The 144,179-nt window shown below is 40.5% G+C and overlaps 1 protein-coding gene and 1 long non-coding RNA gene across 10 annotated transcripts; both read right to left on the bottom strand.

Moving 5' to 3' along the window:
* Positions 1 to 41,306: 41,306 nt before the first annotated feature.
* GPCPD1 (glycerophosphocholine phosphodiesterase 1) lies at positions 41,307 to 94,776 on the bottom strand. Of its 8 annotated transcripts, none has more exons than XM_070485601.1 (21): positions 94,581 to 94,693; positions 94,186 to 94,314; positions 89,225 to 89,301; positions 84,231 to 84,327; positions 79,871 to 79,955; positions 73,372 to 73,447; positions 71,461 to 71,502; positions 69,413 to 69,536; positions 66,111 to 66,342; positions 64,355 to 64,517; positions 63,929 to 64,061; positions 62,967 to 63,021; positions 60,442 to 60,534; positions 58,103 to 58,180; positions 57,349 to 57,388; positions 55,971 to 56,032; positions 53,593 to 53,658; positions 52,372 to 52,508; positions 51,763 to 51,898; positions 50,926 to 51,086; positions 41,307 to 44,729 (listed from the first exon to the last, which is right to left on the bottom strand). In XM_070485601.1, the coding sequence occupies exons 3-21, from the start codon at positions 89,271 to 89,273 to the stop codon at positions 44,537 to 44,539; spliced, it is 2,022 nt and encodes a 673-aa protein (XP_070341702.1). In that variant the 5' UTR covers positions 89,274 to 89,301; positions 94,186 to 94,314; positions 94,581 to 94,693; the 3' UTR covers positions 41,307 to 44,536. The 8 variants fall into 8 exon arrangements, 7 of the variants coding, with proteins under 7 accessions (XP_070341702.1, XP_044604666.1, XP_070341703.1 ...); XR_011494584.1 differs by lacking the exon at positions 94,186 to 94,314 and adding an exon at positions 45,155 to 45,285 and having other exon boundaries at positions 43,306 to 44,729; positions 94,581 to 94,766; XM_044748732.2 differs by lacking the exon at positions 94,186 to 94,314 and adding an exon at positions 48,990 to 49,089 and having other exon boundaries at positions 43,306 to 44,729; positions 94,581 to 94,766.
* A 23,045-nt stretch (positions 94,777 to 117,821) lies between these two features.
* On the bottom strand, positions 117,822 to 134,628 carry LOC139040309 (uncharacterized). 2 transcript variants are annotated; one of them, XR_011494583.1, is made up of 3 exons: positions 134,347 to 134,628; positions 127,466 to 132,972; positions 117,822 to 118,922 (listed from the first exon to the last, which is right to left on the bottom strand). It is a non-coding gene; the product is annotated as an uncharacterized lncRNA (long non-coding RNA). The 2 variants fall into 2 exon arrangements; XR_011494582.1 differs by having other exon boundaries at positions 127,466 to 132,968.
* Positions 134,629 to 144,179: the final 9,551 nt, after the last annotated feature.

The following is a 144,179-nucleotide window of genomic DNA, read 5'->3' as shown; positions in this document are numbered from 1 at the left end:
TATGAGTATATACCTGGGAGTGGCATTTCTGGGTCCAAGTGTAACTCTATATTTAATCTTTTGAGCTGCTTCCAAACTGTTTTCCAAAGTACCTGCCCCACTTCTCATTCTCAACAGCAATATATGAGGATTCCATTTTTTTCCCCATCCTAACATTTGTCTGACTTTTTGATTATAGCCATCCTAGTGAGTGTGAAGTGGTGTCTCGTTGTGCTTTTGATTTGCATTTCCTAAATGACTAACGCTGTTGAACATCCTTTCATGTGCTCATTGGCCATTTGTATATCATCTTCCAGAAATGTCCATTCAAATCCTTTGCTCATATTTTAGTTGGGGTTTTTATCTGTCAAGTTGTAAGAGTCCTTAATGCATTCTAGATAAAAGTCTCTCATCAGATATATAATTTGCAAATATTTGCTTCCATTCTGTGAGTTGTCTTTTCACTTTCTTGGTGGTGTTCTTTGAAGCACAAAAATTTTAATTTTTATGAGGTCTATTTTATTTTTCCTTTAGTCACTTGTGCCTTTGGCATCAAATTATTGCCTAATCCAAGGTCACAAAGATGAACTCCTATGTTTTCTTCTAAGAGTTTTATAGTTTAGCTCTTACATTTAAATCTTTGACCCATTTTGGATTAATTCTTGGATGTGGTATGAGACAGGGATCCAACTTTATTATTTTGCCTGTGGCTATCCAGTTGTCCTGGCACCATTTGTTGAAAAGACTATCCTTTTCCCATTGAATTGTTTTGGCATTGTTCCCAAAAAGCAATTTACCACAAATATGAGGGTTTATTTCTGGACTCTCAATTGTATTCCGTTGATCTGTGTCTATCCTTAATGCCAGTACCACACTGTTTTGATTATTGTAGCTTTGTAAAAAGTTTTGGAACAGGAAGTGTGGCTTCTCCAACTTTGGTCTTCTTTCCCAAGATTGTTTTGGCTATTCTGGGTCCCTTGGATTTCTGCATGAATTTTAGGATCAGCTTATCAACTTCTGTAAAGAAGACAGCTGTAGTTTTGACAGGTATTGTGTTGAAACTGAAGATCAACATGGGGAGTTGAATTAGTCAGAGTTCACCAGAGAAACAGAACAGAATGTGTACACATATATATAACGAGAGATTTATTACAAGGAATTGGCTCACATGACTATGGAGGCTGGTGAGTCCAAAATCTGTAGTCTGGGTCAGCAGGCTCAAGACCAGGAGAACCAATCTTCTAGTTCTAGTCTGAAGGCCAGCAGGCAGAGCCCCAGGAAAACCAATGATGCAAATGGAGTCTGAAGGCTGTCTGCTGAAGAATTCCCTCTTGCTCAAGGAGGCCAGTCTTTTTTGCTATTCACGCCTTCAACTAACTGAATGAGGCCCACTCACATTATGGAGAGAAATCTGCTTTACTCAAAGTTCACCAATTTAGGGGGCCGGCCCGGTGGCGTAGTAGTTAAGTTCTCTCGCTCCACTTGGGCAGCCTGGTGTTCACAGGTTTAGATTCCGGGTGCAGACCTAGCACCACTCATCAAGCCACACTGTGGCAGCCTCCCACATAAAATAGAGGAAGATTGGCACAGATGTTAGCTCAGCAATAATCTTCCTCAAGCTAAATGCGGAAGATTGGCAACAGATGTTAGCTCAGGGCCACTCTTCCTCACACACACACAAAAAAACCCAAAACAGTTCACCAATTTAAATGTTACTCTCATCCAAAAACAAGCTGACACATAATATTAACCATCAGGAGAATATTAGTATCTTAATACTTAAGTCTTCTGACCCATGGATATGGGATGTCTTTCCACTTATTTAGAGTTTCTTTAATTTATTTCAACAATATTTTTTAATATTCACAGTATAAAAGTTTCATGCTTCTTTTTAAAAATTTATTCCTAGGTATTTAATTCTTTTAAAATAGAATTATTTTCCCAACATAATTTGCTGTTATATAGTAATACAATTACTATTTGAATATTGATGTTGTATCTTGCAGTCTTACTGAGCTCGTTTGTTAATTCTTCCAGCATAATGGATTCCTTAGTATTTTCTATGTGTAAGATCGTGTGATCTTTGCATAGAGATAGTTTTATTTCTTCCTTTCCAATCTGGATTCCTTTTGTTTCTTTCTCTTGCCTAATTCCCTGGCTAGAACTTCCAGTACAACGTTGAGCAGAAGTAGTGAGAGCAGACAGCCTTTTCTTGTTCCTATTCTTCAGGGGAAGGCAGCCAGTCTTTCACTATTAAATATGTTAGTTGTGGGCTTTTTATAGATGCCCTTTATCAGGTCGAGAAAGTTCTCTTCTAGTCCTAGTGTCTTGAGTATTTTCATTATGAAGCAGTGTTGGATTTTATCAAATGCTTTTTCTGTGTCTACTGAGATGATTGTGTGTTTTTTCTTTATCCTATTGATATGGTGTATTACGTTAATTAATTTTCACATGTTAAACCCATCTTGCATTCCTGGGATAAATTTCACATGGTCTTGGTGTATGATCTTCTTCATATGTTGCTAGATTCAGTTTGCTCTCATTTTGTTGGAGATTTTTGCATCTATATTCATAAAAGATATTGGTTTGTAGTTTTCTTGTTGTGTCTTTGTCTTTTGGTATCAGTCTCAGCTACTTCCTGGGACTTAGGGACGCATCCAGCTCTCCTGTGCAAGACCCTGCAGTACTCAAGTAGGAGCTGCTTCTGGAAGCTTTCTTGACATGAGATCTATAGATGAGCTTTAAAACAGAGACCACAGAGTCTCTCAAAATTTATTCAACATTGTGTGTGTAGATGGTAATGTACATTTTTCTGAGTTGAGAAGGTATAGCAATTATCTAGCTCTCAAAGATGGCCTTCTTAGACCTAAAAGATGTTGGGAGGCACCTCTCTATGGAGACCTTCAGGAAGGTCAGGAAGATGCGAGAAGAAAACTCATCAAATCCCATTTCACTCCTGCTCCCAGAAACCCAAGGTGGCATGGAGGAACCTTAGGGGGTGCCAAGGCCTGAGCTGGAGGCAAGAGTGTCAGGGAGAGGGGATGGGGCCCTGGGCATTCCTCTGAATTCCAGCTGGGGTTCTTCACCCTTTACTCAGCAGTCCCTCCAGAGCAGCCCCTGCGCCTGAGGGGCACTGCCATGTAGGGGCAAGTCTTACTTCACTGTGGGTCTGAGACACCCAGGGGAGAGGAGAATTCCCACCTCAGTTCAGGTCTGAGGCCCCTTATCCTGAACTGGGATACTTGGCATTGCTTTTGGGGCAGGCAGGAGCTGTGCACCTGTGTGCTCGCAGGGAGGGGGATCACAGATGTAGGCATGCCCATAAGTGTCTCTGGACATCCACATGCATGACACATGCTGATGCCTCCATGTGTTCCCGTCCCTGGTATCCCCTATTTATCGCTGAGAACCTGCAGTGTCTGCACAACGAGGTGGAGCCATAGACCCCCCACCATCCTTCTTATAGAAAGCTCCATAGGGCTCCTTCTGGCACGCTGCCTGTGACCATTAATGTGCTGGGAGGGGCAGGTACCAGGCACTCTGTTAACAAGCAGGTCCTTTGAAATCACCCCCACACATCCAAAGATTCTCACGAGGCCACTGGGTGGGGACCCCACATGAGAATCCCTGGCTGGTCTCTGGTACCAATGAGACGGTCATTTCCTTTGGTCTCTGATTTGGAATTTAAGGTTAGAGCCCTGCTGTACCCTGTGGTTGTCACCCTGGCTATGCACAAGGCCCACCTGGGAGCATGTCCGAAGTTACTGCCACTGAGACCTTGCTTCTCCAGCCCCTGAGACAATTACTTTGTGGTGCTGAGTGAACACCAGGAGTTTTAAAGTCTCCCCAGATTATTGCAGTGAGCAGCCGTGGTTGAGACCCTCTGCTCCAACCCTTCATCCTTCTAGCAACAACTTCATCACCACTTGGCACCTCCCTCATCAAATACTTGTTGCCCCTGTGGTGACCAACTGTCCCAGTTTGCCCTGGGCTGAGAGCGGTTTCTCGGCCGTGGGTCTTCCAACGCTAACACCAGCTCAGTCCCAGGCAAACCGGGGTGGCTGGTCACCCTAGTTGCCACACACAAATCCGAAGCCCCAGCCTCCCCTCCCCTCCACCAAGGCCCAGCTCTTCCTCCCCCAGTCCAGCAACTTGTCCTCGGTGACTCCTCATTCTTATCCCAACCCTCAAACCTCATTCTTTTTTAACTCACTTGTGGTGATTCCATTAGCAGTTGAATAGACACACTCCTCCTCACTTACTGAGGACTCTTTTCGCCTGTGATTGCCACACGCTTCCTGTACATGAGATTTCAGAGGGCCTCCAGGTTATTCCATGGAGCAGCCACAGTTGAGGGCCATGGTGCCAGCCCCATTTCCAGTGACCTCATCCCCACCTGACACCTCTCCACCAGAGAGTCTGGTGTCCCTCAAGAATCTCAACCTCAGCCGCTCAAACTCACATAGTTCCTTGCACCAAAGCCTAAGAATTCTCCCACCAATCCTCCCATGCATCCTTGTCAATCCCCTACTTCCTTATCAACAGCATCCTCATCCTAAATCTCAAACCCCAGTTCTTCCCTAAGCCTCTTGCAGCTATACCACCTCCAATCCCAGACCCCCCACTCCAATCTAAAGGATGTTTTCAGTGCATTCACCACGTATTTCCTGTAGCGACTCCTGTGAGCCTCCCCGAAGTTGCGCTCGCTGCTCTTGCACAGGCGCGCAGGGCTCCCCACACTCAAGGCTGGCCCGCCCTCTCCAACCTCTCAGCTCCTTGGTTTATCCACCCACCCCACGTTCACATACATACTCAGTGCCGACTATGCCAGGCGCTGTGCTCAGCCCTGAGATACAGCCACAAACAGGGCCCACTGCACCCTTCCTGTGGCACAGACATTAAAAAGGTCAAAAAACAAATCAGGTATTTGGGAGGCTGAATTTGAGATGCTCATTAACATTTGAGTTTGAGATGCTCGATAAACATTAAGAGGAGATGGTCAGAAGCAGTTCACTGTTCAGGTCTGGAACTCAGAAGAAAGATGTAGACTAGAGGAAATCATTCAGGAGTGGTTGGTGTGGAGAGGGCAACTGAGGAAATGAGAGAGTCAGTGCGGAGAGGGCAACTGAAGCTGTGAGTGGGGACGTGCTTGTTATGAGAGAGGAGAAAACCTCGGCCTGATCCTGGAGATATGGCCATGTAAGTTCACGTAACAGAGAGTTCGTGTGCCCAGTCAGATCTCCTCAGATCCTGTTTAGCAGTTTTGGTCAGTGTGTCACCCCCAAGGGCTAAAGGGCCTTGGCCTGGTGGCTCAGACCTACCACCTCCTCCAGAGGGTCACCCTTGAATCCCCTTGCTGCTGAGTGGGGGAGTTGCGCCAGCCATGTCCTCCTAGGCCTGTGGCAAAGGCCTGTCTGGAGTGAGGGGGACAAAAGCTGGGGTCCCTTGTCTGGAGCCAGGACAGACTCCATAGTGCAATCACACTCCACAGTACCCCAGGGTCAGGCAGAGGCCTGATTTCATAGCACCCACAAGCCGGCAAAACTCCCTGCTCCCTCCTTACAGTTTCTCCAGGGAGCAGCCCCCAGCGCGTCGTACGCTCCTAAGTCCTGCACCCAGGATCTGCTTGTCGGATCCTAAAGACATTCGAGGGGAAATATCCAATGGGGGAAAACTAATGTGGTAAGCTGGAGCTGTGGGAATGTGGTGCCACCGAGGCCCAGGGCAAAGAGGGGTCAAGAAGAACAGAGTGATCACCCTGGGCACCTGGTCCAGAGGTGAAAGGTCAAATGAGGATGGAGACCTGGTAACCGTGGGAAGAAGGGGTGGGATGGAGTGGTGGGTTCAGAGCTCAGATAGGGTTGGGCTAACACTGTTCAGAATTTGTTGCTGTCTCAAGAAATTTGCCAGTGAATGGAAAAGGAATGTAAAGTGGGCAGAGAGGGATGAAAAAATCAGGACTGAAATCTCTCAGTCCACAGCCAGGAGAGAGTTCCTGGACAGATAACTTAACCCATGCGTGCGAGGGAGACAGAGCACTCTCCAGGCAGGTCTGCAGATTCCTTTTTGATGCTGGGCCTCTTTACAAGTATTCATGTAATTTTAAGTCCGTGTAAATTAGTGTTTTTACCTTAATGATTCTGCTTTATTTCGTGTTTTTATTCATTTAATCATTTAACAAGTGTTTCTTGAATACCTACTACCTGTCGTCTCACACTGTTCCAGACCCCAAGGAACAGCTTTGAAAAGGCAAATTAAATCCCTGCCTCCTGGGAATTATGTTTTAAGAGGGAGGAGAAAACAGCAGTAAATACAGATAGTGACGTCAGGTGGTGAAAATTGCTACTGCTAAGAACAATTTGATAGAGGAGGAAGGAGAGACTGATTCTTGTGAATAGCCTTACATTGCCTGTCACTGTCAGGTGGGTGAGAAGTAAAGGGTTAAATATTAGTGCAAAAAGAAATGTATTTGCAAGGAAGTAAAATGAACTCGTTTACACTGGGATTGGTGCAACCACTTTGGACAGGAGTTTGGCTTTATCCAGTGAAGTTGAGGATACAACTTTGGCCCTGCAATTCCCATAAACTTTTGTACATGTGTTTTGGAGGATAGGTAAATCTGTTTTGTTTTGTTTTTTTTTTTGCTGGGAAAGATTCACCCTGAGCTAACGTCTGTGGCCAATGTTCCTCTTTTTTTTTTTCCCTCCCCAAAGCCTCAGTACATAGTTGTATATTCTAGTTGTAGGTCATTCTAGTTCTTCAATGTGACCTGCTGCCACAGCATGGCTACTGACAGACGGACGAGTGGTATAGCTCCGCGCCTGGGAACTGGCCTGGGCCACTGAAGTGGAGGGCGCTGGCTTTAACCATTAGGCTATCAGGGCTGGCTCAGGTAAATCTTGTTCCAAGAAGCAAAACTAAAAACAATCCAAACATCCACTAACAAAAGAATGGAGAAATAAACTGTTGTAGAGCCAGTGTGGTGGAATACTTCACAGACATGGAAATGTGCAAATTACCTTTCTAGGAAGACCCCAATATGCAGAAAAGTCACAAACGAACTGTGGAGCAAGAAAGGGAGGCCAGAAAAACAATATTGTACAAAAATGCGTGGAAAACTCTTCAGTGCGTCCTTTGCAAATACAAAGAATTGTAATCAGACTACACAGAAAGGCAATTGTGTGAGAACCATAAAATTCCTCATCACAGTTTCCGCAGCTGTGACTGGTGGTGGGTGCAGAGGGGCCTGCAGAAGTCGCCCCAGGGGTCTGTTTATTTCTGGAGCGAGTGACAATACACGAGGAGAGATGCTGTGATTAGTTCTCTTTCTGCCTCACATATGCAGTTTATATGTTCTTTCTTGTTGGCTGCTGCATTTCACTTTTTAAGATGGAGAAAAACACCCTCTCACAGAAACCTTGGCTTCCAACCACCGTTTATGAGAACCTGGGCCACGGCATCTGGTCCTCCTCTGGATGAGCTTCCTGCTAAAAACTGATTTGGCAAAAACTTTCCTCATTCAGAAATAAGTGAGAGCTGGAGAGGAGTACAAAAAACTACAAAAAGAATGGGAAAGAAAAGAAAAGGAAAAGCAAGGCTGACTAAGAACACACCAGAAAAACATGACCTTAGAGCAAAGACAACCGTGACCCAAATTGTGGCAACAAGTCACCATGCAGCAATGGTGAGATCTAACAGAAGGGGAGACAGCAGGGCCCCTGGAACTGGAGCTGGCAGAGCTGGGGGCATGGGGACAGGGAGGGGATGTGAGAGAAGATCTTTGTGGCTCAGCTCAAAGAGGAGAAAATGGCTTTCTGAGGAGGAGGCAATGGGGACAGGCCAAGGGAGGAGGGTGCTGTTTCCTGAAATAAAACCTCTTAGAGGATATTTGACTGTTCGTAGTTCAAGTATATGTTAACTAATACATATGTTAATGTATATGTTTGATTAAAAATAATAATAAATAACAGAAAGGCATCTCTTTCCTGGCCGTCACCCAGTGCTGGCCCACAGACAGTATCCCCTGCAGGAGTCTTTGTCTCTGCTGGCACAGCGATAGGCCAGGAGATCCGCCTCCCCACCGGCCTGCTCCCTTCCAGGACGACCCCACCGGCACCAAGGTCTTCACAGACAGAGCCCCTCCAACCTGCCCCAGGGTGTCTTCCTCAGGCTCGTCTTAGCACTGGCCACTCAGGACCCAGGGGCATCTGGGCTCCCTCAGCCGAACCTCCACTGACATTCCTCAATTGAAGTTGCTGAGACTTGGTTTCCTGTGTCCCAGTCACTGCCACCCGACCCCAGATCCAGAGCCCCAGGCTTTGGCACCTCTCTTTTCCTTGTCTGAGTCCCCAGGGGCTGCCCACGCACCTGGGAGATCTGTTTCTCTGCGTTCCTGCTCATTGCATCTGTGCATGTGGGCTGTCAACCTGTGGCAACGTTACTCTTTTGAACCTCAGTCATTTTTTTCTTGTGTAAACTTGGGACATATAATTACCTTCACACTGGACAGACGGGGTGGATGAGGTGAGAGTGAAGCAGGAGCTGGGAGGAGGGAGTTGGGCTGGGACAGGTTGAGAGACAATTCCAGAATCAAGTAACCAGGGGAGGGGCAGTGATGTCATGAGGGCCCCATTGTGACACCCACCACACACCAGGAGGGGAGCCAGGATTGGCCAGGAAGCCTCAGAGGGAATAAAAGCCTGGTTGCCCAGCAATGAAATTTGAAATCCGCAACAGAAAGACAGCAAGAAAATCTTCAAAGCACTTGGAAACTGAAAAACACATTCTAAACAACCCATGGATCAAAGAGAAAGGCTCAAGGAAAATTTTAAAATAGAGTGAAATGAATAAAAATGAAAATACAACATATCAAAATGTGTGGGGCACAGTCAAAACAGTGCTAAGAGGGAAATTTATAGCACTAAATACATACATTAGACAAGAGAAAATGGATTGAATCAACAACCTAAACTCTCCCTCAAGAACTTAGAAAAACAGGAGTAAAATAAGCCCAAAGCTAGCAGAAGAAAGGAAATAATAAAAAGCAGAAATTGATGAAATTGAAAACAGAAAAACAATAGAGAAAATCAATGGAGTGAAGAATTTGTTCTTTGACAAAATCAGTAAAACTAGCAAGACTGACAAAGGAAAAAAAGACTATTAATATCTCTTAGATTATAAATCTTAGATATTATAATATACAAATTACTAATATTAGGAGTAAAACTGAATATCACTACAGACCCTGCAGGCATCAAAAGGAAAATAATGGAAGACTAGGAACAACTCTACACACGTAAATTTGACAACTTAGATGAAATGGACAAATTTCTTGAAAAGCACAAACTGCCCCAACTTATCCACGTGAAATAGATAATTTGAATAGTCACATAACTATGAAGGGAATTGAATTTGTAATTAACCTCCTGAGAAAGAAATCTTCAACCCAGATTGTTCCGCTGGAGAATTCTACCAAACATTTAAAAAAGAATTAAGACCCCCTCTATAAAATCTTTTCTAGACTAGAAGAAGAGGAGGGAACCCTTCCCAACTCATTCTAGGAAGCCAGTATTACCCTGACACCAAAAAACATAAAGACAGGACCAAAAAAAAAAGAAAGAAAAGAAGACTATGGACCAAAATTCCTCATGAATATGGATGTGAAAATTCTTAACAAAATGTTGAAAAGTAGAATTCAATATATAAAGAGAATAATACGCCATGAACTAGCAGTGCTCGTTACAAGAATGCAAGACTGGTTCAATATTTGAAAACCAATCCATCAGTGTAATCCACCGTATTAACAGACCAAAGAAGAAAAATCCCACGGCCATATCAAAAAATTTGTCAGCAAAATAGAAATAGAGGGGAGGTTCCTCAACTTGGTAAAGCATGTCACTGAAAAGCCTACAGCTAGCGTCATGCTTAGTGGTGAAAGACCGAATGTTTTCCCCTTAAGACTGAGAACAGGGCAAGGATGCCCACCATCCAGTGTTATTCAACATAGTACTGACAGCTCTAGCCAGTTCAACAAGACAAGAAAAGGAAATAAAAGGCATACAAACGGGAAAGGAAGAAATAAAACTGTCCTTCTTTGCAGATGACATAATATTCTATCTAGAAAATCACAAGGAATTTACCAAAAAAAGAACCTTCTAGAACTAATAGGCGAGTTTAGCATACAAGACCAACATACACTAGCAATGAATATGTGGACACTAAAATCTAAAATACAATACCATTGACAACTGCTCAAAAAAAAAAGGAAGAAAGAAATATATGCAAATTTAACATAATGTGTACAGGACAGGTATGCTGAAAACTATAAAACATGGGTGAAAGACATCTAAGAAGCTCTGAATAAATGGAGGGACGTGTGTTCACGGATTGAAGACCCAATATAGTAAAGAGGTCAATTCTCCCCAAATTGGTATACAAGTTTAACACCATTCCTATCAAAATCCCACCAAGATTTTTTTGTATATTTAGGCAAGATTATTATAAAATTTATATGGAAAGGCAAAGGAACTATAACAGTATAATAGTTAAAATAATTTGAAAAAGAACAGCAAAGTGAGAGAAATCAGCCTGATTTTAAGATTTCTTATACAGCTACTATGAAGACTGTGGTACTGGCAGAGGGATAGCGAAGGAAATCAAAAGGATGGGATAGAAAACCCAGAAATAGCCCCACACAAGTAAAGTGAATGGATTTCTAACAAAATCCGTTTTTTGACAAAGCAGTTCAATCGAGGAAGGATGGCCTTTTCAACAAATGGTGTTGGAACAACTGAACATCTGTAGGCAAAGAATGACCTGGATGTAAGTCTCACACTTTATATAACAATTAACTCAAAATGGATCATGAACTTTAACATGAAATGCAAAACCATAAAACTTTTAGAAAAACATACAAGAGAAGGTTAATGATCCAGGGCTACGAAAGAGTTGTTAAATTTTATATTCAAATCCTGATAAATAAAAGAAGAAAATGATAAATTGGATTTCATCAGGACTAAACTTTTTCTGTGCAAGAGAGAGTTTTAAGAAGATGAGTGTCTCCAGACTGGGAGAAAACATTTGCAAACTACATATCTTACAAATGACTTCTATCTAGAATACATAAAGAACACTAAAACTCAATAGTTAAAAAATAAACAAAACCCATTGGAAAATGGGCAGAAGAGACATTCACTGAAAAGGATATACAGATGGCAAAGGGACACATGAGAAGATGTTCAACATTGTGAGCCATCAGGGAAAGGCAAATTAAGACTACAAGGAGATATCACTATGTATCCATCAGAATCGCTCAAATGAAAAATAGTGACAATAGGGGCCAGCCCAGTGGCACAGCGGTTAAGTGCGCATGTTCTGCTTCGGCGGCCCGGGGTTCACTGGTTCGGATCCCGGGTGCGGACATGCCACCACTTGGCAAGCCATGCTGTGGCAGGCGTCCCACATATAAAGTAGAGGAAGATGGGCACAGATGTTAGCTCAGGGCCAGTCTTCCTCAGCAAAAAGAGGAGGATTGGCAGCAGATGTTAGCCCAGGGCTAATCTTCCTCAAATAAAAATAAAAATAATTAAAAAATAGTGACAATAGCAAGTGCTGACAAGGACCCAGAGGAACTGGATTTCTCACACATTGCTTGTGGGAATGTAAAATGGTACAGCCACTCTGGAAAACAGTTTGATGGTTTCTTTAAAAAACTAAACATGTGACTTCTGTATGACCCAGTAATTACAGTCCTGGGAATTTATCTAAGAGAAATGAGAATTTATGTTCACACAAAAACTTACTTGCAAATGTTTATAGCAGCTTTATTCATAATCGCCCTAACCAGGACACAACCCAGATGCCCTTCAGTGGGTGAGTGTCCAGAGCAGTCCAAGGGCAGATGCTGCAGAAGTTCAGACATGGACTGTCTATGGCTTTCCAGAGAACGGGCACATGACAGGGGCAGAGTTAGGGTGTGTTGAGGGGCTGGGAGACAACAGTGACGACACACTAGCAGAACTGAGTTGTTCAGTATAGAGTTGGTAAATACTGAACTGCGTCTCTAAGGCCTTAGGGTGCCCAGATCAGCTTCAGTCCAAAGCACTTAGGAAACGTGGTCTCAATAGGGCAGCTGCCTTAGGCCCGTGGAGGGGCATGTAGTTTTCTTTCTTTGGCTGCAATGTGTCTTGTCATCTGTTCTCCTACATTCAGAACAACCTGTGAATAACTTCATGAACGAAGTGACCCACTGTGTGGAGCACAATTTTTTTTGCATGGAGTTATGAGTGTCTACGTAATATGTATATGTATGTAATATGACGTCACATGTAATCCTGCTCAGAAAGGCTAGCTCTCAGCGAGTTGGCTAACAGCTCCAGAATACATCAGAGACATGTTCCCCAAAGTACCACAAGATGGCAGCACATGCACACAGCATTTAAAGCTCCTTCGCCCAGGGAGAACGGTGCAGTTGAACTGTCCTTCGGCAATGGCCCTGCCATCCTGGAAATCCCTTTACTGAAAGGTTTATGATGAAGCGTGTTTTTATGATAATGTGTTGCAAACACATGAATAATTTCTTGAGGTAGATACATAGATTCAAAGGATGACAAGAGAGCATGTAGTTAAATTCTTCACCTTTTGGTAAAGAGTATCTTGCACCTGAAGCCAGAAATCAATGAGACTTGATAAAAGGATTTGTTGGGCACAGGTTTCCTGCTTGGGTTCATGGCTTGAGGTTGGCTGTGCAGGACACTGTCCTTACATCTCATAATTGCTGCGGTTCATTTATTGAGAATTTAGCTCGATGCTGGGCATATTGGCAATGCCTTACATGCATTACGCATTAAACTTTACGGCGACTGCTGGAGTGGCGATTATAATTCTCATTGTACAGATGCGAAAAGTAAGAAATGGAGCCGTTAAGAACCTTGGTCAAGACTCAGAGCTGGAAAGTCTGAGGTGCGCTCTTAACCCCGGCCTGACTCCCAACGCGCCCCCAGTACACGAGGGCTCCTGTAGGTGGCGCTCATGTCTAAGCTTTCACTGCTTCGTGATTGCTGAAGTCTAGGACCAACATTCCACCACAAGGGCTCTTCTCTCCCATCAAGAATAATTTTAACTAATATGATCATTGGTATGTTCAACCTAACACCAATTGAGAATAGCCCTTAGCTTGGAGTAGTGAGAATAGTAACCAGCAACTTATTATCGAGACAGCTGTTCATAAGATTCTTTACATGGGCACTTGACGGGGTTTTTTCCCACTTCAATAATTGTAGGACTAAAATTACATTGATACCCAAAATGCCACAGGTTGGCAAACAACTTGTGGAAGTGGCACATCGCAGGTAAGCATATATGGTGATTTTACATGGCACACTTCCAGCCACATGGCTAGTTTGATGATGGGCAGGGGGCCCATGAGATGGCTGGACGTGGATAGTTACAATATTTTTTAAACTTTGGAAATTTGGCTTTTCCCAGTTCCTGTTAATGACTACCGGGGGTGGAAGGAGGAATCAAGATCCTCAATATTCCTTAGTACTTAAGTAATAGAATGGTAAATGGATGAAAGGACAGGTAGGCAGGCAGCAGGAGACAGGTAAAGTCTATCTGAGGCACAAATACCTCATCCACATGGAGGATGCCCATGGGGAATCCTGCCTCCCCACCGCCACCGCAGGCTTTGCAGTTCATCCTCACCCACTTGACTCAGGCATGGAGTTGGGGGGGAGGGGAAACAAGATTCAGTTTAGGATAAGGTAAACAGAAAATCAGCAGCCCCTGTCCTTTTCGTTGTTGCTGTGAATGCTGAGTCAATCTAGTGCACAGCGTTGTGATTGTAGTTAACAATACTGTATTAATACTCGAAAGTTGCTGAGAGAGTAGATCTTCAATCTTCTCACCAGAAAAAAGAAATGGTAGTTATGTGACGTGATGGACGTGTTAGTTGATGCTGTGCTGGTAATCATGTTGCAATATATGTGAGTCAAATCAACGCGTGGTCCGCAGTAAAGTTACACAATGTTATATGTCCAATTATGTCTCAATTTAAAAAGAAAAGAAGAAAAGGAAATGCCGAATTCTATCAGAGCATGTTTGGCATGCAGATTTTCACTAAAAAATAAATCTATAATTTTCGACATGCACACTTTTACATCTGGTTTACATAAGTTACGTAGTTATATAAAGCCTTCATATTAACCTTGTAGGTTGAGCATTTTCTCTTTCACAAATGAGGAAAATGAGGTCATGTGTAACTTTTCTAAGTGATATAGCTAGGAAAAAATGAATTTAGCTGATTGGAAGTCTTTTGTGCCTTTATAAGGAAAGTAAAATGTCATTTAGGAGAATGGGAGGTTGAGTGGATAGTGAACTGTCATAGATTTCAGGCCAGCCCTGCGGATCAACTGAGGTTGGTTAGTGGCCATGGATGTAGTGAGGCTGGTTAGAAGTGCTGCTTGTTCTCCTTCAGCCATGTTCGGTTATGAGGATGTGGACGCAGACTTGGAGGTGGGGTGGTTGTAATCAGTGGGGTGTGATGAAGCAAGACAGGGCAAGGGCCTCGAGGGCAAGCAAAAGGAAGTGATTCCAAGAACAGACCATCTAATTAAAGCTGGGTGAGGCAGGAAGTGACGGTGTGAGAGGAGGTAGGCTATAGTTCAAGGAGATGGTCTTGTTGAGGGGAGGGTACCAGAGAGAGCGAGCAGTGACAGGAGGGTGGGATGCATGAAACTTCTGTGATGAGGAGACATCAGTACTGGACAGGACAGGTTTGGGGTGTGACCACGGGAATGGATGACTGAGGAGACAAGATCATTGGTGGAGAACTGAGAGGCTAGTATGTTGGAAATACTGTTTACAAAGATATTGATATTACCAAGGATCACGACAGGAGAGGGTTAGAGAAAGTGACAGCGAGCCAGGAAGTGAAATCTTCAAGGAATAAGGTGATCTATCTAGACTTTGGTTGATGATTGTAACCACAAGGATGGTGGGAGAAGTAGTTTGTCATGGGAAGGAGGGGAAACGTTCCAGGAAAGCAGCAATGAGTGTCAAGGAAGACACTTGCCCCATCTTCAGGCCCACGGATCCACGAAAAGTCTAGAAAACACCCACACCTTGAGAGAGCCTCAGGGAAAATGAGGTTTCACTCAGACCTGCACAGTCCAATATGGCAGCCGTCAGCCACATGTGGCTACTGAGCACCTGAAATGTGGCTGGAGTGACTGAGGAAGTGAATTTTTAATTGAATTTAATTCAAATTAAGTTGAAAACTAAAGCAGTATAAAATATTTTTCCACTAAACACAGCTTTATTGTTTTGGTAGGACTGCATTTCACTTTGTTGAAACTCCAAATTGAGATATGCTCTAAGTGTAAAACCCACACCAGATTTCAAAGACAGCATGGAAAAAAAGATGTAAAATATCTTGCTAATAGTTTTACACTTTTTGCCTGGTGAAACATATTGGGCTACATAAAATATGTTTTTGCATGTTGGATCTTTTGTGCTAGATAAAATATATTGGTAAAGTTAATTTTATCTGCTTCTTTCTATTTATCTTAATGTGACTACTAGAAAATTTAGACTTACATATGGCCTAGAGAACGATGATGGAGGAATCGCCTTGAGAAAAGGTGGAGGAAATAGGGCATTTAGCTGGCAATGGATCAAGCCTTCCAAAAGGCACAGTGGAAAGGCTTCAGGGTTTGGCAGGAGCTGCCAGAATGGATCAGAGACGCAGACGCACAGCCATATGAGGGCAAAGGTCTGGGGGCTGAGGGATCTCCAGGGAGTCCTGGGATTCTTGTAGTGCCTGGAGAAACCAGAGTCAAAAGAACTAATTTTCTCAAGGCGGATAGTGGTGGCGAGGCTGTGACTGTGTGGAGGTGAGGAGAAGATCTGGTTCCAGTCAGGAACCTCAATTCACTCTGCCAAAGGAGGCAGGGAGAACAGAAATTGTACCGTATTTAAAGCTATGGGATGTGCATTCTGAGATCGAAGAATTCTAGCTCAATCTGGTCGTTTCCCTATAGCTTGCTGAATCACCACAGCGTAAACAACTTCCAATTCATTTTTCAGGGTGCACATTTTCGCAGATGTATCTTCCTATTGACATCTGGCCCAATCTAACATTACCCTGAGCACCTACCGGCTGATAAAGAGCACAAAGGTCCAGGAGCCAGACTGATGTTCTTACTTTTGATGACAGAGAGAATGTATAGCTACCCATCAAGAAATTTCTACCCTCTACTTGCTCTGCTCACAAGATGCTCCTGCCTCATTGCAAATATTTCCCTACATTCCTGGAATTTTGTTACAAAAACTAAAATGTTGGGCAAGAATCTTTTCAGTTGAACCAGCCACCTCACCCAGGCTGAAGAAAGCTGGTCCCTCTGCATCAGGCCAATTGGTGAACAAGCCATTCTCCTGTCTAACCCCTTGGCATAGAGCCTTCTGCACAGAAATTAACCAACAGGATGCACTGCAAAAAAAAAAAAAAGAAGAAGAAGGAAATTACCTCAGATGAATCTCTTCCCTTTTGTAGCTCCTCGGTGAGCCAGAACAAAACACAAATAAACTCGATTATCACCAGTTAACCCTGGGCAGATTACGCATTCTGCTTCCCTCAGGAACACCCACGCAACCCACACAACCTGTCCTACGGACGCCTCCCCCCATGGACATAACTGGGAAGGATTTAAAAATGACTCCCAAGTTGAAGAGATGATACAGAATCACAGAAATCAGGAGCTGGAAGGTCATCATTTCCATGAACTGATGTTAGTGATAAGAAACCTGGAGCCCAGGAAGGGGAACTGATTTGCTCAAGTTCAGAGCTGATTAGTGACAGAATCAGAACCAGAGCCCAGACCCCTTTTCTACCTTCTCTTTTAGCTTTTTGTCATAGAAAATTTCAGATGTATACAGAAGTAGACAGACTAGCATAATGAACTCATACATGCTCATCACTCAGCTACAACAATGATGAGCGTTTTGCCGTTTTATCTATCCTTCTTCTGTTTGTACTGGATTGTTTTAAAGCAAATGCAAGGTACTATGTCATTTCTCTTGTAATTGCTTCAGCTGCTTCTCTAGCTGATAAGTATATTAAAGAAAACCCATGTCATTAAACATTAAATGAAGTTAACAATAATTCCTTTAATAGCATCTACTAGCTGTCTGTATTCATTTCCCTGATTATCTCAAAGGTGTCTTTAGAGTTGGGTAGTTTGAATCAGGATTTAGAAGGTCCATACATTGCATTTGGTTGTATGTCTCAAGTCCCTTTTAGTCTACGGCAATCTTATCTCTTTTTGTTTTAATGCCAGTGATTTCTTAGACAGGGTGGATCAATTGTCTTCTAGAATGTTCTGTGTTCTGTGTTTGGCTTTTTCTTCCTATGGTGTCATCCACGTCCCATGGTGCACTTCTGTTCCCTGTGTTTCCTCTACACCGGAAGTCGAGTCTAGAGGCTTGCTCAGATTCAGACTCAGCTTTTTAGGCAAGAAGAATTGATAGGAGGTATTGTGCATTTGCTGTGGCCACCATTGGGGGGCATATCTCGGCTCCTGGCTACTTTCGGTGACGCTAAGACTGCTCAGCAGGGTCAGGTGGTGTTGGCTTGATCCCTCCATTAGAAAGCTCCCCATCAACTTTCACACTGCGGTTCCAGCATCCATGATGACCGTTGCGTACGCGCATTGTTTCATTAATGCTTGCGAGAGGAAGATTTTTCCAATTCTGTCATTCCTTTTGCTTCTATTATCTGGAAGTCTTCTACAAAGGGAAACTTTTCCTTATTAACTTCTTGGTCTTCCTGAAATACAGCTGATCCAATAAAGGCAGGATAAATGCTTGATTCTGTCCTTTTATTTATCAGTTGTCAGAGCACTGGCTAGTGCCCTGGAAACTTCTAGTGGTGACAAATGCAGGTTTTTCTGTTGTTTCATTTTGTCCTTGTATCATTATGATATGTTTCAATCCATTGTAAACATTATCCATTTTGGTGCTGAAACTGGTGTATCTTAGGTGAGTGAAAGTCCCTTCAGACCGTGTTCTTTTGACTTCTTTCCATCAATCTTTGACACCTTCCTTGCTTTTGGCATGGTAAGATGCTCCAGGCACATCTCCTTCATGCCCCGCCCTAGACCTGTGAAAATCTATTTTCTGCTGGTCCAGAGGGAGTTGTGTGGCATTCCACTGCCCCTCCTGATACTGCCTATTCCTTAGGGCTTCTCTGGGCCTTTCCTCTGGCTAACAGTTGTGGTCATTAGAAGCTGGTCTTAGTCACCTCTTCACTTGGCAAGACACCTTGAAAGTTGTACTCTGAGATTATATACACCCTTTCTTGTAAGGCCTCTGAAGCCCCTTGCCTGCCCACATCTCATGCTTTGCTTTTTGTTTTGCTTTTCCTCTTAACATGGCTGCTTCATAACCACATAGGCAGAAACAGAGGGGAAGGGGGAGAAAGCAGAACATTCTAGAGGTTCAGGTCAGCCCTTGGAAGAATCCAGTTTTGATTCAAGCACCCCCTTCCCCACTCCTCTGCAAACCCTGGTTCCTCTGGTCCCGCGTGGATGGCTCAGCTGAGGCAGGTTCTGGAAAGGCTTTTTGACATTCAACATCCAAAGAACAAGTTCCCACCTGCCTTACCTACTTCTGACTCTTTCTCCATCTCTGCAGGTCAGAGATAAGGTGAGACTTAGAGACAGGAAGCAGTGGTAGGAGCAGGAATGGGTGAAGCTCAGAGCTGGAGGTGAGGCTCAGGGCAGGAGTGGGATTCACCATTGGGTGAGGCTCAGGGAGGATGGGGAAGAGAAGGGGAGGCAGAGTGGGGCAGGGTGAAGCTCAGAGGTAGAGTGAAATTACCTACTGTCCACGTACTAGCTGAAAGTTCAACACCTTGTTTATTTAGTATGATGAAGTGGTTGTGAAACCATTTTGTTCTGAGATTGCTCAGGACTTGGATTACATCCTTTGCCATTTGCACATCAAAATATCCACATCTCCAAAAGGCTTAAGACCGTCATGGCCCCAGTTCAGTGTAACCCAGGGAGCCACGACACACTCACTGATGGAAGGATGGCAGGCTTGGCTTGGAAGAATGGAGAGAACTTGGAATTAGATGGAAGCTATGGGGCTGTGGCCCATGACAGCCCAGCAGCCAGGACTGGGATGTCCCAGTGGTGACTTGCCACAGCGATGGGTCATACAGGAGAGGCCTGAAACGGGGACATGGGTGGTGCCACCAGACCATTCAGGAAGCAACTGGCCCCAGACTGATGTGTTCCTTTCTCATGACCTCTTGCCACCTTTCAATCACCTTCATCCAACTCTAGAGGGAAGCCCAGAACTTGTTGTGACACCATGGATGAAGTTGGCTGGATTATGGAGTCAGAACAAACCCATGAATGTTTACAGCAAACACTCATTAAATTTCAATATTGACTTTGAAAGTCATCTCATTCAAGAATGTGGTCGTTGACAGCATCCCATCTCATGATACGGGAGTGGGCCCTCACTACCCCTAAGGCAGCTCAACCTTCAATTGTTCAGACGGTTAAAATGTCTTAAAATATGGATGAAATATGTTTACCACCCTGTGGTACCTGGTACATAGTAGGAACTCAGGTAAGGTTTGTGGAATAGATGAAAGAGTGGATGAAAAACCTCTTTTCTTGGTAGAAGCAGAAGCTAGAGACTCCTCCTGATATAAGTGTCAGGAAAGTGTCCCTGGACCTTTAAGTTTATTCCAAGCATCCCATCTCCCCATCACCCCATGGGGCCCCTAACTGCCTGCAACCTAGACACAGGCTCTGAGGGGCTTCAGACAAAGTACAAAGAGAAGCACAGGCTGTCACTCCCTGGCCACAGGTCGCCTTCCCCAGGGCCAGTGCTGGGAGGGGGATGAAGAGGTAGATGTGGCCTTCATGCCCTGGGGTGACACCACGGTTCTGAAAGGAGATCTTTCACAGCTGCAGAGAGCCATCCTTCCTGCTTCCAAGAGGGGAAGTCATTCAGTCCAGGGTACAGAGGTACGGAGTGACCTGGAGGGTCCCAGGTTGTCTCTGCAGCTCCCTCGGAGCAGAAGACAGGTGGTCAGCGTCACCCACATCCCCTCGTCCTGCTGTTTACTCGTGCCGCTGCCTCCTTTCTCCAGTGGGGACTCCCAAGGGCAGCGGAGCCCCTTATGCCCAATCTGAAGTCAGGTCCTCTGTGGGCCTGTGTGAGAAGCTCTTTCCCTCCAGTAACAATGACCAAGTACTAACTGGCCTTTTAAAATGATGCTGAAAAGGCTACTAAAGAGATTAAATTATTCCCCAAATTTACTTTTCAGTGGGAATAGGCAGATTACAAGCAATATATACCCTGTGAGCATATACACACTCATGTTTTGAGAAGGGTCTGAAATAGCCTAACCAAGGCAGTGTTATCTCTCAGGGATTATGTGTGGCCTTTATTTTTTAGATTTTTGCTTATTTATATTCTAAATTTCCTTAAAGTAATAAAATCAAAAGATACTTTTTGGAGGAGAAAGAGAATGAGATTTTTCTTCATAAAGTACCATCCAACCCAGGGTACCTGCTGGGAGGTGTGCTTCTGAGAAGCCTGGCGGAGAGCCCTGCTCCCATCTCGCTGCCTCACCAGGCTCTCTGGGGCCCACACCAGGCCTTCGGGAGCATGGGGGAGCTGCACCTGCCATCGGAGTACAGCCCCGAAGTGCTATACTCAAGTCATTTTTTATTTATTCTGAGTATCTACTGGGGCCTAGTGAGTGTCAAGCTCTGAACTAAGCGTTGGGGTTAAGCTCTGTTCTGGTAAGGAGAAGGGTGCTAGGGACTGAAATGTGTCCCCCAAATTCATGTGTTGAAACCCTAACCCCAATGTGATGAATTTGGAGATGGGGCCTTTGGGAGGTAATTAGCTGTAGATGAGGTCATGAGGATGGGACCCTCACCATGGGATTAGTGCCCTTATAAGAAGAGGAAGAGAAAAAGATTACTCTCTACATGCTTGCATAGAGGAGAGGCCATGTGAGGACACAGCAAGAAAGAGGCTGTCTACAAGCCAGGGAGAGAGCCCTCACCAGGAGCCGACCATGCTGGGACCCTGATCTCAGACTTCCAGCCTCCAGAACTGTGAGAAATCAAGTTCTCTTATTTCAGCCCCCAGTCTGTGGTGTTTTGTTACAGCAGCTGGAGCAGAGTAAGACAAAGGGCATATTGGTCAAAAGGACAAAGTAATGTGCCAAGGGCTATAGGTGGGGTGATGATGCCAGAAAGTTCTAGATAAACCCCTACTCTTCTGCAGGCTGCTCTGTTCCCTGGGGCAGGGACCTAACTGGCCTCGAAGGGTGGCCACATGGTGCAGGGAAGGCTGACCAGAAACTGGGTGGAGATGCAGTGGGAAGGGGAGGGGATTTTTGCATGTTGGGCTTTGATCATTCTTGGCACCAGCAACTCTTCCATCAGCACAGGTGCAATCTGGAAGGACAAATATGTTGGGGTGGCTTAAGGGATAGTCTGGGTAATATAAGGGTGAGGATAACTCAAGGCTGTTATTCTTAGAGAGGGAGGAAGGGAGCCCCCTCCTTTTTCCCAGGGCCTGCTGGCCCCAGCTGTGGCCTGGTACCAGCAGAGACGGTGGCTGGAGTCTGAGCAGCATCGTGGCCTCGTGCTCACCCACCCCTGGGGTTCTCCATAGCAGCACATCACAGGGGTCCTTGGAAGCTTCCCAGGTCTCAGCCCTAAACACTTCCCACCAGAAGATAATACAAGAATGATCTCCAATGACATGTATATCTAACCCACACCATACTCTGCCAGCTTGGGACTATGACTCCGTTTTCCAGACAGGGAGGCTGAGATTCGGACAGATAAATTCACACAGGTGGAGACAGGATTCCGATGCATTAGATGGTACAGATATTGAGCCTCCCATGGGGTTAACCATGTGCTCACTGCAGAGGCTCCAGTGCCTGGCACAGCGCCAGCAATGACTTCATAAAATTCTAGGTATCTGTGGGTGTATCCATGTTGTGTAAAATCAAGAGCAGTCCCTGCACCCCAAAGTTTTTGCATTTTAAAAATAGGCCTATGACTCTCATAAACTGGTAACTATTGGAATTTCTGACTGTGTAACAAATCATAAAGGAACTTTCCCGGCTTGCGTGTGTGTGTGTGTGTGTGTGCGTGTAGCTGGGAAACAATGGCAGGCAGATCTACAATGCTGATGACTCCAAATTCTCTACCCAGACCTCCTGCTCAGTTCCAGACCAATATATCCAGCTGCCAGTGGGACTTTCCCCTTGGGTGTCTCCAGATACTTCAAACCAGACAGGCCCAAAGGGGAAATTGCTAAATTCCCTTATGTCAGCACATGGCAGTATCATCCACCCTGTCCCTGTCTTGTGTGGTGGCTGGCATGTATGTTTGGCAACTTTTTATTGCATGCTAATGTTGGGCTTACCTAAATTCGAAGGACTTCTCTGGCTCCTGGCCAAGACTGACTTCTTCCAAGTGGAATTTGCGTTTGTTTCTGCAGGCTGCCCCAGGGCACGACCAACCAGGAAGCGTTTGAAAACCATTTCTTGTCTGGGTTTCTTCTGATCATGTGCTCAAGTAAATCCAAACCTGGAAGTTGTGTGAGGATAGACCTACGGTTCAAAATTTTAGGGGAGACTTTTCTTCAGCTTTGGTTTTATCTTTTGTGGATTTTTCTTGATTTCTCCAGAGTTTGTCTGTTATTTTAAATAAGTGTTTTGTGGTGGGAAGCTGTTTCGGTATATCTAACCTGCCCTATGGCTGGAAGTGGAAGTTTCCCTCTGAGAATTAAATAAATAAGTAAATAAAAAAACCAAAACAAACCTTGATCTTGGACTTCCTGCCTCCAGAACTTCGAGAGAATAAATTTGTGTTTTTTAAGCCCCCGGGTCTGTGGGCTTTTGTTTCGGCAGCTCTAGCCAATGAATACAGTATGCATCTGCCAACTTCAACAATTATTAATATTCTGCCATTCTTCTTTCATATATGACCACCGTAGAGGAGGAGAAATATTCCCCCGCCCTCTAGGTTCTTTTGGCTGGTCTAAGAATTAAAGCAACATGAGACAGAATAACAGGAGAAAATAAAACAAATCTAACAACATGTACACATGGGAGAAACCCAGGAAAACTGAGTAACTCACTAACACGGTCAGAGCCACTGCCTTAAATACCATCTTCAACTAAAGACAAAGGAGGATGTTGGGGGTAGTGGTGTGGGACTTCAAAGGGCAGGAAGGAAATTCACATGGAGATGGAAAAGCAAATGTTTAGTAAACAATGTTTGCCTTGCCTTGCAAAGACAATGAGACGTGGGGAGGACTTTGATCAAATGGGTCTTGCTAGGTTCCTCCCTGTCCGCCACACCTAGTTTATTATTCTATAGTTATCTATGGTATTAGCTTCTTCCTGGAACAGACCTTCTATTTAAAGTCTTTTAGGCAGTTAAGGGGGAAGGTCAAAGTTTTTTTTCTGAGTCTTTTGTTCTTAAAAATAATCAAGTCAAAGAGATTTTTCCACCACATTTTGGGGTGGAAAATTCTGATTTCCCCACACCACTTCCCCAACAGTCACTTCTTTTTTTTTTTTTTTTTAATTTTTTTTAAAGATTTTATTTTTTCTTTTTCTCCCCAAAGCCCCCCAGTACATAGTTGTGTATTCTTCGTTGTGGGTTCTTCTAGTTGTGGCATGTGGGACGCTGCCTCAGCATGGTCTGATGAGCAGTGCCATGTCCGCGCCCAGGATTCGAACTGACGAAACACTGGGCCGCCTGCAGTGGAGCACGCGAACTTAACCACTCGGCCACGGGGCCAGCCTCCCCAACAGTCACTTCTTAATGTTTTGCTGGGTTATTATTTTAAAGCAAATCCATAACATAATATCGTTTTACCTATAATTACATCATTATCGATTTCTAACAGGAAAGAACTTTTTAAACATAGCTACAGTATCCGCGTGGCTTTTGACTGAGAATTCCATTTCTAGGAATTTATCTTTAGGGGAGGGAATGGCCTCCAAGTTGTGGCTTGTTGACAATGTCCCTGCCATCACTGGTCACCTTCTAACCAGCCAGGCTTCTGCTGCTCCCAGGACCTCATATCCCCTCACCAGCTAGCAGCTATCTGTTGAAGCCCCTGCTTTCACCAAGGGCCCTGGACTGGAGAGGTGCCACCTGCCACCGGCCCATCTCTGTGCGGCAATGGAGCTGCTAGTTTTGCGTTCTTCCACCCTCGTCTGGAGGCTTGTTCAGCCACATTCCCACGAGGACCCTGGAGTCTCACCTGCTCACTCTCTTTCTCTTTTTTCCTCACTTGGCTGGCTTGGAGTGCTTTCTCTCGCTTGCCCCTCTTGTCAGGAAGGGAGTTCCCCTGCTTCTCCCTCCCAGTGGCCTCGACTCTCACCCGCTCACCTAAGGCCACAACAGCAGAGTGGCTGCTGGGAAAGACGATTTGTGAGGCAAAGACGAATACCTACTTTTACGGTTCTGAACTGTGGTCCTATCACAAACTTTTGTACGTTTGAATTTTCTGTTGCGTGTGAATATTGCTTTAAAAAAATCACACAAAAAAACAAAAATTCCAGTAAAACATAAGCTTTAGAATTCATTGCAATGGCACTCTTCTATAGAAAAAGTCTGTATTGTAAGCCTACTTATTTGATGCTAGCAAATTACTACATGCTCACTTCTTTTTGATCCAGAGTAATTTATTGTTTTTATTATTATTTTGTGTGTGTGAGCCTGGTTTGTCTAAATCAATCAAACAAACAAAAACAATTTTTTTCAGGGCTGGGGAAGGGAGATTTGCAGCATCGGGCGTCTCCTTCATTCCACAGCAGTGCACTGGGCTCCTAGTGGTCCACACATGGCTGTTTAAGGAGCCTGGACCACACGAGACCCAAAGTGTGTTGTGAGCAGGGGCTGGCTCATGTCCACTGTTAGTCCCTAGTGTGGCACAGGATCTGCTGTGGCATGGTGCTGGACAAATGTTTATGGATCTCTTGTTAAGTGCAACTAGCTGTTTCCTTCCCTACCACAGACAGTGGTACCTGCTAAGCTAGACAGAACCCCCCTTCCCTGGAGCCCACTTCCGAGTAGGCAGCCAGGGGCCTCTGACTGGTTTGATGGGAGCCAGTGGGGACAGACACAGCCCTTCTGGGCAGAGTGGAGTGGCCACTCTCTCCAGCAGTAAAGGCAGCAGAGAGACCATCTCGGCTCAGAGATCTGGGGCCCCGTGAGAGAAGCAGGTCTGACTCTGCCAGCTGGCCAGCTGCCATGACGTTTCACATTAATTCAACGAATAACAAAGAGGTAAAGTACTAAGAGACAGGAGAGGAACAAGGAGAGACATTTTCCTCCATACTTTAGAATTACTGGTGTTTTGGTAACTGACATCAGCAAAAATTGAAAAAATTCATTCCAGAGTAGCAGGAGGCAGGCCCAAATTTTCGTCCTTTCCAACTCATTCAACATTTTTTGGGAAAGGGATCCCATGAACAGCGTGGCGTCAACTCAGAGAAGCAGCAAGAGAGGGGAGATGAAGTGACTTGAGTCTGCTGTGAGTTTTTTCAACCAACACCTGCCCATGGAGCTGGCCACAGGCCCCCACTGTGGCTCCCCCAAAGCTTGCAGCGAGGCCACCTGCCCTCCCTTCCAGGCCCTCTCAGCACGAGCTTGATGGGTGGTGCTATGTCCAGGTCCAGGAACCCAGCCGGAGAAACCCTGGGCTGCCAAAGCAGAGCACGCGACTTAACCACTCGGCCAGGGGACCGGCCCTGATGTCTTTCCAAATTTTAAAGAAGCAAACAAAGTGATTGAGGAAGATTGGCAATAGATGTTAACTTGGGCTTTGGTATATTTTTAACTTTTTATTTTGAAATAATTATAGTTTCACAGAATGTTGCAAAGAAAATACAGAGAATTCCCTCTTACCCTTCACCCAGTTTCGCCCAGTGACTACATCTTACATAATTATCCTACAAATATCAAAACCAGGAAATTGACATTGGTACAAGTGTGTGTATAGCTCAATGTATCACATATCTAGATGCATGTAACCACCACCACATTCAAGATCAGAACTACTCCATCACCACAAAGATCTCCCTGTATAGTCACACCCAGCCTCTCCCACCAACCCTAACACCTGGTAACCACTAATCTGTTTTCCATCTTTCTAATTTTGTCATCTCAAGACTGTTGTGCAGGGCCGGCCCCGCAGCCAAGTGGCTGCGCTTTGGTGGCCCAGGGTTTCACCGGTCGGATCCTGGGCGTGGACCTCACATCGTTCATAAAGCCATGCTGAGGTGGCGTCCCATATAGCAGAACTAGAAGGACCTGCGACTAGAATATACAACTATGTACTGGGGGGCTTTGGGTTGAAGAAGAAGAAAAAGATAGGCAACAGATGTTAGCCCAGGGCCAATCTTTAAAAAAAAAAAAAGAATGTTGTACAAATGGAGTATATGACATTGTGATGTTCGCTTTTTTGACTCAGTGTAATGCCCTTATTATCCATCCAATTTGTTGCCTGTATCAATAGTTCCTTCCTTTTTACTCTTCAATAGTTAGTTTTTCATGGTCTGGATGTGTCACAGTTTGTTTAACCATTCACCCATTGAGGGACATTTTGGTTATTTTCAGTTTCTGGCTGTTACAAATGAAGCCACTATAAACAATTGTGTATGGGTTTTGGTGTAGACATAAATGTTTAGTTCTCTAGGATAAATGTCCAGGAGTATAATTGCTCGGTCATATGTTAAGTGTATGTTTAGTTTTTAAGAAACTGTCAGGGGCTGGTCTGGTGGTACAGCAGTTAAATGTGCACATTCTGCTTCAGCGGTCCAGGGTCTGCGGGTTCGAATCCTGGGTGCGGACATGGCACCACTCATCAAGCCATGCTGTGGTAGGCGTCCCACATATAAAATAGAGGAAGATGGGCACAGATGTTAGCTCAGGGCCAGTCTTCCTCAGCAAAAAGAGGAGGGTAGGCAGCAGATGTTAGCCCAGGGCTGATCTTCCTCAAAAAAAATAAATAAATAAAAAAGAAACTGTCAACTGTCAAACTATTTTCTAGAGTGGAGGTACCATTTTATATTTCCACTAGTATGAGAAATCCGCTTTCTCCACATCCTCCCCAGCACTTGGTATTGCCAGTATTTTGTATTGTGGCTGTTCTAATAGGTATGTAGTCATATCTCATCGTGGTCTTACTTTGCATTTCCTTACTGGCTAGCGATGTTGAGCATGTTCGTGTTTATTTGCTACTTGTATATCCTTTTCAGTGTAATGTCTCTTCTCGTCTTTTGTCTGTTTTCCAATTAAATTTTATTGAATATTGAGTTTTGAGAGTTCTTTGTCTGATATGTGGTTTGCAATGTCCACATGTACATTGCTAGTATATATACAGTAGATTTGTGTATGTTGATTTTTTAAAAAAAATTTTCTTGATTTTTGTATGTGGATCCCGTGACCTGCTGAACTCACTTATTAGTTTTCGTAGGCTTGGGTTTTTTTGTAGATTCCTTGAGATTTTTCTATGTAGACCATCATGTCATCTGCAGATAGGGAGTTTTATTTCTTCCTTTCCAATCTGTATGACTTTTATTTACTTTTAAAAATCTATTCCACTGGTTAGAATTTCCAGCATCTGTTGAATAGCATTGGCTGGTGGGCATCATTGCTCTGTTCCCATCCTTGGGGGAAAACATTCCATCTTTCACTATTAACTATGATTTTTTAGGTTTAGGTTTTTTGTAGACATTCTTTATCAGTTTGAGGAAGTTCCCTCCTGTTCCTTTTCTTTTGAGAGTTTTAATCATAAACAGATGTTAAATTCTTTTTTCTGCATCCATTGATATGCTCATGTGATTTTTCTTTTTTTTTTTCTCCAAAGCCCCAGTACATAGTTGTATATTCAGTCCTTCTAGTTCTTCTGTGTGGGACACCACCACAGCGTGACTTGACGAGCAGTGTGTAGGTCTGCACCCAGGATCTGAACTGCCGAAACCCCAGCCACCAAAGCGAAGTGCATAAATTTAACCACTACGCCACTGGGCTGGCCCCTGACTTTTCTGTTAGCCTGTTAATATGGTGAATTGCACTGTTTGATTTTTGAATATTATTTGAATATTATTGCTTGGCATTTGAATATTTGTTTTGCATCCTAAAACAAATTCTACTTGTTCATGGTATATAATTCTTTTCATATATTGCTGAATTCTATTTGCTAACATTTTAAAAGAATTTTTGCAGCTATACCCATGAGGAATGTTGATCTGTAGTTCTCTTTTTTTGGTACTCTCTTCATCTGGTATTTGGTGTCAGGGCAATAACTGGCTTCCTGGACTGAGTTGGGAAGGGTTCCCTCCTCTTCTATTTTCCAGACTAAATTTTGTAGAGTTGGTCCTAATTCTTTTTTTTTTTTTTTAAAGATTGGCACCTGAGCTAACAACTGTTGCCAATCTTCTTTTTTTTTTCCTGATTTTTCTCCCCAAATGCCTCCAGTACATAGTTGCATATTTTAGTTGTGGGTCCTTCTAGTTGTGGCATGTGGGATGCCACCTCAGCACAGCCTGATGAGCAGTGCCATGTCCGTGCCCAGGATCCAAACCAGTGAAACCCTGGGCCACCAAAGCAGAGCAAGAGAACTTAACCACTCGACCATGGGGCTGGCCCCTGGTCCTAATTCTTATTTAAACATTTGGTTGAATTCTTCATTGGAAACATCTGAGCCTGGAGATTTCTTTTTCGGGAGGTTTTTAAATTTAATTTCCTTAATAGTTATAGGACTATTCAAATTACCTGTTTCATTTTGGATGAGTTGTGGTAGTTTGTGTCTTTCAAGGAATTGGCCCATTTCACCAAAGTTGCCAAATTCATGTGTAGAGTTTTTCGTAATATTGCCTTTTGATTCTTTTGATGTCCTGTTTCATTCCTGATATTAATAACTGTGTCTTCTCTTTTTTGTCAGCCTTGCTAGGCTGTTCAATTTTATTCTTTAAAAATGACTAGCTTTTTGTTTCATTGGTTTTTTTCTATTCTTTTTCTGCTTTCCAATTCAGTGATTTATACTCTTTATTATTTCCTTCATTTTGCTTGCTTTGGGTTTATCTTGATCTTCTCTTTCTGGTTTCTTGAGATGAGAGCTCAGGTTATTGATTTAAGACTTCGCCTCTTTTCCAACATATGCACGTAGGTGCTATGGATTTCCTCTCAGCCCTGCTGTAGTTGTATCCCACAAATTTTGAAACGTCGGTTAGATTCTGTTGGTTGGTGGTATTGTTGAGTTCTTCACATGCTTGCTGTTTTGTTTCATTGTTCCATCGATTGTTCAGAGAAGAGTGTTGTAGTCTCCAATTGTAATTGTGTATCTATTTCTTCTTTCAGTTCTACCAATTTTTGCTTCACATATTTTGCAGCTCTATTGTTTAGAATATACACCTTTAGGATTGCTGTTTTCTTGGTAATTGACCCTTCTATTGTTATATAATGTCCCTCTCTGTCTGGTAATTTTTGCACTGACGTCTACCTTATTTAATGTTAATATAGCCCTTCCCACCTTTCTTTTAACTAATGTCTGCAGGGCATATCTTTTTCCATTCTCTTACTTTCAACTAACTATATCATTATATTTGAAGTGAGATTTTGCAGATAGCATATAGCTATGTTTTTTTATTCACCTACCAATCTTTTATTGGTGTGTTTAGACTATTTACATTTAATGTAATTATTGATGTAAGACTTGTCTGCTATTTTATTTTTTGTTTTCTACTTGTTCTGTTTTTTGTTTCTTTGTTCTCTTTTTCTTACCTTCCTGTGGGTCAAACATTGTTTACCATTGTATTTTGTCTATAGTGTTTTGAGTGTATCTCTAAAAGCTTTTCTGGTGGTTATTCAACTTATTCCCTTTTATATATGTAACTTATCGAAGTCTACTGGTGCCATCATTTTACCCGTTTGAGTGTAGAAACATCTCCCTTTACATCCTTTCTCCTCTCTCATTTATAATTGTCCTAAATATTTCTCCTACATACACTGAGAGCCACATTAGACAGTGTTATAATTTCTGCTTCCATCTTCAGATATAATTTATAAAACTCAAAAGGAGAAGGGAATTCTATGGTATTCACCTATATTTTTGCAATTACCAAGTTCTTTTTCTGTCCTGGTTTTCCAACAGGTCTTCTTTTACTGTTTCCTTTCTGTTTAGAGATCTCCTTTTAGCCATTATTTCAGGGTAGGTTTGCTGGCAACAAATTCTCTTACTTTTCCTTTATCTGATAATATCTTGATTTCTCCTTCATTTCTGAAGGATATTGTTTCTGTTGGATATAGAATTCTGGGTTGGCAGTACTTTTCTTTCAGTACTTGAAAAATGTGTCACTTCCTTCTGGTCCCCATGGTTTCTGAAGAGAAATGTACCGGCATTTGAATTGTTTTTCCCCTGTAGCTAACGGACCATTTCTTTCTGGCTGCTTTCAAGACTTTCAGTGTTTAATTTTCAGAAGTTGAAGTATAATGTCTTAATGAGGATTTCTTTGGGTTTATTTGTGGTTTGTTCAGCTTCTTAAATCTCTAGATTTATTTTTTCCTCCAAATTTACGAAATTTACAGCCATTTTCTCGTTGAACACTTTTTCAGCCCCATCTTCTTTTTCTTCTTCGGGGACTCTAATGACACAAATGTTAGATTTTATGTTTTAGTCTCATGTGTTCCTGGAGTTGTGCTCATATTTTTCAGTCTATTTTCTCTTTGCTCAGATTGGGTAATTTTTATTCTGTCTTCAAGTTCTCTGATTCTTTCCTCTGTCCTCTCCATTTTGCTGTTGAGCCCATTCATTGAGTTTTAAATTTAAGTTGTTTATTTTCACTCTGAAAACTTTTCTGTGGTTCTTCTTTATATCTTCTATTTCTTTGATGAGACTATTTTTTCGTTTGTTTCAAGCATGTTTGTAATTTCTTGTCAAAGCGTTTTAACAATGGCTGGTTTAAAATCCTTGTCAGATAATTCTAACATCTGTGTCATCTCGGTGTTGGTGTCTGTTGTCTTTTCTCATGTGGTTTGAGATCTTCCTGGTCCGTGTGACAAGTGGCTTTCGATTGAAACCTGGAGATTTTAGGTATTATGAGACTCGCGATCTTATTTAAATCTTGTGTTTTAACAGGCCTCCTCTGCCACAGCACTGCCTCATTACTGCTAGGTAGGAGAAGAAGGTTCCTGTTGACACCTGGGGACAGGAAGGGTTGGGAGCTCAGACTCCACACTAGACCTCTTCTGAAACCACCCAGTGGAGAAGGGGAGAGGCACCTTGTTACCACAGGATGGGATGAAGTCCAGGCTCCCTGGGCAGTCTCCACTGGACTGCGGTGGAGACAGCCTTACCACCATGCAGTGGTGAAAACTCTGATTCTCCATTGCCTCCTCTGCCTCCATCCAAGAAAGGAGGGGGAGAGGCGCCTCATTACTGCTGGTCGGGGTGGAGTCTAGGCTCTCCACTTGGCCTTCACTGGTGGGGGTGAGGATGGGCTGCAGTCTTCCCTGTGGTATTTGATTGGAACAGAGCAGTCATTGTCTAAAAGATTTCTGTCTTGCTAGATGTCCTTTTCCCTGTTCTTTGGCTGGAGAGAACAGGCTTTTGCTGTTTTGTTTTTTGTCTATACCTGTTGGTGTTTCCTGGCTGCCAGCTTTTCCAGTATTGCCTGGGAGAGATGAGGCAAAAAGAAAACCCAGGGATCTCACCACCATGTTGTTCCCTGAGTCCTGAGGTCCCTAGCAGTCTGTCTCCTCTCCACCTTTGAATCTTATATTTGTTTCACCTATAACGTTGAGAATTTTTAGTTGTACTAGCAGGAGGAATATGGGAGGTATGTCTAGTCCATCTTTCAGGGAGAAGTTCAATTTTTCATCATATATTAAGTCAAAAAATGAAAAAAAAAAACCCAGTAATTTTATTAAGAATAAAACATACTATTTGCATGGGGGAAAAACGTCTAGAAATATATATAGTATACCAAACTACAGTAATGGCAATATTTTAGTAGTGGACCTCTGCATATTTCTTTTGGTTTACCTCTATTTCACATTTTAAAAATAACAAACATGTGTCACTTTGGAAATAATAAAAATTGTTTTCCCACAAGTTGATTTCCACTAGTGTCTTCCCTTCATACGAACTCCCCCAGGTTATGTTCACTTTTGCTATGTGAGTATGGGTTCCAAACTACTGAAGCCAAATGGGATTCAGATCCTTGTTTTAGTGTGTTTTTTAAAACTCCCAATAAGCTGATGCTTTACAGACTCATGTCTTGACCCTTAACCTCCAGGAACGGATCCTCTGGGCTCTTTCTGCCCAAAGGAATCAGTGGAGCCAGAGGGTAGAGAGAAGGTCGTATCTTGGGCAAAGGTGTAGGCCCTCTGTGATTGCTACCACCAGTGAATGACACTTGTAAGCGGGCTAGCCAGCCCAGACAAACGAGCAACTCCCACCCCCCCCTACAGGAACCTGAAGGATTCCTTAAGAGTCAAAGTATATACTTTGCCACCCTACAGCAACATGTTCTGCTCTGGGGATCAGTTCTAATGACCTTTCTTGTGAGATCTGGCTTATCTTCCAAACACCACATCTGGTTTGTTTTATTTAGATGGAATGGGGGTACATAGAATAAGCTTTTTTTAAAAAAAAAAATAAGCATTTTCAATTAAGATACTGAATATATCCATCACTCTCCAAAATTTCCTCATGCTCTTGCATCCATTCCTCCCTACTCCACCCGCATTCCTCTGCAATCACTGATCTGCTTTCTGTTACTGTAGGTTAATTTTCATTTTCCAGAATTTTACATAGATGGACTCATGGCATGAATTCATTTTTTGTCCTCCTTCTTATTCTCAGCAAAAATATTTTTGAGAGTCATCTACATTGTTGTACTGATAGTTTGTTCCTTTTCATTGATGAAAAATATTCTATTACATGGATATACTACAATTTTTCTATCCACTCACTTGTTAATGGACAGACAGGTTGTTTCTAGTTTAGGGCTCTAACAGATATACTGCTACGAACATTTATGTAAGAGTCTTTATGTGAACTTAGGCTGTCATTTCTTGTGGGTAAACAATTAGGAGTGGAATGGCCGGTTTTATGGTAGGTGTATATTTAACTTTTAAAGAAACTGAAAACGGCTCACACAGGTCAGAAGAAAATCGAGTCATTGTTCATTCTCTTGTTTTATGGGTCATATGAGATTTTAATCCATTTCAGCCCAGAGTAGTCCACTAATTAAAAAAAAAAACAAAACTCTGCTACCTATTCATGTTTGATAACTTACAACAGGAAACCTTTCCTTACTGCCAACATAAACCCTTCCCCAAATCCTTGCATCTTTTCTTCTTGGTTAGTCTTAGCAGAAAGCAGCCATTTACCATTCTCATCTTCAGAATATTAGTAACTCTTCTCTTCCCAGAGACTTAATGTGTCCAGCTCAGTTCACTTCCTATGGATATTAATAATTATGAAACTATTTCACTTGTTATATTAAATATCAACATATCGCTGGGCACCTGGCCATTTGAGAAGTCCATTTTCAAGAGACTATTACCACCTCTGATTGAGGTAGGCTGATTTTGGCTTTTGTTAGTTCTCAGAAATTAAAGTATCTGCATCTTCTTGCTACCAAAACAAGAAATTTATTTGATGAAAAAAGTACTGTAAACAAGGTATTCCTAGGGGCCACCCATAGGGCCAGATGTGTGACCAGAATTCCAGGTTCCAGCCGTTGAGGACATGCAGGACCTTGGTCTCTCCAATATGCAACCCCCAACAAAGTTTTTGACAGCTCCTTAAGAACTAGCTAGAAAAACTTGGCCATTCGTTGTCACCTGTTGGCTAACTCAAGGCTAACAATGCTGTCCCCTCTGCACTCATCAGCTACTGGAGGGGCAACAAAGATTCCTAGGGACAAGGGGAGGTGTGAAGAGAAAATTTGGCATAGAGAAAGTGAGGGGTCTCATGCATGAAAAAGGGGTGAGAGATGCTGGGAAGACAGTTACATCCTAGAAGTTTCAGTGCCGGGAGCCGCCCACCAGTCAGCTAAGCCTCTACCCAAGGACAACGGTCCGGGAGAGAGATGAGGGAATGCATGGCGGACCCTCAGAAGATGGCGGTCGGCCGCTCCTGATCCTACTCATGCTACTAATCTTAGCAATATTGCTCCTGCTGTTCTTTTTCTGTACACGGGGATATCTTGGGGAAAATCTCTCCAAGCAGGGGGAAAAAAGTTGATGCAACCTGGCTTTCTAGGGAGGGTTCAGGGAACAACAGCCTGAAGGGAAAAAACGTTCTGACCCCCTCCTGGAAAGGCGGGAAAGGAGCTTGGACAGCCCTCAAGGAGGAAGCCTTCTAATAATCAGACTCTAAGGAGAACATTCCCTCCTGAGGTCCTCCTGGGAGGCAGATATTCTCCTAGGCCTGTTAGGACAGGAGGTAAATGGTGGCATCGACCCAGGAGCAAAGATATGCAAAAGGTACACTCTCCTAAAACAACCCATAACCCTGATAAAGTTGCAGAAAAATATAATATATTGACACAGAGGAACTGGGAGTATGATGAGGATTGGGAACGCTATAAAATAGTTAATGGTAAAAGAGAAACCCCAAGCACTGTGCCTGTGTGGCTTTCAATCAGACGGAGCTGGGGGCCTGTGTGTACTTGGTCCCCTTATACTTTGCAATACTTCTGCTTTCGTTATTATAGGAATAAAGATAGAGGCTTAGAGCCATTCGACCCATGGGGAACTGAGTCTAGACGTTACACCCCGTTTTGCAATCAGTCTTAGACATCTAGACGCCTAGTAGACATATAGAAAAGGTCAATGTCTACAATTAACAAAGGTTGCTTGCTTCTCATAGACATACTGTGCTAATATTACAACAAGATATGCTTATGTACCCATTTTGTTTGCCAAAATTATGTACTGGGATAATTCCATGAAATCATAAATGTGTGACCTGGACCCTATATAAGTGCTTGAATGCTTTGAATAAATCAGACTTGGAAACCTCACTTCCAGTCTCACTGCCTCTCCTTCTCCGACGCCGTCCATCCCTCAGGAAACCTGGACTCTGCTGGAGCTGGACTCCGGCATTTCAGGCTATAATGCCATGACGGCCACTCAAAAGACAGAAGGCAAGTGTATGTGTATCAAGTACCAAGACAATCCTCTCTGACATGCCATCAGTGTCTCACTGTCCTTTATATCTTGAACTCAGACAAGGCAAGCAACTGTCAAGTGAACACCAGTCAGCTTCTCTGGGAATTCAGCGGGGAAAGGAAGGGCACTGCTATGTGTCTAGCGTATTCACAAAAGGTTTCAGGCCATTGAACTGGTCTTGCAGGAAGAAGTGAAATAATACAAAAATGGTGACAACAAAGACACCAAGAAGAGAGAGTATAAGTGCCTTCTGAGACAGTGAGTAGAAGAGTATGACAGGAGAGGAGGGCTCTGGTTGAGGATGGTGGGAGACAAGGCTGGGAGGCAACAGGGGAGGAGAATGTTCATGAGGATGGACAGAGCCACTCTAGCCACACTGTTCACAAGACAGCAAAAGCACAGGCTGGGCTCCTGACTCACTGATTCACTTGTTTGGTTAACTGGGATATAGTCCACTAGTTATTCATTTATCCCCATACCAAGTCGGATTAGCACCTACGTGAATTACTTCATAGATGCTTCTTGTTTGATGCTACGTTCAGGAAGTATCTGATGTGTGTGAAGAAAAGGCAAGCTGTTGAACTGTAAGCATAGTATATAAAAATTATATTCGAACATTTAGATGCTTATAGAGGCACACACATCTGTAAGGGCACACATTCCATCAGTCAAGTTTTCCTGGTGTAAGCAACAGAATCTGCCTCTAATATAAAAAGAAAGGAATTTACTAGACGGCTATCGGGGATCTCACAGAATTGAAGGCAAGGCCCAAGAGTCAGGTCAGAAAGAACAAGAATCAGGAAGATTCTATGGGCCTCACTGCAGAAACCACTTCAGTTGCCCTGGAATGGAAAGAGTCTCAACACTTGTTCTGTCCTCTGGTTGCTCTGATTAATATGCGATGAGCCGGGAGAGAGTCCAGAGAGTCCAGCTGGCCTAGCTTTCTTAATGTGCCTAGTCCTTGGCTGAGAGAAAGGAAGATACTTTATTTTACAGCTCCCCAAAGACTGTACCCAACAGGGGAGAGACGGTTCCCAAAAAGGAAATGCTGCTCTCAGAAGTAGGAGGTGGGCACTGGGCAGGTGAAGGACGACAAACCCACAGCAATACTGGTCCCCGCTGGGGATGAGGAATCTACATCACTGTCCTCTGGGATGGTGGGGATTTTTACCACTGTATGATGACTCGCTGAATTTATGCCAAACTCACAAATCTTTGCTCTAAACACACAAGAAAAATGGGCAAACTAAAACAACAGAAAGCAAAAAAGAGTAAAATAGAATATAAAAATCTCCTTGGACCAGAAATCAAAATGACATCATCTGGTGACTCTGGGGTGGGGTGAAATGTCCCCAGTGTCCTTCTGGGCATTAATTACCAGGTGCGATCATATAACTGGATTTAGATTGAGGTCCTGGAGCTCCTAATAGAGGCAACCACAGACCATCAGAGAGGGTGGAAGAGGGAAGAAAAGAAACAAAAACACAAATTTGCGTACCAAAACTCCAAAACACGAGAAAACTCTATGCTAAGACAGACCAAAAAATCAACAAAATCAGAACAGGAATTCATTCTAGAACAGACTGAAAGGGGTAAAATAAAATAATAAAATAGGTTGGAATGTTTAAAGTGATAAGTGGGAGTTATACTTCCATTAAAAAAGAGCTGTAGGGGCCGGCCCGGTGGCACAGTGGTTAAGTTCTCATGTTCCACTTCTTGGAGGCCTGGGGTTAGCCAGTTTGGATCCTGGGTGCGGACATGGCACCACTTGGCAAGCCATGCTGTGGTAGGCATCCCACATATAAAGTAGAGGAAGATGGGCACGGATGTTAGCTCAGGGCCAGTCTTCCTCAGCAAAAAGAGAAGGACTGGCAGTAGTTAGCTCAGGGCTAGTCTTCCTCAAAAAAATAAAAAAAAAAATAGCTGTAAATCATTTAATAGAAATAAGAATGAAATAAAATCAGATGGACATAAACAATAAACTAGAAATCTTAGAAATGAAAAATACAGTTTTAAAATGCAATATATAAAAATTTTAAAATATACTTTAAAATGCAATAAACAGAGTAAGCTGGATATAGTGAAAGGGTAAATGAGTTGGAAGGCAACACTGAGGAAATCACCTAAAATTCAACACACACACACCCCTCCACTTACATGTTTAATAGCATCTCAAGTATTTGTGTGTGTGTGTGTGTGTGTGTGTGTGTGTGTGTGTGTGAAGATTGGCCATGAGCTAACATCTGTTGCCATTTTCCTCTTTTTGCTTAAGGAACATTGTTGTTGAGCTAACATCTGTGCCAACCTTCCTCTATTTTGTATGTGGGACACTGCCACAGCATGGCTTGATGAGTGGTGTGTAGGTCTGTGCCCAGGATGCGAACCCGTGGACCCCAGGCTGCTGAAGCAGAGTGCACGAACTGAACTTAACCACTACGCCACTAGGCTGGCCCCCATCTCAAGTAATTTTAAGCAAAGGAACTCCATCCATCCTCAAATCACATCTCTACTAGGAGAAATCACACAGGTCAGAGCAGAGCCACACGGCTGAAGTGGAGGTGCAGGGCCTAATCTGTCATTAAACGAGCATTAGGGTATAGCTTGGTGACTTTCCTTCTATTGCTTTCTTGGACAACTGCTACAATCTTGCATTTTTTAAAACACATATTACCTCAACTAAATAATGAGCATGTTGAAGACAGAAGGGGCTTTATTCTCCTACCCAAGCCCTCAACAAATACTTGATTTAGTTATGCTTTAATAATTACAGTAATGTGTCACTTGACGGGGATACATTCCGAGAAATGTGTCGTCAGGCGATTTTGTCATTGTGCGATCAGACTGTACTTACACAAACCTCGATGGTACAGCTTACTCCACCTAGGCTCCATGGTGCTAATCTTACGGGGCCACAGTCATATATGCCGTATGTCACTGACTAAAATGTCATTATGCAGTGCATGACTATATAAGGAAATTCAGTTCAATCACACTAGGCAGAACCTAAGAAATAAGGTTTCTACTTTATATTGTGCATAGTTCCATTATTATAGAAACATCGGTTCGAAGGAGTATAAACTTTGTTTTTTAAAGTTCTTGTTCTACTATCATTAAAACAGTATTTCTCTAAGGTCAACTCCATCATTCTTTTGTTATGGAACCAGAACTGTATTTAATGCTGAGGTAGAGTCAACTCAAGAAGAAAAGGTATGAAAAAAATCCAAATTAGGTAGAATTTTAAAAACTACGTTTAAGAGCAGTAATAACTGAAATGGTAAAAACATTGCTCAATACTACTAGAGCCTAGTTAAAGAAAAAAGTTCTTTGGCCATCTAATCAAGAATAATGCACCCTTCACCCCAAAGAAAGCATTAAGAGAAAGTGGTCACTTAGCAAGATGCACACACACGCTAAATAAGACACATAGCTTTACATACAAGAAATTTTTCTAAATCTAGGAAAACTGAATGATTTCCCAAGGAAATATAAATTTAATTTAAAAACTAGGGAACACGAACAGGCTATAACTAAAGAAGAAACTGTAAAGGCAGTAAAAAACACTTGAAGATATGCACATGCACAGAGTTTTATAGGAGTTTATCAAACCTTCAATGAACAGATGATTCTCACATTATATAAACTGTTCCACAAGGGAGGAAAACCTGAAAAGCAACTCATTTTACAAAGCTATCCTAAGGGTCTCTAAAACTAGACATAAATAGCATAAGAAAACTAAGTCAATCTCATTTATGGGTAGGTAATAAATCATAAACAAATCAGCAAATCAGTATTGAAAGAACATTCATAAATAGGTTTTATACCAGTTATTGAAGGGTAATTTAACATTAGAAAATATATTAACATCATTCACGCCATTAAAATTAACAGATAATAAAAACTATTATTATTTTCTAAATCCTCAAAAACTCATTGGATAAATTCAAAATCTATTCCTAGGGGTGGCAGGGAGGAAGAGATTTTTTAGAAAACTAAGAAAAAAGGAAATTTCCTTAATTTGATAAAGGTCATCTATAGAAAGGTCAGCAGCCATCATACTTATTTACCATGACAGTCAGGAAAGAAACAAGGATGCCTACAACTGTTCTTAGCTAATGAAATAAGATAAAGAAAGAGCTGTTATTAAAAATTAGAAAAATGCACTTGCAGGTAATATGATCAATCATCTAAAAAATCCCAGACTTAAGTAACAATTTTTTGACTAATTGAACTCTGCAAAGTAGCTAAACAAAAGTTAAGTGCTTATTATTGATGAAGAACAAAGTATTTAAAGAAATGTAATAGGAATTTTAGAAAAACAATTCATAAGTAGTTTCTAAAAATATAGAAATAGACTTTAAAAAGTATACAATACCTAAACGAAAAAACCCATTTTACTAAAAGATGTAAAAATTCTGAATAAATGGAGACAGTGTTCTGGACAGAAAGATTTCCTATTTTTAAATCCTTCCCACACATTAGTCTAGAAAATCAATCCAACATTGATCAAAATCCCAAGGGGACTTTTCTGGTACTTTGATAAGGTGATTCTCATGTTATTAAGCAAAAAAATATCCGTAAGAATTTTTTAAAAATTGAAAAAGAACAAATGGGCAACTGACCTGTCATATATCATAATAAGAAATTATACTAATCACAAGTTTTCAGTGAGAGAAAAATCATGGAAGACTCCCAGGTGCCACTTAATGAGACAGAACACTGGAGGAGGTGGGATGGAAGCAGGTGTGGTGGAAGAGGGTGACTTTGTTAAGGTACACTGATTGTGAGATGCCCATTAGACCTCCACATGGAGATGTGGACAGACAGCTGGATGTGTGAGCTTAGTGGAGAGGTCTGGGCTGCAGAGAGTGACATTTAAAACCGTGGGATGCATGGAGCTTTTACTAGATGTTTGGTTTCCTTCATGGGAAATTATATAGTTTGAGTTTGCCAGTAAATTTCAGAAGTTCACCCATCCCATCTGCATTTGTGTTTTCTGAGGAAACAGGCAGAGGTATATTTAGATCAATTTAGTAGAGGATTAGAAAAATTAATCTCTGTACTTCTTTTATTATTCCTGTACTAATTTCTTCATTATTTTAAAGTACTTTTCATTTTAATGGCATTTCTCTTTAAAATCACTAATAAACTTTATCTCCTACAAGGAGGCAAAGCCTCTGACATTCGAAATCCCCTCTCCATTGTCAGATGGCTCCTTCATTCCCCCTCAACACACCACAAATCCCGCCTTGGTCCTGAGTTTACAAAGGCTGTGCCCCGAACTGGCTTCCCAACTACCCTGACCGCTACTCCATTCTCTAACGACTTGAGAGCTCCATGAAGTCTGTTCCAGCCCATGATCTCTCCTCCCTACCTCCAAAACATACTCACGTGGTCTTAATCATACACTCTCTTGCGCTTTAAACATTTCTAATCTATTCCTCAAACTATAGGAACCCACTAAGAAATGTAAATGAATTTCCACCTACGAACACCAAAATAATGCACTATTTCTAATTACATACTTTGCTTTTTACCTAAAAAGTACATGATCCAACTTAAAATCCACAAATCAGTTGCAACCAAATCTAAATTAAGAGAACTCCATTGTCGACCTAGAGACCAAACCAGTAACACTGGGAGACAAGATGCGGTCAAGCTGTGAAGAGAGCCAAGGCACACAGGACAATGATGGTCCATCAGGACTAATGAGACAGTCCCCCCGACAGGTCACACAAGTCCTATCCAAGGCAGCACCTTCTTCACTATGAGGCCTGGCTGCAGGATTTAGGGATACGGCCCCAGAAAGGGGCGGCCAATGCTGGGGGGGAAACTGTACCTTATCTTCACTTACTCCTATAATTGTCCCCATTGAGTAAGGAGTAGAAAATTGGTTTATGGTAACTCATCATATATGTGACCCCAAGCAACAAGGGGAGAGTGAGAACTCCATGTGTAAACATGCAAAAACACACATGCACACGTGAGCATACACACTCCAGACAATATGGCCAAGCATGCTATACAAAATTGTATGTATAATGTGAAACAATCTGAGTTAGGAAACTGGGATTGTTGCCACCACCATTTATTTATCTAGTTCATAACTAAATATAGAATACTATAGGAGTGGTAGAATGCAAAGAAGTCCCTGCCCTTAAGGGGCTTACAATCTTATTAGGGAAATAGGACAGGCACATAGTAAGCTGGACTCTAAGAAAGCATATGCTAAGAAATGCCCTAAGAATTCAGAAGGCAGAGTAGTTTAAGAACATAGGATTAGGAGTCACAAAACTCAGTTCCACTCCCGGCCTGGTAAGTCAGGGGACTTCTCTGGGTTTATCACCCCAGCTGCAAAATGGAGTAGTGAGATTTAGAGGCCGTCTGCATCGTGACTGATCAAAAGCGGAGGCAGTTTTATGGAGGAGGTGGCACTTGAGCTGGACACTGAAGGAAGACAGAGAAGGCATTTCAGACAAGGAAAGCGGTACTGAGGTAGCCGTGAGCGTGGGGTCTGGAGGGGAGAAGACAGGGAAGGGTCACAAGGAGCAATGGGAGTGAGGTAAACGGGCGGCTGTGGAGGCCTCAGGCACTACCACAGAGGAATGAGTATGTTCCTCACATTTACATCAGTCAGTTACAGTACATAATTCCAGAGAGTAGAAAATACCAGAGAACAATGGCAGCATTTTATCAAACATTTCACTCAATTTCCAGAAAATATAAAACAATTAACATTATACCTCTACATTTAAAATTGACATCAAGAAACTGTCCCAATTGTCAAAATGTAAACCAATTCAAAGTTTACATTCTTAGTAAACATATCTAAATCTCTTAATTCAAAAGGGCATTTGATACAAATTATACTATCCCAATAATTCCAACATTTATTTTCTACTATGTTCCACGCACTGTGGAAATAAAAATGAGTAAGACAAGGTTCCCGCCCTTGAAGAGCCCGAAGCCTGGCAGATGAGACAAACATCAACCGTGCCCACCCAGAATGTGCTAAGATGCACGGCGTGATCAAGATATGAACATATGGCTATGGAGTAAAAACGATCGAGCCATCCCTTCCGAAGGAGTTTCAGCAAGGGCTCAGGGGAGAGAGGTCAAGGGCTCAAGGAGAAATGAGTTTGGCAGGGAGAAAGCATCTGTGGGGAGGTCAAAGCTTCTAGGCCGAGGGCACACGGCTACACACAGGGAGAGTGTAGGCGCATGGTGTGGCCAGGGCCTAGCACAGGCGCAGAGTGTACACGGCAACAGCTAGTGACATGGAAGCCCAGGCTTAGTCCTATAAAAATGGGGAGCCACTGTCTGTTATGTTTTAATCAACACTAACCCTGGCTTGTAAGGTCAGGAAGAGACAGGAAAGAAAGTGAGCAGTGAGGTTCTGTCTGTGTCATGAGCAGTCTAAGTCCTTCTCAGCAAATTACACTGTTCAGGAAAACTCCACACCCCCCATCACCTCCTTTCCTCATCCTCTCTTCTTTCCCTTTATCATCTGGTGACTCTTCAAAATGGAGCTGGAACTGGAAAAGCATAAAACAAACAAAGAGGCCTAGAAATGTGCATATATGGCTAATTAAGTGACCAGAGGTAATGGTACTTGTATTGTACAGAGGTCTACAGATGAAGAAAACTAATTTTTTCAGAAGATTTCTAAAAGTGCCTAATTCACACCAAAGAGTTGGAAAATCTCATTCAACGTGGGAAAAGTATATAGAACCCTTGTAGAAGACTCCATTTCCTAAACTATTTTCCATCAAACATCAGTGTTACAAACATGGTACCACAGGATTTCAAAGCCCATCCTCACACAATTAAGATCTGACCCAAACTGGATTGTTTGACTTAAAAAATAAAAAGATACAATGCGTAATTCCAAGTCTTAGGTTCTCAGCTACTACCAAAATATGTCAGTACATGAATAAACTGCCTAGTGAAGAACATGCAGTAAAATGGAGACGCAAACAAGCCATCCCTTTAGGGTAGGTACTAAATTCCAACTTCTCATAAGAATATTATAGAACCAATTCCACAAAAGTAACACCTTTTTAAAATTACATTTTATAATGAAGAAAATAAATCTGTGTATTTTATTTAACATTCATTCTTAAATTACAGTTATGCCAAAACAAACTGCTTCTGATGAAGGAAACCTTAGTATAATCCTAAAAACATGCATATACACTTAGTAGGATCTTCTACATTCCTAAATAAATTACATGCATGATATACATTAACCAATAAAGAATACCAATATGAGAATTCAGGACATTTATTTTTCTGCATGGAGATTTAACTACTGTACAAGACACACACACAAAACAAACCCACAAAGCAACTGTGTGTAATAGGTAGTGAGAGACACTTAAAATAAGCGTATTCAAAATGCCTACAAACAGAGTTTTTTTTTTAGGCAACAAAATATCTTCAGTCCTTGACATCTTCTCACACTCACCTAGCACCACAGATGCAAGGACTTACAGTAAACGTGAACAATCTCATGCTTGAAACCTAAAGCATGCTTTGAATAGAATTTATACATTATGATCTACTCTACTAAGTATGCAATACATACTTCTAATATTTTATACATTAGATTATCCTGCAGCATTGTGAAATTTTAACATTTATGCAAAACAACTTTTGAAAGACGTATGAAACAAGTTTTTAAGGATCACCCCCAGGCTGTTTACACAGGCATTGGTTTGGTTAAGTGGGAAGATGGCAGCAGCCTCAAGGTTCATACTGAATGAAAATGGTATATGTGCATGTCAACACATGTAAAAAACACATATATACACAGATGGCACAAAGATTTGTGCAGTTGGAATCACCAGTGCAAATGCATGCATTTGAGGTACTTATTTCTTCCATGGTCAGGTATAATTATGCACAGCCACGTTCCTCAAGTACTAAATATTTCAGGCCTGATCAAATGAAAAGCTGTAAGAAGTGTAAATATGAGATATTTATATAGTTAATTTCAAAGTGCTATGCTTTTAATGAACATTTGTTTAACATTATACGTTTACATATTTAGTTTAAAATATTTACCAACCAATAAATTTTCTCATTGTAAAGAGAATGACTGGTAGTTATACCTGGCCAAGTGATTTAAATAGCATACTTTTGAAATTCTAGCAAGAACAGTAGTGAAATAGTAAAATACTTCATTATTGCTTCATTGGACCAAGAAACCTAAAAGACATAGAAAAACAATGCTTCACTGATGAAAACTGAATATCCAGAACAGCGGTGCATGCCCCACAATGGCCTCTGCCCAATCAAAACTAAGCACTCCCCACGTTATCGATGCCATTGGCATCCACATGGATGTCAGGCTCCCCACCACACAAAGATGAGGGAACAAAGCGGCTAACAGTGGGACACAAACAGCTCTTAAGCTCTGGCAATTCTTGCTTCAGGCGTTCCAACTGCTCCACTTGGAATATATTTGGCTGTTCAGGCATCCAATCATATATCCTATGATGAAACAAACACAAAACACATAAAATAGTGTAATTTTATGGTTTACTTAAGACTCGTCTGAGTTAACCTTTTCAGGAGACTTTGTTTACAGAATGCCGGGAACATCCATATTATGGGTTTTTTCCCTAAGATACAAGCAGCAGTTCCATTTAAAAATATTTCTCTTCTCCCCAGCCTTTCCAATAATCCAGAAGAGCAGCATCTCCTTTTGTACCCCTGATGCAAAAGAGCTGATTAAAAAGCAATTGAATCAGAAAACAAATTCAGTACCTTACTAGTGATTCTTCAAGTAGCTTCTCTCGAAGTCAATCAACGGGCAATGCCTTATTTTACAGATGGAAAGCTATTAAGAGGCAGGGCTGGGATTCACACAGTTCTGATTCAAAGCACTAAAGATCAAGATGAGAAGGACTGCTCACCAGTGTGAGAATTATCCTAAAGCTGTGCAGTACAGGCAGAGGAATCCAGAGTTGAGAGCCCAGAAAAAGCGCCATGTGACGATGGCAGCACTGGCACTGCCCATCAGCAGAGAAAGGAGGGCCTTTCGTGCCTAAATGTGAAAGCCAGGCAACTTACGTGAGGCACTACAAGAGAATCTTTACGACATCACAGTAGGAAAGAATTTCTTAAACAAGATAAAAAAATGTATTGACTCCATTAAATATTTGACTATATTAAAACAGACTTTCTGTTAAAGACACATGTAAGAGAATGAAAAGTGACCTGTGGGTCAAAGTATCAGACTGAACAGAAGCCTCTAACTTTAGTCTCTCCCTATATTCCGTTAAAAAGAAAATAAAGCAGTTCAGAAAAAAATCCACGAGCATGAGGAAAAACCAAAGAGACATGGCAACAAAATTTTGGAAGCTGGAAAACAGATGGATAAGTAATAAAAAGTGTTTCAGTTAGCAGAACGGAAAAGGCCAACTCACAAGGCAACAGTGGAAAAAACAAAAAGGCTGAGTTAAAAGCAGCACCAAATCCCTCTAGAACTGGGGTGAAAGAGAGGGGCTGCAACAGGGAGGACAGGCGCAGGCTCTGAGCACAGCAAGCACGCCCCTTCCTGCTCCTCCCCGCCGAGGAGACTGCTCCTCCCCGACGCCAAGCGAGGCGTACTTCGAGAATTACAATCTCTTGGAACGGAGGACATGACCACGTGAGGATTTAGGCATTTTACAAAACCACCAGCAGCACCAGGGGAACTAGAGACAATACACACATCTAACAAGTGCTAAATACAGAGAGAGGCCCCCTTCTCCAGCTCTCTTCTGTCACCTGACTCCAAGAACCTGGCAGCTAGACCTGGATTCTCTAGGTAGAATATATAGATTCTTCTATGAGGAATCTGATCAGACAAAACATAAAGTTCTAAATCCACTGACACCAGAGGTATGACCAAACAGGCTCCCTGATCACCCCATCCTGAAATTCTAGTCAACAAGCCCCATGCACACACTCAGAGCTTCCAACAAGCTTTGTAGATCCCGATTCCTTATCGCGAGAAGCAGCCAATGATTTCCAAACATCTGAGGAAAGCTTCTAACTTGTAAGATAGTGAGCAAAAGACAAGAAAATTCCAAAAAGACAAAAAAAAAAGTTTTTTTATGCCTTCAGAGAAATAGTACTTGCATTGAATGAGAACAGGCTGTTATAAATATAGAAAAAAGAGCATTTCAAAGAAAAAGGTTCTTGGAAATTAAAAACACAGTAAGACATGAAAAACTCAGTAGAATGGATGGAAGATAAGGCTGAGGAAATCTTACGAAGTGGAGCAAAAAAACAAAGATAGACAATAGAAGAAAAGATAACAATTAGAAGTTTGGTCCAATAGTGTATAATATGCAAACAAAAGGAGTTCTATAAAGAAAAAAAAAACCTCACAAAAATGGAAGGGATAAAAGTTGAAGAATGCACAAAATTTTCCGCATCATTGAGGACATATATCAATAGACTAAGAGGGCTACCACGTGCCCAGCACTACGTGTGAAACCAGATCCACAAAAAGACCCATCTCTCTGAAATTTTACAACACTGGTGACAAAAAGAAGACTCTCCAAGCTCCCAGAGAGGAAACAAAGAAATCATATGTGAGGGAACAGGAATCAACATGGTTTCACACTCCTCAACAGCAACACTGGATTTGTAAAGATGACAGAGAAATGCTTTCAAACTCTAAAGGAAAATGATTTCTAACATGGAATTTTATGCCTGGCCACAATACTTCCAGACATGCAAGAGCTCAAAAACATTTACTTTCCGTGTCCTCCTTTCTCAAAAAGATAATGAAGGATGTGCTCCATAAAAACAAAGAGAGAAAACAAGACAGTAAAACAAGAGAAAAAAGGATTTGGACTATAGGAAACAGGAGCTCTGACACAGGAACTGTAAGGGAGCAGTCATCACTCAGGATGGCAGTTGTGCCCAAAGAAGTCAACCAATCTGTACTGGAGCAGTCTGAGTGAAAAAGAAGGTGTGCGAAGGGCTATCACTCCAAGTGGGCCACTGCTACTCTACCAGCTTTGTAACCTAAGGACAGAGTGTTCTAGTGAGACTGAACCAGAATCTTGCTGAATATGGTTTGCCTTAACTATGTGCCGATGAGTTTCCACTCTGACAGGTTTATTGTGCGCTGGGCTACTCCTGAGAACTGATGGTGGGGTATGATGAGCATAGAACCAGGAAAACACAGAACAGCCTGTTCCACGTGACCATATTCCTGCTGTGCTTCCAATGCCTGACCACAGACAAGATGCCTTATCATGCTGAGCTAGAGACCTAGTGGGTGGCAATCAGTTCAGAAAGTAGCATTTAAAAAGGTGAGGGCCAGTGGTGCAAGGAACGAGCACACACATGAATAAGAAATATCCAAGGAGCATTATTGTTAAAATTTTGTTTCAGGTACACACTTGTAGATATACATATCTCTGTGTACAGTGGATTGCAATGTAAATGCATTTCTAACCGGGTTGGGGTCAAAAGGTTTGAAAGTCATTGCCCTAGAGAAACTTCATACACATATTTTAGGAGACACTATTATGTAATATCAAATACTTGACAACCACCTAAGTGTTCTCAAATAGGAGAATAAATTGTGGCAGAGACATGCAGCCAAGCATATTATCCAGCCATGAGGATGAATAAATTATAGCTATATGCAACAAATGGACTCATTTTAGGAACATCAAAACACATGGGAAAAAAGTAAAAATAAAGTTAAAAGCCATGCAAAACTAAATGGTACATGGTTTAGTGATACAAATTAGGAATTTAAAAAACTTTTAAAAAGAATACTAATTTGATAAGCAGTTATACCTGAGGGAGGAGATAAGGGAATAGAATTAGGGAGAGGCACACAAGGGACTTCAAATCTAAGGATAATGAAAGTTCTTTACTTTAAAAGTGGTGTCTGTTACAGTATTTCTTTTAAATCATTTGAGCAGACAGTCATTTTTATAAAAAGAGGGAACAGTGCCAACTTACGAGGCAAGTACTTGGTACCCATACCAAAACTAGATAACCATTTGAGAAACGAAAATTAAAGGCCATCTTACTCATTATTATAAATGCAGAAATCCCCAGATATCAGCAAATCAAACATAGTGGTTTATATGAGATAATATATCACAAAACTATAATTAACTGTAAAATCTACTGTGTTAACACCTTTGTAAAAGAAGAGAACACAATGGTTTTTGACATACTAAAACACCCATCCTCATCACACTTCTCCCCAGTGTAAAATGAATCAAAGGCTCACAATCACTAATCATTCACAACCTTCTATATAATGTCCAAATTTGACAATGACAAAAATAATAGCATAAGCACATTAAGTACCAGAAGAAACAGCTAAAAAAAATTAGGACACAGAACTCAGCTGGAGACAATGAAAGGGATAGTGGACGGCTGGTTTTTATTGTAAGCCTTGTAGACTATTTGATTTTTAAAATTATATACGTATAGTTATGCATATATATGTAGTTCTTTGATTAGAATTAAATAAAAAGAATTTGAAGGGTAAAAAGCAGCTCTAACACAACCCACCGCACCTCTCATCAAACCCTAGCAGGAGCCGCTGCTGGGCTGTGTCCTCAATGTCCTCTGCGCCCTCAACCGTCCTGCCCCATTTGTGCTCTCACCTCTGCCTAAAACGCAAACCCTGTGAAAGCGAATTTAATCACACCGCCCCCAAATTCATCTCAATGCTTCTTTTTAAAAATTATTCTTATTGACCGTGGGCCTGAAAGAACTCACTTTCTTCAGGGCCTTTTATATCACATAGCATCTTCCTGTTCTCCACCACGTGTTCATATTTGACTCCAAGCAAGTGAGGTTGTTGAGATGAAGGATCTGCCTAAAATTTGTATATCCCACAAAACTGTACATGGTATAATCTCACAATACGCTTTTCTTGCCTGAAAATATCTGCAATCATTCCTTCCTCCTCCTTAAAGAAATATTCTTCAAAACTTTGCTAAAGCCGGAATTTCCTTCAAATTGTTCCTTTAAAATTTTAATTTTCTGTCAGTTAGGTAGAAATGTCTATTAAAAAGAGCTATGAATCATTTGCTGCTTAATACAAAATTAACCAAATAGTTAAAAAAAGGAAGGCAGGCATTATCTGGGCTGTAATTTTAAAACCATACTAATTCAGACAAAATAGTGAAAAAAAGTTTTATTAAGGAAGAGATATAACTGTATAGAACAGAAATATGAACTAAATTCCAGGAAAATATTTTTCAAAGCAGGCCTGGTAAGAATTTTATCACTTTCTCTTTGTATAATGCTGCTCAAGTATTAACAAGCCTGCTCATCCCTCTAACTCATGCCCTCTAACGACAGCCCTTCTAACTCAAAGTTCCTTTATGCTAAGCAACCTTTCCGTCTCTCAGATTAGTGGCTCTCAAACCTGCATCATAAACTCCCGGGGAGCTTATAAAAAAGGAAAAGAAAAAGATCTGTTCAACAAATATGGGAGCTCCTACTGTGTATCCCACATTGTTGTGACCTCTGGAGATAGGGCAGTGTATGAAACAGGCAAAGAGCTGGTCCCCATGGAGCTTGTTGGGGGGAGGGGGGAGGCGGGGGCTGGGAAAGGAGGTCAGGGAGAATGTAAATTAAGTAGGATATAATATGTACATGGGTATATCAGATGGTGGCGAACACCATGGAAAAAAGTCAGGAAGCACATTGTGAGCAGAGTTGTTATCTGAATTAGGATATTCAGGGAAGGGCTTACTGAGATGGTGACATTTCAGTCTTTCCTGGAGAGAAACAGCGGGAGGCCAATGTGGGGGTGGCTTGAGGGAAAGCTGTAGGAGAAGAGGTCAGAGACAGAAAGAGGGCAGATGTAGTGGTGGGGGATTGGATGGGAGTCAGCCCACACAGGGCCACATAAGGAACTGGGATTTCACTAGAGGTGACACAGAAACTGTGGGAGAGTTTTACCCAGTAACCTGACTTCGGCTTTAACAGGCTCCCTCAGGCTGCTGTGCTGAGAAGAGGGAGCAGGGACGCATGGGTGGGGCCAGTCACCAGCGAGCAGGCTACTTGACTAATTCACCTGGAAAATGAGGTGGCTTAGGAGAGAGTGACAACAGTAAAAGTGGTGAGTGGATGGAGTCAGGATATGTTCTGACAATATAATCAACAAGATTGTGTCTGGCTGGATTTGGGGTATGAGATAAATAGAGTTATGAAAGACTCTGAGGATTTGGCCTGAGAAACTGGAAAGACGGAGCTGGCATTTATACTGAAATCAGCAAGTCTTAGGAAAAACAGGTGTTGGCAGCTGGATACAAAAGTTTAAAGGTCTAAGGAAAGGTCTGAGCTGGAGATATAAAAGTTTGGGAATATACAAAGGTATGAAAAGCCACAAAATTGGAGGACATCACCAAAAAAGTTGGTGTAGATAGAGAAGAGGTCTGGGGCAGACAGCCACTCCCACCCACAAGATGACTTAGTGCGTCTGGGTTCGGGCCCAGTCATGCGAATTTTTAACAAGCTTCCCAAATGACTGTGGTACTCCAAAGTTTGAAAAATTCCAATGACAAAAAAATGTTCAGATAAATCTCAGGCCAAACTACAGATTTTTTTAACTTAACTAAGTTTAATATTATTTTTCATTTTCTAAGATGTGAACTACTGTTTTCCTAACATTCCATAGAAATTTTTCATGAAAAACAAATACCTATCATAAATTAGACCATTAACTCCAAATTCCTTCAATTTCTTTCTGTTTTCAGGGTCGTTGGTATCATCACCCCAGCAGAATATGACTAGTCCCTTAGCTTTTGCCTCTTGAATGTAGGACGGGTTTCTGAGCAGGTCTTCAGTATGTGCATTTATCCCCTAAAAGAAGAAAAATAAGTTTCTCATGAAAAAGTAACTTATTAACTGCAGATGCTAAATGGTCATACTCTAGATCAGTGCTTTCCCAAGTAGTGGGCAGAAAAAGAAAACGTGAGAATTTTTTCTTACAATTTATTTTATTGAACAAGTTTACAGTCTAACCATTTTAGGTGACTCATAAAATCCACTCAGAAAACTAAACTATAAACTTTACTTAGCCTAAGCCTGCAAGAAAATATTTTTTCCCCCCTAAGGAAAATTAGCCCTGAGCTAACTACTGCCAATCCTCTTCTTTTGCTGAGGAAGACTGGCCCTGAGCTAACATCCATGCCCATCTTCCTCTACTTTATATGTGGGATGCCTGCCACAGCATGGCTTGCCAAGCAGTGCCATGTCCGCACCAGGGATCTGAACTGGTGAACCTTGGGCCACCGAGAAGCGCAATGTGCGAACTTAACCGCTGCGCCAACAGGCCGGCCCCAGAAAATATTTTCTTTTGTTCATTTAACTGCTTTTCATTCTGAGATCTAATATCCTCATTTTTAAGTAGAGCTCCTGCTTGTTATACATAGGTCAAAACTAAAAAATTAGATGTGTAAAGTAACATGAAACCTTATTTACTACTGCTCTAAAACATTTTAAAAAATTAAAATTAAAAAATTCAAACATAGCTTACCAGTAGATTTTCAAACTGTGCAAAGCTCATTGCAATGGGGGTTGTCCGAGACCTGAGGTCCATGAGTTCAGGATAAATATCAGACTTTCCTTGAGTCAAAAATAATATGGGATATTTGTTCTGCTTTTGCCGAACCCTAAGAAAGGCAATTTAAAAGATACTTTTCATTGGGGAAGTAATTATACTGTTTAGAAATTTTAGAAAATTCTAAACATACAAAGAAAACAAACCCAAAAACCCCATAATTTCATTACTGAGACATAACCACCATCAACATGTATTGCCTTTCAGTCAAAATAAAATTTTTTTCTTAATTATTCTACACAAGAGCTAAAATATTCTCAGAAATGGGGAACAAGAAAGTCCTTGTGGGCTTACAATTGGGTAAGGAGGATGTAAAGTGAAACACAGGGCAGAGGTAGACCCAGGGGGCATGGAGGGCACCCCAGCAGGTAGTCCTGAAGGGATGTGAGAATATGTATAACCTGACTGAGAGGAAAATTCAAACGTGAAGCCTGGGCAACTTTCCCACTTCCAACCATGACCTTTCTATCCTAAGTCCTAGCTACAGTCTAAGAGTATAGGAGAAAAAAACTGAATATTACTCACATTGTGCAAATATCTGCATCAAATGAAGAAAACACTATTCTCCTCTTCCCAGAATTTTCTAAGACAGTTTTTAAAATTATATCCAAAAACAGATTCATGTCAAAATATGTTGATAAGTTACCATCCCACATTCCATCCTATGTGGAAGAAATTAACAGGAAAACTAAAGTCATTAAATACCCTAAAATTACAGTGCTGGAAAAAAATCTTGATAACATCTAGTCCAACTCTTATTTTACACATGAAGCCTGAAAACATTCACCTGCCCAAGACCACACAGCAACTTAGTGATGGTGCAGCTATCATAATTCAAGTATGGAGAACTTATATACAAAGTGACTATATTATCAACAGACTTTTGCTTTAACGAATTAAGGTTAACAAAGTAAAAGCTAAAACTCTGGTAATTTGCAATCAACTATGACTTTAAAATATAATCTTCATAAACTAAAGGACCAAAGGACTCCCCTTCACCTGCTTATTTTGTAACTCATTACAAAAAAACCCTGGTTATTATGAATTAACAGTTAAAAATCTCATTCTTTGGGTCTTAGGCATATCAACTACTCTCAACAAATAATAAAACTAAGTCTCCAAATATAGCTAAGATACCAAGAAGCCTATTGATATTCAAACATTAAATGTTTTAAGTATTAGTCATTAAAATAATCTAAAAGCTCAGAAAACTAAAAATCACTTATTAGGAAAACCTTGGTTCAACACTCACTATGTTAACCAGAACCAGCTTATCATAAATAGCTACTTAGAAGGCATGATATCTGCGGAGATTTCTTTTCCTAGTTAATTATTACTAGCTAATGCCACTTAACAGAAAATTAGGAAATTATTTAAAATACATGTTTAGATGGGGGATAAGAAAACAAAAACTAACCACAGAGTTATGAAGTTCTGACTGTCCAGAAAGTTCTCACTGTTCACTTTGTAAGTATGCCCAGAAACCATCCATATTAATGTGCATGAGAAACATGTAAACTGAAATTTCTACTATCATACATTCATCACTACTTCAAGTACTCTGCGTTAGTAAAAGTGTAAGACAGACTTTATTAATAAAAGGACCAACAAGCACTGTGTTTGCTAGAAGAAGCCACAATAACATTTCAGTCTCACTTATTCCATTAAAATGAAGAGACAAGGATGAATGCATTTAAAGAAATGGAGAGGGAGGAAGAAGAGGGTGTTACACAGAGAATTACTTACCCTCTGTTGGCAGATCCATTTTATTTCTATGTTAAACCCTACGTCTTCTGGCAAAGACTCTAAAACCTAGAGTTTTGTTTGTTGGTGGTAAATTTTGTTTTGTTTTTGGTGAGAGGAATGGTAGGATAAGAAGAAAAAAAGGAAAACAATTACTACAAAAAGAAATCTATAAGAAAACATATCACTAGTAAGGATAAAAAATGTTATGTGCTTTCAGCATAACCCACTATCTTTTCTCATACTCAAAAACTGGCAGCCTGGTTAATGATCAAGTTAAATAAGAAAGTCAAAAAAACTAAATAGCAAAAGCAGCAGTCTCAGGCAACACCTGTGGTAACTGATGACTACTACCACAAAGATGAACCTTCAACCTAAAATCCTTTCACCATCACTACTGAACATGCCAAATCAGCTGTAGTAAGACAGGCGACCTCATGAATTTAAGAAGACGTTTGTCATGCTTTCTGAATTGCATTCAGGCTTGCCTGAGGCTGCCAATCTACCATACTAAGAAGTGGCTATATGAAAAGCCACGATTTCTAGCTTATTTCCAAGGCGGTGATGCTTAACAAACACTATACTGAGAACCCCCTGAAAAGATGTCATCTCCAAATGAAAGAGTATGCCGAGGCTCATTAACAAATAAGGCACTATCCATATAAGCAAACAATAAGTTGTCAACTTATCCAGACTAAATTACCTGGACATTTTGCAAAAGATCATTTTGGCTGCATAACTAGAAAGTCAAATTGAAAATATGAAGCTCGAATATTAACGTACAAAGAGCTGACTTGTTGAGTCTTCAAACATGAAGACCAGGCAAACACATAAACATACTCAGGGCAAAATGAATTTCAAACAGATTGTTTTTTAGCTCAATTTATTTCAGAAGTTTAGAAATCATTTAACATGTATAGGATATACAGTATTTAATTGTATAAGAGCCAATAAAAGCATACTAACAGATAACACAGTGGTGAGAACACAGTTGGGAGTCTGCTGACCTGGGATCTAGCCCTGGGTCTGCACTAACCAGCTGCATGGAAAGTACAGCACCCAGACCAGTTTGTCTCAGTTTCATGTGGGGCTTCTTTACTTTCTTCTCTGATATCTTTAGCCTTATTTATTTTTAATGTACCTGTCACATTTTTACTGCACTAATGCAAAATTAGAAAAATAAGGACAATAGTGTATATTAGTGTTGACTACTAAACATCAAATTTGCAGATTCTCCTTCATACTAAGATTGGATTTGGCCTTTCTTTAGTTTTAAAATTTCTCTGTGATTAAATCATAGTGATGGTAAAGTGGGTGAATAAATGAGTGTGTGTGTTTAACTTCTTTGGCTAAGTAAATGTTGTCAAACCTCTGAGACACAATTTTTTCTTAAGTGTTTTTCTGTTCTATGAAATCATGAGATTTCTAAGAAGCAAATGATTTCAGAATTTTGGACTAGAACAAATGACTTTACTTAGCTGGGCTTCATAAATATATGAAAAATTATTCAAATCATGTTTTAAATACACTAGGACAACGTCCATTGCAAGGACAAGGGGCTCTCTGGTAGCATCCTTTTTGTAGGGTGAATAATCGCGATAAATTGAAATTACCCAATTTTGCCTAAGAAATCTATTGTACCTGACATCACCAAAAAAGACAATGGAGAAGAGTAGAAGTTAGGAAATGGAGCCAGTAGGAACCAAAGCAGACCCAGCATGGTCAAGGAAAGTGTCTGGTATCCATGTAGGCTTGCCTGATGCCGTCAAAGGGATTCCTGTATGAATTGTGCCTAATTTTTAAATCTTCATGCTAATTTTCGTTATGCTTTTTCACAACAAATTCTTGAAACTCGTGGCTTATTTTAAGTAACCAGGGCACTTATTTTCTCTGCTTGGAGAATTTCATTTCTCTCTAAAAGCTAAGGAACAGTTTTAAATATTGTAAAAATGCCTCTCCCATCATTACACCTCCCTTCCACCCCTTTTTATGAGCCCTCTCCTTCCTGTTTATATACAGAAATATGTGAATTTCCTGTTCTTACCAAATTAACCCATTGAGGTGGGAATTTTTATTCATTTAAGAAGATACGTTACTCTTAAAAAAAAAAAGTAGCACCACAACTAGAAGGACCCACAAATAAAATACACAACTGTGTACTGGGGGGATTTGGGGAGATAAAACAGAAAAACAAAAAAAAAGTAGCATAGGTACACCACCCAAGAATGTATTTTCTCTAAAAAGCATCAATGATGACAAGTTTACATTAAAGCTGTCTTTTACACAGCCTTTTTAGTGCCCATTTAAAAGACCAAAATAAATTATTCAGATATAACAGAATTAATGAGATAGTCTTGCTCTAGTTTTCCTAAGGAACTTACCATCTTAAGAGAAGGAAATGGCTGATTTTCAGAAAAAGAATTTTCTTCCTCAACCACAGATTCTGAAATTTTAAATTTAAAAACTCAGTAGATAAAATACCATTTTATCACCAAGATCTTTTCCTAAATTCTTAGGGCAAAAAAAGAGAAGCTGAAGTAATTATGAGATCCTTTCGTATGTAGTATTTTTTGGAGGCTCTTGTATTTATTATTTTTAACCATTAAGACTCCCATTTTTGAAATAAGCATCCTTTATGAAGACCAGTTTGCAATACTTAATAGAAACATCACAGTTGATGGCCCCAACCGTGATTATTTTATTATAAAAATGTAATACTTTTTAAAAAGTAGTCACAAGTAGTGATCTGTTATTTCTCAGTGGAATTAAGAGCTGTGTCATCTTGCTAAGCCTTCTATTTGAAATATCAAAATCAACTCAGAAGTTAGAAATTAAGAGAATCTATAGCTACCATTGTTCTTTTTTACCATTACCATTTATCTCAAGAAACACAAGAATTTTTTCCGAAAGAAAAAAATATCAAGCTTTTCTTAAAACAAATCACATAAAATTTTCCTGTTGAATAAATTAAAGGTAAATTCATTTTATTACTAATAGTCATGAAATATCTACGAACCAAGAAGTCATATTTATGTTCTGGGGTTAATCTTTGGAGTCTTTAGCACTTCACAATTTCTTCATAAAGGCATTCCAACTATCCTGTTATCACAACTGCAGATAAACATCTACGGACTAACTACCATGGGCAGAGCCCTGTAAATGTCTTGGGGAATATGAAAACAATTCCCCACCCTGGAGAGGTTTACATTCTAGATGAAGAGACAGGACATGTACAGAAATAAAGGGTTACAAAAGGGCACAAGAAGCCTCAAATGAATGGCAGAGACTATTAAGTTCTATGAAGTAAAAAGAAAAGTGGAATTGCAAAGAGATTTTGTAGGCAGGACAAGCTTTGAGGAAACTGAGCCACAGAGCATTTAAGTAAAGTAGGTCACAGCTGGTAAACGCTAGAGATGGATTCAAACTCCCAGCTCTGGAGCCAGATTCTATGCTCGATATAGTTTCCACTTTGTAATGGTTAAGAATGTTTGGAAAGATTGATAGGTACAAAATTATAAAGAACTTTGATCATCAAGCTAAGAAAACTCACAAAAATAAAAAAATCACAGTTACTATACATACGACATACATGCATTTGATAATTAATATGCGTAAAAAGCCTTCATGTTTATAAAATCACACTGAGAGAGCCCAGTATTATATTTATTCAAATGACCAAGAGTATGTTAAAATGGATAAGGAAATATTGTATATATGCTAACTACCAAATGAAAACAGTGTTTCCATATTGGTACATACCTTTCAGATCTTTAGATTTTAGTGCAGTCACATGAGCGAGCTAGAAAACACACACACACATACAAAATGCAATCAGAAAAAAAGCCTTAGTTCATGAAGATATGGTTAATAGAACTGTAACTTGAATAGCTAGCAAGTTAGAGAAAACTATAAAATGTAGAATTATCAGTTTACTAAGAGTAAGCACTAACCACTGTATATATTTTATGTGCATACATACAGAGAAGATCATGATCAAATACCCAAATACGGAAGAAGAATATAAAAATTCTTAAATTAGGAAACTCTTTATACTCAACCATTTATTTAGGTATCTAATGGAAATAGGAAGAGGGATCATGTAAAATTACATAGCATAACAAAACATACAAAGACCTTCCATAGTAACATAAGTATAAAAACCAACAATAGCATAAAAGGCCAATTGTAAACTAGTGACAGCTATATGAAGAAGGGCTAAAGGAGACCAGAGGCAGCCTAAGATTACGGATGAGAAGGGCTAGCCCCTATCACCTACAAAGACATGGCCTAGCCCCTTCACGAATGCAAAAACAACAGGGTCCATGGAAACTGTTAGAGAAGAGATGGATTAGCACAAACGTATGCTTCCTAACAGAACAGAAAACCAAAGCATACACTCTACGCATGCTGAATAGACAGTCATCTCCATGTGCAGAGAACATTAGCACACACAGACAAGTACAAATAGTCCTAAAACTAAGAGATAATTTACATTTTATGCTACTATGACTACCTTTAACAACTGGAGCTGGTCAAATGTTAATTCCTTTACTGGAATTTCAAATAATTCAACTGGATCAGCATCAAATTTCTAAAAAGAAAACAAAGAGAAAAACAGGCCCCCAATTATTACTGAACGTTTACCCTAGACAAGACTAATATCTCAATTTACTGAATGATAAAAACAATTGTTTTGTGGCCACATCAAGCCTATGCAGGGGAGCCTTTCTTACTGAACACCACCTCCCAGCTCTTAAAATCTGGCTTTTGTTTTTAATGTAGGTGGGAGTGCCTGAAAGAAAACAACGGCTGGGAGGAAGCTGTGGCCCTGAAGACACACTGAGAACAAAGCCAGAAGTCAGCCATTTCCCCTATTTCCTGTCATGCTGTATACATCTTATCTGACATATATCCATGCTACATGACTAGGAAATCAACACGCAAGTACTATGTAAGGATTAATTTCTGTCAATAAGTTTCTAATCTTTTCTAAATCTTTTAAACTTAAGTTTGGTTAAAAATGGCCACAGAAATCAACTGTCATGAAAAAAAGTGTCTGATTAGCTATAAGCAGTAATACTTAACTGGAACTCTAATCTATTATAAACGTTTTCCCCATGTGAAAATCTGTTTTATTAGATTTTAATACCATATCAAATGTCACAATGCTATGCACCTCTTTCTTAAGGAAATGAGTTAATGTACCACCAATAAATCATCAATCTAACAAATATACTAAAATACATTACATTTATATTCATTCATGTATATATGGTATGAGCCTGTATATGCATAGTTTCTCTGGAAAGACACACAAGAACTACTAAGAGTAAGGGAGTGTGATCAAGGAGAAAGGGGAAAGAAGATTTATTTTTCATTTCATAATCTTCTAAACTATCTACAGTTTTATAATGAACATGAACTTGGTTTTTTAAGGAAAATATCAGTTTAAAAATTAAAACTCAACCTAAAAATATATACAATTCATTACTTTCATTCCCTGATTAACTCACCCAAGTTCAACTTAAGAGTAAGACAGAGTCTGGTGAAAACGGGGCTCAGCAATACTCTTCAATTACCTCTCAGAGTTTTAGAAATTAGAGCTAGATTCATTAACCTCAGTCTTGGTTAGTAAGCTCCTTTACCATTCCATTCCTTCCCATTTCACTTTGCATTAATGTTTCCCCAAAAGCAAAAATAAGCTGTTCCATTTCTATTAAGTTATTCTACTTCTGTCGTCTAAATAGGTACATTTCCTTCCTTCCCTCTCCTAATACCGTGAAACAGAAGGGTTCTCTTCTATACATCACAGTAAGCCAAAACCAGAGGACTGATGAGAATCGACTAGCAGGCAGAGCCAGGTGCTTTGTTATATATTTACAGGACAACATGCAGTGACTGGTACAGTGTTATACATGTTAGCAAACTAGCCTTTACTTTAAATCAACTCAGTGGAAAATACCCACCACAGTTTTAAAGAAAATACCAAATGAACCCTCCTAGTTTAAGTCCTGAGAAATCACTTGGTTAATTTGTACACTGAACTTTAACTAATATATAATTATCACAATTATCCTTATACAGCAACAATTACAATTTTTAAGAAATTATATGCATTTTCAAATCTCCTTCTGGACTTGCTCCTCTATCCTGTCCTTTTCTCCACCTGTTCCTCCCCAGTTCAGGCTTACTGTACTTTGGGCCCACGTTACCTCTCCCTCACCTCCAGTCTCCATCCTCTTAAAGTCCCCTTACAACAGGTACCAAAATATTAATCCGAAGTTTAGTTCTGAACATTTCTCCTCTTGGCTCAAAAGTCTTTCCTATCTCCCTAGTTCTTCAGTCTAAACCCTTTCACTGGGGCCCTTCGGTATCTGGCTCCAAAAGCATTTTTACAATTTCATTTTTCACTCTGGTTCTTCCCACTTTAGCCAAATCACAGTAGCCTATTAATTTGATAAAAATCTTGAAGAAGAAATAGAAAGGAGCCTAGAAAACAAATACTCTGATAGCTTTCTCTACTGCCTCAATATAGGGACAGTGGCAGACGGACACAGAAACCTCTTGGAATGTCCTTTCGCTAGATAATATAAAAAAAAGCAAATTCCGCAATGGAGATCCTACTCTAGAAAATTAATATTCCTCTCTCTTCACCCTCTCAATATTGTAGGAGCTTGAGAGAGGAAAGGATAAGCAGTAATTCACCAAGAAAACGAACTGAACGACTCTACCTAGTAATAATTAAATATATATATATATATATATATATATATATATATATATATATAAACACCTGTTTTTAAACCTTTTATTTAACTGTTAAGAGTTTGAAATGAGGGAATTTCAACATACCTTTTTCATAGTCAAACAACAGGTGAGATCATGATACACCACAGGCACAAAATCTTTTGAAAGATGTACATCAAATTCTACAAAGGCTGCACCCTGACAAAAATAAAGAAAACATGTATTTAAAAAACATCATCTGGCCCAAGATACATCTAAAACTATGAAGACATAAGAAATTTACTTTTCACTATAAAATTATACACCTGTACACAAAAACATAAAACTTCTTCATGAATTATTTACTGCTACACTTTAAGCTTTTTCTAAAAAGTAATTTCTCCCTTTAAAACAACTGTGTAAGTATTTTGTTTTTTTGCAATAGCACAGCAATTTTTTACTGGCAAGAAAATGGGCATTGATCCACTCAAACACAGCCCGAGGCCCCTTCTGTGACAGGAGACAGCCTTCACAGGTGTCACCTCTGCTACTGCTATTAGCAGAAATAGAGCCTAACAGGAGCCTAGAGCTCAGGGCTACCTGGTACCTTCCTGCTCTGCATACCTTAGCTGGACAGCCGAACCTCAAAGACGAGGTGGGAAATTGAATAAGCTGTAGTCTCTTAGCTCTGCTCCTTGCTGCACTGGAGCAGCACACCTTACAGCCTTTCTTAACAAAACCTCAGCAATCAGATTAAAGAGCAAACTACACCTGTTCAAAAGACAGAGAAAGCAGAAATGGGCAACAAGAATGTGCACATGCTGAATTCTCTGACAGAGGCCTAAGCAGAAGAAAAGAGGACAAGAATCCAAGTTAAGAATGTATTTTTAAAAGTCAGATCCATTCTGACACATGAATTAATCCAAACAAATGCTGAGAACATAAACTGACATATAAATTGTGCGTTCACTGAAAGAAAGCCAGCTAGGCTCAAAAGAAACAAGGCCTGAGAATTCTGTAATGTTACTATGGCCCAGGGAAGTGATATATAAGAATCGATGGCCATATTTCCACACCCTACCCCAGGTTTAGGTCAAGGTCAAGGAAGGTGCTCAACTTGTAAGTACACATGGACCACAGACCAGGACCAAAGAAGCCTACTTCCTTGATGACTTTTGAAACAGGAAATGAGCTTAGCTTCTATTACTGTAAACAAACACAAACCTAACACCCCTAAATAGTTATAACAACTAAATATATTAAATTATAGCTTTCTAGTTTAAATGTTTAATTTTACATGATCATCATCCTTTAGGAAACTAATTTTACTAAGAGATAAAACTTGATCCCAAAATTCATGTGTGAGCTTTAAGAAATAAGCCAATACACCAAAACCTCTTCAAAGGTATGTTTTTAACATTAAAACAAACCAGCCACTAATAACTAATAGAAGATATTCTAAAATGTGATCTATATGAGTTACAACGGATTTCATCAGAATACAGAAGAAAAAAGCTTACTGAAACCCTCTCTCCAAAAGCAGAGGCCCTGAAAATTCTTTAACAGGGATCTTCTCATGTTTACAGCTAATAAAACAATGTTATATTAGTTGGCTACAATGAATTAACAGGGGTTCCAAATAATGAACTACATACAGCCCAATAGACTCATAAATTTAATATCATCCTTTCAACACAAAGGCAAAACTAGTCATTAATATTTTTAAACATTAAAATAAATACAGTAATCAACCTAAGATGTCATGAATTATAAAATCCATCATTATTTTATATAGCACTCAGACAGGAAAAAAACACTGCCAACCAAACCACGATGCACAGCTAAGAATGTTGTAAAACCCATCCCAATTTTAGAGATGTTAAAATATGAAAAAAGTTATGTCTTAGAACAGATGTTTGCTCCTCTAAGTGATAAACATCTGACAAATCAAGTTTATTGCTGAACAATTTTTAAAAAAGCAAAGTTGAAGGCATGTGAAGGACAAGGTGTAAAACTAGAAATAAAAGTATGAGATGTTGCTCCATTTTTTCCCCTAGTTTAACTCTGGAACATGAGGCTTTTTTGTCAGGTACAGAGGAATGGGGGGAGGGAGGGGAATCTCAGGTTCTTGATTAAAAATGTCAAGTTGCAGTTGCTGAAAAAAAACTAAAAGCTAAAAAAGCGGACCCTAATCCTTTATAATTGGATAAAAGGAGTTAAGAAATTTAACATAATCAAGCTGATACGCAGGATCTAAACTGACAGAGTTTTTTAAAAGTGTTACATAAAGTCTCTATCAAATCCTTCTATGAGCATTACTTCTCAAGTGAGTATCTGAATGAGCATGTTATTCAGTTGATGAAAACCAACGCTTAATGGGGAATGTTTTTCTTGCCCCAATCACTCAAAATCTGTTGTCTCAAAAAAGGGATGCTTATGATTCCATTGTTTTCATCTTAATCTTCACCATGAATCTAAATACAAATGCCTAGAGATACTTCATCTTCACTGAGTGACATATTCAGAAGTATAAACATTCCCCCTTTTAACCTATTAATGAAGGCTGGAGGAGACTCCCCAGACCCGCATTTCTCTACTTTTCTACCTTTGGACCAACAGCCCAAAGTTGTCCAAAGAAGAGATTCACTTACATGACTAGCAGCATTTCTTAAAGAAGCAATAGTATTTTCTTGAACTTTAGCAAGCCTGAAAGAGAAGAAATATATACTATAGAAAAGATAGAGAAAACAAAAGTAATAAAGAAGCCAACTGTATTTTCGACAATGGAAATAGTACTTATTCTCTATTTTGAGGTTAATTTTGCCATCCTCAAAATAAGACTGTAGTACAACCAGAGGCACTCACAACTAGAATATACAACTATGTACCGGAGGGCTTTGGGGAGAAGGAAAAAAAAAAAACGACTGTGACAATCACTTGGTTGGTGTGTGCATTTATTCCATGGATGAAAGCTCTAATGATTACAGGTATTTACAAGCTGACTATAAACATATCCTATACCAACACATACCTCCCCCCTTCAAGTGAGGTGAGCAATCAGGGAAAGTGATCCTTCGCAATGGCATGAAGTAGTACAGACATAGAAACTTGCTCCTTGCAATGAAGCCTGAGATGATTAATATTGGCACACTTAAAATATTATAATATTATATACTAGAATATAATAATGTATTTTTCCATTCGTGAAGGGAGAATGGGAAAAGGCTGACACAGCAATAGAATGGAAGTATGGATATACTGAAAACAGGTGAGGAAACTGAGACCCACAGAGGGCAACATGCCTAAAGTCAGGACCACAACACAACACAGTGATGTCATCAGGCTGACTATGCCTCAAGCTTTCCCTCTTGGCTTTCTAGTTTTAACGTCTCTCTTGTCACCAATTCAGTAGAATATTAAAAAGAGTGACCGGCCAGAACCTTAGGAGAGAGTTAGTCTCTAATTAATTTGAATTGGGAACCTTAATTACCAAATTACATTTAAATCCCAGGGAAATAATGAAAGGATCATTTGACCTTTGGTTGGTCAAACAAGTTTAACCTTATCAAGCATGAGCTACCAAATGCAAATACTACTCAAATATTCAACCTACTGAGCAGTTGTTGTAGAATTCCCTGCACCTCGATGCCCAACATCCAATGGTATTCTTGGCTTCCAGTACTTGGAAAATGAAGATTTCATGTCACAACTGTATCCTGGTAATGGCTTAATAATTATATAGTCAACTTTCATAGAAAAAAAAAGAGGGAGAACAAAAATAAAGACAATTAAAAAGGCCATGATGAACTCAATTACATTTAAATATTATTCAAACAAGCTTTATCAGTCTCTATCAAATAGAAAAAAATCAACAAGTCAAAACTGAGTCAAAGTAAAGCTTCCAGAAAATTTAGCTAATATTCTAAAACAAATTACTAATTTAATCTTTATCATTTTAAAAAGCCTCATTTGAAACTAATAAAACTCTAACTTCATCTTTGCTTATTTGTAAAGGGCCGCCCTGCTTCACCACGCTTACCTCTCACTTTGCCTATTGTTTTCCTGGAATTTCTGCTCATGATGGGAAGAGTAAGGATTCCAGCACTCTTCCCACTCTCAGCAATGGTGGATGATAAGAGGCACGCTGTACCCACATGTCCAGGAAGGGCATCGCCCTGAACTATGTGTTCACTGAGATCTTCCTGTAAAAATGAGGTTTAGAATAATCCAAATTCTTATACTTCATTATTTTCCATTTAAAGATCAAAAAACTCCCTTAAAGTCAACTCAGAATCTATGGAGGAAGATCAATAAGAAACAAAATCAAATTTATATTCAGGCAATTTAGATAGCTTCTTTGTAATAAATAATATTTTCTTCTAGTATATAATATTTTAAGATTTTTATTAAATCTTAATTTACACTTTATTAATAACTCTGATTTGCACTTCTGATCCTCTAATATTATTAGGTGAATTTAAAGCACTAACTGAAAGTTTCTAAGTACTTTTATATTCCAAGACTAATTATACCTGTAGTGAGCTTTTAATGGATATTATATTCTCTAAAAAGGCATCTACACAGGTGACATAGAAGGACAGTAACTCTCTAGGAAACAGAATACTTACTTTGAGATTACACTGGGCATTTTATCAGCCTCGTCTATGAATAAAACAGTATTTCCCAACTGCTAATCTAATGAAAGTTAGGCTGTTCAAGAGATTATTAAAAGGTAGGTCCTTAAAGAACAAGGAAACATTCCACCAAAACTTCCTATTTTTATAATAAAGTGCCACAAATTTTTAGTACTTAGGTAAAATCTAATTAGTTTTTTATTATGGTTTTTTGAAAGGAAATACTTTAAATTCCATATAATGCAAGGTAGCCAAAAAGCCACTCACAAAGGCTATGTCTAAGGGCATCATCAAATTAAACAATTCAAAGATTATAATAATTTTAATTATGTGTAACAAGTGTTATTCAGTGGTTTAAACCGATCCTGAATTCTGTTATTTTCAAGAAACTGTGGCTAGCTGCTACTGCTGGGCAAGGAAAATTCGCCACCCTCAAAGATTGAAAACTCTAATTTAGTGGAAATGGGAGTGGAAGCGTCAAAAAGTAAGAGTCTAAGGAAAGCAGTACACAGAACTACTGAGCCAGCACAGCAGAGGAAGGACCTTAGAGGAAGACCTAGGATTATTTGTGGGGAGCATCTGAACAGCCAGTAAGCCAGAGAGCTCTAGTGTAAGTGTCACAAGCAGCTCTGGAAAGTTGGGAGCACAGATTCTGAACAACCTGGCACAATTTTCATAGCAACTTTTTTATTACATATTTATAATACCAAGTAAAGTTGCAAAAATGAGTCTGCTATTACAAAGAATTCTTAAAATGCCTCATTAAAACCAGACTTTAGTCATAAAGAGGAGTCAGTCATTCTAGTTACATCAGGTTGTCCACCAAGAGTTTTAGAACCTGCCCATCCCTCTATTTACCCTTGGAGGCTCCTTTGGATACAATTCATTTATATTTAGAACAAACACAGGCATCAAGACATCTGGTCTCGATTTGAAACATCAATTCTGCTCAAGTTTTCTTAATTATATTCTTAATAAGTACTTGAGTCTGTCAACTCCAAGTTTTTTAAGCCTGCTAAAATGCACAGAGGAATAAACATCTAAACAGTTGTATGAGTCATGGGTTCACACAAATTAGACTAAATTCAAAATCAAAACATCTGTAAAAATAGGTTCATGCCTGCATTCTTTCTCAACTCCCTCAGCGAAATAACTACTCACCTCAAAAAAATCGAATATCAGTTCCAGGTTATCCGGTTCCATTGTCTGTATGCTATACTCTGTCCAGCGATCAGGCTGTAAGCCATACCCACACTCCGGCTGTGAATGCCTGCACTTGAACTCATTGTCACTTATTAACGATATCTCCAGGCTGTTGGACATTTTGTGAAGAACAGTGGGAGACACCCTATCATCGTCATCTTCCTCCAGACCTTCTAGTGTCAGCTTTACCCTACACAAAAGTAAAAAATAATGAAATACAAAAAATGCACATAACAGAAGAAAAACCCATAAAATGTTACCCGAATGCCACATTTTAAAGTGCTCCCTGAATATGCTAAATCTTCAAATAACAAAATAATATATTATACAAAAACTACATATATATGCTGCAGGTGAAGGCATTAGTTATGCTTTATAAAATACTGATGTTTTTATCCACAAATATTTCTGCAAAGTATTAAAATGAGATAATGCTTGTCATGCCTAAGGTTGTTTTCATTTTTTTTTTTAAATCAGTCTAAAGAGATATTTACTATTATCCCATTTATAACTGACTATCTCAAATTCTTTTGAGAAGTTTGACAAATGTATATACATAAAATAAGCACAAAATTTAATTATATTCTGTTAGTGTGCATTAAAAGACTGTTGGAGTGTGTAAATTAAAAATTTCCCCTTTTCTTCTACCTTACCACAGTGAGTCCTGGTACTTTGTGCAAAGTATATTATGAAAGAAAAATGTATTAAATATATATCTATGTTGTATAAATATACATATATGTATTAAATATATATACTTATATGCATTTTTTAATGTGTGTGTATATATTTATAGGTATACACTTTTTAATGAAACAAATGAACAAAAAAATAAACCAAGCGTCTAAAACTCTTACAGACCTTGCAGCAATGAAAACAAAGACTAGTTACCCAAGTCATAAGGCCAAAAAGACTAGTCTACTCCCAACGAGAAGCAATTACTTGCAGAGCACTTGTAATGCTAAAAAGTCAATTCAATTCTACAATATTTCTTGCACCAACTGAAACGTATACATATTCAACAATTTTAGTACTATTAATGGAGGAAGCAACCTTATTGTATAGAGTAACAGCTGAGCTATGGTAACTTTTCATTCTAGATTTAAATGGGATCTGATTGATAACACAAATAATAGAATTGCATTAGTGGGGCCTGCTCTCTCTGCATGACCAACTACGGCTGAGGCTTGTCTTACAGCTACGTAATCCTGAGCTCACCCAGAGGGGACATCTACCAGATTATTCACTTAGTAATACTGTTCCGTAATCATACTATAAAATCAAAAGTAGCACTTCAACAATCCAAACAAAAATCATCATCTCATCTCAGAAACCAAACTCTTAGGAATAGTTCTGGAAAATTTATTCTGTCGCTGAGTCTGAAGGAACAAGCATTCTCTACCAGGATGTATGAAGAGACCACAAATAGACACTAATGACCAGGCAAGAAAGGCATGGAAGATAGAAAATGGCTCTTCTGCCAACAGTAATGCACATCTACCAAAAAAAAAAAAACCATTTAAAGGGATCTATGAGAGAGTTTTCATTTATGCTAAAAGTTTTCTTCAAATAGCTATATAAATGTTACAGTCTATCATAGAGACATTGCTTTCCACTTAACTGATGGAGTCAACAGAAAGAGAAACTGCTGTTTAAAACTTGGTGGTAATGAGATAGATCAACATGCCTAATGTTTTATTTAAAATGCATAAGCTGGTGCTGAAGTTTTTAAAATCCTGATATCCTTGCAAATAAATTTATTTCCTCCCCCATGAGGGTTTAGTTCTATCACTAATATCAAATTGGGGGAAAAAAGGGTCAGAACAAACACCAATTTCTAGCTATGCACTATTATTTCAATAGGCATCAGTCACTTAATTTGTGGAGCCCAACTAAGTATGGTAATATGAAAATACTGCAATTTGAGCATAAACAACACAATAATATATACAAACACTCAAAATAATTTCTATATAAACAAGGATGGTACAGGACTCAGTATGCATTTGCAATCCAATCAGAACCCTGACCACTAACTATCTATTAATTTCTTAACTACAGTCAAGGAAAAAAATCCTAATAAGCCCAACCAACCAAGGCTTTATCTTCTGCTATCTTTATTTCAAGGTCTTATGCTAAAAACACTTTACAGCTCTAACACAATTTACTTGCTTCTTTTAACATGTAAGTAAAATATTCACTTATGTATGACTAACTGGTTAGAGAATCTCTGCAGTCAAATGGGTCTTGCCAATCGACCATGTGGTCCAATTACCTCGGTTTTTCAGAAGCAAAGCAGAGGCCCAGAAAAGCTAATGCACAGAGACACAGGACTTACTCTCAGAACAGGCAACGCAAAGGACTGTGAAGTGTAATTCATCCTTTCCGTTATATATTTTATGATTGGAATAAGTAAGTACTATAATATTTAAGCAGTTATTGTAAAACATTTATGGATTTACAAACTGCAATATCATTATGAATTGTATTATAAAGATAAGTAGTATATTATTAATTACTTCAGTTACTGAAATGGCCCTTTCAACCCAGCCCTGACATTTGTCAGAAAAGGCTGCATGACATATCAGGACTTAGAACTCTCAGTCCCAAAGTTACAAAAATTCAAATGATATGGCTGTCTGGGTCACTGAGAAGCCAGCTCACTTAAAGGTATACAAGATAACACTACAGAAAAATAAAATCACTCACTATTTAGCTACTTACACAAAGCTTGACACCTATTTCTTAAATTAATATAGGATTCAAAAAACTAATCTGGAACTTTTATGATAACTGCTACCTTTCTTCATAGAAAGGTTTTTCATTTTCAAGCCACAGGAAAGTTTAGGACACTGAAGAATATTTCCAACAATCATTTTTCTCTGTTTAAGCCATTCTCCTTTCATTTAGCACAAAATCATTTCCATTATATCAATTCTAAAACAAACTATTGCTACACTAAGCAATTTTAAATGATAGAAACTACAAAGATACGTAAGCTTGGAAATCACTTTAGAAAAACAAAATTTTCTGGTTTCGACTTAGAAATCAAGACTAATATAAGTATATCTAACTGTAGCAATCTGAGGCAGGGAAGCAGTTCACCCTCACAAGATCCTGTATTTATTAGGAAATGTGACATTATCTCTAAGTGTGCTATTTTCTTAGTTTGTATACTCGATGGCTAAAACCAAATGGGTCAGAAATGTATAGCATTAGTGAAAATAAATGGCCTAAGTAACAAATACACATGGTCATACCTAAATCTAGATTTTTTAAATTTCTTCTTGGTTATTGAGACAGGAGGTTTTTCAGAATAATGCAAACGTAATCTTATTTCAGTCTGACATGTCAACCATCCAGAATCCAGAGTCTCAACACCATCTGGTAGAGTAAATATGAAGAACAGCAATTATTATACATACTTTTTGAAACAATCCAATAAGTACAATACACAATGACAATTCTAGTTCAAATTTACATTTTAATACACTCAAGTTATATCATCACTGGTACTTCTCTCCAAAGCAAATACACACACAGTCTTAAATTTGTCATTGAGAAGAGCTTTTACATGAAGTAGGGGGGAAAAAGTTAAATGAATGTTAACAATTAGCCATACTTTAACAACCTAAGTAAATTAAAATATTCTTACTGAATCCATTATTGAAGTAACACAAACCCATTTCAGAAAGAATACATGTCCCAAGATGGCTTCTAACCTAGCAGTTGTTTCACTGGGGATCACTATTATACTTCCAAAACCTCACATGAGATAATTCAGAGGAAACTAGTTACACCACTAGTGTGAGAGGTTGAGATACAAGAAAGAAAGAACAAAACTGTGAGTCAATTCTGTATTCTCACATTTATATATTCTATAAATAAACTGCACAACTGTAATAACACTGTGTTAGCATTGTTTAACTTGAAGTTTCCTACCAGCGTAGGTAATAAAATTTTCATAAATATTGGAGAGATGTCAACTGTTTTGAATCTGTTTCATTAACAGGACTTAAAAAAAAAAATCAAGAAACTTTTCTCCTTAGATATAACTTAAAAACGTTTAATAACTGTAAAATTTTAAAAATACAGAGAAACCACTATCATCTCTTAATTTTAAACTGTTTTCAGAAATGGACAAAATTGGAGAAATGGCTTTCTATCCTGAAAGCTAATGAATGCTGAATTTAGGATGACAACAACAAAAAATGAAGAAAGAAATGCCATGCGTTTATAACCATGCACAGTAATTAACACAAAATAGAGGGATATAATATCATGCATTACAGTTGAAGAAATGAGAAAACTACTCCTCCATAAAGAAACCTCTTCAAAACATGAGCATAAATATCATCTTTTGTAAATAAAGAGGACAAGATTCTAAAACACTTAACACTAAAGTTATTCAAGTATTTTAGACTACCTTATGATGTAATATTAATAATCCCAAACAAAATCAAGAAAAAGAAGTTAAACTCCTATCAAAATACTGTCGAAGCAAGTACATTTCTAAAGTACACAAACATATCGACTAAGACCACAACTAAAACACTCAGGCCCTGTTCCTGTACACTCGACAGGAAAGCAAACTGGTTATCAAGCAGTTTATCTCGGCAGCTTGCAGTCAGTTCAAGCATACATTCTGCCCACCTGCTTTACACCTTTTGACTCCTAAGGTAAAAAAGTATCTAAAATGAAAATGCAGTTTAAAACCGCAAGATAACACTGATACACTGTGAGAATTCCTGTCATCCAAGAAAACTTGAATCCTCAAGATAAAATATTTACTGAAGCAGAAAAGTATACGAATGCGTAACATTTTCAACATATTCAGAAGTGAAAGGATTTTCTACTCTACTGTAAATTGTGTTAAAGACTCAGCCAGAATTACTAGAACATTCTGCCTAATCTGGATTTTACTATAAATACATATACAAAGCACAAAATACACAAACTTAGCTTAAGAGTAAAATCTCACACTTTAAATGCTTAAAACTATTCATATCATTTTCAAACATAATAGCATTAAAAAGTGATATATTAACAGTTAAATACAATATTTTAAAATTAATTATATTAACTCACACGCCTGAAATCAACAGTCAAATGAAAACCAAAAGGATACAATTTTAAAGCGTAAGAATTATATTGGAAACTAATATTTAACAGAATGTATTTGTTTCTTGGTAATCTACTTTCTATTTTCAATATCATTCTGTCATATTTCCCTGCGCTGTTTCTAATGAAATGTAAGGTAACATCTCAATCATATCAGTAAAGATTTTCAAAACTCAGTCTCACTTACTGTGAATTCCAAATTGTCCATCGTCAATAATAATTTCGCTTTCTAGAAATGAAGGAAAATAGAAAACCTAGTTAAAATTCATGATGTACACAGAATGAACAATTGAGAAACTACCCACCTTAAGGATTTTTTAAAAATATTAAATCTAAAATTTAAAAGCAGCCCAAAGTGAATAAGCATATTTATTGTAGCCCTCAATAAAGAACTTCCTTTTAAGGAGGCTATCGAACAGTAAGAGTTCTTACATACTTGGTGATTATTCACAATGTTACAAGGAAGAGAGAGAAAACTCCTCGGAAAGGTGCTCTAGAGGCACTGGGACAAACTTCTACACCTACCAATGTGTGAGACTGACAGGCTGCTGGACAACAATAGCTCCTGGTTGATTTTTCAAACCAAAGGTCTTGGCACAATTAAAATGCTTATTCTTACGCGTGCATATTCTGAACTTATCTAAAATGTAATTCTCCCTGAATCCCAACTATTCTCTACAGCCAGCTAAGAGCTTTCCAAACAGCATAAACTTACCTGTGCATACAGAGCTGTGAGGAACTACCAAAACAAGAGTAAGTGCTAGCACATTCCCTTCTAACAGAAAGGTCAACTGAAGAAAAGCTGGTAAGCCCCACCCTCTGACTAAAACACTAATTACCTTCCCTACCACTTCCTTGCGCAGTTTACTTCAAACTAAGTCTAAAATATTTGTCAAAAGAAGTGTGACAGTTCCCAATAAAGATTCTCTGGTAGATTTCACACAGCTCTTAAGTTTAGAAGTTATATTTTCCAAAAGTATAAAATAAATTTCTTTTTAAAAGACCAGAAACAAAATCATCCCACTTCTCACAATAAGAAAATATATTTAACTGCAAGACGCTTCCAAATGCAAATTATTTTTAAATGTTTAATACCTAATAATTTCCAACCTCAGTATGGGACTATTATAATTCTAGAGTACACTACCATAAAAATTCTAAATGTACTACCAAAAATGTACTAAAACATATAAAAAGAAAATCCAATAAAGAGGATGGAAGGAGATATCTGTTTAAACGAGATGTGTCCTTGCTAAGGGGTAAAGTAGAATTTCTCACTACTTTCTAACCCAAGCTACTAACTAGCAAGATATTTATCATCTTTAAATTCTAATTTTCTCTGAAAAGTAAAAGATACATTTCTCAGCACTGAGTCAATTTACAGATGAATCTAGCGGGTAATTTAATGTTTGTGAAATGAACTTCAAATTTTAATCTCAGTATGGAAAAGAAAACTAAAAAATACTAGTATGAAGAGAAATGCCATTTTTAGGCACAAGAAAACAGTAACGTTTAAAAAAAAAAACCTATCTGAATATCAATTTTAACACAGCCAGCAGGGTAGTTAGGTAAATTAGGAGGAAAATACGTCTGCTACAACCAAGAAATTTGAATTCATTCATACAAGTTTATTTAAGGAATTACTATTTTAAAAGAAACACACAGAATAAATAGAATAGTCTATTATCTTACTATTCAATATTAAAAATTTAAGAATCTTTGTTTTGGATTAATTCTTTCCTCAAATATTCTCTAAGTTCTCTGAGCAAGTAAAGCCATGGGTGCTCAGTCAAAAAGAATGTTATTTTATACACTTCGTAACTACTCCAAATGAAAAGAAATTCCACAATAATTTAATCTAACCCAAGAAAATAAAAATAATTAGGCAAGCATTTCTAATACAGTTTATAAAGAAAAGCAATTAAGAACTGTTTAGTTTTGGAAGTAAGATCCATGATACACTAAGTGAAATCTCTAATACTGACAATGCATTGACCTTAAACTTGAGAATAAAAATGTATTAAATCCCACTAAGCCATTGTGCAGCATATTAGTAACTTTATGCATATGCCTCAAACAGATGCAGTAATGCCCATACCTAAAGGGGTTATTGATCGTGGTTGTAGATGAGTCTCCCACTTGTGAACTATGACTTGACATGGACCACCGATAGTCTGCAATTTAAAAGTTACACGTCTGCAATAATTTCTTATATCTTATTTTCTACCCATGACTCCATTAGATGTTTGTGGCCTAAGTCTTATACTAAATATGAAACCAAGAGATTCATCTTGTTAATTATCAATACTATATGTCAAAAATCAGGAATGTACCAGGTCACAAAACATGATGAGTGCTGGAAGAAAATGAGAGGCAGTAATCAAAAATGAGATGAACTGGCACACAAAACCATCTTAAATCCATTCTTAAATCTGCCTACAATACTTAATTTTTTTCAAAGAAATTTTAATCTTTGATATTCTGTCCTAAGTTAAAGTTAACACCAAATATACTTTATGTTTGTTATGTCAGTAGTCAACGAGGTATTACTGGATGAAGTATCCATCTTAAGTACTCTCCACGTGTTTGGAAAAGGCCTAAACTCTAAGATAGTAAGAACACCAGGAACAAGTACTTCAAGAAGAATTAGCAAGGAACTAGAGAGCGTAATAAAGTTCCTTATTATATATATATTTAAGAATAGTTAAGTAGACAACAGGAGAACATCGTATTTCTCATATCATAGTAACCAGTGTTTCTAAAGAGTGCAGGAAACCCTAAAAGAAAGGACAAGTTTGAAGAACAAGTTTGATAAAATGGGAACTAACATCCAGTTTTACTCTTAGGCTTTAGAGCTTATAAATCCATACAGTGTGACAATTCCTAACACTGTCTTCTGCTGTCAAGTTCTCTAACTAAAAAAGAAAATAAAGCTTTCTGTGTTGTTGATAACATTTACAGCAATTTAAAAACAAGGATGAACTACCACCAGAGAGTCCCTGCGTACGGCAAAGGACCGAAGTATTAAATGCTTCCTCGTTTTCCTTTAATTATTAAAACAATAAAAACTTGACTAATTAAACTTATGTACCAAAATAAAACCCTTAAATACACATTTTCAAAGCAAAGTTTCAAACTGTAACCTTATAAGGTATTTTAATTTTTTCTTCTTTACTTGTCTTCTGAAGAAATTGAGTAAAATACAGAGAAGCAAAAAGAAAAAAACAAACATCACCCATTATCACACCACTTAGAGATAATCACTTGCAACATTTTCATACATAATCTTCAAGTCCTTTTCTTGGTGTATATTATATATACACTTAGAAAGCCTGGAACATATAAGCTTATCTCTATATATTGTACATCTTTAGATGTTATTAAATACTCTTTTATAACATTTTACAGGATTTCAGTATTGATTCTATTTAATAATAAATGTGCCAAACGATAAAAAATAAGTATGTGACAAACTAGGTACATTATTAAGTAATGTACATTAAAGTAATTAAACACGAGATAATTCTGTCACTTCAAACAACCAGAGGTTAAAATGGTTTTCAAAATTTGCAAACTTTTGAAGTTTGAAAACTAAAATAACATTATTCATTCAAATCATTAATCCTGGGTAATACAGGAAATGTTTATTTTCTCTAATTGAATACTTCCTTGTTATAAGGGTTCACTTATAAATTGGTAGACTGGGAAAATGTGTTAAAAAATGTAAATGTGAAACTGCTCGTGTTAAAATATGGTGAATTTCATTTCTGTGACACTAAAAAAGACGATACATTTAATTCTACATCCGCTAGATGTCTTCTACTACAACTTCTTCCTGTCACATTCTCCTAAATTTGTTTTTTAATCATTAAACTTTCTAATCCTCAAAAGATGCAAATGTATACATTAAAAATAGGAACAATGTTTCTTTTTTCTTTTTTTAAGCATGGAAATTGATGGTATAGTTAATCTGCATGTTTAAGATTTTAATGAATAAATAATTTACAAAGCTGTGAGCAGAGTTAAGCGACAGAATACCACAGCAGTAAACCCCATACTTCCTTTAAATGCAGTTTAAAATTGCATTTTAAAATTCTTCTAAGATTTCAAAATTAAATATATTATAATTATGCATAAAAAAATAAATGAAATAAAATGCTAGGAATCATGTAGCTTAGCAATAAGCAGCCAGAGAGAACTCATCTATTCCCTTTCTCTACTCCTCCCAAGTCCTCAGCATTTCTCCCTCCCCCCTAAAAAATCCTCTTTGCTACAAAGATGATAGGAATCTACACTATTATAAAAGTTACTAATCAAAGGTGATTTGAAAAGGTGCTATGAATATAATAGTAAATGTTAGGAGGGATAAAAGGTGAGTAGAGGAAAGGAGAGAGTTTGTTTTTGTTTTAATTCAGGTTGTCAGGGGAACTTTACAAAGTGTTGAATGCAGTATCTGTACTTAATCATGTAAGACTAGCCCTGTGGATTAAATATTTGATAGGGAACATATTTTAGAAGCAGTTTTAATAACTCCATCCTCATCTGTTTTAGTAACAAACCCACCAGTCAAAGCATAAAACCACCTAGGTTTGAACAGAATGTTGTATTTGAGGAGCAGTCCAAACGGCCGGTTCAACAGATGAATTAAAATTGTGTCTATTAGCATTCACACTAAAAATCCATGTTGGTTGGTACATGAAGTGTTATAATATTAAAGATTTTATTTTTCCCTTTTTTCTCCCCAAAACCCCCCGGTACACAGTTGTTTATTCTTAGTTGTGGGTCCTTCTAGTTGTGGCATGTGGGATGCCGCCTCAGCGTGGTTTGATGAGCAGTGCCATGTCCGCACCCAGGATTTGAACTGACGAAACCCTGGGCCGCCTGCAGCGGAACGCTGGAACTTGACCACTTGGCCACGGGGCCAGCCCCGAAGTGTTATAATATTTAAAAAAAAAAAAAAAAATGAACCAAGTTTTAAAATATATTGACTTTCCAAAACTGTTATGGCTACTTTATTAAACTTTAGAAGGTAATCTTAAATTTTAGCTTACTGAAGTTCTTTTAAAAAAAAGAAACAAAAACAATTTAAAATATTAAACACTTGAGCATTGAGAAATTAAAAATCTGTGGTGACTCCAAAATATGCAATCTTTTTTAATATGCCAAATGTCATAACTCATTCTTCAAGATCTTAGAAAAAAAGAATAGTTCCTTTCTGTAAAGGCTGCCACAGTTTTAAGCATTTTGGAGTCAAGTGGAAGGTGGATCTTTGGAGAAAAAAGTAACAACATCAGTATAAGACAGTATTCCATTAGCAATACTGGCAGAATTATTTCACAATTTAGCACACATTAAATCAGATGATTGCTGGAATGTATTAACAAAATACAAAAAAAGAATCTATGTTTCCGCAAAAAAAAAAAAAAAAAAACCAACCACCAAACAGTCATAATAACTGTTTTCTTAAACAGTTACCGACATAGCTCAGCTACATCAAGCACTGGGAGAAGTAAACAGAATTACCCGACATGCAGACTAGGTTTTTTGTGTTTTTTCTTTTTTTTTTTGTAACAAACCACCAAGCAAAATTATCAACTAGTCATGTAGTATCACTGCTTTCAAATATCATGAAAAATGTAAATGTGAACTTTTAAAATTTTAATGATTGTTTTCTTTCCACAATTTTGAAAAAATGTGCCTGTGAAAGGGGTTCTGAGGAATTTTTATCTATGATGTCAGAGACCAGGCATACAGTTATTTAAAAATCACTACTTTTAAAAAGACTGATGTGAAAAATGGTCTAGGAATGAGTAAAGTGAAGAAAGCTAGGCCATCAGACATCTCTGAGATGGTTCAGATTTGAAGGTAACAGCTGAGGATATTTGGCCTCCAGAAGAATTTTACTATATTAAGAAACCACCATACAAAATGACAACCTAGGCATTCTGAAAATAAACGATTATCTGCCTATCACAGATGATGATTCTTTTGTTAAGAGATTTAAATGAAAATCAAGGGAGATTAAAAAGTAATTTACAAAGTAACAGTCTGTAAAGAATCTAACAATGAATGAATATTAACACCTAGAACAATTAGAAACCAACATGTTACTAAAAAATAAGGAGTATTTCCACTGAAATGAAGGAAAAAATTCAAAAACAATATAATTAAAAACTGGCTAACATTTCAGTATGAAGTAACAGCCCTAATTCCAGCCACAAGAGGGCAGACGTGAATTTAAAAATGTTTAAATTACATATGAATTCAAAAATTATCTTTGGTGAAGATGTGAAATTAGTGGACTATCTGCAGACTCACACCAATGTTTTCATTCCAGGAATATCTACTATCTTCGTTTGCTATGTTTAAATAAGATAACATGTTGATTTGTCACCTGTAAAATTATTTAAAATTCAACATATTAACACTTTATTCTAATTCTACAAAGTATAAGAGAACATGTAGCTGTGAAAAATTAAGAGAAAAATGCTTTCAGGACTCTTAACTTCTAAACTAAAAGGAATATGCCAGAAAAAATAAAATATGGAAGAGAAAATATGAATGTAAAATTTTATTTATTTACAATAAAATTTTAGCAATGGAAGGGACCTAAGAAATCTATAGTTCAAACTCCTCATTTCATAGATGAGAAAGCTGAAGTCTGAGGGTCAAGTGACAAGACGACAAAATTTTTCGCTTAGGTTCTACAACTGCTTGGGTCAACTAGCTCCTAAAACTTTCGGCCCAGGAAAATTCATCTTATTACTCATTTCAGCTTTTCAATGCTTTCATAATTACTTTGCTTTCCTATCATTCTTTATATTCACAAAATATATATTCCAATAATTTACATCATTTCACAATTTAAGATTCCTTGTACATTAGTTCTGTCATTTGACAACGCACAATTGAGACAAAGTTTCATAATTACTTCTCTGAAAAATTGTTCCACTTAAAAAGCGCCACCAACTTTTAAAAGAAAAGAAGTGTTACTTTAAGCTGGCATGTGGGGAAAGAAAAAAAACCTCTAGTCATACCCATGGAGTTTTATGTAGCTATTTACTCTATTCCATGAAAAACATACTTACCATGGCAGCCCCTGCATCACACGGTACATGTGTACGCGATACAGAGCACCTACTCAAAGAAACACACTCACCAACACATACTGTAAACTTTTGCAAGTATTACAAGGGGAAAAACTTGTTTGTTACTGTAAGCAGACTTCTTGCCAATTTTTTCAAAAAGGCATTTTGGACTGATTTGCTGCTTTTGGTTACATTTTCAATGAAGAGTAAAAATACTATAGGTTGGCTTAATTTGACCTGTGTTGACAATAGTCTTACTTTAGGAAACTATGTCCAAAGGACTCATGATTTTTCTTGTCCAAATGCCCCTTTAAGTAAAATTTGGTTGACTACACAAGTTAGCATGTTAAGGTTCACATACCAGAATCCTCAAATAAGCTTTCAATATTATGAGTGCTATGACCTACATATCTACACACAATTGTTCAATTTATACTGAAAACCGCTGCCACAACATATGACCTCTCCGCCAAATAAATGATCTTTTCTTAAGTCATTAAAGTGAGACTACTGTCAAGATAAGCCAACACAATGATCAACCATAATGAAATTTAAGTTTAATTACTGAGTATTTATAATATATTCTTGGATTAAGAAACGTAATAAGTGCAAAAGACAGCTGAAGTGGGTTTGTCAGTATTTTCTTTTTTATAATGGTGGCTAAGAGAATGACGTAACAGTGGCTGCTTGCATTTTTCACATGTAACAAGTATTCAATGACCCCAAAGAGAGAAATCTTTTAAAAAGGTCTAATGCATGTTTTGCTTCCTAGACTCCTCCCTAAGCCCTTGTTCACAGGCAGCCTAAGTGTGCTCAAAGGTAAAAATCTGAAGGAAAAGAATCCTTTCAGTAAATAAGTATCTTTAAAATTAGAGGGAAAGAATCAACTTTTTTCTTTTCTAAACATGAAAATAATCCCCAAATAGTAAATCGTTGTGAGCAAGCAGATTTAGATTTACTAGATACTCCAAAGGCCTTCAGAAAAGATCCTGGGCTATCAACACCATTGGTGAAAAAAATCCAAGAATGACTTCAGTTTTAATAGGAGTTAAACAGTGCAGCCACTAAGAGACGGCAGCAGTGAAATAAATTTTTCAAACAATTACTCACTTAAAGCTGGCTATATACTCCTCTAAATGTATTTATACCACATACGGATTAAAAATGAAACAAAAAGAGAAACCCTTGGAACTAGTTACTAGTTTACAAAAGTTACAGAAAATGCACACCTATTGAGAACATTTATCATTGAAACCAATTTCATGATAAGAATATTGCAGAACATACTTACTATTGGTCTTTTAAAAAATTCCACTGCAGACACTGTCTGCCTCTGAGGTGGCCACTTTCTTGCTTTTTGGTACTAAAATGTTACTAACCTAGACTTCTATTTTCCTTATTCAATCAAAACAAACTCATTTTACTTTTAATGTTTTCAAACCTAAGTTAGTTGCTTTTGAAAGAAGTGAGTTTACTAAAGAAACTGGAAACTAGATAAAGAAAACATACCTTTGGTTCTAAAAAGCACCCTTTGAAGTAGCGATACTGAACAGATACTCCTCTACTGAGTACAATGGTAGCTTTCCATAACATGCTGTGAGGAAAAAAAGTAAAGCAGCAGCATCAATATCAAACTGAAATGCACAAGGACTTCATAATTCATAAAACCCCTCAAGCAAGGTCTGTGACCAGTACCAGTTATTTATTCATACACAAAATTTTCCTCGAGGCCTAATCTGCACCGGGGAATGGGAACACAGTGATGAACAAGGCAGAAAGAGCTCCATCTTCAAGACCGCTTTCTTGTGTGGGAAGACAAGCTAATAACCACACAACATACACAGCAGAGCTATCTGACCTTTCTGATGCGATGGGAAGTTTTGGAGGAGTCTTCTGGAGTGGAAGCCTCAATGAGGAAGAACTATCTGAGCTGAGACCTAAGTGATGGCAAGGAACCAGCCATGCAAAGAGCCAAGAGAAGTATTCCAAACAGAAGCAGCAAGCAGCGCAAAAGTGGAAGCCAGAGTCAGAATCTTCTCTGACTTCACACTTAGCAAGGGATGTAACATGGCTGCTAAAGGCTTTGGGGCCAAGGCTGGCAAGTTACACTCAAGTTCCCAACTGTTCCTTGTTCTAACTGTCCTGTCCAGCCTCTGGCTATTCCCCTAGCCAAGCAATCAGTATCTTATTTGTTTCAACTCAGTGTCTTCCACTGAACTACGCTATTCTAACATATTCTAATGCTATTCTAAAGCTTAGACTCAAAAGTCAAAGAATTCACTAAAATTCATGATTATAACTGATTTTTTAGCTGCAAATTATGGACCACTGGTATCCAAAATGTGGTCCCAGGACCATTATTACCAACTTGGAGCTCTTTAGCAATGCAAATTATCAGGCCACACCTAGACCTACTGAGTTAGAAACTCTGGGGGTGGGGCCCAGCAATCAGTAATTTAACAAGCTTCTAGGTGACTCTGATGATGAACACTTCAGTTTGAGAACCACTGTCATAGACCATTACCCAACATTAATTAAGCATGAATAGTTCAGTGATTCAGTGGCAGCTCCAAATGCTCTTCCATGATACTAGACAGCTAGCACTACTCCCCACCTGGCTCTGACAAAATAGGTTTTAGGGTGTTATTCTCACTCTGACTCAATCCTGGTTCCTAACAAAAGATCCAGAACTGGCTGTCACCCATGGTCCTAGCTTCAACAATCAGATTAACCTGGTATGCCCTGGCTCCCCCCTGAGAGACTCTGATGTCACAGGCCTGGGCTGGAGTCTGATACAACCTCACGGGGCATCCAGATGTACTGTACGTGGCTGGTGGGGAATCACAGCTGCAAAGCAAGGACAGCAGAGGCTTGGCACATGTGCCCCTACTGCTTTTCCTTGATAAGCCTCAGAATCCTCTTCAACACAGGGCTCCAGATAGACTCTACTAACTCTGAGGTGAAACTTATTTCCCATCTCTGCTACAAAAAAAATGGTAAATTTCCAACACTATTTCATCTAGAAAACAGTCTAGCAGAGTATGTGAAACTGGCCCCAGATGTGCACAGAATTAGTGGGAAGCTTTGAGAAACACGCTGGGGCCTCTCTCTCATGCACTATTTCTCAGTCTCCAGCAGGAGAGTCTACTAGGCATGTGTATTTTTTTAAAGCGCTCATAAGTGATTCTAACGTGCACCCCTGGTTAAGAACCACTAAACGAAGAGATGCAGAGAGCAAAGCAACGAGTCTTTCTTACTCCACTTCTCTAAGCAAACGCAGCAAAGTTAAAAATGAAGCACAAGTGTTCAGTGAGGTCAAGAATGAACAAAACCTGCTAAGATTTAAGAAAAAAGAGGAAGGAGGGGCAGTGAGATTTACTGCACTGCCTGATTTTGAATCACCTTCATATCTTCCCCCAAAATACCATAAAATCTACAGGGGGGGCAAATAAAAGCAGAAATGACCCACATATTCTGCATTAGGAAACAATACCACGATCTTCAAATTATCTATAAGTAGAAAAAAAGATCCAACAGAGCTCTTGTCATCACAAGCCCATAGGTATGGAGAGGCTTCAGAGACTCGGTGAAAAAGAGGCACAGAGGACCCAGATGCAGAGCACACTGAAATCCCAAAGAAACACAATTCTAAAACACGAGAATGTTGACCAAGGACAGACTTGTTTGCCTTTTGTCTCATCTACTTCCTTTCTCCTTGTGGAGCACTGTTTATCTGCCATATATGAATCAGGGATATTTCAGTGTACATCAGCAATGTAAAAGTGGCGGGCCCCTAAGGTCAAGTAGTTAAGTTTTATCTCATTCTGTTCACATCACTTTGACCAGGTTGGCTGAAATGGACTTCAGACAGGTGACAGGGCAGCTCAAGAGTTCAGAGCAGAGGTGTGTTTTAGGAACAAGTTCAGAAAGACATGAGGTTTCACTTCAGACAGGAGTGGCTGATCTGAAAATCAAGGAAAAGATAGCCATTTGAAGGGAATAAAAATCTCATTCCTCCATGATCCCACTATCATTTATCTATAGAACTTTACTTATAAAAAAAGATGAGAATTGGCTGAGAAAATGTGTCACACTAATGACAAATGTGCAAAAGGGAGTTCCATGAACGTTTCTTGTTGGTTTTCTTTTCCTTAGCCCACATCATGGCACAGTTTTGCTTGTCTTGTTGTCCTTGGCTTTGCCATCAGTACTCCTCAAACCATCTGCTGGGAAGGACCAGTTTTTGTTTGCTTGCTTGTTTTACCTGACCTGTCCTGTGACCAACACTTCTGGCCCATGTACCCAGTTCAATGAGATGTGTCCACCATGACATGCATGGATATCCCACCAATGTCAAATTGCTATAAATATTTCTAAATGCTTCCTCTCAGTTTTTGTATTTCTCACATCATGCATGGAGAAAAAAGTTTTTTGTCTAGCACTGGTCCACAGCCATATGTGTAGCCATTTTTAGTAGCACTGTGCTACAGGAAAACAGAATTTGAGTTTAATAATCACCTAATCTGGTGTTTCTCGCTAGGGGCACTGCATGTATTTGTATACTATTCAGGATCTGAAGCTCTCCTTACTCCTGCCCCTCCCCACATACATCTTTTTTTTGAGGAAGATTAGCCCTGAGCTAACTCCTGCCAATTCTCCTCTTCTCGCTGAGCAAGACTGGCCCTGAGCTAACATCCGTGCCCATTTTCCTCTACGTTATATGTGGGACGCCTACCAAAACATGGCGTGCCAGGCAGTGCCATGTCCGCAACTGAGATCCAAATTGGCGAACCCCATGCCACCAAAGCAGAACGTGCGCACTTAACCGCTGCACCACCAGGCCGACCCCCCCACATACATCTTGACAACCCATAACACTTCCAAATATCCCCAAGTGGAGCAGTACCACCTTTGCTGACAGTCACTGATTCTATCCTACCCCTTTACCGAGTAGATGAGCTAACCGAGGCCTAGAGGTGTTAGATCTGCTCAAGATCACAGTTAACTGCAGAACTGAAATCGGCACTCAGATCCTCCTTTCCTCAGCACAATGCACCAACACATCCATGCTAAGTTTAGTGCTGTACTTAATGTCCGTAGTGAACTCACTTAACTACTTTAGCTAAGATATCTTAGGGTGTATTCCACTCTCTGCTACTTTTTTTTTTTCACTCTCTGCTACTTTTATTTATTTATGTTTTTTAAAGATTGGCACCTGAGCTAACAACTGTTGCCAATCTTTTATTTTTTTTTCCCTGCTTTTTCTCCCCAAACCCCCCAAGTACATAGTTGTATATTTTAGTTGTGGGTCCTTCTAGTTGTGGCATGTGGTACACCACCTCAACATGGCCTAATGAGAAGTGCCATGTCCACACCCAGGATCCAAACTGGCAAAACCCTGGGCCGCCGAAGCAGAGCACACGAACTTAACCACTAGGCCACGGGACAGGCCCCCTCTGCTACTTTTAATAAACACTATGTAGATCTCAAGAATATTATTTTATAGGCTAAAGCAAAAATAAAATCTTTTATTAAGAATATGTACTGAGAAGTCAAAAGATAATGCCTAAAAGTTTTTTTTTTTAAATGAGATATACCAATGTAAGCCTGTTATTTAGAAATACGTTGGTAAACACCAAAAGAACCAGCTAAGAGTTGAAAATGTGTGTGAGAGTTGGAAATTGAGGAAGACAGGAACTTGTTTCCCCACAACTAATTTTGTAAAACTATTTCACTCTTTACGCACATGTGTTAACTGTGATAAAAACTAAAACTAAAAGAAGAAAACTGTATCAAGTTATCTTAGAATCCCCCACACTTATAATCTGAGTGTCACAATGAGTCTGTAACCTGACATTCCCATGCTTACCTTTCACCTGTCTCATTCTCTGGAAGAAGAGCCACGGCATTTTGAGGACTCCAGTTCCCCAAAGCATCACAGCTTCCACATATTGCAAAAACTTCTCCTGAGAAAACAGAACAACCAGTTACAGCGGGACAAGTAGGAGCGTTTCAGATTTTAGTTCTAGGAAGCCAGAAAAGAGCAGTCAATTGCATTAGTTCAATTGGAAGCAGAGTCCCCTGTAGCAGAGATGGAGGAATCTCACTAGAGATGTGGGTTTGGACCCAGGTACCATACTTAGCCCCCGCGTTATTAACTTGACCCACTTTTACAGAGCTAAAGCTAGAGTAAGGAGGGATGTGGAGGGATGGACTTTTCTTCATTTGTTCAACTACTTATTGAACCAATAACAAGCACCAAGAAGACAAAGTGATCAAACCACAGTCCCTGCCCTCAAGGCAGCTTCCAATTTAAAGGGGCAAAATGCTAAATGCGCATAAGTATTCTAGAGACATAGTAACTGATGTTTTCCAGGAACTCAAACAGGAGCTATTAATAAGCTAAAGATCAAGAAAATTATCATTGGGACAGAAGCAATATAACAACAAAAACAGTCCCCCAAACAAAGACTTATATAGTTAAAAACCTAGTATTCCCTAGTAAAATAATGACTATCATTTCATCTGAACACTTCTCATCAATAGACAAACCAACATATAAATGTCACCTACATTTGCTAAATTTTGTATATTTAGCAAGTCTACAACTTCTTGGATATAAGAATGCAGAAGTCTTTGACTTATATATCAACACATCCTGAATTACTATAATTAAAATTCATAAAGAAAAAGATAACAAACTGAGCCCAAATGAACAAAGTTCAAGACAAACTTCTCCACATTCCGAGAGTGGCTTGGCTTCCAAGCTTTAGGCACTACTTTAGCAAGACTAGAATTATAGTTGGCTTTGGCCACCTGCATGAGCATTTTGTAAGCATGGACTGTCTAAAACTTAATCAAAATCCAAGTGTGGTAGTCATTCAGGAGCTTTCAGGGCTCTAAATACATGCGTGTGAAGCATAGGGTGGTTATACAGACAAATTTCATGTCAAAATACTCACCAATCCTTTAAAGTAACCACATTTTTTTTGCAATAACTTGTTATCACTATGTTTTCTGATTTTAAAAAAAGGATAAACACTGTCACTATACAAGGCACAAATATTCATTCCCAAGGTGTTGCTATGCATATGTATAGCATATATTATGGCTCTCAGCTCAAAGTAGATTACCATAAAATCACTAATTTGGGCCCATTGTGGAGTCTCACTAAAACTTTTTCATGGAGTCAATTATTTCTTATCCACAAATAAAACAGCAGCTACTCTTTGCTCCAGAAAGAATATGTACCCCACAGGGAGGAGAGTGAAAGGGGTGACTGGGCACGTGTGTATGGTGACGCATGGTAATTAGTCTCTGGGTATTAAACATGATGTAGTATACATGGAAATCGAAATATAATGATGTACACCTTAAACTTATATAATGTTATAAACCAATGTTACCTCACTAAAAAAAATAAATATTAATTTTTTTAAAAAAGAACAGGTACCCCGAATGGAAAAAGTGAAACTTGGACAATGGGTGGTTCACTTTTCTCCTCTAAGTTCTCCTGCCTTTTAACAATTCCCTCCTGCAATGTTACTTTGTCTTCCTGCTGACTGCCTTTGAATATGGCTTCTATGAGGGAAAAAAGGGAAACTTCCTACTAGAACAAACAGATCTTTCTTTAATTGGCTTTTATTTATAAAAGATTATAAAGACTTGAATGATAACTAAACGGATCTGCAAATAGCACCCCCACATATTCTTTTGACTTGTTCCATCTAACGTCACCCCACTCTGCACTCCCTACTCTCTCCACATTTAGCAGAGAAGGCTTCCTCCTGCTTTGCTGAGGAAATCAAGGGGTGGAGGGAAGTCCCCCCTCACATCCCCTCCCTGTCTCTCTACCTCCTCTCCTTCCCACCTACAGATTCATCTACATTCATATCCACCATTATCTTCCCTCTGGTCCCTGAGAACGAGAGTTCCCCTTGTCAAGCTGACCGTTCTGTGGCTAATTGTGTGGTCAGCCCATTTGTCTGACATGGCCAGCTCCTTCTACTTTAAATTGCCTGTGTACAACTCCCAAAAAGGGTACAATATAGTTGTGCAGTCTCCCATCCACAGAAGAGGCTGCACACTGGACTGGAGGTGAGCACCTCACCCAAGGGAGCCAACCCACCAGCTGACTAGCAATCTTCAATCTGCAGAATCTTGCCCAGACGTGGAACTATTCCAGAGCATCTTGGCTAAGAATTTGAACTTGGATACACACACATTCTGTCAACTGCTGTGATGGCTGCTAGAACAAAGATGCTGCTGGATATAGAGTGAATCATTCGTTCATTCTTTGAACACATATTTACCCCTGCTCTGAGTCAAGCACTGTCCTGGGTGCAGAAATTCAGCATAAACAAGACAAAGTCCATGTTTTCACAGAGCTTACGATCTATCCACAAATAAAATTACTCAAATAATTCCATAAAGCCTGTAAGAGGTGCTCCAAAAAGTCTCAGAACCTTGAATTTCACAGGGACTCTAACCTAGTTGAATGTGGGAGGTGGAGCAACGGAGGGAGAAGGGCACAGAATCAGGCAGAGGAAACAATTTGAGTGAGTCCCAAAGGAGGGAAAGACTGCAGCAGATCTGAGGAAGTGGCCAGTACAGCCAGAGCATATTTAACAAGGAGGCACATAACCCAGGTGTGATCCTGTTTCATTTTGCTTTTGATGAGAAAGACTGGCCCTGAGCTAACATCTGTGCCAGTCTTCCTCTATTTTGTATGTGGAATGCCACCACAGAATCACTTGGTGAGCGGTGTGTAGGTCTGCACCCAGGATCTGAACTAGTGAATCCAGCCACTGAAGCAAAGTGTGTGAACTTAACCACTACGCCACCAGGCCAGCCCTCAGGTGTGATACTGTTTTGATATGCTATTTTACACTAAAATTATTTCACCCTGCTTTAGTAGACAGCAAAAAATACAATGAAGATAAAAAAAATATTTACAAGTGGGGACAAAGTTATTTTAGCCAAATATTTCACCAACTTTTTGCACTAGCAAAACTTCCCTTTTTCTTTTGTTTTTTTTTTTTGCTGAGGAAGATTTGCCCTAAACTAAGATCTGTTGCCAATCTTCCTCTTTTGTGCTTGAGGAAGATTTGCCCTGAGCTAACATCTGTGCCAGTCTTCCTCTATTTCATATGTCGGTTGCCACCACAGCATGGCTGCTGACAAGTGGTGTAGGTCTGTGTCTGGGAATCGAATCCAGGCCAGTGAAGCACACTGAACTTAACTACTAGGCCATGGGCCCAGTCCTCATTTTCACACTACTTAAAAATCATAGCCCAACTATCTTTGTCCTGTGCAAAACTAAATAAATTCACAGCTTTCTTGGAAGACACTATTAGGGAGGTATTTTTTTTCTTGAGTTTACTATGCTCTAAGCATATTTCTGATATTGGGAAAGCTCTAAAAAAAATTTTCATATAAAAATCAGGCCCACTCTAATAACTTCATATTTAAGTTACTCCAGATAAGAAAAATGCTCATTTAATTTAAAAAATTATTTTAAAAGTAAAACTTTACCATACATCTATGGACAGTTAATCTTTGACAAAGGAGCCAAGAACATACAATGGACAAAGGAAAGTCTCTTCAATATACAGCGTTGGGAAAATTGGACAGGTACATGCAAAAGAATGAAAGTAGACCATTATCTTTCACCATACACAAAAATTAACTCTAAATGGATTAAAGATGTGAATCTAAGAACTGAAACTATAAAAAATCTAGAAGAAAATATAGGCAGTACACTCTTTGACATTGGTCTTAGCCATATCTTTTCAAATACCACGTCTTCTAGGATAACAGAAACTAAAGAAAAAGTTAACAAATGGAACAACATCAGACTAAAAAGCTTCTGCAAAGCAAAGGAAACCATGAACAAAATGGAAAGACAACCCACTAACTGGGAGGAAATATTTGCAAACCATTTATCAGACAAGGGGTTGATCTCCAAAGTATATAAAGAATTCACACAACTCAATAACAACAAAAAACAACCCAATTAAAAAATGGGCAGAAGATATGAACAGACACTTTTCCAAGGAAGATATACTGACGGCCAACAGACACATGAAAAGATGCTCAACATCACTAATCATTAGGGAAATGCAAATCAAAACTACAATGAGATATCTCCTTATACCAGTCAGAATGGCTATAATTACCAAGACAAAAAACAGTAAATGTTGGAGAGGATGTGGAGAAAAGGGAACACTCATACACCACTGGTGGGAATGCAAACTGGTGCAGCCACTATGGAAAACAGTATGAAGATTCCTCAAAAAACTAAAAACAGAAATACCATATGACCCAGCTATCCCACTACTGGGTATCTACCCAAACAACTTGAAATCAACAATCCAAAGTAACATGTGCACCCCTATGTTCATTGCAGCACTATTCACAATAGCCAAGACATGGAAACAATCCAAATGCCCATCATCCAATGATTGGATAAAGAAAATGTGGTGTGTGTATATATATGTATACACACACACACACACAATGGAATACTACTCAGCCCATAAAAAAAAGACAAAATCATCCCATTTGCAACAATATGGATGGACCTGGAGGGTATTATGCTAAGCAAATAAACCAGATGGAGAAAGACAAACACCATATAATTTCACCCACATGTGGAATATAAACAAACACGTGGACAAAGAAAACAGTTCAGTCGTTACCAGGAGAGGGAGATGGGGGGAGGGCACAGGGAGTAAAGGGGAGCACTTGTGTGGTGACAGACAAAAAATACATACAACTGAAATTTCACAACTATGTAAATTATTATGAACTCAATAAAAAAATAAATTAAATAAATAAAATAAAAGTAAAACTTTACAATACCTGGTAAAAGTGTTCCTCTTATTTCAAAGGTAACCTGAGAAGGTGTCATTCTGATAGATTTATTTTACAATGTCGTGCTAGAAGAAAAAGAAAAGACGTCATTTACAGTACATGAAAATATCAACTCCAGACAGCTACCACCAAGAAACAAGTTAAAAAGCAAAAAAGCCAAAAATGAATCTCAACTGTAGCAAAGATTTCAGAAACATTACATATAAAAAACCCAAAAACTACTATAGATAGAAAAAAGCTTGGCTCAAGAGAGGACTTCTACTTTAAAAAGGTTTCAGGCCAGCCCAGTGGTGTAGTGGTTGGTTTCACACTTTCCGCTTCAGCAGCCAGGGGTCTGTGGGTTGATATCCCAGGTGCAGACCCATGCACCATTCATCAAGCCATGCTGTGGCAGCATCCCACATACAAAAACTAGAGGAATATTGGCACAGATGTTAGCTCAGATCCAATCTTCCTCACACACACACAAAAGGTTTCAACTTTCATAACAAGAAAACACTCAAAGAACTTAAGCACCATCCACTGAAACAAACTAGCTGTGTTCTGCAACAGTTTGAGAATGTGCTTCTAAAGTAATGTAATGACTTAAAAACCCTTCGCCCATAAATCACTCTTCCCAGATTTACTCTTAATTGACCACAAGACCATCACTACTCAGTTCTGTAGACTCGAATTTAGAGTCTCAACTCTGCAATCTATTACCAAATCCTGTGATTCTAATTGATCTTATATACATGCCTTTCTTTCTAAAGTTTGAACTTCACTCAAAACCCTAAGTCTTCTCCCTCTACTTTGGCTTCGAAATCTCTCCCTAATAACACATTTTATCAATTAGAATATTCTTCCTCATGTCCTCAGCTTAGAATCATTTTGGTTACTTGTAGAAATCTAAACCCCTAAGCCTGTGATGTCCTTGACCACTTATCCACATTTTCTCTCTAGTTGACTTTTCATTTCTTTCCTGTTTTTACCAGCCAAACCAACCTGTTTACCATCCCCTAATTTAAGTACCTAAGGGAAGATAGGAAATAAATTATTTTTAAAAATATACATTAAGGGGGCCGGCCCCATAGCCGAGTGGTTAAGTTCGCACGCCCCGCTTTGGCGGCCCCAGGTTTCGCCGGTGGGGAGCCTGGGCGCGGACATGGCACCGCTCGTCAGACCACGTTGAGGCAGTGTCCCACATGCCACAACTAGAAGGACCCACAACTAAAATATACAACTATGTACTGGGGGGATTTGGGGAGAAAAAGCAGAAAAAAAAGGAAAAAAGAAGAAAAAAAAGAAGATTGGCAACAGTTGTTAGTTCAGGTGCCAATCTTTAAAAAAAATATATATATGTGTGTCAATTCTCAAGGTCATATAATTTAAATATAGAAAGAACACATACTCCACAAGAGGTTACATCATATTCTACATAACTTCTCCAATACCCCCAAAAAACTTTTGCATGCCAATCCACCAATGTTTTCAAAAGAATTCCAATCATGTCTTTACTCTGTATCATTTCCATTAATTTACCAACTTAAATTTTATTTGCATTCATACATTCATTTAAAAAAAATCCTAAAGTACTTTTCATAACTATTCATTCCTCCTTTATTTCCTTCTGCTCCCTTCCCCTCCCATGAACATATGCACAACTCTACAAACGTCATTTAATGAAGACTAATACCCAGTTAACCACACTTCTGAGTCAAGGCAGATAGATCTATAGGAGGAGTTCTCACTGGAGGCAATTTTGCCCTCCAAGGGATAGTCGGCAATGTCAGGAGACATTTCTGTTGTCACAATTGGGGGCGAGGCTCCTGACATCTATGGAGTAGGGGCCAAAAGCGTTGCTAAACACCATACAACGCACAGAACAGCTCTCCACAAATAACTGTGCAGCTCCAAATATGAATCGGGCTGAGGCTGAGAAACCTGATCTGGAATATCTACCCACAGGGGGCTGCTATGAGGATCCAGAGTCCAGGCTCACTGTTAGCTCTAAACTACGTATCATCCCACTTACATCGATTATAAAATATAAACGTTGAATATATATATTAAGCAAGACCACCAGTCAATGTGGTTTCATGTCACTTGGATAAAGAATTCCCTATTTGGCAACTCTATCATTTCAGTTAGAAAACCCAAGACTGTACTGGAGAAAACCTGTCCTTGATCAAAATCACTTCTAAGACACCTTAATCTACTTTCTGTGTCTAAGAGTAAACATGATCTATTTAAAGTATATACATCCAGTTCTAGCACTGACAAATAAAGGTCTAAATCTAAAAATAGCTTTGGATTGTTACCCTCCCATTAACCTATCATTATCCAAACATCTTAATAGTTGTCTTTTAACAAGACATCTGATATGAATCTGAGTATAACCCTAAGAGTACAAATATTTCGTCTAATAAGTAAAACAGTTCACTGAAGCACGGCAATCTTACGTTTATCTATATTATATCAAGAGAAACCTTAAGGCTAGCAAAAAAGCTTGGCTTTTAGTTATTGAGTTAATTCTGAGACACAGCAAAAAGCCCCATCATCCAGCAAAACTGGTGAATAACCAGCTTCAGTTAATCTCAACCTATAGCTCGTACTTTCACCCAGTGTTTACTGCCACAGTTCTCAACTAAGGACAATCTCATCTACATAATTAATACTTGGTACTCAACTATTTGTCCATTTTAAAAAACTAACCAATTTTAGGGAAATCTGATGTAATTATTCCTATGTATTAACATCAACAGCTGGTATAAAATTAACTCTAAACTTCTGCATTAAATGGGAAACATAAATTTAATAAAAGGGAAATCAATTGATTAATAAAATCGAGGCGTTCATTCTTAAGGTTGCTTGAAAGAGCGGTACAGTAACTTGCCTGTAAACAGCTGCAGTAAATGTACTATACAAAGCTATATACGCAAGCACAAAAATATCCCCTAAAACCTCCTCAGATGTCAACAAAGCATCACCTTCCCCAGATTGCCAAAAGTCACAGAATCTAGTTTAATTTCCACCCCTCTCCCCCAATTTAATACCATACCAATAAAAGCCTGCAGAGCTGCTCCTACAGCAGTCTACTTGATGGTGGAGAGAGGTCAAAATTCTGGTGCAAGATTGAAGCGCACAATTTTGGCACCCAGTTGCCACCAAACAGTAGTGACAAAACACTGTTCTGTTCTGCTGTAGAAGGCAAAATTTACATACCCAATACCACTTCCTCTTCTTCTAAAGAAGCAAAAAAAAATCCCAACTTGGGCAGGGGAGGTCTTCCAGACACACACAGAGCAAGAGTAAGATGAAAAATGCTAGTCATTTTTATGTATGTAAACTGACTGTATATGCAATTTAACCAACTCACCTATTACGTCATGTACAGGCTACGCTTCCTGAGACAGGTTTTTGGTTGTTTTATTTTTAAACATAAGCTCCATTTTTTGCTTTTTGAAGATAAATATTAAACAGCATGATCATCTGAGATTTTTGAGTAGCATTTGACACTATTTTAACACTTTTTTAGACTCAAGCAATTAGCCAAAACATGACATTGTAATTTACATTTAAAAAATATTTCAGAGTTTACACTACCCGGTAAAACAAATTCTACTCTGTTCTTTTTGTGAAATAAATTATTCCAACACATGGCCTTACTGGTTTACCAAGCTGGGGAACAAAAGCGAGATTTAAGCAAACCAAGGTACAGGAACATTTAGTTTAGAGCTAAATTGAAGTCATGGATATTTTTAGCCAAAATGTTTTTTTTCTGGCCAAAAAGAACATCTCTCACTGTTTTCCTTCAAATTTTTTCAAAGAAAACGGCTGTTTCCAACTCTCCTTGCTCTTTCCTAGCCTCCAACAGCTTTGATGCTCATAACCAGCTGTAAGAAAGGAATATATGAAATGCCTAAATTTTCCTGAGTTAATTTCTGTTCATCCTGCTGGAGGATCATTATGACCCCACTATGCTGACCCTAGTATATGTTAAGCCAATATTTTAATCAAACGTATACAGACATGATTGGGTTTTTATTAAGCAAGCATTTCTGGAGATTTCATTAAGCCAAGTTAATTCCTTGATCAATTTTTTAAACAATAAAGTAAAATTTTTCCAAATGTTTTCCATTTCATCTTATCTTGATATTATTTTCTTCTATTTTTCCTGGTTACGTTATACACAAAGATTTGATTCATCAACCTACTTTTTGTACATATCAAATTTTACTCTGCCACCGTGAGATTTCTTTGGTGGTCATTACTTCTCTAAGCCCAACTTTCCCAAGTCTTACTGTGTCTACAATATTGGTTCTCCCTAGTTCTCAGGTCAAGAATGCAGTGGGCCCTCCATGCAGTTTTACCTGTTTGCTTTATCTTGTTACTTGTATCCAGAATGTTAGGAGTTAGAGAAAGGACTGATAGCTTGTATTTACTTCTTAGCTAAGTCACGACTGTCAGAAATGTAGCAAGACGGAGAAACATGAAGGGGTAGAGTAGTGAGTAGGGCTTGGGCAGAAAAAAAGGGAGGGCGGAGGGTGACGGCAGAAGATGAAGATCAGGTCCAAACATCCTCCTGGGTTCGATCAGTTCCTCTACGTTGGTGCTACCTCCGATTCGACAGCTGCCTCAAGGTGAAAGAGAATCTCTCCAATTTCATGCCTGATTTTCTTTATAACCGGCAGAGGTTATAAAGAGGGGGCTGATGAAGCACCCGTTTAAGGCTTTCTCCCAGAAGTCATCGAAGCACACTGAAGAGCTTTGAAAAAAGTAGAGCTTTGGAGAGGAGGAGGCAGCTGTTTCAAAATTTTATCGAGGGCACTGATGTCTATTCCTGGAACCTTTTCCTAGGAGAGTAAGGCACTTGGGTTTCTTGAAATAACTGCATTATACAAGCATGCCCCAGACTACGTGGTTAGTAATTTCAGAAAATAAGCAGTTGTCAAAACACTATGAATTACTTATAGAGATGGAGAGCGGCGGCGGGCTCGGGGTACACAGACTTCAGCTGCCCGTGTGTATCTTTCGCGCTGCAACTCCGCGTCCTCGTGGTGGTCCCGCGCTCCGTGCACGCGGGCGTATCGATAATACTTTACACATTTTTCAGAGGGGAGCCACGGCAGCACACAATAAGAGCCGAATCAATAGGTGCTCCCCACGGACTTACCCCAGCGAACGTCCAGGCCGCTGTCTCCCCGCCCGGCACTGCCCGCCCGGGCTGGGGGACCCTGCCCGGCCCTCCGCCCTGCCGCCGGGCCCGCCCGCCCCGTCCCCCGGCCGCGCCGCCCTGACAGCTCGGACCCACGTGAGCGGCCGCCGAGGCCCCCGCACCCGGCGCCAGGCCCGCCCGCCTCACCTGCCGGGGCCGCGGGTCCGCGCCGCCGCCGCTCCCGAGAGCGAGGGCCGCGGGCCGAGGTGCCAGGAGCCCGCCGTCGCGCCTCGCCAGCGCTCCCCACGGCGGCCCGCGGCGGCGCCGAGCAGCAGGAAGCGGCTCCGCTCAAACCGGTTTCAGCTGCTCCAGACCAAACCGCCAGGCCAGCCCGCGGGGCGGGGCCGGAGGGCGGCGGGGCGGGGCCTGACGTCACGCCCGGCGCCGTCCCGGCCAATCGGCGGCCGCGCGCAGGGGGCGGCCCAGCGCGTCCTGGAGAGGGACCGCGTCGGAGGCAGGAGCGGCCGCGCATCTCCTGGGGTCTCGCGGTCCGGCGCCCGGGACACCTGGCATGGGGTCACAGACGCGTCCCTGAGTCCGTAATGACACCTTAGGACAACCAAGTGTGCAGGCTGGAACTGCAATTCTGAATCACGTTTTTTCCCATTCGAAAGTGAGGGAAATTAGCAGGCCTAATGTTTGCTGGAAACTTTCGTTTAGAAAACAAGGAGCACGCTTGGACAAGGTCTTTAAAGTTGGAAACGAGGATTAAGTGATCTAAGATGGTTGAGAGGTTATAACTTTGCTACGCAAAGGTATACCGGCCAGCAGCATCACCTGGGAGCTGTCAGAGTGGCACTTTGATAGATAGAGAGATTAGATTGGTGGTTACCAGAAGGGGAGCGGGAGAGGGAGGAAGGCGAGAGGGGTAACAGGGCACATGTGTAGGATGATGGATCATAAGTAGTCTTTGGGTGGTGAATATGATGTCTACACAGAAAGCGAAATACAATGCTGTAGGCCTGAAATTTATGTAATGTTATAAACCAATGTTACCTCAAAATTTTTAAAAAGCTACCTTCCTGGGGTAGAGGAAAAATTTTCAAATTGTAGATTTTTTTATTTTCTGTCTCAGCAATAAGAAAAAAATAATTTGTCAAGGTTACAAATAGGTTTAGATTTTCTTTTCATAGAAATGCGTATTTTACTTCAAGTTCTCCCTTCATTTGAAAATCGTTCATTAAAATCTCTGTGGCTCGAGTTCCAAAAAGAAAAACACAAAAAATTGCACTTTGAGGACGATCCCAGACCTGCTTAGTCAAATCTGCATTTAACAAGATGCTCAAGTTATTTGTATGCAAATTAAAGTTTGAAGGAACTTTTCTGAAAGCCAGAAAACCCCTCTTTGCAAAAGTTGTAATCTTATTTTCTGAAAAATCCGCCCTCCCAGAAAAAAAGGTGCAGTTTTTTCTCTACTTTTATGGTCTTAGAAAAATTAATCAGCATTTGCCATTTACCTAACTTAAACTGTTACCTTTCCAGCATCAAGGCCAGAGGTTAACCTCTAATATAAAATTATCAGATTTCACTTAGATCAAGTGAGACATTGAAGATTTAAAAAGAACCACCTTTTTAGTAAATGTTGAAGGACTCTCACAATAAGAGATAGCTGGAGTTGCAAGTTGGTTGGAATGGCCCTAAGGCATTTAAATTAGATAAGCTCTAGCTTTAGAAAGAGCTTCTAATTTATAAATTGGATTTTTCACGACTGCATTTGATATTTGAGCTTAGATTAGACCCCAGGGTATTTCTGACAATGTCATCTATTCAGTTAATAAATAATTATTAAGTGCCTGCTATGTGCTGGGCAGAGGATGCAGTGGTTTCTGATGGCACTCGTTTTAATCCCAAATTTCTTAAAGAATTAAAATTTCCTCCTAATTGTTGACCATTGTTTGCTAAAGTCTGCTATTGCACATTTCCTAACAGCTTGGTGTTTATTTTGCTTGTCTGCTGTTAGTCATACTTCAGTGATGGATTTCTTTTGTACCCATTTGCTTCCTTTAAATGTTTATAATAGATCTTTATTTTCCTGTAATCACCACTTAGTCAAGCTATTACTTGCTTAATGTTCATAGTTCAAGTTGATGGACCCAATCCATGCTCCTCCCCTAAATCCTGTTGAAATGGCAGAAGAATTATGTATATTCGAAAGATACCATCAGTGGGCTAGAAATTGAGGAATTTCTAGAAGATACGAAACAAGCCAGCAGCATTAGATAATTGGAAAAATAACAAGAAGAGAGAAACCTGGACCCACACAGGGGAAGAAATGACTCCTGGAGATGCCATTTTACACAACCTTGCTTAGAAACTCTTTAATAATGCAACATTTTTAGATGACAACTTACACACCCCATTCTTTGGGATATGAAGTAGAATATAGACAATACATCCCTTCCTCCTGCCACATCTATGGAATGTTATAAGTTTTCAAAAACATGGTTAATAAGATTGCTTTAGGTCTTACCTCATTATTTCCGAAAGGTTCCATATGTATTGAATTTTACAAAATATTTAACTTGATTTGATTAGGTAATGAAATATGTTATCTCATTTGTCTGAAATCAGTGCTGCATGATCTCACTTTATACCTTAAGTTTTTTAATGGTGATGTCAACCCGAATAATCCATAATCACTTTATAAATCAAAATTGGGGTGAGTTTATTATGAGCCAGATCTGAGGACTATAGCCTGGGGCCTTCTTTCTCCAAGGAAGGAAGGGCACAAAAGAAGTGGAGTGTACAGAGTGGCTGTATACCATCTTGGAACAAAGAGCAAACATATGATAGGAATGTGCCTTTTACAATAGTCACAGCAGATTTTGCTAGCACAGCAGATTAGTGCTCACAAGGTGAGCACAGCAGGCTGGTAATTAATTCTTAGTTTCTAGGAAGAGATGCTTATCCTTAAGGAAATGCTCCTATGGTGGAAGATACATCCCTATCTTTAAGAACATCATTCTTGTCTTCGGGACATTGTAAATGTTTAAAGCAGATATACAATGCATGCTCAGCAGGCCACATCAGGCCCTTTTGGAAAAACAGAGGACAAATTAGTTTTAAACCACGTGGCTTTCTCATATACTCCAATATATCCTATTGCTTTTCGTTTATTTATCGGTGATAATGACATTGATGTAAAAAGCTTTAGACTTAGGAACCAGACCTAGACTTGAAATATACTCCTCACTGTCTGTGACATTTTGAGTACAAATCTTTGGTAAAATTCTTACTGCTCTTGTCGAATGTGGAGACTTTATTTCTGGAGAAAACTCTATTGAGCCCATTTAATTTCTTAATTTTTCTAGAAGGTACAGTTAAGCTGTTGCTAATTTGTCCCATTTTCATTTTACTGAAATTATTTTTATTGGATTCAAGTTTTTCATGTACATTTTACCATAAAAAATTGCTTTATGTTGATACCAATTTTTTTGTAACTCATCATAGCTTCGACCATTAAGAGTTTCCTTTTCTGGCCATTATTTTACCTAGTCTAATTTTGCAGGTCTATATTTTGTCACAGAGTATTGATTCTTCCAACAGTATTTAGATAATAGCACATTTTATCTTGGCAGTTTTAAGTTTTATCAGCTTTGCTTTGTGTTGACTCTTCTCCCAGAAATATTCATCATGACATGGATAAAAGACTGATCTTTTGCATTAATATCTTGGTCAATCCATGGAAATATTGAGAGTATTCTCCTAAGATAGTCCACAATTTTTCTACTGTCAGAATACTTTTATCAGACTCAAAACACTATCAGTTTTCTGTGTTTCATCCACCTCACTGGTGGCCCTGCTCCTCACAGGTGGTACCCATGCCTTCATTCCCTCTGCATGAGTCCATGAAGAATTTCTCAAATTATAGTAATAACTACTTATTCTCCTATAGGTGACAAAATTGTTCCAGTTTAGTTTTTGCTATTGATTTTTCTTTCATATAAAGATCAATTCTATATGGAGAAAACCAAGGAAATTGCTGACTTCCAAAGCTATTTAGCTGCCTCAAATATGAACCTTTAAACCAGCTTCAAATTGGCTGCAGGTGTACAGTTGGCCTTCCATAACCATGGTTCTGTGGTCAGTCGTGGATCGTTTACCATCCACAGTTGGTTGAATCTGCGGATGATGTGGAACCTGAGAATAGGGAGGGCCGACTGAGGGGCTTGAGCTTCCACGAATTTGGGTATCCTCGTGGTGACCTGGAACTAAGCCACCACAAATACTGAGGAAGGATTGTCTTGCTTTCCAAGCTCTCAAATGCATCATAGGATCAGAATGTCTGGAGCAGGAAAGATTCGACTGGTAAGATCAGAATGTCTTCCTTGACCCGTTTTTCATCGCGAAGTAGGAATTTAAACATCACAAAGGTTATTTCAGATGAAGTTTGAGAAGGCACCCAGCACCTAACACAGTACCTGCTGCTCCCTGATGCTTACCTCCCTCCCTCAGAGAAGGATGCAGACCTTCTCGGAACCTCAGTTCTATGCAGGAACTATCCATTTCATCAAATCTAAGTTGATTGTAAAATAATGCTAAAAATAAAAAAATGCTGCCCTTTAAACTGTGTCATAATCCTTTCTTATAACTTAGAATGTTTCATTTTGGGGCCAGTCAGTGGCACAATGATTAAGTTCGCATGGTCTGCTTCGGCGGTCTGGGTTTGCCAGTTCAGATCCCTGGTGCAGACCTATGCACTGCTTGTCAGGCCACGCTGTGGCAGGCGTCCCACATATAAAGTAGAGGAAAATGGGCGCAGATGTTAGCTCAGGGCCAGTCTTCCTCATCAAAAAAAGAGGAGGATTGGCAGCAGATGTTAGCTCAGGGCTAATCTTCCTAAAAAATAAAATAAAATAAAAAATAATGTCTTGGGGCCGGCCCAGTGGTGCAGTGGTTAAGTTTGCACATTCCACTTTGGTGGCCCGGGGATCGCCAGTTCGGATCCCAGGTGCAGACATGGCACCACTTGGCAAACCATGCTGTAGTAGGCATCCCACATATAAAGTGGAGGAGGATAGGCATGGATGTTACCTCAGGGCCAGTCTTCCTCAGCAAGAAAAGAGGAGGATTGCGGCAGATGTTAGCTCAGGGTTAATCTTCCTCAAAAATAAAATAAAATAAAATAATGTCTCATTTTACTTATTGAAAGTGTTCTTTTACACCTATTTAGACATAAATTTTATTATTTATCATTCTTGTGCATACATGGAAAGGAAAATATAAGTGAGATAAATTGTTTAGGTATTCCTTAAACTTCTTCACATTTGTAGTTCAACTGTAAAAACATTGCAGTGTCCTTGTTTTTCTAAACAATATTATTCAATAACATTACTGATGCAGCATTTTTTTTAAGTGCTCAGATATTATCCCCGAGATTTTCTCCAAGCCACTGATACCCATTGGGCAAGTTTTGATGCCATTGCTATTTTTGATCCTAAGAGAAGGTATCGACAAATGTCTACAGACGACAGCCAGGACTCCTAATCCATCCTCGAATGGTCCTCAAACGGTTTGTTCACTGAAACACCCAGGAGTTGCAGCCATTGGTCGTGCCACCAGGAAAAAGAGCCACATTCAAGTGTGCCCAGGGGATGACAGGTATGTCAGGACTTCTGCCTGGCTATCAATGATTTCAGAGGGGTTAATTTTAAAAGGAGGACCTTGGAATGGATGAAATAAGGTAATACCCACTCTAACTTACAGAATTGTGGCAATTAAACTAATTGCATAGATAGATAGATAAATAGGTAGATGATAGATAATGTACAGTTATTTACCCATTAGATTTCCTTCCCCATATTTTAAATCTATATAATCAAAAAGGGAGAGCTTCAAAAAATTTTTTTTATTTGATGGAAGAATAATCTAGAAAGACTGGTCAATTACTATGTATAGTCTCCTTCTCCACAAAAAGGAAGAGTAGAATAACCCTTTTTCATAACTGATTGGGCAAATCTTCCATTTGATTTTGACTAAGGTAACTTTTCATCGTAAATCAGGCATTTGTGGACATCCAACCCCGTACAGGTGTTAGTTCAAATTTTCATGTTTAGAGTGGTGAGATGCTGTTTGTAAATGACTGGTATGCTGGTGAAACTGATATCATGACGCAGTCTCTAAAGAAAAATTACCGCAGTCATATTTTTCTGTGAACTCTCATAGGTATATTAATAAAAATACATGATAAAAGAAAAGGAAAAGAAAAATTACCACGTGTAACATAATTTAACATAATTGCAACTCTGAAAGGCATCTGTCCTATGGACTCTTTAAGAGTCAAGACCTTATAAAACTAGGAAGCACAAGTTGTATCAGAAAATGCTGAACTGAGCTATTTTGTTTTCAGCCTGTTCCACTTATCATTATTTTTGGCTTTCCCAATGCTTCTCAGTCTTGTGCGTTCTGCATTAAAATAGATTCCCCGAGGGAACTCCCTTTACTGCTCAAATGGTTCAGCAATTGACTGGCTATCATTTCACTGAGAGTACTGATGACTATCGGCAGAATGAGCTGCTGTTTTCAGGGCATATCCTTATTCTGAACAAAAGGACTTTAACAGCACTGTTACCGCATACTAGGCTCACAACCCAGCTGCTCACTCCAGGCTGGCAGCGGGCCACAGAGAGCTGGGAAGTCAGCAAGGCAGAGGTTCTTGGCATTGGTGGAGCATTTCTTACGTGAATGACTCAGACGGGGAGATTAGAGGAAATGATTCTGCTGTCTGTTCTACTCTCAGCTTGCTGGCTTACACCATACCTTTGTTATTTTACCTATAAAACGAAAAGGAGAGTGAGGACTGACACTTCATTGCTTTTATCTGTTTGATCTCTATTTTGCTCTCCTATAAGCAGGTCCTCAAGGGCAACAGCTGTGTATTATTGATCTTTGCATACCAGCATAGTGCCTGGCACATAGCGGGTATAAACATTCTTATAGAAATCATTGGGAAAAAAAAAAAGGAATCACCCAAATTTCAGGAAAAAGTATTAAGTAAGTTTGTCAATTCTAGATGTTGATATTTAATAATAACAATGCTGTCTACCCATTGGAGAAGCAGGGAGTCAACTACTGTGGGTCCCGTTACATGGCCTCCCCTTGCGCCCATGTCACATTGTCCTGCTCTCATTATCAACAGTGACATTTAGTCAGATAACGGATCTGACCCACAGCCATGGACATGGGCCCACACAGTGATTTTTTTTAAATTTAATTTTGAGTGAACACCCTAACTGAACACAGATCCCACCACACCCTGTTACTCACCCCTTGTCCTAGTTATACATTTCATATGTCCTGCCCGGCCCAGATAGGCCTCTGAGTTTGGATTCCAGGACAACAAAACAAGCTCCTGATGATCCTAGTCCTCCTGGGTTACAGGGAACCTGTCTTTCTTTCATGAAAATAGGTGGATCCCGTGGCTAATGTTCCTTACTGCATTCTCCTGAGCAAATTTAAGTCCCAGTTCAAGAGGCACGGAGAGAGGGCGGGAATCATCCAAACCATTTCAGATTCATCGGCATGACCATGCAATCAATTAATGGGACTATACATGAAAATACTGACATAAAAATAAAAGCAATCAAAATATTTTCATAAAAGGGGCCGGCTCCGTGGCCGAGTGGTTAAGTTCGCGCGCTCCGCTGTGGCGGCCCAGGGTTCGGATCCTGGGCACGGACATGGCACCGCTCATCAGGCCACGTTGAGGCGGCGTCCCACATCCCACAACTAGAAGGACCTACAACTGAGATATACGACTATGTACCGGGGAGGGGAGGGGAGGGGAGGGGAGGGGAGGGGAGGGGAGAGGAGGGGAGGGGAGGGGAGGGGAGAGGAGGGGAGGGGAGGGGGAGGTTGGGAAATAAAGCAGAAAAAAAAAAAATTTTTCATAAAGAAAAGGAGAAAACCCCAAGGACCTATGAAAGTGATGGCAGTTAGAATTCTGAGCTCATCTTTTTTTCTCCAGATTTAACTAACTACTAGCCTTTTTTTTTTTTGAAATCTGAATAAGTGGCCTTCCTTTATTCAATACAAACATTATATCTATGATTCATGGTTAGAGGACTAAAGTATAGTGTGTATACTCAACCAAAGCCCATCAGAAGTGGAAACTCTCCCAAGTTATTTTATTACCCAGGCAACTGTAGAAATGAGCACTGAAAAATTCAACTAATTAGTTGCTTTGGAGATATTTATATTACTGGGTTTGGGGAGAGAAGTTCCAGGTAGGGCATTTATTACAGAAAAGTTCTGTAGGAAAATGGCATCACAATCTCATAAAACTTGTCATTGAAATCAATGATTATTTCCTTGGGTCCCAGATCACAGTCCAGAGAAGCCACTGTCAAGTCACCAATTCATGATTCAAACCATAGAATTATGGCCAAAGCAGGGACCTGTTGTGTAAGGCAAACAGCCAAAATTCTTTTTGTAGGAATCAAAGCTCATCTTGGAAAGGAATTCAGAGACCTAAGAATCCTGTAATAGCCAGAAATCTCTTTTTGTCTTCAAAATAGTGCTGATTCCACAGTACGCCAAACCCAGGCAAACCACAATGCCCTCAGGACAACCTCTCTTTTTAAATAGTATTGGTTTATGTTGTCAGTGTTCTATATGCCAAGTTCATGTCATAAACTATATTATGAATCTATAGTTTGAAAGATTTTATTTTTCCTTTTTCTCCCCAAAGCCCCCTAGTACACAGTTGTATATTTTAGTTGTGGGTCCTTCTAGTTGTGGCATGTGGGGTGCCGCCTCAGCGTGGCTTGATGAGCAGTGCCATGTCCATGCCTGGGATCCGAACTGGTGAAACCCTGGGCCGCCGAAGCGGAGTGTGCGAACTTAACCACTTGGCCATGGGGCCGGCCCCTGAATCTGTAGTTTTATAAGTTTTCCCCCTTGCTTGCTTCAAATAATTCTCCACTTTTATGGACTAAATGTAAGATGAGGAGGAGAAGAAGGAGGAGGAGGACGTGGAAGAGGAGAGAGAGGGAGAAAGAGGAAGTGAGAAGGGAGGAGAAAGGAGAAGGATGGGAGGAGGGAGAAGGAGGTAGGCAGGAGACATCCTCCACAGCCTGCCTCTTTGGGTTAGATTCCACCACCTTCCCCAATTAATCACTCCTCTTTTTAGTTTCCCAAAGGCTCTTCATAATTAGATAATTATTCTTTAGCTGGCTCCCTCCTGCCTCTCAAGTTTTATCTCTGACCCAAGCCACTCAGCTTCCTTCTCAGCCACACTAAAGGATTTAGGGCCTCCTTAACTTAGAACTTTGCCATTCAATGTGTGGTCCTTGAACCAGCAGCGCTGACACTCCCTGGCAGTTTGTCAGAAAGGCTGAATCTTGCGCCTCATTCCAGACCTGTTAAATTAGAATCTGCATTTTAACGAGATCTCTAGAAACTCATGTGAACGCAGTTTGAGAAGATCTGCCCTAGAAGACCCCTCTCCACTGGCCACCCGCCCACCCACTTGAACCACTGTGAAGTTAGCTCCAAGAAGCAACCCAGTGATTTGCAACTCATCTTTGAAGCATTTCCTTGCAAACATCCTCCTCCCTTTTTCTTAGTTCTTCCTTTGTGGGTATGACAAAAACTTACGTGGGTAAATTTGCATGGGCAAGTGGCCATCGCGTCTGGACTGAACTCTATGGGAGGTAATGGTTTCTGGTTTTCAATTTTCTCTGCCTTCCTCAACTAGATTGTGAATGCCTTGAAGTTGTGAATCTTATCTTATTTCTATTTTGAAGTCCCAGTATCTGGAAGAATGCTTCTAAAATGGACTTGATAAATTCTTTTGCCTAAGGAAATAAAGGATTGACTTCTAAAGCCCACCCTCTCTGCTAATTAGATCAGCCACCTGCAGGATCACCTAATCTTTAGTAGCGGAATCATGAATCACTAATCTCACATGATTATTTAAATTGGCACAGGGCTGAGCATTGAACTACTCTTAGAGATGAAATTCCTTCCCATCCGGTTTCTAGTACAAAGGATGCTGCCCGGAGCCAAAATGAAGGGATCTACCATCTTGTTTACTATACCACACTAGGCCACAGCAGGCTTACACTGTATGCAATCCTCTGGTCCTTCAAGTCTGAAGGAGGGCATGAGTCTCCTCCTGTCCAGATCCCGGGATGGTCCCCTTTGGCTCCTTGTCCAAAGACCTCTCCTAGCAGCCGACAGATCAATCAGCTCCACCATTTCCCTAGTTCTGTGGCCTGCCGCCTCCTGGGTTTCCAAGAATTCTTGACAAGGAGAAAACCACAGAAGCTTATCAGTGATAAAAGCAAGGATTTGTACCAGCCGGTTTTAGAAGGATGTGAGGAAATGAATAATCTGGCCCATTAATCCTAAGAGTGTTCATTGATAACAATTTTTTGGAGAATATTTGGAACATAGCTATGAAAAATTTAAGTGCATAACTTTCAACCCAGAAATTGTACTTCTAGAAATGTATATTTACAGAAATGCTAATACAAGCACATAAAGATATACCAGGAATATTCATGTAGCATAGCTCAAAATTGACCAAAAAACCCCAGCAACAACAACAAAATTAAAAAGTAGAAACAATGTAAACACCCCCCAATAGGAAATTTGGCAATGGTTACATAAATGAGGCTTATTTCTTTACTCACGATATACATAGCTGCTAAAAGAATGTGGTTACTCCTTACATACCCATTTGAAAAGATGTTGACAGTTTATTAAGTAAAAAAAGCAGATGATAGAGTGTATCGTATGAACCCACTTTTTAAAAAAGTATATATTGATATATGTGTATATTTATAGAGATATATGTTGCTATAGCATTTTTTTAAAGGAATGCATGAAAAGGTATTGGGGATATGTGAAGTTGTTGCTGTTTTGTGTTTTTCTCAGTTTTTCAAATATTCCATGTGAATGTGTGTTAATTTTTGATCATGCCTGAGAACGATAGAAAAGATTTTTCATCTACAAGCAAACTAGACTACAAGCCCATCTTCTAAATACTGAATTATGGTAACAAAGGAAACAAAAACGAAACAAAAGTATGGGAAATTTTCAGGACAAAAAAAAATATCACTTCTTGTTTCCACTGGAAATCCTCAGTCAAATCAGATAGAGAACATTCTATGGAAGATAGCAAACACTGGGCGTGCAAACCACCGCTCCGCTTCCTCTGTCCATGATGGGTGTGGTGCACACGTAACCCTGCTTCACCCCCCAGAGGGGAGGCCCCACTGCCTGTTCAAGGCAGTGCTCCAGGGAGCTCTTACCGCTGACTGGGCTTGGAAGAAACACTTGAGCTCTTCCTAACTCTGAATTTCTCTGACTCAGCTCTCTCCTTATCTCTCTTGCAACATTCATGAGGGGTATACTTTGCCGACACCACGTGTCCCCGTGGGTTTCCCATGCATGGTTATTAAATGCCCTGTGCCTTGGCTGCATCTCCTTTTTTAGGACTCCTACTCCAGAGAGAACATCATAGCACACTTGAGTAACAATGACATTATTATTCTGCTCTAATTTATTTTTAAAAGTAATTTGCCTGTGTCGGTATGCAGCCTAAGCTTCCATCATGATCTGAACAGAATTGCACTCAACAATTGCTCCAATGCTTCTTCACTGAAAAAGTATTTCGTGTGTTCAGACTGCCCTTCATGAGTCACGTTAAGCTAGAATCAGAATTCTGCACCAAGATTCTTAGCAGTGAGGACTATTTTAAATTTTCTTCTGTTTTTCTTTTCTTTTCTTTTTTTTTTTTTTGAGGAAGATTAGCCCTGAGCTACTGCTGCCAATCCTCCTCTTTTTGCTGAGGAAGACTGGCCCTGAGCTAAAATCCGTGTCCATCTTCCTCTACTTTATATGTGGGACGCCTGCCACAGCGTGGCTTGCCAAGTGGTGCCGTGTCTGCACCCGGGATCCCAACGGGGAAACCCTGGGCCGCCCAGGCGGAACGTGCGCACTCAACCGCTGCACCACCGGCCGGCCCTTCTTCTGTTTTTCATGTTGGTACTTTCTAATGTTCTACAATGAATATTTATTGCATTTGAAATAGAGAATAACTGCTTACCAGGCAATATGCTAAGAATTTTATGTGCGTTATCTTATTAAATCCTCCCAACCATCTTTGAGGTACTGTTGCTAACCCACTTTGCAGAAAAGGAAACAAAGGCCATTGGGTTAGATAACTCAACCTAGTTCAGTTCCGCTGTCTGGCTTTACAAACCACTCATTCTCTTAGGCTTTCAATTTTATGGCCTATAAAACTGATAGTATCTACCTCATCGAGTGTAAGGATTAAAAAAGAATGTCAACTATGAAGGAGTTCTTATGTAAAGCACCTGGTATAAAGAAAACAAATTTTTTTAAGTTCTCTGCAGATGTCATACAACTATTAAAATAAATTCCTGAGCAATAGCGTGCAGGAGCTGGCTCGCGTGTGGGCTGTGCACATCTCCTCCCAACTTCCAGTTCACTGTCCTCAGGTTCACCTCAGGTTAGGGACTTGAAATTAGCTGAGGTGGGAGTCAGAAACCAGCAAATGCTGCAAATAAGGGCCTTTCCCCCTGGAGGGTTGGTTGTTGGCTATTTACCGGCACACCACAGCTCCTACATTGAAAAATAATGGATTTTACTGGTCTAGCTCAAACTTAGGTTTTCTTTCTTTATTTAGGGGGAATGATTCATAACTTGGCTATGCATGTCACGAGGCCTCCTTTCCCAGCTCCACCATGTGGAGGAATTCCAAGAATGGCAAAAAAGCCCCAGAAAAAGATTTTTCCCATTTCAGCTGTTTCAATCTGATTATGGAAACACAAAACACCACACACCACATCTTTGGGGTGTTGATGTGGGCTTTTTTTTTTTTAATTTCTATCCTGCCTGTTGCCATAAAGGGCCCAGATTAATAATTTTGTGAATAGCCCATTTTGTCTGGCTTACTTGTGCCTTGGAGTAGCTAGTTCACTAACCAAACAGTGTTTCTTCTCCCGTGGCATCATATCTTGCAAGAAAGCCTGGCACGGAGAAATTAAGATATTTTGCTAAAATAAGGCAGGATTAGCCAACATTATTTCAGTGGTCCGTGTGGAAGCTGGAAATCTTCCCTCTCCTCCATGATAAAATATCAAGACTCCTTCATCATGGCTGAAGAAATGGCAAACTTTCTGTCGCAGTTTGTTGTGCCCTCCTGGAAGTCAAACTTCAGGCCAATGGGGAATTGGAGTAAGAGTCCTGCTTCCCCATCTATGTCATCAAGCCACTGGCCACGCTCGCTGGCCCTTCTCCAGTGGGTCCTAGCCTACTCACTTCCTTTATTAGACGTGTAGGTATAACTGCCCCACTCATAGTCACCCAGGCTGGGAACGAAAGCTAGGCTGGCCTCTGATTGGACCAGAGTTAGACATCTGATCAGAGGGAAGCAATCAGCTTCTCTCAGGGACTAAGTTCAGCTAGGATACTGTATTAGTTTCCTAGGACTCCCGTAACAAAGTACCACAGTCTTAGTTGCTTAAAACAACCCACATTTATTCTGTCACAGTTCTGGAGGCCAGAAGTGCAAAATCAAGATGCCAGCAGAGCCGCGCTGTCTCTGAAGGCACTAGGATAGAATCCGTTCCGTGCATTTTTCTTAGCTCCTGATGTTGCCAGCAATCCTTGGCATTCCTTGACTTGTAGGTACATTACTCCAAACTCTGCCTCTGTCCTCACATAGCATTCCCCCTGTCTGTCTTCACGTTGTCATCCCTCTGTGCATCTGTCTCTGTTTCTTCTCCTCTTCTTCTAAGCACACCGGTCATATCGGATTAGTGCTCACCCTAATGACTTCATCTTAACTTGACTGTATCTGCAAAGACCCTAATCCAAATAAGCTCATGTTCACAGATATGGCAGTTGGACTTGAACATATCTTTTTGTAGGACACAGTTTATCCCCTAACAGATACTGAGAAGGAAGTCCTCAGTACATGCTATACATTTAGGCCAGGAGGTTGTAAATAACCAGGCCAACTCCAAAATGAGTCAACAGGGGAAGGCAATGGGAAGAGGGAGAGACAGAACGGATGTACAGAGGGAAGCAGAGGGAACAATGCCTGAAAGACGGAGAGTGTGGTCTCCTCTGTATCGCTTCCATCACATCACTCATTCCCTTTTTAAATTTTTGTTCACCTGAGACACTTTCTCCTTCTATCCTGCAAATCCGTTAGGACCCTGACCAGAAGACTGACTTCCCCAGTCAGTGTGGAATGGGTGACAATTCCTAAAGGCATGTTTACCAGCCACAGGAAACGTGAGAGATACAAAGGAAATGTTCTAAGCCTTCCATGGAGCCAAATTTATCCCAAAAAAAGATATCCTATGGTCAGTGTCATTTATTTCTGCTTTTTAAAGGTTAAAATATCCACTAAAATGGAAACGACAGGAGTTTGTTTTGTTTCATCACGTTCTATTTGGCAAAATCAAAAGCTGGCAATCCTATGTCTAGATCCAGAATTTTAAAAACTTTACTTTGTTGGACCAAAATTTCTAAAATTTGATCTAGAAATTGACTTCTTACCTAAAGTACTCTGCAGCCCTTGAGTTTCACACCCACGACACCCACAAGCCTTGCTGAGTAGAGAAGATTCGATTCCTTTCAATTCCACATCAGCTTCTTTTCCCTCAAATGTCTCCTTTCATGTACATTTTCACCAGGCCGAGAGTTTCTTTAGGCCTCCCTTGCAGTTACTATGGGGCTCCCAACAAGTCTTCATTGCTTGGAAACTGCACTCATTTATAAGGGTGGGTACTCAGTGGCCAGCTCTGTGCCAAGAGGCCCAGCTCCCTGGCTGTAGCTAATTGATCCAGAGACGAGCAGCAGCTTCAGCCTGGAACAGTCAGAGTTTTCTCTCCTATTGTTTTAGTTTGCATTTCTCCAAAAGCAAACTCTGAGATGAAGATTTGTGTGCAAATAGTTTATCTGCAGGGTGATCTCAGAAAGTATTCTGAGGGAGTAGGGGAAAGGAGAAAAGCCAATAAAGAATGGTAAAAGTTTAACAATTGGCTCTCCAAGAAAAGAAACTTCTGATGTGCAGCATTTGCCAGTTTCCATGATGTAGAGACTCCCACCATGGCCATTTTCCAGCTACCAATGAGACGTCACTGAGTGTTGAGCTGGGAAGAGATGCATAATTGCACACCATTATACAGTACTTCCACCGTACAAATATAATAGACGTAAATAACCTCAAGAGCAATTAGGAAGTGACTTTTGAGTGTTTATTAGCTTTGTTTTTAATACAATTTATTTTAATAACGTCTCTGGGCTTGCGAAATATCTGAAAACTTCACAATTGGCTCTTGTGAGCCAGTACAAGGTGGCTGCAGCACACCACACAAGAGAGAGAGTTACTGCCGTGGTCACCTGGGGCTCACCCCTGCTGGGACACAGCAAGGGGCAAGAGGCTGTGTAGAACACGACGCTGCTCCCCTCAGAGGTGAGGAAGCTGAGGCTTTTACCCACCAGCTCCATCTCTTGTTCTTTGAGGGCTATTTCAGGGGGCATGAACTTTGTGTACCTGCTGGCTTGCCCCACTTGAGGCAGTGACCAGAGAACTCCTCTGGGCAAAGAGAAGATGGAGGAAGCCATAAACATATAGGGCAATTGTGGGCAGGTGGTCTCCAGGGCAGGCTGAGGACCATGGATGGGGTACCAACGGATCTGCTTGGCTGGGAACTGGGAATTTTGACCTCGGAGACCAGAGCTGGGGAGTTCTTGTGCTGGGTTGTATTAATAGTGAGCTCAAACAGGAGCAGTTGTGTGTTCCTGCAGCCCCTGCTCTTACACATCCAGAAAGTTCTTGGATTTCTCAGAGCTTGGTTTGCAGCTATGTCTCTGCAGCTATTTTCAGCTCCTTGAGACACCCACTCCACCCTACCCCACGTCAGGGCTTCTCACTTTAACGTGCAGGTGAGTCACCTGGATGTCTTGTTAAAAGGAAGACTACTGTTCGGCGGTTCCAAGGTGGGGTTTGAGATTCTGCAGCTCCAATGAGCTCTCAAGTGATGCTGATGCTGTTGGTCCAGGGAATACACTTGAGTAGCAAGGCTCCAGTATGTTCCAATTAGTATATTCCAATATATTCCCTTTCTTACAAGGTAAGGAGAACCATGTGTTTTTATTTGTAGCCCAAAGAACATCAGCTAATACTAGGGCCCCTCGTTTCTGATGAATCCTCATATTCCCCTCCCCAAGGCCACTTAAGAAGCCACTGCAGGGCTGGCCTGGTGGTGCAGCAGTTAAGTGCGGACATTCTGCTTTGGCGGCCCAGGGTTCATTGGTTCAGATTCTGGGTGCGGACATGGCACCGCTTGGCAAGCCATGCTGTGGTAGGCGTCCCACATATAAAGTGGAGGAAGATGGGCATGGATGTTAGCTCAGGGCCAGTCTTCCTCAGCAAAAGGAGGAGGATTGGCAGCGGATGTTAGCTCAGGGCTGATCTTCCTCAAAAAAAAAAAAAAGGAAGCCACTGCACAGCCATGGCTTTGCCGAGTCATGTCTGTCAAGAGTCTAGCCCCACAAGTTTTCTACATGTTCCAAGTCCATGTTGATACCTAAAGGGGAGACTATTTTCACTATTGCACAGAGCTTTGTGGCTGTTCCAACCTGGATGTGAACGTATTTTAACCTACAGGGGAAAGAGTACTGGGATCGAGAATCTGAATTTTTTTTTTCTTGGAGGAAGAGTAGCCCTGAGCTAACTGCTGCCAATCCTCTTTTTTCTGAGGAACACTGGCCCTGAGCTAACATCCGTGCCCATCCTGCTCTCCTTTACATGTGCGACGCCTGCCACAGAATAACTTGCCAAGCGGTGTCATGTCTGCATCTGGGATCCGAAGCAGTGAACCTTGGGCCACCAAAGTGGAACGTGCGCGCTTAACTGCTGCGCCACTGGGCTGGCCCTGAGAATCTGAAATTTTTATATTGAGTCCTTAGTCTCAATCCTGCCAAAACATTTCTTGCAGGAACTTTCTAAAACTCACCAATTGTAGTTTAGAAAAAACAAAGGTAGAAGGGCACAATAGCACACAGGATATTCAAGCCAAAAATGTATAATCTGAATCTAATAATAAAAAAATAATGATTGGCCTATACCATTCCAAAATGTCACTCCACCTTTCTTTGCCTTTGGAAGACAGAGAAAAGCTGAGGAAATGTTCCAAATTAAAGAAGACTAAAGAGATGTGACAATTAAATATGACATGGACTCGTATACTGGATCCTGTACCAGAAAAAAATTCCTATAGAGGACATCTTGGGACTACTGACGAAACTGGAGTATGGACTGTAGATTAGACAATAGTGTTATAGCAATGTTAAATTTCTGAATTTGATAACTGTACTGTGATTTCATAATAGAATATCCTTGTTCTTAGCAAACATACACTGAAGTATTAGGGGTTAGGGATATTAAAATTCAGAGAAACAGAGAGTAGAGTAGGGTTACCAGGGCCAGGGTAATGGGGAAATGGGGAGATATTAGTCAAAGGGCACCATCTTCCAGTTATAAGATCTAATGTACATGGGGATTTAATATACAGCATAGTGATTATAGCTAATAACACTGTATTGTGTACTTGAAAGTTGCTAAGAGAGTAGAGCTTTCATGTTCTCACCACAAAAAAGAAATGGTAATTATGTGACAGGATGGAGTAGTTCGCTAATGCTATGGTGGTGATCGTATTGTAATATGTAAATATGTCAAATCATCACTTTGTGCACCTTAAAGTTACACAATGCTGTATGTCAATTATATCTCAATAAAGCTGGGGAAAAAAATCTGTATTCAAACCAAAAGCCCTTGTCAGTTCTCCCTACAGACATATGAAAAAAAAAATTTAAAGGATGACATGGTATTTAAGCAGGCATAGGGGAAAAAACAAACAAAACTCTAAGTAACTCTAAGAGTGGAATCATGGATGAGGCAAGCTCTTTAACATTGTGAACTTTAAATTTTTTTCTTATTAAACAGTCAGTATAAATTGTCTCCAAAATCATAAAACTCAAACCACAAGTTTTAGAAAATATTGTTCATTGCTCCCCTACCCCACACAAAAAAAGGCGGGGGCGGGGAGGGGGTAAGGGGCATGATGGATACAGCCTACTCACTAATGGTTCAGATAATTAATAATTTGCATGTATCTGTGTGTATACAGAGAGAGAAAGCAAATATGACAAAATGTTAAAAATGGTGAATCTGGATACAGAATATACAAGAGTTCTTTGCATTATTTTTGCAATTTTCTTTGACATTATTTCAAAATAAAATTGGTAACAAAAGACAGCAAGAGGGCAGAACCACAAGGCCTTGCCTTCTCTTCAGTAGCTTCAGTAAGTGATGAGACCTCAGAGACCCACCTCAGGCTAGGAAAGGAGGGGGGTAACACCCACATCTTCCCACTTCCACATGCATCTCCCCTCCTCATTTGCTGCACTGAAGAGAGAGCAAGCTCAAACTCAGAGGAGGAAACTATAACCCCATGTTCTCCGGCACCTTTCCATGACCCAGTCTCAGCTGCTTTACAGATTTACGCTCCGTGTAGGCTGACTTATTTGGTTTTGCGAGTATGCATGTGTATGTGTGAGTTGAAGGTCTGTATTTTCCTAGCACATGTTCTATAGACGAGAGAGAGAGGAGAAAGAGGAAGAGGGGCGAGAGGGAGGGAGAAGGAGAAGAAAGAGGATAAAGAGAAGAAGAAGACAGAGAACAGAGGAGAAGTGGATAAAACGGAGAGGGAGAGAGGAGTCGTGAGTCATTTGGATAATTTGCAGAAATACAATTATGGGCCTAGATCAGTGCCTCTCAAACAGTAACTTACCCTCAAATCACCTAGGGATCTTGTTAAAGTGCAGATTCTGTTCAGCAGGTCTGGGGCCTGAGATTCAGAATTTCTAACAAGCTCCCAGGAGATGCTGAGACTACCAGTCTCTTTGAGCAGCAACTCTTTGAATAGCAAGGCTGACCACAGTCTAGCCACAGTGGAGCGATGCTCAAGAAATATATTTTGTAGGCCTTTGCCGTCTGTGATCCATTACTCACCTGACGTTCTTGGGGTAGATCAAATATTTTCACGAGCTCTAGATGGTGGAACACTAACCACACTTCAAGGTGATGCCAATAGGAGTCATTGAAAATTACATGGGCATCTAAAATCATAGGGTTGCCACATAAACAAAAGCGCTCATCACTACACATGACCTGTGCTGCAGTCCTGGATTTAAATTGCCTCCCTGGCAGGCGGAGGCCAGCTGATAACCCACACCCTGTAGTTGTGCAGTCGCTTTTACATAATGACTCATGAAAGCAAACCAAAAGTGGGAAAGTGTTTGCATAGAAGGTAAATATCAAACATCAAGACTATTTTCAACATCTTTGGTTCCAATTTCATTTAACTTTTCCCATATCACATTTGTGGAGACTTCAGATAAATCACCTAACTTCTTATGCTATTTCTACAGCTAGTAAGCAGAGAGAATATTTACAACCCACCAGAGATGTTGTGAAAAAGTGGGTTGGGTGATCTCTCTCCAAAAAAAAAGCCCTGGATGCAGAAGTCACAAATACAGAGGAAATTCTACAGATTTCCCGAGTCGAGTAGAAGTTAGGCAGAACTAAATTACACCATGTCGTTTACATTTTCCCAAATCTTTCTTTTGAGTGTGCCGATCTCATTCCTTGATTATTTGGGAAAAATGTCCTCCTATTTCCAGTCTTAGTTACTAAAAGAACAGCTATTTGTATTAAATATGTATAATTGTAGCTTAGAATTTAAACAATTACAATTTGATGTATTAAAAAATGTTATCGATCAAACAAATGGAAAGATAATTAGGTTGAAAGTTTATTTGAACACTTAGTTCACAACTTTTAGAATTCATTTTACTTAATAAAAATTTTTGCCTTCCAAAGATATTTATCTGCATTTTGATGATTGCCATGAAGATCTACCTGTTTTAATTTCACGATGCCACTTTTTTCAATAACAGAAGGATTAAAAGCTATTAACAAAACACATATGGAAGAGACATATTGGTCCCTCTTTAAAGTGTTATTTAAATGACCAAAAAAAGCTTTCCAAGTTGAATGATAGGTTCACAAAATATCCTACATATTTATTTGATACAATAAGGTTGTAGAGTTACAGCTGCTTTGGTATTTAAGATATTAAGTCATCTAAATTTTTTTTCAAGATATGTAGAAAATAACCTTTGTTCTTTACCTTTTTAGGGAAATGAAAACCAGTGTTTCCTGCTCCTAAATCCTCAGGTTTTTGGTGGATGTAGTAGGGTATTTACATTTGACTGCCCCTGCTCTAAATCTTTTGAGAGTTTCTAGATATTTAATGAGATTAACCCAGCTCTATAGACATCTGCATATTCCCTATTCTATACCCAGTCAACACAGCCATGGAATAAAATCTAAAGCTTTATCTGCATTTACTTTTCTCACTTTTGTGAAATTGCAGCTGCTTACCAGACAGATGGGTTCAGGCTTGTTTTAACGGTTTGGGAGTGGTGGTTGGGGAGTTTGTAACTTATCAGCAAACATTGAGACTGCTGCTAGAGAAATGCCGACAATAAGTCTCACTCTTTGTTCCCCAAGTAGAACAGCCTCAAAATAGTGGTGGTACAAGTCAACAGAATAAAATTGGCTCCTGTTAACTCTCTTAATAGCATGTCCCTGCTTTCTGAAAATAAATCCCACAATTCTTGACTATCTAGTAGAAACCATCTGCTTGATAAGCCTAGCAATATGCAGATCCAAAGCCCCTTCTCTAATCTCTCAGGTGCCCTCTCGTTGCCAGCCAGAGGCCCTGTGAAGGGCTCATATTGAAAAAAAATCAACTTCTCTTTCCCTAGCTTTCTTTAGAATATGTGTTTTCATGATTAAATGGTATACTTAACATCCGAGTCTGAAATATTGGCCATTGGAAGCCTTCACCAAAGTCAAGAGCTACCCTAAGAAGGAGGAGGTTGACCTGACCAAGAGGAGTCCTCAAAGTTACCAAAGACAGTGATGGAAGCCTATTTGGGGGTTTTGAAAGTTTCTAGCATTCTGCTTGTGATCAAGAAAAATCTTAACAACAGGAAGATGTTGATGTTTCTTCTTAAAAATTAAATACCTACCAGCACCATGAATGTTTATTGAAGGCCTATTTGAAGTATAGAACAGGAAGCTACAGGATGTTCAAAAGAATCAGATCACCCTTGCCCTGTTGTTACTGCACAAAATGGGATTCTCCTATGACACACATTGAAAAAAAGCCAATTAATTACAGCATCAGATTTTGGGAAAAGAAATCAGCTTTATTCCATGAGATTGATCTGCAGGGAGACAGGGAGCGTGTGCCTTCAGGTCTGTCTCCTCAATTCAGGATTTGGGGTGAAATTTAAGAGGTTAGGGAGAATAGGCTGGCACATGGCAATGCTGGTGGCTCAGCTTTTGATGGTGGGCTTCAAGCACTCATGGTAAGGTTCTAAACATTTATGATAAGATTTTACTCATTTATGATAAGGTTCTAAACAGTTACGGTAAGGTTTTAAACATTTATGGTAAGGTGAGGAAGGAATTTTAACACCTGAGTGATGGGTTTCAAACATCTTCCTGAATGCCAGACCCCTCACTTCTGATGAGTCCAACTTTTAAGTTCCGGTCATGTCCTGGTCATCTGGCTCCATGGGGAGGAGAATCTTTGGTTCTACCTTCATTTTAGGTCAAGATTTCTTCTTCTGCACATGCTCTGGCTATGTGACTCTGCAAATTTTCTGAAAGAAAATTCTTAATCACTTTGTTGATAAGAGATGGGGTCTGTTGGAACTGGCTCTAAATGGGCCGGTAGTTACACTATTCATTGTCACCATGTCACAGCTGGGAATAACTCAAATGCCAAAGTAACTACGTAGAAGACACAAAAGTGTGGATGAGGCAACGTGGCCAAGAGTTCAGAAGAGAGGACAACTTTTTAACAACTGATAAAGAGAGAAAGCACAGGTCCAAAATGATGGCACTTGTGTTAAAGCCCGTGGTGCCAAATCTAGATTTAACACTCAATTGCGGTTTCGACCTTCCCCAGAAATCTAATCTTAATCAACCAGTCTGGAATCTTCTCGTCAGTGCCAATGAAGTAATCCATCAGGGGGTGGGGGTGGGTGGGGAGGCAAGGTTGGGGAGGCCTCTCCCTCCCCCAAGGAAGAAGAGGCAACCTGCATGAGAACACCCTTGCCCATTCCTTCCCTGAAAAGAGAAGATGTTCTTGCCCAAAATAATCCTTTCTTTTCTTTTGGTAATAACTTCCTTGCCCCATCCTCCTTCCTATAGAAACTTTCCATTTTGTATAATTCCTTGGGGTATCGCTCTGCTTTCCAGATGAGATGCTGCCCAATTCATGAATTGTTGAATAAAGCCAATTAGATTTTCAAATTTACTTGGTTGAACTTTGTTTTTTTTTGACACAACCTAGTTCTTTGAGCAACACTGGCCCTAGATGGCAAGTCTCCGTTTTCTGGATTTCCTTTCTCCTTTTAAATCAAACCAGTCCAATTAAATGCCCATTTATCACCCCTTGGGTGTTTGATGTCTCTTCATGCCACGTGGCAAAACAATAATCTTGCCTAAGCCCTACTGTTCATTCTCTCTGCTCCTGAATGTGAGAAGCTGAGCTGGAGAAAGTCTCATAGCCCCTCAAATGGCTCCATTACAAACTAAGGATCACCAGCCTTAACAAGCATTCCTAGTGTTTCTCTGATCAATTCCCTCTTTTGTTGTTCTGATTATTTTTGCTGCAGAACAAACCGTTCCAAAACATGGTGGCTTAAAACAACCATTTTATTATCTTGCTCAGTTCCACTGGCTGACTGGGCTCCATTGGAGGTTATTACTCAGGGTTTCCTAGGCAGTTGCAGTCAGATGGCAGCTGGCGCTGGAGCTGGCTGAAAGGCTGTCCAAGATGGCTTCTCTACTCACATGTCTGGTACCTCAGCTGGGATGGCTGGAGCAACTGGAGGCTGGTCAGGCATCTCTCGCTTTTCAAGTACCTCTCCATATGGCTAGATTGGGCTTCCTCCCACCATGGTGGGCTAAGGATAGTCAGACATCTTGCATGGTGGCTGGCTTCCCTCAGAGTGGCTATTTTTAATCTGCGACAAGAATCTACTTCAATGAAATACTTTTTTTCTTTTTTGATGAAGATTAGCCCTGAACTAACTGCTGCCAATCCTCCTCTTTTTGCTGAGGAAGACTGGCCCTGAGCTAACATCGTGCCCATCTTCCTCTACTTTATATGTGGGATGCCTACCACAGCATAGTGTGCCAAGCAGTGCCATGTCCACACCTGGGATCCGAACCGTCGAACCCGGGCGCCCATGCAGAACATGCGCACTTAACTGCTGCATCACCAGGCTGGCCCCAATGAAATACTTTTTTAAATGGAAGGGAGGAAAGAAGCTCTGACGAGAAGTACAATCTTGGGAAGGATTTGATCTGAAGCCAGGCTATCAGGCCCTACTTAGCTATATATTAACTTCTTCTGCCCTTTCCTACTTCCCCAAACACACATATGCACAGAAGAATAACCTCCTCTCCTTATTCCCTGCCTTGAATCTTTCACTCCACTTTTTCTGTTTTCTAAAATTTATCAATTACATGTTTGAGTTTAAAACGATCCTCTCTAGAAACTCTTCTGGAAGGTTGTGGAGCTGCTTCTAGTATTTCAAGCTCAGTGATATACTGGTTATTTATTTCTATATAACTCCAAAACTTAGTGCTGTGAAATAATAAACATTTTATGTCATAGTTTCTGTGGGTCAGGAATTTAGAAGCAGCTTAGCTGAGCGGTTCTGTCTCTGGGTCTCGCAGGAGGCTGCAGCAAGTTGTCTGCTGGAGCTGTAGTCATCTGAAGGCTTGACTGGGCCTGGAAGATCCATATCCAAGATGGTGCACTCACATAGTTCTGGTCATAGGCATGGACCTTCTGATCCTCCACAGGAGGACCTCTCCATGAATTGTTTTACCATTCGCGTGACATGGTAGCTGCCTTTTCCCCAAGTAAGCAATCCACGAGAGAGCCAGGTGGAGGCCACAATGTTTTTTATGACCTAGCCTTGGAAGTCATCCTCTGTCATTTCTGTAAGATCCTATTGGTCACAGAGGTCAGCCCTATTCAATGAAGGAGGGGACTACGCAAGGACAAGAATACTAGGAGGTGAAGATCACTGGGGTCCATCTTGAAAACTGAGCTCAGTTAAGCCAAGGAAAAGATAATGTTGAGAAAAGCAGAGACAAAAGAGGTGTGTAATATTGGCTCCAGGAGCATTTTGAGGAAAAGTCAAGTGTTGATTTGGGTCCTGAAGCTGGGAATGGGGTAGAGTCTTGAGAGCTGGTAGTCCCTGACACATCTCGCCGAAGATAAGAGGTGAAGCAGAAGCAAGGAGAATGACAAACCACTTTCTCCTCTTTCAAAGTTATTCCTGCAGGGAGAAGAGCCAAGATGGCGCCGTGAGTAGTCCTCTTTGTCTCTCGCCCTTCAAGTCTACAATTATTTGGACACTTATCGCCTGACAAAGGATATCCAGACAGCATCTCAGGACGTCTGAGACACCCACGCGACTATACATCGGAAGGCGGATGGACTTTCCTCCGGGAGGATGTGGAAATAGGTGAAAACTCTCCGACCCCGACGGGCAGCCTAGTACCCGCAAGCGGCTTTCTTCCAACGGACGCCCCCAGAGGATCCACACACATCTAGGACAGGAGCGAGAACACAACAGAGGAGCGACGGTGGAAACAGGTGACCAGAACCCTACCTAAACCCCCTGCAATTACTCCTAAACGCAGAGGGAAACTTTGGAGTTGCACACCTGAGCCCGCGGGGAGAGTCTCTCCCCGCCATTGGCGGGGAGACCCAGCCTGGTGCTCGGGGCGCCCGGAGGGTCCCAGAGAGAGACACGGAGGGCACGGAGATCTCCCAGCTGCCGTTGCCCGCCCCGTGGGACTAGGGATTGCAGGAGATCTCGGAGAGGACCGGGGCCGGGGGAACTTTCAAAGGCCGGTTCTGCGACCCGGAGGGGAAGCGCCGGAGCTCCGCCCGGGCAGCAGACAAAACTCTCTGTCTGCCGTTAGCAGAGGGGCCACACTGAACATTCACGGCTCCGGGAGAGGCCCGGAGAGAATCCCAGAGGGCGGGGCGACCCCCAGCTGCCGTTGCCCGCCCCGTGGGGCTAGGGATTGCCGGAGATCTCAGAGAGGACTGGGGCTGGAGAGAGTTCCAGAGACCCAGCTTAGTAGCCTAGGGGGAAACCCTACAGGCTCACAGCAGCCTTAGGGAAAGCCTCTGCACAGCACCAGTAGAAGGCACCCAGCTGCCAGCCACAAGGCTGGAAGACCCCAGGGCAAAAGCAGCATAGCTAGGTGTACTAACCACAGACTGTAGAAGATGCCAATAGCTCTCCTGCGACCCATAGAGGACAAGTGAGATTTGGTGGGTGCCGACAGCAACGGAGCGACAAATATAAGTGATCCCACCCCTGGCCGCAGGAAAAGCCCATAACACCGTTGCAGACCCCAAGGAGAGAGCACATCTAGGTGGGCTGCAACAGTAGGCACCTGCAGCCTGAAGCCCCCCTGTGACGGCCCCCACGGCAGAGGAGGGAATCCAAAGGGCCACTGTGGCTACGAAGAGGGGCCCAGGCCCAGTTAGCAACTATGGACAGGGTTCCTGGTTGGTGAAGTATAAACAGCTGCTCCCCCCACCGCAGCAGCTGAAACAAGTGAAAGGAGCAACTAAACTCTATCTCCATGCGGAGGCACAAATCAACAACATCAAGCAATATGAAAAAATACATTAAATCTCCAGAACAGAAAGAAAGCAACAAATACACAGAAAACAATCCCAAAGAAAATGAGATATATAACCTAAATGACGATGACTTCAAAACAGCCATCATTAAGATTCTCAATGAGTTAAGAGAGAATTCTGACCGACAACTCAACGAGTTCAGGAGCTATGTCACAAAAGAGTTTGATACGATAAAGAAGAACCAAACAGAAATATTGGAAATGAAGAACACAATAGAGGAGATTAAGAAAAATCTAGATGCTCTGAACAGTAGGGCCGATAATATGGAGGAAAGAATTAGCAATTTGGAAGATGGCAATATAGAATTGTTGCAGGCAGAGGAGGAGAGAGAAGCAAGACTTAAAAGAAATGAAGAAACTCTCCGAGAATTATCAGACACAATTAGGAGATGCAACGTAAGGATTATAGGTATACCAGAGGGAGAAGAGAAGGAGAAAGGGGCAGAAAACCTATTCAAAGAAATAATGGCTGAGAACTTCCCAAATCTGGTGAGGGAGATGGATCTTCAGGTGACAGAAGCCAATAGATCTCCAAACTTTATCAATGCAAGAAGACCAACTCCACGGCATATAGTAGTGAAGCTAGCAAAAGTCAACGACAAGGAGAAAATATTAAGGACAGCCAGGCAAAAGAAACTAACCTACAAAGGAACCCCCATCAGGCTATCAGCAGATTTCTCAGCAGAAACTTTACAGGCTAGAAGAGAGTGGAATGATATATTCAAAAATCTGAAGAACGAAAATCTACAGCCGAGAATTCTCTACCCAGCGAAAATATCCTTCAAATACGATGGAGAAATAAAAACTTTCCCAGATAAACAAAAATTAAGAGAGTTGATTGCCACAAAACCTCCTCTTCAGGAAATCCTCAGGAAAACCCTCATTCCTGAAAAATCCAAAAAAGGAAAGGGGCTACAAAACCAAGAGCAGAGGAGATTAGAAGGACAACAACAGAGAGTAGCAGCTCTACATCAGAACAGATTAAACCATGGGACGAGAAACAAAGGAAACTGAAGAAAACCGGAAAACAAGACACAAAATGGGAGTGGTAGGCCCCCACGTCTCAATAATCACTCTAAATGTAAATGGATTGAACTCCCCAATCAAAAGACACAGAGTGGCAGGATGGATCAAAGAACAAGATCCAACAATATGCTGCCTCCAGGAAACACACCTCAGCCCCAAAGACAAACACAGACTCAGAGTGAAGGGATGGAGAACAATACTCCAAGCTAATAATGAACAAAAGAAAGCAGGTGTCGCTATACTAATATCAGACAAGGTAGATTTCAAAGCAAAACAGATAAAGAAAGATAAAGAGGGACAGTATATAATGATAAAAGGGACTCTCCACCAAGAAGACATAACACTTATAAATATATACGCACCCAACACAGGAGCACCAAAATTTGTAAAGAAACTCTTAATAGAACTAAAAGAAGACATCAACAACAATACAATAATAGTAGGGGACCTCAACACACCATTAACACCAATGGACAGAACATCCAGACAGAAAATCAACAAGGAAATAATAGAATTAAATGAAAAATTAGACCAGATGGACTTAATAGATATATATAGAACACTTCATCCAAAAACAGAAGGTTACACATTCTTCTCAAGTGCACATGGAACATTCTCAAGGATTGACCATATTTTGGGAACCAAAGCAAACATCAATAAATACAAGAGAGTTGAAATAATATCAAGCATCTTTTCTGATCATAACGCTATTAAACTAGAAATCAACTACAAGAAAAAAGCAGAGAAAGGTGCAAAAATGTGGAGACTAAACAACACGCTTCTCAACAAACAATGGATCATTGAAGAAATTAAAGAAGAAATCAAATATTATCTGGAGACAAATGAAAATGAGAACACGACATACCAAATCATTTGGGATGCAGCAAAAGCAGTCCTAAGAGGGAAATTCATCGCAATACAGGCTCACCTCACTAAACAAGAAAAAGCTCACGTAAGCAACCTCAAACGACACCTAACGGAACTAGAAAAAGAAGAACAAACAAAGCCCAGAGTCAGTAGAAGGAGGGAAATAATAAAAATAAGAGCAGAAATAAACAATATTGAAACAAAAAAGACAATAGAAAGGATCAATGAAACAAAGAGTTGGTTCTTCGAAAGAATTAACAAAATTGACAAACCCCTAGCCAGACTCACCAAGAAAAGAAGAGAGAAAGCGCAAATTAATAAAATCAGGAATGACAGAGGAGAAATCACAACAGATACCAATGAAATACAAGAGATCATAAGAGAATACTATGAAAAACTATATGCCAACAAATTGAACAACTTGGAAGAAATGGACAAATTCCTAGACTCCTACAATCTCCCCAAACTGAATCAGGAAGAAATGGAGAATCTGAATAGACCAATCACAAGTAAGGAAATAGAAACGGTAATCAAAAACCTCCCCAAAAACAAGAGTCCAGGACCAGACGGCTTCTCTGGAGAATTCTACCAAACATTCAAAGAAGACTTAATACCTATTCTCCTCAAACTGTTCCAGAAAATTGAGAAAGATGGAGAACTCCCTAACACATTCTATGAAGCCAACATCACTCTGATCCCCAAACCTGACAAGGACAACACAAAGAAGGAGAACTACAGGCCGATATCACTGATGAACATAGATGCAAAAATCCTCAACAAAATTTTGGCAAACCGATTACAGCAATACATCAAAAAGATTATACACCATGATCAAGTGGGATTTATACCAGGGACACAGGGATGGTTCAACATCCGCAAGTCAATCAACGTGATACACTACATCAACAAAATGAAAAACAAAAACCACATGATCATCTCAATAGACGCAGAGAAAGCATTCAACAAGATCCAACACCCATTTATGATAAAAACCCTCAGTAAAATGGGTATAGAAGGAAAGTACCTCAACATAATAAAGGCCATATATGATAGACCCACAGCCAACATCATACTCAATGGACAAAAGCTGAAAGCCATCCCTCTGAGGACAGGAACAAGACAAGGGTGCCCACTTTCACCACTCCTATTCAACATAGTACTGGAGGTGCTGGCCAGAGCAATTCGGCAGGAAAAAAAAATAAAAGGAATCCAAATAGGTAACGAAGAAGTAAAACTCGCGTTGTTTGCAGACGACATGATCTTATACATAGAAAACCCCAAAGAATCCACAGAAAAACTATTAGAAATAATCAACAACTACAGCAAAGTAGCAGGGTATAAAATTAACGTGCATAAATCAGTAGCATTTCTATACACTAACAATAAACTAACAGAAAAAGAACTCAAGAACTCTATCCCATTCACAATCGCAACGAAAAGAATAAAATACCTTGGGATAAACTTAACCAAGGAAGTGAAGGATCTATACAATGAAAACTACAAGACTTTCTTGAAAGAAATAGGCGATGACATAAAGAGATGGAAAAACATTCCTTGCACATGGATTGGAAGAATAAACATAGTTAAAATGTCCATACGACCTAAAGCAATATACAGATTCAATGCTATCCCAATCAGAATCCCAAGAACATTCTTCACAGAAATTGAACAAACAATCCTAAAATTCATATGGGGGAACAAAAGACCACGAATTGCTAAAGCAATCCTGAGCAAGAAAAACAAAGCCGGCGGAATCACAATCCCCAATTTCAAAACATACTACAAAGCTACAGTGATCAAAACAGCATGGTACTGGTACAAAAACAGGTCCACAGATCAATGGAACAGAATTGAAAGCCCAGAGATAAAACCACACATCTATGGACAGCTAATCTTCGACAAAGGAGCAGAGGGCCTACAATGGAGAAAAGAAAGTCTCTTCAACAAATGGTGCTGGGAAAACTGGACAGCCACATGCAAAAGATTGAAAATTGACCATTCTTTTTCACCACACACCAAAATAAACTCAAAATGGATCAAAGACCTAAAGATTAGGCCTGAGACAATAAGTCTTTTGGAAGAGAATATAGGCAGTACACTCTTTGACATCAGTTTCAAAAGAATCTTTTCGGACACTATAACTCCTCAGTTGAGGGAAACAATAGAAAGAATAAACAAATGGGACTTCATCAGACTAAAGAGCTTCTTCAAGGCAAGGGAAAACAGGATTGAAACCAAAAAACAGCTCACTAATTGGGAAAAAATATTTACAAGCCACTTATCCGACAAAGGGTTAATCTCCATAATATACAAAGAACTCACACTGCTTAACAACAAACAAACAAACAACCCGATCAAAAAATGGGCAGAGGACATGAACAGACATTTCTCAAAAGAAGATATGAATATGGCCAATAGACACATGAAAAGATGTTCATCATCGCTAATCATCAGGGAAATGCAAATCAAAACTACACTAAGATATCACCTTACCCCCGTTAGATTGGCAAAAACATCCAAAACCAAGAACGACAAATGTTGGAGAGGTTGTGGAGAAAGAGGAACCCTCATACACTGTTGGTGGGAATGCAAACTGGTACAGCCACTATGGAAAACAGTATGGAGATTTCTCAAAAAGTTAAAAATAGAAATACCCTATGACCCAGCCATCCCATTACTGGGTATCTATCCTAAGAACCTGATATCAGATATCTCAAGAGTCCGTTGCACCCCTATGTTCATCGCAGCATTATTTACAATAGCCAAGACGTGGAACCAGCCTACATGCCCAGAAACTGATGATTGGATAAAGAAGATGTGGTATATATACACAATGGAATACTACTCAGCCATAAAAAAAGACGAAATTGGCCCATTCACAACAATGTGGATGGACCTCGAGGGCATTATGTTAAGCGAAATAAGTCAGTCAGAGAAAGACGAACTCTATATGACTCCACTCATAGGTGGAAATTAGTATATTGAGAAGGAGATCTGATCGGTGGTTACCAGGGAAAAGGGGGGGTGGGGGGAGGGTACGGAGGGGGAAGTGGTGTACCCACAACATGACTAACAAAAATGTACAACTGAAATTTCACAAGCTTGTAATCCATCATAACATTAATAATAAAAAAAAAATAAAAAAAATAAAAAAAAAAAGTTATTCCTGCACTAACAACAGGAGACAAGCTGCCCCGCCCTTAAAATGTCATTTTCCATTTCTTGGCTGAACCATGAGAGGAATATTTCTTCTGAATAATTAATTGGTTTTATGAAAATGGAAAGATATTTTCAGCTTCTAATAAGAAATGAGGGTCGCTTAAATGATATCCTTACCCAGCAAGGACACAGTCTTTCAGGAAGTTTATTTTTGCCAGCACAATTAGTAGTTACTTTACAGGACAATAAAGTCCAAGTTTCACGCTGGGATGAAAGATGGTGATTTTCCAGTTCGTGCTAAATGAAAATGGAAGCAAATAGAACTTTGCAATCAAAACAGGAAGGGAAAACCAGACTGCAATGTGACAAGAACTTAGAGCTTTGTTCTTTCACAACACATAGGGAAGCAAAGAGTTTTTTAACTACTTTCATCAGAGCCAAATCTCTTGGAAGAATGCCCTCTACGTGCTGTGTCTACTTCACCTCCCCCATTCCCTCTAGGTTGGCTTTTGCTCCCACCATTTCATTGAACCTGCTTTCATCATGGTTAACAATGACCTACTTGTTGCCCAATCCAGTGGACATCTTTCTGTTTTTGTGTTTACTGATCTCTAAGCAGCGCTGACCCAGTTGACCACCCTCTTGTTTCTGGAAACACTCTTCTCCTGGTTTCTGGGATCCCATTTTCTCCTTGGTTGCCATCTCCTTGCTGTCTACGTAAGCTCTTTCTCCACTATCCAACCTCTAAATGTTGGGGATCCTGATCATTTTGTCTCTTGTCTTTCTGCATGGTCTTATCTAATCCCATGGCTCCGATACCATCTAGGTGCCAACAATGTTGACATTAATATCTCCAGCTTCGATCTCTTCCTGGACCTGACTCCTATATCAAACTGCCTTCTTGATACTTCCCCCAGGGAATTTCTCAGACGTCACAATGTGTCTCTTGGCTCCTAGTCTCCCATACCTGTGGCACCACCTTCAGCCTTACCTGTTTTGTAAATGATACCACCTCTTGATTCTTGATTCATCCTTTCCCCAATTTATCAGAAGTGCTGTTGATTTTATCTTCAAAGCCCATTTCAAACCTGTCCACTTTCATTACCACCAAATCTCCTTGCCCTGTACGACCCATTCTCCAGACAGAAAATAGGTTGATCTTAAAATAAAAATCAGATCATGCCACAGTCTACTTAACATCCTTCAATGGATTCCTACTACACTTAGAATTAAATGTAAATTTGCAGTATCCTCTAAGCTGTTACACGACCGACCAGCCCACCTTCCCAAGCTCATTTCATATCATTGTCTTTTTGACTCACTACTCCAACCATGTCCAGCTTCAGGGCCTTTGCATATGCTGTTTCTTTTTTGTAGAATCTCCTCCCATACTCTCCTTTTGCTGGCTCTTTCTCCTCCTTTGGGTCTTAGTTTAATTATTGTCCACTTGGAGAGGCCTCCCCTGACCACTCTATCTGAAATAAGCCTCTTTGTTTCCCCTATTCTCTTCTTAGCTCCTTTTTTCTTTCCATCATCACAGTTATTCCCATAGTTATAATGCCAGCCCAATTTTTCCGCAAATAAGGACACTGAGAAACTTTTAAGGAACTTGTTAGATTTAAAACAAATCAAAGGCAACATCAGCAAAGAACTGCTTCTCTCCTAACTGAGGATCCTGTTGGATGTGACCAGTCACACCCAATAGCACCCATTTCTAAAAGTTGATAAAGTGGATCAGCATCTGAAACCAAAAATGAAGACACTCTTGAGACTCCTTCAGTGGAAAGTGTTTAGCTAAACAGTTCCTGTTTTGCTGTGGTCTTGGCCCTTAATGACCCAGCGGCATTTAACTTAGCATGCAGAGACTGGAAGAATTTTCTCACAACAAGTCTCATTTCCTGTGTTTCTCATTGGAGTTTATTATTTTCTTTTTTCCTCCTCTAAGACCAAAGTCCTAGGAGATGGACATTGCCTTGCTGGAGTAAGAGAAGAAAGTTTAAACTCAACTTTCCCTCTGTATGAGTGCACGAATGAAACTCCAGGTTAGATTCTGGCATTTAAAATTCTTACATGCATAGAAAATAGCAACATTAAGAAAATATACCCTTTAGGGGCTGGCCTGGTGGTGCAGCAGTTAAGTGCGCACGTTCCACTTCAGCGGCCCGGGATTCGCTGGTTCGGATCCCAGGTGCGGACATGACACCTCTTGGCAATCCAATGCTGTGGCAGGCATCCCACATACAAAGTAGAGGAAGATGGGCACGGATGTTAGCTCAGGGCCAGTCTTCCGCAGCAAAAAGAGGAGGATTGGCAGCAGGTGTTAACTCAGGGCTGATCTTCCTCAAAAAAAAAAAAAAAGAAAATATACCCTTTAAAGTACAACTTCTCACTTTTGTTTTTATGGCAAGTCTTTGTGTCTCATACACTGAGCTGACAATAGGTCTCCTAATAATTATATGCTTGAAGTTGTCATCTGCTTGGCTAGAACTTACTCAGGAATTTGAATTTTGTTCTAACCCCTTAAACAGCTTCTCTTCTGTTTTGTTAATAAATCATTAAATATTGGGTTAAGTCACCAGCAAGTTTTCAGTGGAATTTAAACCACTGAAGCTCCTACTTTCCGACATTCATAAAAACCATAGACCACCTTTGTCGGGTTGCAGCTCCTGAAATTCTAGCTCACAAAGGGGACTATATTCTGTTCCGTGAATTCAGATCATTCCCCAAGGAACCAAAAATGTTTCAAGAGCTTCAAAATAAATCACAAAACACTGAATGGATGAATAAAATTCTCTGGGAAGGAGTTTACTTTGTAGGGAATAGGCTTATATTAGCAAATCTTCTTAGGATAACTAAAATAATTTTTGCACGCAGAAAGTGTGCCACCAGATATCACGAGGTCAAAGATTCTGGGCTCAACTGTCCCTGAGGAAAGTTTGAGGAGAAAAATGTGCCTTGCTGTTCCTATTTGTTTCTATGAGGAAGAAAACTTATTTCAGAACTAAAATGCCTTTTATATTTTCTTCTACCACTTTAATACAATCCCTAATTAGGACCCAATTAAAAAATTTAAATGATACGGAGAGAAACACTTGGTTTTGTTCTTTGAACTGTAAGGATCAGAGGATCCAGCTAGGAGATTGTCCTAAGCCATCCAAGCATGTTGTATGTGTTAAGGGCATTTTCTTGGCTGCTTCTAAAGGGGGTCGTTTATAGTGAGCCAGGCACCGAGTTGTCCGGCTTAACTTCTGTGTAGAAAATTACATCAGTTCCATCTCTAATTCACAGTGTCTGCTGAACTTCTGGAAGAAATTATGAGATGCCATGAGCTGCAAGCCACAGCTCTCCTTTTATTGCTCAAGAAATGCAGACAGGGTGCATTTCTGCTCTCGATGAGCCAGCCAAATTGCCCAGCCCTGAGCATGGTGTCTTCTCCTTTAATTGGGTCCTGTGGCCACAGGCCTCCATCAATCACCCCCACTTTCAGAAGGAAGGCACGACACACAACCAAAATGTTTCAGAGCTGAAGGGACCTGGGGAGTACCTCCTCCATCGCTGTCATTTTTTTTTTTAGTCATTGATCAATCTTTTATTTTGGAGTTGACAAAACAGAGTAGTACTTTCCTACATTCTCAATAAGTGACTTAATTAGAAAATGACCACTAGACATCATTTTAGAGGGGAAATCTGAAAGAGAGGAACAGATTTGCCCACTCTGATGTGTACGTGGCAATCATACCACAATCCAGGAAGAAACCTGAGGAGGATGATTTTGTACACTGAGGTTTTAACCAGCATTGCTAGCAATCGTTTATCAATGGAACAATATTTAGTAAAACCCAACTCTTGAACTGTGGTGGTATGTGTGTAAATTCTCCTTCCCTCTTACCTTGACATGGCGACACTGTCAAAACTCTTCATTTTTCTTCTCTTAGCTGATTAGCTCTAACCAAAAATGTATGTGAGCCCGTCCAACCTCCCCTTTCTGTGCTCCTTCTCCACCTCAGTGGTCCTACATCCAGCCCTCTTCCAATTCTCTCTTCTCTTCCAACAAAGGCTGTTCTTGAATAAGTTCACTTTAGCATAAATACCGGATATGGTTTCTGACAACACTCTTAGGCGTATGTGTATTTTAGCAGGAGGAAACACTCTAGGCCAAAAGAATGAATTTCTAATTGTGGAATTTGCAAACCTCTCATTTTAAAGAAGAGAAATCTGAGGCCCTGAGAGGCCAAGGAGACGTGCCTGAGGTTACCCCGCTGGCTGGTGATGAGTTGAAACTGGAACTCTTGGCTTCCTATCCCACACCACTCTCCTTTCTTGCTACCAGATGTCCTGCCATGCGGTGACATCCACAAAAAATGTACTTGGATTTCGTGGATCTGGGGTACTTGTGTAAAGAACCCTCCACAGATAGTGATGTCAGATCCACTCATAGTGAATTTCTAAGAAACACACCGTTCCCACGACTTCTACAATCAGCTGCTAACAGTTTTGCATTTCCGCCACAGGAAATACAGAACAAATATTTTCCATTCTGCAGAGAAATGTTTGGAATGGACTTTTTTTATATATATATATATATATTTTTTTTTCCTTTTTCTCTCCAAAGCCCCCTGGCACATAGTTGCATATTCTTCATTGTGAGTCCTTCTAGTTGTGGCATGTGGGACGCTGCCTCAGCATGGTTTGATGAGCAGTGCCATGTCCGCGCCCAGGATTCAAACCAACGAAACACTGGGCCCCTGCAGCGGAGCATGCGAACTTAACCACTCGGCCACGGGGCCAACCCCAAGGAATGTACTTTTGGTGACTTTGCTAAGGAAAAAAGCTTATTTGATCCCACTTTTACTTAGAACTCAAGGTCAGTTTTCTGGACCCTTAGGGGCCAGCACTTGCTTTAGGACACTCAGGAGGTCCCTGATCCACACATCATGGATCCTGCCAGTCCCCTAGCTCCAAGGGGCCTGTCTCTCCTTCCTCTGCCTTGAACCACCACATCCTTTTGCAGCCTTTCCCCTGAGGCTGGTCCCCCCCAAATTGCAGCAACTCACAAGGTATGTAGGTGTGTAAGATTTCATTATACGGTTGACGAAAACTCAGACCATGTGTGAAACACGGGAAGGAAGGAATTTAAAATGAGGCGATGTAAGAATTTTTCTTTACTTCAAGGGAAAACTTTCCAAAAGTTGAATTCTTGACTGGGGTTCCTTGCTGGCGACCCCCAGTTCCTAAATCTGCCCCTAACAACTCAACTCTCTGTAAAAGATTCCCCTTTGCTGCCACGCATAGATCTTCTGCTTGTTCAAAGCCCCAGGCCCTGCCCACAGGACTTGGTCTTGGGTCCTCATCATGTCCATCCCTGAGTGGTACATGGCCCCAAGGCTGATTTATTTGGTCTGGATCAACAACCAAGGGGGCAAGAGTGTCAGGACAGTTCTCGAAGGCTTTGGCATTCCAAGTCCTTTTGAAGACTCCAGCGTGGACGTGAGTCCCTGAATCCTAACCCTCAACTCCAAACCTCCTTACCAGTGTAGTTTCAGATTAAACTCTTAATTTCTAAGCCAGCCCTGATGGCCTAGTGGTTAAAGTTCGGCACACTCCGCTTCAGCGACCTGGCCTGGTTCATGGACATGGAACCACACTACTTGTCTGTCAGTAGCCATGCTGTGGTGGCGGCTCACGTAGAAAACCCAGAAGGACTTACAACTAGAATATACAGCTATGTACTGGGGTCTTGGGGAGGAAAAAGCAAAACAAAATAAAGCAAAAAACTCTTCATTTCCTAGTTGCCCGTCAGGGAAACAAAGGGTCACACACACACAAACACACACAGTCTCCCAATGGCAGACACATGCAGTGTAAACTCAAAAGGAGGAAGTCAAACATTTTCCTAACACATCCTATAATTTGCACAGTTCTCTCTCCCCAATGGTATAAAATTTCATATTGTTATATGAGCTGGTACTCATTCCTTTCCTTAATCTGCCTTCCCCTCCCCTTTCCCCTTTCAAATTGTTTCCTCAGGCCTGTTTGGAATCTGAAACGGGTCTGTGATGAGCCCACTGCGTTTCTCAACAACTGTTCTCAGCTACACAAAGACCCAGCTAAAGCTCTGAAGTGAACATATGTGAGTGTGTATAGTTATTACTTTAGGCTATTTGTGCTGTATATATTCTATTTCCTGCTTTTTTAAAAAAAGTCTTGTGACCCAAAGCTGGATTCAAAGTATCCATTATTCAGAGTAAATAAAGAGTCATAGTTATCAAATTCCACATGGGATCCTCTGGACTCTTGTAAATGCATTGGACGGGCTTCCTGAGAACTACAACAGAGATAATAATGGAGCATATCTCACAGCGTAGTTGGGAGATTTTAGTGAATTCACATATAATACAAGCATGCACATATAACCTAAAAGCAAAGAGCTAAACACAGCACCTGGCACATAGCAAGTACCCAACACCCTTTTTTGATTATTATTATGTATATATATCTATGGTTTCCATAGGAGATTTCAGTTTTTAAAAATGCTACTGCTTAAAAATTGAAAATCTTGGGGCCAGCCTGGTGGTGCAGGGGTTAAGTGCACACGTTCTGCTTGTCGGCGGCCCAGGGTTCACTGGTTCGGATCCCAGGTGCAGACATGGCACCGCTTGGCACGCCATGCTGTGGTAGGCCACCCACGTATAAAGTAGAGGAAGATGGGCACAGATGTTAGCTCAGGGCCAGTCTTCCTCAGCAAAGAGAGGAGGATTGGCAGTAGTTAGCTCACGGCTAAGCTTCCTCAAAAACAAATTAAAAAAAAAATTGAAAATCTCAGCTCTGGCTGGAAGCTTCAAACTACAGGTTGAAAGAAAGTCTCACATATTGTCCAGTAAAGACCTTTGTATCTTTGAGGAACCTGTGCTTGAGGGAAACACGTTGTCTTCCATCATGTAAATCAGCCATGGGTTTTGAAAGCCAATCTATTCTCCAAAACATCCTCACGAGGTAGGTTCCAGTATCATCAATGCCGTGTCACAGTTGCGGAACTTGAAGCTGACTTACACAATAGAGTGAACTTGTCGGTTCACAGGTTGAGAAATCCAGAGATAGGCTGGTTTCAGATGCAACTGGGGTAGGTGTAGCTTGAGCCAGCGCTCAGATCTTGTGATTGTTTCTTGCCTCCACTTTCCCATGTTGGCTGTAATTCCAGCAAGCTTCTCTCATCATTTTAAGATTTCTGTCAATAACTCAAAAGCCACATGCTTCTTTGCTCACATCCAAAGACAGCGACCATCTCTTCTGGTAGATCTTTTGGAAAATTAGGAAAGCTTCTTTTTCAGAAGCCTCCATCAGACCTCCTCTCATTGTTTCAGTGCCTTAATTCAGAAATCAGTGCGGGGGCCTGCCCCGTGGCGCAGCGGTTAAGTGCACACGTTCCGCTTCGGCCGCCCGGGCTTCCCCGGTTTGGATCCCGGGTGCGGACATGGCACCATTTGGCAAACCATGCTGTGGTAGGCATCCCACATATAAAGTAGAGGAAGATGGGCATGGATGTTAGCTCAGGGCCAGTCTTCCTCAGCGAAGAGAGGAGGATTGGCAGTAGTTAGCTCTGGGCTAATCTTCCTCAAAAAAAAAAAACAAAAGAAAGAAATCAGTATGGCTTGGAGGTGGAGGAGCACGTGGGCTTTTCCAAATGGCTTAAACCTGAGTCTGAGTATGGCATGAATCACCCTAAAACAACACTACAAAAATGGGAGAGGGGGCGTCTCAAAGGAAGTCCAGGGTTGTTGCAGATTTTTATCACAGGACGCAGATTCTGAGATGGACGTTAACATACAGGGGTATTAGGGAGTGCCCTTGTGAGCAGCACCCTTGGAAAGGAAGGAGGATTGAGCAGAGAGAGGAGTTGGACAGCAAAGATACCTCAAAAAGTGCTCCACGACCAGAAAGACCTGCAACTAAAATATACAACTTGGTACTGGGGGACTTTGGGGAGAAGAAGAAAAGAAGAAGAAGAAAAAGGCTTGGCAACAGACGTTAGGTCAGGTGCCAATCTTAAAAAAGAAAAGAATACGTTGCTTGCATGCAGTTGAACTAAAAAAAAAAAAAAACGTGCTCCAGCCAACTCTACAGGGGGCTCTGGAGCTGGGAAGATCCTTAGAAGTGTCTTGAGTTGGAGCAAGGTGGGTGGGAGTGAAAGGCTGGGCTTTATACCTCCCCTTCTCCCAAACCAGTTTTGGTGTGTAGGATGCCCAGGAAGGAAGCATGGTCCCGAGGGAGCCAGTTCTTTTTAGGAGAAGCCAATTCCTGGAAAGGGACTCAGCTGACAGCTGACAACACTTTCAGCAGCTGGGAGAATAAGTCCTTCCGGCATGAAGAGGAAGCTAGGCAGTGCATCCCAGTAATCATGAAGCAGTTGTGGGAAAGGAAACAAGTGCCTCAGCCTCTAGGACGCAAAGCCCAGATCTGCACGCACGCCTTTTAGACGGCATCACCCAGCTCTCACCTTGCTGCTTACTGTTCAGTGTGTGCTGATTTCTACCCACTGACCACTGCAGAGCGTTCCTGGAAACAATCCCAGACACACAGTATCTAGGTGTCAGCTGTCCATCCATGTGTGTCATGTGAGTAACTAAGAGGGCTGAACGCCAGGAGGAAACCAGTGACGCTACACCTCACTGGGTGGTTAGGGAGACAAGATGTCTGGCCAGATTCTTGTGAGAGAACTGTTCGGTTTGAACAAATGAGAAATGTGAAGGACTTGGAAAGGTTACAAGGAAGTCACTACAATGATGAATGTTTTTCTGAACCAGCACAGGCAGGAAAAAGGAAAGACTGCAAATCAGCGATGGTCTTGGTGATCTCACAAAGTGAGACGATCCGTTTTACATTGTGATGCAAAATTCAGCATGCAAACACATAAAATTGGCAATTACAGTCTCCTTCTGGCAAACATGCCAGATTATTTCATTCCCGACAAAATAATCAAAATCTTACCAATACCAGGTTCCTCCATTTAGACACTTCAGCTCAGACGTTTTGCATGTTCCTATGGACAGCGAAATTAAAAATACGCTTATTGGAAGAAAACACCCTGGCAGCTTTAGAGCAGCTAAAGTGAGGGTGAAACCCTGACCCAGCTTTAGAACGTTGGTCCACGGAAGCTGCATCCAATAAACTTCTTAATCATGTCTGGTTCCCATGGCAACAGCCACTGAAGCAGCTTCCCTGAATAAGACTGAATGTGATAACTGCTAACATGGAAATATAAATCCTCCCCTGTTCTCTGTGTTTTTCAGCATTTCTCTCTCCGACACGTTCTGTGTTACAAAGCAGGGCTTGGAACCCTGCCTGTATCTCCCTTCTCCTGCACTCAACAAATTTCCATGGCAAAGCCCCCTCTCCACTGTGTTTTCAGCATAGAACATAGATGTGAGGGGAGGGGAGTATTACATGTATTCTAAAAGACGAGGAAAGTGATTGCAAATAGTTTCTTACCCATCTGTGTCTCTCACTAAGAGCCCTATTTTTTCTTTCCGGCACTAATGCTTTTTTCTGTCGGAATCAAATGAAAGCATATTTGTGTTCGGGAACAAGACAGATTTCCTAAGTAACAGAGAAGCTATTTTTAGAGGATCTCCGGAGGGGGAAGATCTTGGAATCCACCTAAACTTAGATCCAGCTTTTGGTACGGTATGTCTCCCAGGGCACACGTGCACAAACATTTCATCCGGCTTATTATAAACTTCCTGAGATGTCCTCAAAAAGGCCAGAATAGGATGGAGCCTGGAGCTGCCAAATGGAACATCACACATCCTTTTCCTTTAAAGCATGTTGTCAGTTTTTTAGCTCTTGAAGAACCCTACAATGAGGTCAGATTCTGCTGAAAATGATCGTAGTGGTGGTTTATCTGGGTTGTCTGTCAATACCTTTGTGTGAGTTAGTTTTGAGGGGTCAGCATCTGTAGTAGTTTGTGGTTAGGTCTTAGCCTTGCAGATATGAATGCAGACTATACATTTGCATCCCAGGTGTGTGGCCTGAGGTGTACACAGGGGCAGACAATACCTTGTGATTCAGCCAATGTGGTAAGGGATGAGCAGTGGATAAATATTATACATGGCAATTCAGGGGAATAACTAATGCATTATTTTGCAAAATGTGAACTCTGGATCTTGATTCAAACAAATGAACTGTTTAAATTATTTATGAGACAATTAGGGAAACTTGAACACTGATGAAATAGTTGATGCTATTCCATCATCAAATGGAGTTGAGTGATGGGTGTGTGGGGGTTCATGTTACTGTTCTTTCTACCATGGCCTATAGTGAACATAAAAGGCACATAACCAGCCCCGGTGGGGGTAATCTGAGGTTTTCCGGAGGAAGCATCTTCTAAACTGAGACCTCAAGGATGAGAGGAGCTACCAAGCACAAACTGAGGGTAAGGGGATGAGATGTGGCGTATTGGGTGGCTAAGTCTTCCAGGTAGAGGGTGCTGCATGGGCACAGACCTGTAGATTGAAGGAGAGTCCCCTGGACAGAAAGAAGCTCAGCAGGATTGCATCAGAGTGTGGCAAGAGAAGAGGCTGGGAGACGAAATCGGGGTCAAAAGGCACTGATCAAGAGTCTGGACATCTTCTTAAGGGCAATGGGAAGCTGTTGAGCAGGGAAGTACCTGGCTGGATTCAGGGTTTAGAAAATCTCTTCTTAGGCTTGATGGTCCCAAGGGAGTCCCAACTTTAGAAAGTCTTTTTTGAGCACTCCAGCTCTCCTCTTTCGGAGCTGTCAGTAATTCCACCTTCCTCACCAGATGCTTTTTCTTCCTGCATTACAGGTTCTATGGTGGATAAATTGAAAGTCCCATGCTGATACAAGGGAAGGGCTGCTTACTCTTTGCTATGGACTGAATTGTGTCCCCTGCACACAATTCACACACACATTGTATGTTGAAGCCTTAACTCCTAATGTGACTATATTTGGAGATGGGGCTTTTATAGGAGGTAATTAAGGTTAAATGTGGTCCTAAGGGCAGAATCCTGATCTAATAGAATTGGTGGCCTTATAAGAAGCAGCAGAAGAGAGAGAGGTCTCTCTCTCCCTCCCTATGCAAACGTTGAGGAAAGGCCATGTGAGGACACAGTGAGAAAGAAGCCATCTGCATGCAAGGAAGAGAGCTCTCACTAAAACTGCACCATGCTGGTCCCCTGATCTCAGGCTTCCAGCCTCCAGAACTGTGAGAAAATAAATTTCTGTGGTTTAAGCCACTCAGTCTATAGTATTTGTTATGGCAGAGCAAGCTGACTAAGACATTCTTCCAAGTCCCTCTCCACCCAGATAATCCTGAGCTGGGATTTCCAAAGTTCTTAACCCACTAAGTTGATCAATTATTAAAGACCATCAGCATTATAGTCCCATTATAATCACAGTTTCATATTTATATACTCAGGTGCTTTTCCTCACTCTTATGCAGCCAAGCTACTGTATAAGGAGATGGTTCTACTGCAGCTGTAAATAGGCATAATAATTTGATGTTAGCATAATCATCCATCTCTCCGGTTTACTCTGAAAAGGCACATCTTAGGTTTGTTGGGATTTTTCCTACTTGAAAACTCTCAATCACTACATCAACATGCGGTCGCTAACTCCCAATTCGGATGAGCTGCACATGGTATTTACGGCATGTGTTTATAAGAACATAGCCTTAGTTTATATTTATGCAGTCCAAAATTATCTTCTTTAGCTATCTTTCATAGGCAAGGCAACTGTTCAAAACAAATTGCCTGGCAAATGACAGTCTTTGCAAATCTGGACACGATGCTTAAGTTGACTTTCAATTTCCTACATGACAGACTACTGAAGTATGTTCTTTGCAAAGTCTCTCAGTCCGAGTAAGTGAGTCTTTTATGAAAGCAGGATGAGAAGCACTAGCTGCTCTGGTAAGATCGCAAGGGAGCTAGGACCTCTGTAGCTGCCAAAGGGTTCTCCCACCACCTCTCTCAGTGCCAAAACCACCTTCAGTCATCCTTTCCTGCAGATATTACATCTTCCTTAACATCACTCTATTGATAGGTCTTTATGCTCGTGGATATGAATCTGTGTGAATTTGTTCCATGAGAATCAAACCTAAGAACTGTCATCTTCCTTTCTGTCTTAAATGAAACTAAATCTGGCTCAACCTTTATTGGCTTTAGTGGTGGAGATATCTAATTTTGGTGAAGAGTCCTGTCCCCACTCCCTTAGGATTGGACCCAGGATTTACTCAGTCCAGATATCTTGTCTTCTGAGCCGTTGGAAGAAGTGGCATTCTACTATCTCCCTCCTTTTTCTCCTCCCTCATTAGGGTGGGGGCTCTTTGCCAAAGCTCCTAGGTAGACCTAGGTTCTCAAACCCTTGGCACACTTGCAGCTCTTCCATTAAGAGCCCCTATCTCTGGGGATCTGGAAACTCTTCCTACTAGGCTTTAGGAGAACTGACACCCTCCATCCTGACTCCACCCGTCATCCTTGCGCAGTGGAGCTGTACCTTTCAACAAAGACTTTAACTGTCACCGCAATCAAGATACAGAACATTTCCACCACCCAAAAACGTTCTGACATGTCCCCTTCCCTGACCCTAGGCTTCAATCAACCACTGATTGATTTTCTGTCTAGGATATACCACACTATCCATTCACTAGTTGGTTGACATTTGGATGGTTTCCAATTTTTAACTTTTATGAATAATGCTGCTATGAACCTTCCCATGCAAGTTTTTGTGTGAATATGTCTTCATTTTTCTTGAGTAGATACTTAGGAGTGGGATCATGGATCATAGGGTAGGTATGTGTATCACTGCAGTAAGTTTTTGTTTAACCGTATAAAAACCTGCTCAAGTATTTTCCAAAGTAGCTGTGCTCTTTTGCACCCCTACCGTCGATGTATTTGAGTTCCAGTTGCTCCACATCCTTGCCAACAATTGGTATTGTCAGTCTTCGCAATCTTAGTCATTCTAGTGGGTGTGTATTATGTAAAATTTTAATAAATCTCCATTCCAAATACTCTTAGACATGACTCCACATTACAGTACTAATGCCTCTCAAAGGGGTATCAATTTAAGGTGCTACCAGTTAACATGTTAGCTATAGTTGTTCATATAGTCGTTCCAGTTCAGGGCCCTTGACACTCAATGACTTCCTAGAGGACATAACAATGGTTCCTAAAGCATTCTAATTCAAAAAATTTAGTGTTATTTCTTTGGAATGGGAAGGTGGAAAATGAATTATTACCGTTACTAGAGAAGACACACACTTTTCAAACGTGGGAAACCATTTATAGTGATTCTTTCTTGGGAAAACCATTAGAGATTATGAAGATGAGAACTGGTAGAGAGCAAAATCTGGAGAAAAATGTTGTTACTCTTATCAACTACTTTGGCAATACTTTAGTTATTAGACCCATCACTAGATCTTGTTGAATGGGTTACCGTAGAAATGAATATGTTATCATATCACAAACTTGTTTTCTGAATATTTTGATTTCTTTCTTCCACTATAAGCAAATTTTGCTGTAAATGTATGCATTTTATTTTATGCATTTAAAAATGTTATTCTGAGGAGTCCAGGGGCCAGCCCGGTGACATAGTGGTTAAGTGTGCATGTTCCGCTTTGGTAATCCAGGGTTCGCTGGTTTGGGTCCTGGGTACAGACCTATGCACCACTCATCAAGGCATGCTGTGGTGGTGTCCCACATATAAAATAGAGGAAGATGGGCAAAGATGTTAGCTCAGGACAATCTTCCTCAGCAAAAAGAGGAAGATTGGAGGCAGATGTTAGCTCAGGGCTAATATTCCTCAAAAGAAAAAAAAAAAAAAAAGGAAAAAATGGTATTCTGAGGAGTCCATAGGCATCACCAGATGGCAACAAGTTCCATGGCATATAAACAATTCCAGTGCCTGAGCCCATCCCTAGAGATTCTAATTTGGTTGATCTTGTTGATCAACTAAATGATTTAGTTGATTCCTTGATACCAAGGAATTTGTATATCTTTTTAAAGCTACTGTTTGCCAGGGTGGGACCCTTCAGGGTTGACACCTGTCATACAAGAGGTAGGGATCAATTCTAACATGTCATACAGAATGGGTTAATGTGATATTGTGATTTATAGTAAGAAATATATATTTGGTCTTCATCTCTGTTTGGGATACAGAGCTAGAACCTTTGGAATTTCCTGAGTGAAGAGAGTGACAAAGGTGTCTTCTGTTATGTTAATGAGGTGACTTCTGGGCTGCACCTAAGGATGGGGGCCGGTTGCCAGTGGAACCAACCTTGTGATCAGGGACTTTCAGTCCCATCCCCTGACTTCTGGGGAGGCAGAAGGGCTGGAGTTTGAGTCAGTCGCCAGTGGCCAATGGTTTAATTAGTCACGTCTATGTAATGAAGCTTCCATAAAAAGCCAAAAGAATAGGGTTCAGAGAGCTTCTGGGTTGGTGAACACGTGGAGATTTGGGGAGAATGGTGCACCTGGAGAGGGCAAGGAAGCTCAGAGTCCTTTTCTCACACCTTACCTTATGCATCTCTTCTGTCTGGCCATTCCTGAGTTTTGTCCTTATATACTAAACTGGTGATCTAGTAGGTAAAATGTCTCTCTGGGTTCTGTGAACCACTTTAGCAAATTAATTGAACCTGAAGAGAGAGTCCTGGGAACCTCCGATTTATAACCAGTCTGTCAGAAGCACAGATAATAAACTGGACTTCCAATTGGTGTCTGAAGTTGGTGTTAGGGGTCAGTCTTGTAGGACCGAACGCTTACCTATGAGATCTATCTCCAAGTAGATAGTGTCAGAATTGAGTTGAATTGTAGGACACCCAGCTAATGTCCGGAGCATTGCTTGGTGGTGGTTTGGGGGACACCCCCCAGGCACACACTCATGAATCAGAATTGGGTGTAGACCCCAATTAGTTAAGGAATTGGCTTTATCAAGGAAGAGAAAAACTAGCAAATAGAGAAGCAAGCAGTCCCACCTCCTTTCATATCTCAAGGAAAGTATGCCAGGTACAGGACACTGGTGGACACACTATGGGTTCTATTCTAGTGGAAAAAATCCCCTCCCTCTTCTGGCACAGACCCGTGCCAAGTGGTCTGGATTTGGGATGTCAGCTGTTGAATGAAGTTGTCTGGGAATGCCAAGTGCTTTGCAGCTGGGGCATTTGGGGATCTTGTAATACGAGGGCTATTGCATTCCCCCGCTGGCCAAATATTCCAGTCCAACAGGCATCCAAGCTTGGGTGCTGTCCTTCCACTGGAATGGGCTCATGCTGTGTCCAGCAGCTGTCCTGGCTCTGGCAGATCGCTCTTTCATTTAATTCGAAACTGAAGACCATGTATGAGCTCACCCTGGCCTTGTGGATTTTGCCTTTTCACAATAAAACCTATTTCTCAACTGATGCTGTATAATGTAGTGAAATGTGTTCAACCCTTTGCAGGAGAAGTGGCAGCCCTGAAGGGACATGTCTGGCACCACAGCTGATTTTCAACATGCAGCCAGGAAGGAGACAACCAGAAAAGCATGGAGCACAGGTAAACATTTAATCATCACTTGGGTCCAACTTCTGCATTTTGCTGAAAACGTACTTTGAGAATCCATTGGGTTCCCAAGACTTGTCATACATTTTCCATTTGTGGAGGTAGTTTAGACACAAGAAGATTGGGCCAGGGCTCTGAGCCCCAAGAACTTTGTCTCTGAGAGTTTTCAAGGCTTGAAGGACTCCTTTCCAATTTTGAGTACATAGTCTGAAGACATTTTCCCATTCAGCAGTGCTTCTTGAATAGAAAATTCTGAAATACGGAGGCCTGATGAAGTAGCCTGTACTAGATGAGTAAGGACCACAATGTAACATGCTCTAAAAGGAGAGGATGGGAGCCTTTCCTCACTCTGTTTCCCTCAGCCTGAGGGCATGAAACAGAACCTCAACGGTCCCCAGGATTCCTATGAAGGAGCACAAAATAGAGTAGATGCCCACACAAAGGAGCTGCCCAAGTGATTGTCCAGCAAGCAGATGCTTCACCCAGAGAGGACATGTGGCCTGGAGGCCAGCAAAGGCTGAGGGGAGACACGACTGCCTCTGCCTGAGGGGGCTTCTTCAGTGGCAAAAAGGGTCCGGATGAAGTTAGGTAGCCCTCCCAAAGTACCACATAACCCATCTCAACACAGCCCACCAATTCTATGGGGCCACCAGCAGCAGAGCCAGCCTGAGGGAATCCCCCTAGAAGGCCAGTCAAAGGAGGAGGTCAGAGGTCAGAGCCTTTTCTCTTCTTGAGTCCCAACAGCAGAGATCTAGGCTAGGAAGGTGCAGGGGTGGGAGGGGGAGAGTCCTGGGACATTCATTTCCAGCTCTCTGAGAGGGTAAGACTAACTTTTTGATGCTCTTCTATTTAACCCATTGTTTGGTAACATGAGAAGTTATTTAAGCTAGTTTGAGAGAAAAGGGGGAATTTATTATGCCTATATTCACAGACCAGGAACCAGATGTAGGAGGGCTTCAGGAAGGGAGGGAGCCTGGAACAAGAAGCCATCTCTCATCTCTGATTCTCTTGCCCATTCTCTGCCTCTCTGTCTCTCTGTCTCTCTCCTCCAACCCCACAGTCTGGCTTTCTCTGCTTCTCCTACACATGTGATACACTATGACCCCACAGAGCTTCTAAGTTCACATGTGAGAGTCCCGGAATCCTGCAGACACTGACCAACATCCTCTCTGTTCCAATATAAGAATCCTGGAGAGAGAATCCAATTGGCACAGTCAGATGCTCACCCAGCTTGGCCACAGCCAGATGCTGGGAATGGATTGTATGAGCATTGCTGCAGGCTTCTCCTAGAAGCAGGCCAGAACACAAGGATATGCACTCAAGTAGTTTATTTGGGAGGTGATCCCAGGAAGCACCTGTAGGGGAGTAGGGAAGCAACACAGGGAAAGGAAGGAAGCCCTGGATGTGTTAGTAAAGAATGGGCAACTAGGCCTCGATCCCACTAGGACCTCTGGGAGTGTATGAAGAGCACACCTCAGGGTTGTCTACATGAGCAGTAAGATAGCAGGGGTATTTATCCACCACCTCCCATCAGTCACTGGGTGAGGGCTGCTCTCAGAGGTGTTAATTCTCTGCCCTCCCTGGAGTTAGGTGGAAATTCCAAGCACTTACATCCAAAAGCACCTGGTGTGAAGGATGAGAGCCATATGGTCAAGGTACCAATAGCGTCTGTGATAGATATAATCATTCAGGAATGGGAAGGGAGACTCAGAAGAGCATGGTTGAAAATATGATTGGAGAAAATGAAATTTTCAATACCCCTCTGCCTTTGGCTTCCCTGTGAATTGACAATATGCATGAATTAAACTGTGCGTGGCTCAATAGCTGGAGAGAGATCACATGTCTAGAGAGAAATGAACACATGCATGTTGTAACAGAAGTGCGTAACACACACCAGCGAAACTCACCAGCAGAGAATCTATCCTGTACTCTGAATGACTTTAGGTGAGAAGAAAACTGAACTGTTCTTTTAAACACACTACTTTTGCTGGAAGGCATTAAAAATGTGAAAACAGGTGGCCGTGGAGCAGTGAATGTTTCCCTTCCTTTGCATTGTTATAATGTTGTTCGTGTAGTAAATGGACTTGAGAGTGAAACAATGTTCCTAAAATGCATTTTTTTCCACTAAAAAATGCCCCCCATCTTTTAGTGTCTCAAAGTTACATATTTTTCCTTTTTTTTTTTTAAGATTGGCACCCGAGCTAACAACTGTTGCCAATCTTCTTTTTTTTTCCTCCTGCTTTTTTCTCCCCAAATCCCCCCAGTACATAGTTGTATATTTTAGTTGTGGGTCTTTCTGGTTGTGGCATGTGGGACGCCGCCTCAACATGGCCTAACGAGTGGTGCCATGTCCGCGCCCGGGATCCGAACCCTGGACCGGTGAAGCAGAGCACGCGAACTTAACCACTCAGCCATGCGCAGAGCCCTCAAAGTTACATATTTTTCTAATAGCCTCGGGAGCTCAGTTAGTGCGAGTCCCCTTCGAAAACAATGGAACGTTTGTACTCAGCCTCTTTAGTGCCTGAAGCAGACAGTAAATGAGACTCAGGAGAATTTGGGACTCAGGCAAAGTTCCAGATGACATTTGGGGCTTAAATGCTCAGATGAGGCCTGTGATGGAGGGAGGGAAGGTTGGAGCCCAAGGGCCTTGGTTACCTATTTACAACACAAGGGATAACCAGAGATAACTGAGGGTAGAGGGTCCTGGTGGATGGAGAGCCATCTCCCCAACAAATGGGGCTGCCTGTGCTCTTCCGAGCATCTTCCCCACACCTTGAAATAGGAGAGATAGATTCTGCCAACCACTGGACACATCCCCTTTAGATTTCTCCAGCCCAGATTGGTAAGGACCCCGTGCTTTTCTTGGTGTATAATTACCCTACAGTCTCGAGTGTCTTAAAACAATTCACCGAACATTAAAAGATAGTTGCATCAGAACTTTTTTTTTTTAAAAAAAGACTGCTTTTCTTTAAAAGAAGTTTAACTATATCTGTTTTTAAGTTTAAAATATTAATAGAAGATACCCAAAACATTAACAATTTTTTTTTGTATCTAGGGGATAAGATTGTACTTGACTTTTACTTTTAACTTTATTTTAACTGTAGTACCTATTTTTTCTATAGTAAACGTGTATAATATGTTTATATATTTTTTCTGAAAGTGGGGAGTGAGAAAGACTCAACCTCAGAAACCAAAAAGAAGATTGATGAACTTGTCTTCACAAATATTAAATACTTCTTGAGTCAAAAGACATCAAAAATAAATTTAAAA

Source organism: Equus asinus, chromosome 15 (assembly GCF_041296235.1).
Source record: "Equus asinus isolate D_3611 breed Donkey chromosome 15, EquAss-T2T_v2, whole genome shotgun sequence".
Taxonomy (NCBI): Eukaryota; Metazoa; Chordata; class Mammalia; order Perissodactyla; family Equidae; genus Equus; species Equus asinus.
This window is presented reverse-complemented; position numbering and strand designations above follow the sequence as displayed.

What these genes read in the sequence shown, in the direction of transcription:
- GPCPD1 (XM_044748731.2), bottom strand. Translation starts at nt 89,273, where the DNA reads ATGACACCTTCTCAGGTTACCTTTGAAATAAGAGGAACACTTTTACCA. An exon ending in TGATATTCGATTTTTTTGAG is followed by an intron (nt 64,518 to 66,110) that starts GTGAGTAGTTAT and finishes TCATTTTTACAG; the next exon opens with GAAGATCTCAGTGAACACAT. An exon ending in AATTCTACAACAACTGCTCA is followed by an intron (nt 63,022 to 63,928) that starts GTAGGTTGAATA and finishes CTTCTCTTTCAG; the next exon opens with GCTTGCTAAAGTTCAAGAAA.